Raw genomic sequence first — 144,179 nt, 5'->3', positions numbered from 1 at the left:
GCGTGCCTCCCCTACTTACTTTCTGAAGAAAAAAAAAAAAATCTCACCCATAATGATGTACTTATAACACATGGTGCTCCATTTTTACAGGCCACTTAACTGGACTAGCATCCTTTCATATCTTCATAGATCAGATCATCTAGAATTGTTCCTTGACTTCCCTTTTTCTTGCTGAACACACCTCACATCCGTCATGGTGAACTTTTGCATAAATATATTTAATACACCACAGTGTACTTAATGCAGTAGCTTTGACTAAGATGATGTCATGTTAAAAATTCCAAACCATTTTTAGCTGGCTGTCATCAATGGTAAAAAGATGGTAAAAAAAAAAGAAAAATGGAATTTCATACCTGACTGCATTGTGATTGTTTCTAACTATAATGGTCCTCTAGGCTCCATAGTCTCCTGTCGGCATTAGTTAAATGCAAGCAGTTCTGCATATTGAGAAATTATTTAAATTGATGAATCACTGGGATCTATCCATAACCTATTGAAAGGTAAAATAGCTGAATGAATCAGCTGTAATGGTGCTTAACTAACTGGGCTTTAAAATGTGATGGTAAATGTCATTTTATCAAAAAATACTCATTAATAATGTATTTGACATAAGCCAATCCCTCATCTTGACCAAATCATTATGTAGATATGAATGAACTACACTATTGATTACCTGCTAGCCTGGGGTGAATGGACAGTCTCTCTGATATTTTATGTATTGTGAAGGGTATTGGAACACAACACAAATACAAGTAATTCATTTGAGCTAAGAAATCCACTGTTGCTGAGTCTCGTGTGAATATATCGCTTGAATCTATTTGTTCCTGAGGCAATCACAAGTCATCTGTTGATCTTTGTCGATGGACCTGTGTCGTTGCCAATAATACATGCACTTTTCACCCAGTGAATCAATGCATTTAATGCCGTCCCACATTCTGTACCCAGAATTGTTTTGTCTGGACAGCTACAAAGACAAATCCAAAGAACATTTGATAAAAATGGGGAGCCGAAACAAATTTTGAGGTCAGACACACAGTGAATGTGAATACAAAGGTCCGACTTTACAAAACATTGGCCTTATTCCACTGTCATCACAATGGAATAGTAGTACTTACCTTGGTTTCCTAAATACTTTTGAAATTGGTTATCATTTACTAAAAGGTAAATTTCTTTGCCTGTGTTACTAGTATCCTGTTGTTACCCGTGAAATGTCTATTTAGCCATTTACTTCATTCAATAGCATGTCTTCATTCCCTGAACACTTTAATGCTGACCGATAAATTAGCATTCCTAGTCCCAAAGCTGAATTTTCAGCATGGTAAACAAAATGCCTCCAATCAATCCCTGGTACTGGGAGCTTACAAAGGAGTACCGTTGGTTAAAAGGAGACCTCAGAAGTCACCCAAGACAATCTGAGCAGGCTTTCCCTCCGGTAGGTCATCCGGTTCTCTGGTTTGGACATTTGCTACATGACCTCACTGCTGCTTGTTGCCTGGCTACCCTCACCAGCTTCCGCTTCATCATGCCCTGATAGGGCAGATGTTGCCCTCGCTTTGACATATTTATCCGACTCTATTTTTGTATCCGTGAATGCTACATTATTTAACGGTACCGTAAAATGGCTACCACGAAACTATCCCTGTGTTAGTGGAATTAGATTACTACACAGAAGAATTGGACTATTTCACAGAAGCATGGGGAATAATTTAACAGAATGGAGGGCATGCCGGCAGTAAACAGAAAATGAGATATGCTGGACTTGCATTGCTGACCAGTGTTCTGGAGTCTGCTAAGGCCAGCGGCTGGGCAGAGATATCAAGGTCCTTTGCCGCAGGAATCTTCCCGTGCTCGGGGGTAAAATTAATAAAAAAAAAAGATTTTGAGAATTAATCGCATGCTGATTATCTTGTTCACACATTGTTCTGCACTGGGCCTTAATTTCTGTCCTGACATATCAACCTTCTCACCGAAGTGTTAATGCATGCGTCAATCGTAATGGCCGCGGCATTACCCCTTTCGCCCATTAACAAAAGCGGATCTCCAAATAAAGCATCACTGCAGCGATTGGAATCTATTAGGTAAATGATGATGGGTCAGAACAGGTGGTCGTTGCTGTCAAATGGAGTCACTGAATCACTGTGATTTAGAAAAGCCGAAGTGACAAAATGCGTGTATTCTGTCACCATAGTGACAAAACACATACATGTGAAGCCCACTGTGTTTCATGTTGAAAGATACCGCTGTGCTGTGAAGCTTAAGTCATGATGGTTCCATCTCCATGGCTCACATGGCTTTGCATGCACTGTCACACTTGTTTTATTAGAATGACTTTAAGATAAAATGTGACCTTCCCATGTCAGAGTTTAACCAACAAACATCTCCTCAGTGATGCTAGATTCTAATGGTTTTGGGTTAATATCGGAAAAAATGCACACACACGCACTTAAACTATCAATTAGCTTTTAGAAAGTGTTTTTGAGTTTACATATGATATGAACAATTGTCATTCAGAGATGCTGAGGAAACTCAACTCAATCACTGAGATCTAGACACCAGGGACAATAGCTCCTTGTTAAGTAATGTCATCCTAGTGATCACAAAATAACACCAGCGTTAACGGTTTGAGGGACAACTGTCATCAAGTGAAATCCTCATTGGATTTCTCTGATGATTTAGAGAGCTGTAGAGGGCTGACTAACTGAATGTGCAAAGCTTCCCTTGGGGAATCAGGCATGAAATTAGCCTAAATTTTCATGCCTCTGAATACTCCAAAACACTACAGCCAACTCTCCCAGGGACAGAGATTTAATGAGGCTCAGCTCATTCGATTTCAAAATGACATACTTCTTCACAGTCTGTCACAACGGCATAACACGCACGCAGACAGCCTGGATGTAATCGAACACATGTCCTGCATGCAACATGAGAAATGATACTGCAATGTAACAGCGGTCAGGTGAGAGACACAGGCTGAGAGATGACCTTGGCGTTTTACCAGATTACACAGGTGAAGTGGAGTGAGCACAGTGCCTTTAGCCCCAGGTACTGATCAGCATATCAAAGGAGCATGCAGAGTGAGGTCTACACACAGCCGTATGGAATACTTTGGGGTTTTATTGCACGTGCAGGCATGTCTCCCTCTTCCAAATTGCTGTGATGATGAGATTGACACAGATGAACCGAAATGGCTTTTTTTAATGCTTCATCTGTATTTGAGGGGACATGGCTCTCCAATGGTAAAGGAGCATGACATCTCGGAGGATATCTGATGCCTACCAGTCCTAGAATCGATAGGAGGCTGATGCCTGAGCCGGGCAAACGACGCAGCATCCACAGGCTGTCACACCAAGAGAGGAGAGTTCACGGCAAGAACCACTGTGTCATCGATTCTCAGAGGAATTTAACGTAAATTCATGCATCAGTTCATTTGTGATTTAGATTGAGTTTCAATCAAGCCGCTAACCACTAATTCTAAAAGATTATAGTGTTTCGCATAAGGAGACTCCGGTCATTTTTTTTTCTCATCTACAGGGTCAAGAGTTATATTGATTCCGACCCTTAATTTCCAACTAAACTAAATGTCACCTACAAGTAAAAGAAACATCGACCCATTTGGTAAATAATGTTTCTGAATCAGGGAAAAAAAATGGAGGCCCAACTTAACACTTGAAGTGTTTGTATTTTTGATGGTATTTAATCGACTTTGCCCAGCCTTCTCCCTTTGTCATCAAAGGCCAAAGGTTGATATTTTCATTACTGATTACAACACAAAAGATAAGAATGGCCTTGAAAATTTAAGAATTTTGGCTCCAACCATACCCATGAGAACATTGGGTTTCTTTCCGTTCCTAGTTGTCAGTGTTATTATCGTCCACTGCTATGCTTCCATTTTCACTATTATGACCACCTAGCTCCACATCTCCACCAAAACCATCACTGCAGCCACTGACTCCACCCTCACCAGCTGCCTCAAACTGAAGCAACAAATCTGAAACCATCATCATTGGTCCCAAGTCCCTCACCTCCTCCACCTAGGATTTCTCTCTTAGTGGCGATAGCTCCACAGTCAGTACATCTTCCTAGGTCTGCAAGCCCTTTTCACCTCACTAACATTGCCAATCTCTGGCCCTTCCTTTCTTTTTCTGCTTCTGAAAAAATTGTCCATGCGTTACCACCAACAGACTGGACTATTGCAATGGCTTCCTCTATGGCACCCACCCCCAAAGTCAGCAGCAAACTACAGTACATCCAAAACTCAGCAGCTCCAACGCTCACATTTGCATGCTCCAGAGACCACATCACCCCTGTCCTCCAACAACCTCCTCTGGTTCAATACAGGATACAGTTCAAACTGCTGCTCATCACCAACAAAGCCCTCAACAGGCTGGCCTCCTCCTACTTCTCTGACATCCCGCATTGTTACACACCCAGCTGCAGCCTAAGGTCAGCAGATGCCAACCTTCTGACACCCATCACCAGGACCAGGCACCTCCCCTGGGGCGACAAGGCCTTCTCCAGTGGAGTCCCATTCCTCTGGACCACCCTCCCCAAGCGCATCTTGGACACCAACACACTCAACACAATCAAACAGCCCCTCAAAACTCACCTTTTGAAATTCACTTTCCATGTGTAACCCTTGTAAAGTGTATTTGGGTATCTTGAAAAGTGCTATACAAACAAAATGTATTACTGTTTTCATTGTTACTATCTCACCTGGTTCCATGTATTTTAAAAAAAGATGTGGATTATGTAATGAGTAACTAAATTAATTGCACAGCATTACATTGTACTCTGCTTTAGTCTGAAATAACTAATCATTATTATTCAGGCTGAATGAACAGCTCGTCCTTATGGCTATTGTCACCCACACAAGATCAAAATTTAAAACACACAATGCTTCCTACGGAAGCACATAGAAGTTGAACATCTTTGGTAAGAGTGAGTCAGCTAAAGCAGATTTTTCAGGGACAGAACTAGGTCATATTCTTACATTTTAAAGACAAATATTTTACTAGAAATATCTTCAACTGTGCCTCTGTTCACCTGAAGCAAGAGGCCATATGTGATTATTTTACAACAATTCCTTGTGGGATGCATACAATGCCAATGGTAAGCTTTTAAGGACATTTATACATATGAAACTGCCCTACTTTTATTCTGAACAAAATGATTCATGCTATTGCTGTTCTTTTAATGCTTAACTCAGAAACTGTGAAACAGCTTTAGTCCTGTGAAGGCACAGAAGTAAAGTTATAAACCAGATCTAAATCAAGTTCCCTGAAATTAAATATTTAACCAGGTATGGGTACCTCAGAAATGTTCCTTTCCATCAGCTAAATACATAAAAATGCTTGCTAAATAAATCTGAGAACCCACTGTTAGATTTGCAAGAGACAACGCAGCTTCACAAAGTGACTTCACAAAAAGGCAGGCTTTTTCAGACCATCACTTTACAACACCTCCTCGTTGGAACAGCCTGCATTATTCAAATGCCTTGTTTCTAAGCTGGCAACCCCATTAAAGTGTCGGCTGCATTCCCTACCCGGGTTCAGCCAGATAACGTTGACAGCCTTGCCTGAAGCTCAACACACCAGCTGATTTCCCAGGGACCGGGCACCTCGTAGTCACCCTTGCCACCGTTATTAATTGGAACCGTAGTCTGGTTTGAACCGTAGTCTGGTTTGCGTTGTTGTTGTTGTTCAACATCTGGACACTTGTTGTTGTTGTTCAACATCTGGACACTGATGACTGTCCAACCAAATCAGGCATATGAGAAAATTCAGGGATTCTGAGAAATAATTGTTCTCAGAAATACAGCCTTCTTGAAAATGTGTCTCATTTTTCACACAAAAGAACAGCAGTGAAGAGCTGTGATAACACAATAGGTTTGGATGCGTGAAAGTCATGGTTCTGTCTCTGCTGATTAGTATTCCTGTTTTGTATATTAAGGCTAAACCATTTCTGAGTACATGGATTGTTTCTCTCCTGAACCTGAATTATATTCATAAACACACTTTACAGATGTTTATACAAATGCATTCCCATAAATATACATGGCAGCTACAAAGAGTGTATTTTTCCCATAGATACAGTAAATAGGGGTGTAAAAAAGAATGTTTTGATTGGTGGTTTTATTCACACTAATTCCTAGGTGATCCACTGCTCCTGTACCCTGGGGCATAATTGTACCTGAACTGAACCTTAACATAAATTGCCTCAATGAATATCCAGCTTGATAAATGGATAATATGTAATTATGGTGAGCTGTGTACATCGCTCTGCATAACAGCATCTGTTAAAACAGTGTAATCTAATGTACTGAGTCTACTCATGTTTTACTAGAGGAGATGTGGAGGCAAGCGAGGATAACCCCTGGGAGACAGCCACCCACATATGCCCCAGACAGAGAACCCGTCATTTAAAGCATCCTGATGTGTCTAAGATCTGGGCAACAAGGACACAAACCAGTCATGAAACATTTTGTACAGCGCCTAAAATAGGAAACATTCTCAGATATAAAAATGTATGTCACATTCACACGGACTCAGAATGAAGCATTACATGGAGGGTTTATAATCTTGATTAGATTAGATGATATCATATCAGATATTATCGTCCTTGCATTGGGTATTCTTTCCACGGCTTGGTTTCCACAATCCTGACCCTGGAGTGATCAAGATTATTCTGTTCCATTGAATCTCTTAGTCACATAATTGGTGTGATTATTCCACTACATTAAAGCAGGTGACCATATGCTCAAAAATACTAAGCATTTCATCACTCAACCTGAATCACCCGCATTAATTGAACATAACTCAGAATCAGTAAGAGTGCACCAAACGTAAAAACAGCCTGTTGACAACATTACAACAGTTATATGATCAATTTTGCCAATCAGTCAATAAATAGATACATAATTTACATTTGCATTTATCCAAAATTGAGGCAGAGTGCAACACAAGCCAAAAATCATAAGGAATCAACAATATTAGAAGCGCTGCATGACCAGGGTTGGATACAGTACAATAATAAGACTTCATATCCCCTGCTGATGGAGAGAATGGTTGATATTTTTTGAGGAATTCCTTACAAGATGTATTTCAAGACCAATTAAAAATATCACTGTGTCTTGCATGAATACACTTTAGCCCACACCACTCTGCATATGTGATGATGTGTGGGGTAATAACAGGATCTGCACACATCAGTCACCAGGAAGTGGGATAAAGTAATCTACAGCCCCCTCTCACTGTGGAGACATCTTGCCAGGGCATATCTGGTGCCAGCCGCTAGCCAGAATCCGCTGTGGAAATACACTTATGTAACTAATCATGACGGTATTTGCCACCAGCTATGCTTTATGAATTTCACTTGTCCCAAGAATGTTCCTGGCATGCAATAATCCAGGAAATAAGTATGGTTTAAATTTGAAACTGCAACTTGTACAATAAACACCATATGGAGATTCAAAACTTTAAAAACATCTAGCAAAACTTGTGTAAAACTTTGGAAAATGTATTGATGTTGTCATTTCATCCACAGAAATCTTGCTTTATTCCTCAATAAATCAGAAAGTGCTGACTATGAGCGTGTTGTATTACATAAACACATTACTCAACACTGGGCTGTCAGTTTCATCATGCTGTGATCACGGTCTGCATATTTTGCCCCTCATCTGAAAATCCCGTGTCTGTAATCTGACTCCTGGGCTACTGTGGTGAGCAATAAATTGGAAATAATGCCTACTTTCTGTCATCAGAGACCCAGACTAATTACCCACAATTCCCTAGTTTATTACTGTAACCCCTTAACCACTCAACTTCAAATGGTAACAACTAACAATAAAAGGAGCAAAACAAAATTTCTAGCCATTCTTATCTGTTTGAAGAAACTATGCTATATATTTATTTATTTATTTTTTGAAAAATCAAACCCTTGCACTATTGTGAATATTAGAATTAGGACCTAAGATCTAGGAAAATGTTTCTTGTGTACACTGATATTTTGCATGCGTTTTGCCAAAGCGTGAATCACTTCATTTTACTCGAAGAGCATATTTGAATTATAATAGGTCATATGCTGGAGTTATTTGAGAGGACAAGGAACATTTCTGCTTGGTACCTCCTCTTATACTCTGAAACACTCAGAACCAAGTCAGTTTATTATAAATTGATATGATCCAGAGTAATGAATTGTCAATTTGTGTAAGTGCTTGGAACAAATAACGTAATTCAAGATTCACGATTTTCCTTCATCTAGTGTGCCTATTTTTGTTGGGGATTTTACAAATTTTCACTTGTGGATCAGACTGAATTCTTTAATGATCTGATTCTAATGGATTTTTTTCCCCCCAGGAATCTGGTTTGAATCAAAATGGGTAGAATTTAAGAAACGTCTAAAAACATTTTTGCAAGGACTTCAGCATCACGGATAAGTAAAGAAACAGGGTGATAAATCTCAAAGAGTAGGGGTTCTACATCCTTTTTATAAATTAAACTAATAGCTGAAGTTGTCTGTACATTGTCATATGACTCTAGGAATACATGGGATATTGCACTCCCAAATAATTGTTTTGACTGAGTCTCTCTATGACTTTACTTCATTGCGTGCTATTTGTCTTTTAAATGAACCCGTTTTTCTCCATCTGAGATAACTGCTTAAATAGTCTTCTAGTCTAGAACTCTTATCTGCATTTCAAACATTCTGGTTTTTTCAAAATGTTGTGCAGAGAGTTTGCATTTCAGCGACTGCGCTTTTTGTTTGTTTTTGTGTACTTTTTCATGGTGATTTGCTGCTTTAATGAGTTCTGCTCTTTGACTGCTTTTAAGCAATTCCCATACCGTGTTGACATTTGGAACAGAGCGGCTGTTTATTACCAGAGAGCTCTGTAAAAAAAGCATATAATTTCTGTTTAGATTTTCCCTACTTGAGGAGCATGTTTATTTTAGATTGTCTTGACTAGAATGTTGGAGAAGAAAGGTAAGCCGTTATAGGACAATCACACCGGAGTGAGCGTAATTGCATTTTCGCTCATTGTGTTTCCACGAAGAAATCAATCATTGAAAATGTCCTGTTCTGGAAACTATAGAAGATGATCAAAGCTTATAAGAGAGGCCTTTGTTCTCGGGTTTAAGGTTCTCCAATGCTCTGTATACTTTCGCGTAATATGAATGTCACATATGTGTTCTGCCAGGTTAGAGGATGACAGGACATTATCTATACCTACACTGGCAAGGTGGCAAGGGTGGCCATCATATACTGATCCATGACTGAACAAGAGATACCACGTATTTGGTCTGCAGCTGCTTATTTTCCCAACACTAGGCTAAAGGAAAAATGCTAAACAACTAAATAAACAAATTATGGAAATGGATTGATGAACGAAACTCTTATTGGGAAGGGCCAAGGAGCCCACTCAGTAGCCAAACAAAACAAAGTAACAGTTCAACTGAACGCAAGCTGCTCCCACTCCCGCAATCTCTCCTCCACAGGCACTGTTGGCTGTGTCTTTGTAACCAGGGCTAACGAAAACAACAAGCAACACCTGGACTGATTAGCAAGTGGCCTCAGCTGCACAGGGGCCTGTCTGTGAGGTCAGTCTCTCAGGTCCTAAAGCCTCCCAGGCTGCAGATAGCTGCAGAGTGGCCCTCTGTACTCCTGCATCACCTTTACGGTTATCATAAACACTGCTTGATCCTTTTGAAGGGTTCCTAAAAAGCCCCAAGGTCTCAGACTTTGTAAAAATGTATGTTTATACCATCTGATCCCCCTTTCACACACTGCACTTGTATGCAGCTTTATACGACCACACAATAAGCTGCCAAATCATTTTACACTTTTGCATTTCATGCAGTACCTTGCCACCCTCCCTTTGCAAAGGATACATCAACTGCATGGTAAACAACAACGTGATATGTGAATGTTGACCTAATGACCGTGCACTTCCAAATGTTTCAGCCCCACCAATGTTAACGGTAACCAGTTGCCACTGTATATATATGAAATAACGTGCCGTTTTTGTACCCAAGAAACCTTTTTTGTTGATGTCATAAAAAGGGAAGTAAGTAAATATAAATGCAACTTAAATAAAGTTGCTCTCTCATTCTGTCCATCTAGGAAGGTTAAAAAAACAAAAAAGCTACATGGAGCGAGTCACTGCATTCCATTCATGCAATAAAAATAAATGAAGGCAAGAAACAGTCATGACAACCTAATATGCCATGTAATTGCAAAAGTCAGATTATTTGTGCAGAACATTTCTCATAATACCTGATTATACTTGTCAAACAAATGGGTATAAATGTCTGTTTCCTCTTTTCTTGCTCTCCTCACAAAAGTCTTGTTTCTGGTGGGGTGGTTTGGGGGGGGGGGGGGGGGGGGGAGAGTGGTGGCAATGAGATGCTATTAAGGACAATTCCTGAACAACAGCAGTGCAAACTTTCTTTGGTTTTAACATTTTGATATCAAAATCTTAGCTTGGTACAGTTTAAAGCCTAACCCCCGATGAAAACAGCTGAATTGCAATGTTAGACGACTGTAAAGCAAATTGCCATTTTAAAAAAAGTCCTTGTGGCCTTCAAATAGTTTGCTTTATGCTGCAGTTTTCAGTGACAACCCCCACCACCCCCACCCCCAAACACACAGACACACACACAGTCTCAGATCATCATTTCATTTTTGTCCCCTGCTGTCAGGAGGCACTTTTCTGAAGCTGTAAATTGGAAAGGGGCAGAATAACGCTGTGGAGAAGACAAATGTGTAACATTCCCTCATTAAGACAACATTCAAAGGGGGATCTGCCAGAGAAATCTGAGAGGCTATCCACCATGAAGCAGCAACACACAGCACAAAGAATCTAAGTAAAACAAAGAATTCAGAGGAAAGTTTTGATGGAAGTTCTGTAGACACACCAGGTTTTCTATGTAGCTATGGATTAAGTCATGCAATTTCAGAATTTACATCCGATATAAATCAAACCAGGAAGCCTTCATTGAAAGGATTAACTTTAACTATCTAGAATTTTCAAGAAGAATGGCTCCTATTCAGGTCAGGGGTGGCCAGGCACTGCCAAGGGACATCTTATTGTTTAAAGCTACATCATACATTTTAATCATCCCCGAGTCCTTCAATTGTTTTTCATTCATTTACCAGGATAAATATGATAATAAATATGAAAATGAGTATTTATGTTTAAAATTCATACAGTCAACAGTTTGCCAATTAACAAGCAAGTTACTTGCATGCCTTGCAGCAATACTTCATGCTTCATGAATACTAACTACTGTAGTGTGTGTGTGTATGTGTGTGTGTGTATAAATACACATATTTCAAGTATCCAATCTGTGATCTCACACAATACAAAAAGGCTCAGAACATGTGAACCACTCTAATTCGCTTATACAAGAATTATTGGCATGAAGACAGACGGGCAAGAATGTCACAATCTCATCAAACAGAAACGTCCAGGCATCTCGAGCAGGTGCGACAACAAAGCGTCACTCTCGTTAGACGGCATCCCTAAATTCTCCTCAGTATTGACCGAATCTGTTTAGAAAGAAATTATTCTCACTTAGTCCTGTGTCAGAATCTATTTTCACCTCCATTAATCAGCGATGATAATCGCTTGATTAAGTAGGATCCGAAAAACTGCCTTTATGGTCTCGGAGGACCTCTCTGAAGACTGCTCTGAGTGGGAGGCGTCTCACAAGGGAGATACGGTTGTGGCTCGCCAGGAGAAAAAGCCGACGTGTTTGTTGCGTGTTCCAATACCTGGGGGTGTTCTTTGCTTAGACGCCTGTTCTTCAGCACACATGACTGAGGGAGATGCCTCCTATCCCCCCATGCATCACACCCACACGGCATGGTTACCATGGTGGCTGCCGCAGGCAAAATTCAGCCTGTCTCCAAGCTGGGGCTGATGACAATGTCGATATGAGTATGTGATCTGTTGACTGTTGACCGCCTGACTGTCACCAATTATGACTCATGACGAAAGCCACGTGTTAATTGGGCTCCCAGTGATGGTTCAGATGCACGCAGGGCGGTGATTGGAAAGGACGGGATGTTCCCCTCAAGGGGGTTGCTGGGTAAATAAACTTTTGAACTGAGATGGAAGCACTTCCACTTCAGCTGGTCTATATTTTTACAGCATGTTTTATGCATTGGAGATACAGCATAAGACAATTTAAAAGGCTCTTTCAACAGAAACATCATTCTATTTCATTCCTACGTGGGACAACTTGAACCTGAATCAGGAGCCATCTTAAGTTGACTTTAATGCTTTGACTATATTCATTGAGAAAAAAAAGATGAGGCTATTTTAGATACTCTATGACTAGTTTTGGCATTTTGAATGCTAGATTAAGTATTTTTGAGTGAGCTGAAGTAGATCACACAGATATTTCACATGAACCTGTGCTGCCTACACAAAACTAAAAACTGACTTCTAAAAACAGTACAGACCTCATCACAATGAATCAGGGCTGTAGTATTATATATTGAGAAAAGAAGGCATATGCTATTTCAAATTGCCAAGTTTTAGCACAAGTAAATAGTTTTGTAAATACATTAATGCACTGGTGGCCTTTTCTTAGTAGCACTCCTTTTAGTATGTCAAATAAAATGTCATATGGTGATAACTGGGGAGGGAACATTCTCGACTGAGTGATAACAGCTGTCAGGACTGTATATCACATTTATCAAAAATATATTTTACCTGGCTCAAACCACTTGACATCAAAGTGGAAGTCTGAAACCTGAAATCATGAATGCCAGAAATGCACAGAAATTGCTTTCCGTTAACATATCGGAGTTGTCTCTTAGCACCACAGGTCATTTTTAAGATGTAAGGCACAGGTACAAGGATGTTTGTGTCAATGTATCTGAACTGGATACAAAGTACACCGAGTGAAAATAGCCACCAGCATCTCAAGTTCCACAAAGCCACAAAGTTCCTACTTTTATAGAGAATTTTGATGTCTTTTTCTATCGTTGTACATGTCATTCGGTGTATTATTTGTGTGATGGATGCAGAAGTATTAAACTAGCATGTAGGAACCATGATCCAGTGTGAATCCATGGCATACAAAGGAGAAATCTGCACAGGCCTCAGTAAATCGCACTCCCTATGGGCTGGAATGGCTTGTTAGGCATCAATAGCACAGACCGCACCTGCAGGCGGAGGAAGCTGGAGACCCGATGAGTTAATTAATGAACTGGAATTGTACACCTGAAGCCTTCCGCTGTTGAGTGTGAAGTCAGAGGACGCACATCCTGGACTAGGATAAATTTTTCAGAAGGGGCTCATGAGCCGCCTCCCAGTCTGCCCGAGAACAGAGACGAAAACGGGTCGCCGGGCCCTAAGGTGCGTGCAATTAACCTGGCGTTTGACCCAGCTCACGGCCTCAAGTTTCCTCCTTAAATGCAAGCACTCTCTCACTCTCTCATCAGAGTTCCCCTGATTAGCGGGTCGCCTGTCCACCTGCGCTTTTTGACCTTCACCATGGGCCTGTCCCCGATGGAAGCTGCTACGGGGCTTAAATGATGTTCCTTTCTCATGCTCACCCTTATGCAGGGCCACTTTCAGGTTCCCCAGTTTATTAGCAAAATAAACACAACATTTAATTCAATCAAAAATGTTACACATGAAAGCAATTAAGAAGCGCCTTTTTAATCTGGTAGTCTAGCTTCATATCAGGCTATAAAATATAACTTTTTATAATTTATAAATATAATATTCATTAAATGATTATAATTATTAATGGGTGCATTTAAATAGGTACAATTTAACATTACCCTTACTAACCACTAGTAGACCATGAACCAGAAAATGACTTCATTACTATTCATAACTGTTTATGAATAATTAATAGTATATTTACACATACAGATAAGGCTGAGGAGCAGATTTCTGAACTAAACCATGAGAAAGACTGCTATGCAAATGTATAAATGCACAGTTTTGATGCAGTGTAAGTGCACTATATATAAAGGCATAAATGGTCAAAATCAGTAAATGGCTGAAAAATGCACAACAGTTTATCATATCTGGTACAGACTGAAAGAGCACAAGAAAATTTCAGTTTTGCAACGTCCTTGCTCAAAGGGGACAAATAAGCATGCAAAACTCTTGAGATGCACATAATGTGCTTGTTTTGATCCACTTGAAAGCTGTTAAAAAAAAAAGCACAACCCTGTTAATTTCCAGTCTAAAAGCCTCAGAGTGATCGCCACACTGGGATATCCAGTCAACACAGCGTATTTGAGTTTTGGGTAAACACCGCACTGCCTGGCACATTTCTGACGCAGACGCAAGCCATTAATACTCAAAAGACCAGGGATATTCAAGACCTGCAAAGTTTCCAAATTGTTAAATCTCTTAAGCTTCGTAGAATTAAAGGGTTTGGCATGTCCCGGAAGCGGTGCCTCGCTCATGTTATAATGTAATAGTTTTGCACTGCAAAAGGTTCAGTATTAAATTTCTCTCAGCAAATATGGGAGTAATACATCTCATGGCTGTTGTGCCAGCTTGGCTGACACTTATTTCTCTCATTTCAATTTTCCATTGTCTATCTGGTATGGTGTAAAACTGAGATATATGGAAGCTGGTATTAGTTACTCACCACGGCTAGACTAGAGACAAATCTGTGAGTGTCCTTTACTTCTGAGGGTCCAACGCTACAAATAAAATTGCATTGGGTAAGTGACACGCCTTATACATTCAAGGAAATAAACAGTTTCTTCCTTTGTTAAAAACTTCTAAGAGGATACAGAGCCAAGATGAAAAAATGATTGAGCACCATCAGGACAGAACTGAGAAGCTCATTTTATTGTTCAGAGTGTACAGCTGTCAGCAACTGTGTATCTGAGGCTTGGCAGAATAAAATTCTTGCCTATTCTTGCCTTGCATATTTCTTGCCTATGTCATTGGATACAACAGGCAATGATTTTTCAACATGTGTCTTACATGTATCAACATGTATTTTGCTATTTTTTTTAGGTCAGGTCCTGGTGTATAATGATTAAATGCAAATGGACAAAAACAAATGGGAAGTATACCATACCATTGTGTCAAATCAAACAATTCTAATGGAAATGCTGAGCGAACCACAGAGAAGCTACCGGGCCCTCGTCATGTGTGTTATATCACAGAAGCATACATTCATTTTAATCATGCAGGCATGGTCACACTGTTGTTAACATCCCCTGTAATAACAACCCCTTGTAAAGTACAGAATGTTGAGTTGTCCCAGCTGGTTACCGCTTTAATTACATGAGACATGTGTCCTGCTGTTTGTCTGAACAAACTGGATGACCTCGCCACAGTCTAACACAAGAGTACATGCAGCAACCCAACAGATATTATGCATGAAAAGCTTCAAACTGGTGGCCATATGCTGTTTTGGACTGATTTCTGGCAATTTACAGAAGTGACATATTAATGTAATGATTATTTGATGATTACTTCTTGGAGGCATTTTTTAAGTCACAAAATTGTGCAAAATTTGCAAGGATTCATACATTGTTAGTCTTCATTCACTTCATTAGGACATGTTGACAAATCAAACCTTCTAATTTGCATGGATTCTGTCATTTAAATGCTCATAAAACTATGCTGATTATCTTAATTGAGTTTTTTGATAGGCTTTAGTCAGCTTTGTGTTTCAGCCTTGCATACAATGCAGAACAATGAAGTAAAAACTATTGTCTTTGCAATGCTTAACTTGATTTTACTGCATTGGGCTGTCTTAATATTTACATTCTGTAATGCAGCAGGTCTCAGACTGGGATTGATTATGTAAGAGAAACATCATAACCTTGCCATCAGAATGCATGAACATTCCCAACTGTTGAAAGCTTTATTAAAATGAATAAAACTATGATGGTTAGACTAACATTTGATTAAAAAAACATCCATAAAGTTTCATGCACCTGCTAGATAAAACTTCATGAAAAATAATGGCATCGGAACGACTTGATCCCGGCATGACCCTTACCATTAACAACAATTTGGCCTACATTAAGCACACAATACAGAGTGAATGCACACTGAATCACACTGTTATTTCCTCACTTTCCTGTCCCCCGTGTGACATTTTCCTCCATTACAGGAACCAAAGGCCTGACATACATATGCATGAACCAGGAAGGTCATGTGATACAGTGATCTGGGGGTTGGGGAATCGTGGGAAAAAAATCTCCTGGTTTAGACATTTCTGCTACATGCTCAAACATGGCATTCCAGGTAATCTGCCTCAAGACAAAACCAGCTGCATAGATGGGCAGCAGAATTAGCAAACTGGAAACATTTTGAGCTCTACACGTCCCATCAGATGGGGAAAACTCCCTGGCAACTGTTACCGCTACTCTAAATGCCAGTGATTTTAATTATCTGTAAGTTCAACTGTTAATTATTAATTTCCGGATGAGCCAACGCAGTCTTCTCCTCCACATCACCCGCCTAACTTGCAGATGGGGTTTGTAGGCTCCAGGGACTGCAGGTGAAGCCCTTGGATGACGTTATCCCTCCTAATCCTCTTCGGGTCACCCAAATGACATCAGCGGGGCGCTCCAGATCCACCCTGGCACGCGGCCTGGGGTCTGCCGGACACCTGGCCGGGGTGCGGCACTCTGCAGACTCACAGCTGCTGCCAGCACAGACCGAAACTGCCCTCACGTCCGAGGGCCATACAGATCTCTGTCCCAAGTCACTGCGGGCCTCTCGATTCATTAGTGTCTTTTCAGTGAGCTTATGTTTAGTGGGGCATCATTTACAATCAGACAAGGCTTCAGAGTGAGCATATTTTCAGAAGGGAATTTAAGAAAAAAAAAACATGGAAAAATGAGAGATTTCCTGGTGCGTTCTTTATAGCAGCGTGTTGCAGTTAATCTATTTTGCCTTTATTAAGCTGCATGAACAGGCTCCCCTTCTGCACACCTTGACCTGATCACTCCCGCTACAACTATGGCGACATCACAGGCCCACAATCTTCACCATAAAACTCTTGCTGACATCTTAACTTCTTAAATACGTAAATATGAACCAGTCCGTTCTTGCCGAAATTAAAAGCAAACATGGCAAAGTCTGTGATTTATGGAAAGTTAGGGGTTTAAGTCCACATCCTGCTCCAGCACGTAAAACTAATACGATTTTTCATTAGCGGTTATTTTAAACCACTCATTTAACCATGATCTTTAGAGATGACATTTTCCTCTGCATGCTCAGATAAGAAACGAGCCTCAGTCACCCCATATTAGGGTTTCACAAAGTTTGGAATGATGTATTTTTTAATTTGAATCTGAACCTTGTGCCATGCAAATGGCAGGCTGCAGGAATAGCCAATGCTCAAACTCGACACGATCAGCATTTTGAGTTGTCCATATTACATGAGACAAGAGGAAAATGACTTGGGCACCGTGATTAATGGCTCATGAGACAAAGGAGTTTCTTGAAGAAATTAGCAAAATTTTGCACATTATTAGCAATTACTAGCACTTGGAAATATTTGGAACAGCAAGCAATCTGCTAAACCACAAGATATTACAACTGTCATCTGTAAACAAGTGTCTGGATACATTTAGAATACTCATGCCCTGTAATGTGCTGCCTGAGGTTTGGGCTTATGTTCAGCAAATGCTTTTAGTGAAAAAGGCCATCCTTTCACAAATCTCGCCTACTTTAACAGTTATGTGGATGAGCTGTCCTCTATGAGAAGCAATCTGAGTGACTTCAGATTTAATGAATTGCTCTGTGGCCAATAATATGATATAAAACTGCTGTAACCACCACTTACAGAATAACAGTTTTACCACAATCATGCAACATTCTGTCCCTCAGAGCTGCCTGAATTCAATCTTGAAGCAAGCGTTGGCAGATGCTGAGGAATTTGATCTGTCAAAATCTGATGGCAGCTTGAGCTGTGAGCCTTATTTCACCTTTGCATGCACAAAGCCCATTCAGGCGTGCTTGTTGGGATAACTGGATAGTGTGATGTAAATATTGCACATATACAGATAGTCCATTCTAACACATGGTATATGTTATGAATTGTGAACATTCAAGATATTATTAATATATATTTAGCAGGGTGACACAAGTATCCTCCTTATCTTCAAGGCATATTTTGGCCATAAACTCAAAAAAAATGTCAACCAGATGGAATGGTAATGCTACCACGTAAGCTTGATTCACTACAACACTATAAAGCATGGCTTATGCTATAAGTAAATCATGACCTTTCAGAATATTATCAATCTATATTTAGCAGTGTGACACAAGTATCCTCCTTTTCTTCAAGCCGTAATGTGGCGAAAAAAGGTCAACCGGATGGAATGGAACTCTACTGTGTGAAGATAGTAGGGGTTGAGGTTTGCCCCTGATTGCATGGCGGAGTCAGTGAGGGTGAGGTTACAGTTGAGTGAGTACTGCAGTGTATCAGATTGTCTCCCCTTCCATTATTAACGTATCATCAGCCTCACCATCTCAAAGCTGTGAGAACCACTGAGAGACCAGGGGACAATGTGATGTGTACCGCGCAACCGTATGTACCATATACATTAGCTTTAGCTGTTTTAAAATTTCCTCAGAACAACTGAAAGTTTTCAGTGTTACTAGTCAGTGTAATTTAGGAATCATGTGACAATGGGTATCAAATACCAGTGAGTCACTAATGCACAGCATCACATTTAGTTGTTTTCCCTCAATGTTTTGGAAAGAACAGTGATGTCAGTGAATAAAAAGCCGAGTCGTCAATTGTGGGGTTATTCACAAGACTGATAGAATTTCTGTGTAAGCAAAAGCCAACTACAGGAGAGTTAGACTGAACTGATAAGTTGCACCCCTATCTTTCCTAAAGAAGTAAACTGTGACAGTTTGCCTCAGCTCATAACAGGCAGCATTGGTGATGCAATGGTAGACATCAGGGTCTATGAAATCGAGCCATACTTTGCAGCCAGAGAAGAACCAAAACCGCTGATTGCGCTAGGAGCTGTGGGAACGCTGAATGCTCAAATTGCCTTGTGTCCCTATTATATGACACCCATAGAAAACCAAAATTGCTATGCATATGGCACTCAAAAGAACAGAAATAAATTAGGGGCACAATTGTAATGACAAATGCAGCAAGAGAAAAGGATTATCAAGGGAAATTTCAAGAAAATGAAAACCATGCTCCTTCAAACATTTTCATTATATTATTGTACCATAATAATAGGCCCATTTTGCAGATGGGTAAAGTGGACCATATCTGTCCTTTCGTGTACATCCTTGCATGCAGAAATGTATAAATCACAGCATTATCTGAAATCATTAAGATGTCTGAGAATCTAATGTGTTTTTCTGTTGACAGTCAGCAGCCATCTGAGGTGCGGACAGAGAACCCTTTGCATTTTAATTTGATTTTTACGTTTTCTGTCACAGATAATGGCTTGGGCAGCCATTTTTGCATTTGAGTTCATGTATTTGGCTTTTTGACAAATAAAACACCCTGCTTTAATGATATTCATATTTTCACTTTGTACTTTAGCTCATTGTGAAACCATATGGATGATACTGGTCCATTGCCTTTACTGTTGAAACTTTTCAATTTAAATTTACATTTGGGTTTGGGCTCTTTCTAAAGCATGACTTATAAGAAAGTTGGCCCTGAATTATAGAACTGAAGTGTGTTTTAGATCCTATGCATAAAGTCTATTGTTGGAAACGCAACTGAAATTTGAGATAATAATCCTTCACTTGTGTCTCATGAATTTAACTCATGAATTTAATTCAGTTTGTGAAAATATCCTATAGTGCATACCTAAAGAATTCTATTAACATAAAAGGATGTTCCCTTAGTATCTTACACAGTACATGTGTTTACCTGTTTTCAGACCATATAGTTAAGCATTGTTTTTTAAGATTAACTGGGATATAATGTGACCATCTAATCATTCCCCTATAGCTGGCTGTACAATGCCTTGCTATAAATCACAAATCTGTCCTTACTTGTCCTTCCTGGTTAAAGAAGGATTAAATAAAGTATAAAATAGGCTAAGTATGATGCTGCCATCTTTGTACTATATTAAGAGATTGATGTCCTTGCCACAGGTTTTCAGAGTAGAGACGTTGCCATTGATCACCTTCAAAATGGGTGTTATGTTAGGAAAAGGCTGTTGCCATTGTATTAACTACACTGAATTAATGCTTTTCCTCATTTTTGTGTTCACTATTACTACTTAGTAATATACTAGAGGTGTTGATGAACTGTCAGTCTGAAAAAAGGCAAAATTCCTCTTTGTGTCAAATTTCCTGAACTGGATTCACCAGGCAGGCAGACGATGAAGCAGAGAGACTATAGAGCAACCTTGGCCAGGCCCAGAGAGCATGGAGCTTTATTTCATGCATGAGAATGTCTGAACATGCTTTTCCACCCTCAGGGAAATTGTGGATTTTTAAGGTCATGATGCATTCTTCAACAGTAGTTAGTTTTCAGCTCCAAATGTTGCTTTGGACTGCCAGGAAGGGTAAACAAAGGTCAAAAGAAACCAAATCTTTTTTCTCCGCTTTGCCCCAGCAGCCCAGTCTCCAAAACTAAGTATGTTTTGCAGGTTCTGTAACTTCCTGAAACTTTGCTTTTTCAGCAAATTTGACCTTTGCCTATCAAGAGCCTGATGTTAAACTTTTGTTACAGTACAGAACTTGTGTGGCATGACATCTCATCCTATGTCTCTGGGCGTCTCTTCCTACCCGGTGGCCCCCTTGAACTCATTGTACATGAGATCACTTGGCGCCGTTATTTCCGTCCCTGGTTTCTCATATCACTATTATTCTGATGACACTCAGCTGTTTCTCTCATTTCCCCTTTCAGACACTTGTGTCTCTTCATGAATCTTGTTTTGGCCAGCTGATGTCTCATCATGGGTTTTTAATCATCAACCCTGGAAAAGACTGAGCTTCTCCACATCTCAGCTTGCCACTCTCTCTTCCAAGATCTCATCATCACCCCCGACAAAACAGTGTCAGCCTCCCAGACTCCCCAAAGCTTCTGGATGACACTCGACATTTGTGGGCCACGTGGCCTCTTGAGTTCTACCTTTACAACATCAGAGAAATCCATCCCTCTCTCACCACTTACTCAACCCAGCTGCTGGTCCAGAACCTGGGCCTCTCCCACATGGAACACTGCAACTCCCTCCTTGTTTACATCCCTACTGTGATTAGACCTCTGCAGCATATCCAGAAAGCTGCTCCTTGGTTTGTCCGTTCTCCCCAGGCTCTCCTACATCTCTCTTTCCCCGATCTCCTTCTACGGAAAACCAATAATGCCTTGCGTGCGTTTAAAAACATCACCTTACAGTACATTACATTCATTCAGCAGATACTCTTATCCAGAACGACTTCCAGTGCAGAAGAACAGAAGTGTATCCATACAAGTTGAATGAGCAACAGTGTCAGACCAGGCTAACTACACTCCCAGACCAGTGAGTGTGAGTCAGATGCACCCACAGTGTTAAATACTCTCTGTATGTGCACATTTTGATCTGAACCAGATCCCTTCCTTTATTCTGTTTAAATCTATACTTGAAATGTGGAAGCTGTAATGGTCACAACAGGAAATGGGCGATAAATCTCAGACTGCCTCAAAGGACTCTGAAGACTGTGACAAATGCGCAACTTTTGTGTGGGCAAAAGCACAACCTGCAAACCACCACCTTATTGTCCCTTTCAACAATTGCCAAGCTTGATTGTGTTAAAATGATGTCATTAAAAACAGAAGAAGAGCTTAAGCGTGGCTGCAACTGAATTCAAAGGCGGATTGCGCATCTGTGAAAAGATTAAAAGCGAGGTGGAGGGAAATCGGCGAAGAACAAGAGAATTGTGGGAGTGAAGTGCTGGAGCCAGCAGTTGTCTTCCATCTCCGGAGGGTTAAAGATTACAAAATCTGGCTGTCAGCTGCCTCATCCTTAGTTTTTGTTCTTCTTTCTTTTTCATGTGTGTTGTCAAAGTTATATCTTCTCAGTCTGAAAAATGTTTGAAAGAAGCATTGTTTCACAGCAATTATGTGATAAAAAAGATTTCTGTGGGAAGTAGCCTCAACTCTTGGATAATGTACAGGTATTACATGTTGCATACAGAGACAGATATATATTTGCTTCTATTCAATTATTTAAAGCTGCAATGACAGGTCACAGTCCATATTTTACGGTTTAAAGCGGAGGTGGAGACTCGAGCTGGTGACACACTTGAGTCACTCTTAAGTCACATATAACCTGGCAACAGACTCAGTTCAGGCTTGTCCTCAAGTTACTTTGACTTGGACTCTAGATTAGGGACTTGTCGGTCAGAGAATAACAGTTTACATAAAGGATGTACATTTACAAAGGATTTACATAAAGTTTCCTCAAGTAAAAGGAAAATCAAGGAAAAGTTGATCTGTTTTTGTTTTGTGGTCTGTCACATTCACCAGAATTGAATACCATTTATTTAAAGGTTGAATTCATCACACTATGTACATGCATCTACAGAAACTGTAGAGAAATTGGTTGTCACTGCACCAAAGACTCAAGACTTCACTTGGGCTTGACCCTTAAAGATATGAGACATGACTTGGACGTTAGCTCAAAGACTTGAGACTTGACTTGGACTTGCATAAAATTACTTGTGAACATCTCTGAAAGACAGACATCACATTTAAAAAGAAATGCTGTTCTTTTTTTTTGGGGGGGGGGGGGGGGGGGGGTGATCAAAACTAAGCATCTAGGAAACAGTGAAAATTAATTTAAAATACAAATAGCACACAAACATTTATGAAATAAGTCAAACAAGCACAGAATTAACCACAAAAGGAAAGCAGCCAGAAACAAATGATTAATGAGTGAAATAAATGTTTTTATGCATAAAACCAAAAACACTTTGATGTTTTCAAAATGTTTCTACTTATAAAATATTTTGAAGAATGTATTTGTAGTGACTTATTCAATTGAAATCAAAATACTTCAATCCTATCTCAATCTATGCATGTGTGCAGTTCAATTTCTTGTTTTTTATTTTATTATTATGTTATTATTATTTTTTTAATCTCATATAGTCCTCTAACAAAACAGTCTGTTGGAGTTAAATCAAATGGTGTAATACAACTGGCCCACTGAAGTCAGAAAGCTCTGACTATAAGTCCATTTTAATTATTTAAATGAGACAATGGTAACACTCTCACCATTGCCATTATCACATGCCATTGAGAGACATTTTTAGCTCTCCCAATATGTATTTTGCATAAAAACTGCATTACTTGTGCAAATTTCAGTACATTATTGTGTGCTTCATGTGACATTCACTAAAAGAGATCCAGGACTACACAGCACTAAATAACACATTGTACCCTGACCCAACACAACTGGACCTCTCTACTGGGAAAAAAAAGGTTCCTGAAAGAGGCTATTTCAAATCAATATTTTTATATTGGTGCAGAATCACTTCATGCAGTTTTGGTGCTATGAGGAATACTGTTCATGTCAACATGGGAAGTTGGACATGTGACTGATTTGAACAGTGATGTCCTACATTAGCAAGTAGATTGTTTGACTGAAAAACAGCTTTGTTGGTGTGCAGGGGGTTGCAGGCTGCACATGCAGGGAATTCTGTGGAGCTGGGAGTCTGTGTCATATGTTTACCATTCTTTTTCAAGGAATCTGTCCATTTATCAGAAGACCTTACGATTGTTTGCATGGAATTTCTGCACACTGTCATAGACAGTAAAAACAGGGGCATTGTGGAGCATGTCTCTGTTTAGACAGATGGTTTGAAAGCTGGTGTTTGTGGTTAGGCAAGGCAAACTAGAGAATAGAATCACACAAGGCTTCAGAAAACCTTGCAAATCAACTTACAGAATAATAGATGTTGTTAACATGATACTTAGCCAGCCAAATCATTAGCTAGCTAACCTAAGTGCACGTGTAAACACTCATCAAACAAAGAACAAAATTATTAACTGAAAAAGACAGGAGAGATATTTTCACCTCACTAGACTTCCAGGAAAAAACATAACAGTAGCTAGATATTCAGGGCTACTGAGGAACTGAACAAAGATAAAAATCTGTCTAGTTAACGAGTTAAATCAGTGCAGTAGAAAACTGTTCTTTAAACCTCTTAAATAGAGTTCTGTAATGCAAAATAGATGTCAAATACATATGTCAAATATCTGTTCGGGATTTTAACTTATTCTAATACAGGGGCCTTTTATTACCATGGCAACAAGAAACAGCCTCGCTCTTATTTTTAGCCCGAAAGACCACACCAGGTGTCAAAAGACCACAGTGTGTACTTAAATGCCACAGCGGGCGCTGAGTTTTATTACACAATTGAACATCTCTTGGAGTCACTGGGACTGTGGTAGCATCAGACCGAGAGCATTGTTGGACATCTCAAACACAGAGGCAATTGGACATTATGAAACAAGTTTTAGCGGCTGGAATTTTGAAGCTTAAACCAATGAATGGTAGACCAGTATTGGTATGGTTAGTGGCAACATTATGGGATTATACATATGAATTTAGCGGATAAAACAGCCATAGTTACCACAATGCTGCAATGCTTGTATTTTCAGTTTTTTCTCTTCTGAAAATGCTAAAAATGTCAGTTTGAAGCTACCTCAGGCCAATAACCTCAGAATTACTTTTGTTCTTACAAGAAAAGCCACATTTAAGAAGTGTGGGAACAAGAAGGAACAACTATGGAAAACCCAAGCATTTCTAACAAGTCTTACCTTCTCAAAATATCATTTGAAGAATGTTCCAAGCTACTAAAGTGGTACATTTCATTACTGGTAGCTCGACACAGTGGACAAGTGAAAGCTGGGCAGCATATTTTTAGTTCTTAACCTTCGTTACACGTGAAGAAAATGTAACAAAATCATTATAGAAGTGTATCGGTTGCAGCTTAGAGTGCATTTATTATCTTTGAAGACAATGGTCAGTCCTGAAGCCTGACCTTGTCACCCACGTCTCCCCCCCACCTCCCTCAGAGGTCTCTTTAATTTCCCCATCGAGGGCACGCACAAGTAACTCTAGCTATCTGATCAGTAAACGCTGCTCCACGGTGCAGCTTCCTGCCCTGAATTTTCACATCCCGGCAGAAAAGAGATGTAAGCCTGCACTTCTTTCTAGGAAACGGAAGAGGCCAGTTCATGAATAATTAGCTCTTTTTGAGAAGACGAGGCAAGGTGACATTTAGGTGCATCACTCAGCGCGCGCTGCCCCAGATCTCGGCTGCCATGGCACAGGGATTAGTTTTTCCTCCGCCCTGCCAAAATGAGAGCGGGCACCGCAAACCGCTCTAGCTATGAATGCAGTGGCAATCCCGCTGGAAAAGGATAAATTAACGAGAGAGAACCTTTAAACTTGGCACTGGCCTGGGATTGGAGCAAAGAAGCTTTGCGCCCTGTCTGCTGCGCTGTTAGTTTTGATCAAAAACACAGTTTGATTGTCAGTGTCTGTGCACCCACTCCTTCCCCCCTAAACACATTTGGATGACTGCAAGGCAGCTGTGTCTAGGCTGGCCCGCTGCTCCTAGGAGTCCGGGACATTCACTTTCTGACTTTGACACTCATTCGCTGCGACACCCTTCAGACGATCTCACTTCATTTCAGCTGCGTTACAGGACGAGAGGGGAAGCAGGAGGATTTCTGCCCTGGATCCAGCTTTCCTGTCTGGGGGTGCCGTGCTCCCCGCGCGTCTCCTCACCTCATCGCTGGAGGGGGGGGGGGGGGGGACTAGAGCCGGGGAACATTCCGCCCTCGCTGTAGGACGCCACCCGAGGGTCAGCCCCCGAACACGAGCGCCTGTGGAGGACTCCTGCCGTGCGTCTTCTCAACGGAGATCCGATTCCCGTCCTCCCCGCCCACCCCCACGCGGACAGATGAGGGAGCGGATAGTCAGTACCAGCACTACATTTGTCAAACAGCATTCGCCACTTTCAATAATTGCGCGGCCAGAGCCGGAGTTATTGGCAGTGTAATCAAACATATTGTACAACTGGCAGCACTGCTTAACTTAGCGTCTTACCCCGGCTGTGTAATGACAGCCGACTGCCGGATCTGACAGGCAGTTTCTACTCATGGTACAGGCAATGAACCACCTTTGTTTATGACAGTTGCAGTGCTGTGCTGAGGGGCTGAGTTAGGTTGTTGTTTTATTTTTTTACTAATCATGTAACTAACGAGGCTACAATTGGACTGGCGCATTCAGGGCATAGGCCTATGGGATTCCAGTGGAATGGCTATTGTAAGAGCTTTATTTTCCCTTACATAATCTATTGTCTGTTGTCTAATTGTATTTGAAGAACTCCCTTATTGTATTTCCATTTTTAACCAAGGGCTAGGAAAAGTGCTGTTTGCATTCCTTAAGTCTGCCATAGTGAGGAAAAAATCATGAATGCAGTCCTAACATATTGTATTGCACTCAGAACTGGTGTAAAGCTTGGTGGTGGCTTATGATTCATTCATGATAATGAAAGTGAAATATCAAACATGTATGTCAAATATCTTATAAGCGCATGAATAGTACATTTGCATTAAATATGAATGGGGCAGGAAAGAGTCGTCCAGGTTCCCTGAGGTTTCTTAATGCCGCAAAGGTGTGCACCATGTGAGGGGGCCTGGAAAACCTGGGACTGTGCAAATCAGAGAACTCTAATGGCCTGCTAAATATTCAGATTCTCTGATGTGTTAAAGTCTTTATGTAATGCCTTTCACCACGTTTACTGAGTACTTGCTGACATTTCAACCGATTGCATTAAAATGTTTAATTCTGAATTGGCTTCCGTTGTCTTCACCTCACCTCACTTTAGGGTGTAGCTAATAATAACATTTTAGAACCAGTTTTTCATAAGCAATTTAATTACATTATAAATATAGTCAGCCATCTGAATGTGTGGATGAAGTAAACAAACTGAAGGAAACAAGCTTTTTAGCTATGTTGATTCACATGTATCAAGCAGGCTAAAAGTAAGGAAACATTAGGAACATGTTCAACTCCAAAGATAAATGCCAATTTGCCTAGACTACTTTTGCCCAGACTACTTTTGCTCATGAGATAAAATACATTCATTTTGTAACTGTAAGATACTTAGCTGCTCTAACCAGTTAGGCTTGTCTGTGACAAATCTAGGCATAGGAACAATGCCTTCGTGTAGGTCCATTGGTGATGTAGTAGCTGCAGTTATAAACGACGTAGCTGCTACAGCGCCTGCAGTGAGCAGGGCCACCATGGTCTGAGGTCCTGCAGCACTCCTGTCCTGGCTCCCGTGGTGCTGAACTCACAGGGACCGCCATACGCTAGATACTACAGCAGTCCTCACCCCCCAATCCACCTTTCTTTAGCATCCACATGCTTTAGCTCCTTGAACCTGAATGAGGCCATTGGGCCTCATTTTGAGCCATTCAGCTTTTAGTGAGGTAAGCTTTGGGGGAAGCATTTTTTTTGGTGTGTGGGGGGGGTGATTTAAACACTTTACTCCCCCGACAACATATTTTCTACTCCTTTCACCACCTACACCACCTGTACTCTCTGCTAATTTTGTCTCATTTTGAAACCTACTATGAGCATCCATTTTTGGTGCAATGTACAAACATACAAGCTATGATGACTCGAGGCTGACATGATTTTATTACTCTCGCAATATAACAGGTGCAGCCTGCAAGATATCCCTGGTACCGTGATACAAGAAAACGAGCAGCACTTTTAAATTTGTCAGTTTATGTTGTTCTAATTTGATCGTTACAGAAGCTTAACGATCTTACCTTTTCAGATTTTCAGATTTTTTTTTGAATTGCCTCTCATCGATCACAAATGAGAGGGGTAAATAAGTGAATAATTAGATAGCTCGTATCAGATGTTCTCATATGTCACATATTTTCATATTGTCCCCAAGTTGCAGAGAAGGATGAGAAATGACTGTCCCATCCTCTCAGGGTACATCTATCAAGAAGTGTTCCTAGCTGAGTAACATGCCTGCTGGTTTATGATAGTGTTCCCTCAGAGCAGTTTTAGGATTCCCTGATTACTTTGCTTAGATCAGTGAAGTGGAAGTCATTACTTTTTTTATGTACCAAGCAAATTGGGAAAGGCAAAGGCTGGGAATAGTATGGACACGACTAAATGCAATATTTTAAAATAGCTTTAATAATAACCGCAGTGCATTTCTCAGTTGCCAATTACTTTTGCATGTGTGGGATTCGGTGATCCAGAGGTATGGAGACATATCCTTTTAGTTATTGTGCCTTCCAGACCTTCTTCCTACTGCTGGGTTTTCAGTTAGCAGAAACCGTTGATGTATACCGAAGAGAGACCGCAATTCTGAGACTTACTATTACCCCGTATACTAACAGCCTCTGCAATAACAAACATGTAAATCTGTTTTACCCCTCCTGCCACAAGGTGAATATAACGCATGGCAGGGCTAATCACCTCCCTGTCAGATTCTGCTTTGCCTGCTGCATATTTAAACCTCCAACAGGGATTTAATGTGACAAAAATGAAATCAGGCAGAATGATGCAAATTGTCAAAGTAAATTCTCAGTTTGCTCAAGAACTTTAAAAAAAAAGACAGCTGCTCAAAATAAATTCTGTGACTCTGGTTCTTCTAATCTAACCTACTCTAATAAATGAAATTACATAATACTTCACATCGATGAAATGTCTATTTGTGTGTATAAGTGTCAGACTGAAGGGTATAGCACAATGCAACTCTGCACTGTTCTTATGGGAATTTTGAAATATAGAAATAATATATAATTTTAGTCTTCAAAAATCACCCTTGCGTCAATGCAACAAAAACCTCTATATTTAACACAGAGCAAGCAATTTAAGCCCTCACTACAATAAATAACAAGAAATATTACTGTTGTGTGAAAATAATAATAAAAAAAAGATTAAATCTGAGACTCAAAATGTAGGATGTGCCAAATGCCAGGGCTGTTAAACTGAATGCTCTCTTTTCCTTCCTTTCAATTTTATAATTAATCCTACTTGTGTTGTGTCTCAGAAAGACATACATTTGCAGGTTCATACAATACATGTTAAAACGGAGCCATCACAATGGCTAAGCATTCCTGTTCTGCTACAAAGCATTTCAAGTCCTCATAACGTTCCCAAAACCAACAAAGTTTTATGGAGGTACTGATGTCAATGCTGTTCTTTGTCCTTGTGTAGCTGTGGGGTTCAGTATCTGCCAAAGCGTTCATATGTATCTGTTGCTTCAGGCTATTATTACATGCTGAGGCCAAGTGAATAACTATGGAATTAGCAGGCAATATGATCTTTGCATATGTGAGAACAGGCACCGCATTGTGGTTTTTGTGCAGTGTGTGAAGTGAGTCTGTCTTTGGCCAGTGTAAAAGAATACAGCAATTTTATGTGTAATGTTTGATGTAATATTTCTCTTCCCTCGTATGTCATTAATAAATGGGTGGATTTTTCTACTGCATTGTGTGGTTTGTCATCATGTATTCCCTCAGTAATCATGAGCCATTTTCTTATGTCAAAATAATGAATGTCTCATGATACATTATGGATATGTTATGAATACTTCAGCTAAGCTACGTAATGCTTTACATTCATACACTTACCTACACATGCATTCATACACAAGTGATCAGTAAATGCAGTTGTCTGTTATGATATGGTAATGTCAGTTGTGTATCATATAATAAATGACATGGACAAATAATTTAGTTATATATTTGATAGAACTGCATATACATAAATAAACAAACAATTTCACTACATACTTATGATGGCTATTGGCCACACGGCTAAAAATAGAGGTGATGTAACAGTCAGAGGTAATCACTGTCTTACATAAGCAACAGGGTCAAACAGAAGTTGAACCAGGACCATTTAATGCTGCCAGTTTCATTGGAAGGATTTGCTGGTTAGGCCAACTGAACCTGCATTTTGCATTGGGCTGTGTTCAATGCATTATATGAAGCATGAAAACACCGCCATAATACGGCAGTAAATCTACTGGGCAGAACTCTCACATGGCCGCCATCTGATGTGATTGCATCAGACAGGATTACATACATGTGGGATGTTTCTTCCACCTCAGCCAGCAGCGATTTCATGTCCCCTCTGAGCTCCGCTGGACTGAGGCACCGGGTTCAGGTCTCTTTGGGTCACCCCTCTCCCACAGCACGTGCTCAAGAAAAGAACACAGAGATCCACCGAAAGAGAGAGACCTGGCACCAGCTCCTGGGTTCAATCAGTGTTCATCCTTCCCTTTGACTTGCAAATAAGTGCAATTGTTTCTTCCTCTTGTTTTTTTTTTCTTGACAAACACGGTTCTCTGAGTGTGACCATCATCAGTTTTAATGGGAAAAAACTGTGTTTGTAGAAAAGCACCGCTTGCATTTATCTGTAAGTCAAAGTTAAGGACAAGTGTTGATTGAATCCAGTAAGTGCTATTCTTTATGACCATGGCAAGCCATCCCCTTGATTAAAGATGCCAAGGCGCAGCGGGCCTGGTTTGCCAGCTTAAGAGCTCAAAATGTCTCAAAAGGACATGACTTAAAAGTGTGATATTTAAAGCGAGGGGTAAATCACTCTTTGTCTCTATAGGAGACTTATGACAGAGAGAAATATCAGCAGGCATAATCAATTAAGACAAATTAGAAGTAGGAATCTTAAACACTTCAGCTCAATGCGAACAGTCGAGGGAATTAAGTCAGCACAGAAATGAATATATATGTAATAAAACATTTAGCTATGTTTTCATTGGAGGAAGAGATAGCTCTCAGGCCACCTTTCTAAAAGTCATGCTTGTCCATTGTCATATGAGTAAAATGTTACGCCAGGGGCTTGGTCATTAAACACAAGCTATCACGCTGCAAATACCACCAAAGAGGACCGAGGTGAGGGTTTTGAATGGGGCTTAAGGAGGCATTGTGATTGATGATGTCTAACATGACTAACACGCTGCTAGCAGTCAGTCTCTGTGGCTTTGTTCTGTGGGGCATGATCATTATGTGCAGAAGCACATGGGCCGAGCAAATCTGCTTGCCCGTAAAGATCTCTGCTAACTGCGTACTGCAACAAAAGCTTGCTTATCATTCGGCAGAAAAAGAGGAACAGACCAGCTATCATGTGGTTGTTCACATGAATTACGTGAAGGTAGTTATCCTGCCAAACAGAACAAAACAAGCCTTTTTCCTGTTGGATCGGTTTTATTATGTGAACGTTATTATGTGGCCTTTTTGGTGCTTGTTGTCCTAGAGGACGGAAGTTGAGCATCGTTCTGGGCATCCGAAATTATCACCAAACAACACACCCACTGTACGACAACAACACACCAGCTGTTTCATTAGGCTGTAAAAAACAATCAGCAATCATCTTGTATGTGAACTGATGCAAAACAGATATCTTTCTCACGGCTTGTTTGCCAATGTGTTACAAAAACATTGGGCTTGCTCATAAAAGTTGTACTCTTTACCCACAGTCATTGATGTGATTCAGAGTAAAATGAATCTAGAGAAACACAAGGTTGCATAGTACAATGTATTGGGAAAAAAAATTATTTTGTATGTGTTAACACTATTAATGTGTTAACACAAGTCCAGCAATGTAGATTTGTGATGTGAAAGAGTTTTAACAATTTCAAACATGGTCAGTTTTAACATAGACTGATGAATGCTGGTTCAAGTAGGTATCTGACTTCTGTGCCCCTTGTAAGCATACCACTCAAAACTGGGTTGCTCTGTCTACATTAAATAAACAGTGATGTTGCTGAGGCACAGTCTGTCTACTTTTGCCCTCGGGCCTCAGTTGCAGCATCTGATTGATATATGGTGCATGAAAATACTGTCTCTCTCGTCACAGTGAACTAATGAGTGCGCTCCCGGGTGTGCAAGCACACGGCCGGCAGCCTCGCAGGTGTTGGGTTTCAAGCGCGATTCTGTGTGCTCAGAATCCCCCCACAATAAAATCCTCTGTGTCCTGCCTGCTGGAGGTCCAAACCTACAGACATCTGCAAATTTGGCAGACATGGGTGCATAGCAGCTCTGCGGGGAAACCCAGTGGGGAGAGAGTGAATGGTGGTGACACCCTCTCCGGTGTCGGCGGGAGTCCGATCTTTGAGCGGGCACTGGCTGAGCAGAAGGGCACAGGTGATCAGCACAGCTGATCTCAGGACAGCTCCCTAAAGTGCAGTGTCCTGGGTCTCAGGTGTGCCGGAAACCTGTCCTAGTTTCCAACTATTGGGGGGTTCAGCCCGCAAGGATTTGGGCGGTTTTCATTACAGCCTCCTTAGGACTACAATTAAGCAAATGGCTGACTATTTTTTCTAATTGTACAAATCAGGATTTGTGTGATCACATTACTCAATATATGCACTCTTTGCTATATTTCTGATGTTTGGGACAGATAGACAAAAAATTTCTGACGTTTGGGACAGATAGACAAAAGCTAACAATGTATACAATGTTTGTATAAATAATTGGCTGACCCAAGCCAATCTGTGGCATAAATATTTGATTCGGATGAAGTCATTTGTAAGGTAAAGCATTGTTTTGGTCATGCTAGCATCCTTAATCAGTATGCTATTGGGTTATTCTGGTTAATTGGTAAATGAGATTTTTGAGTTCTTCTCAGCAAGAAGAGCAAGTCATTTGTGGTACAAACATCACTTTATTGGTGTTCCCTTGTAAATTACCACAGACAAAGACTTGTGGAGTTAAAAAATGTTTTGAAACTGGTAAAAAGGTTTATTTGCTGGTCTTCCTGCAGGGAGGTTGCCTAGAGACTACTGTATGTCTTCTCCACATCTTCCTTATCACTTCTTTTTGATTTTTGAATAATTATGCTGTGTATCTTGAAATGCAAGAGCAAGAAATATTACTCAGTTGTCATTTCACTTTAATATGATATAATACACTCAAGGACAATCCAGAGATCTAAGAAACATGCAGTGTATTAAAATAAGTAAATTTCCATTTATTGAAAATTATGCTGTGGGTAATTTCTAATTGGTTAATGCATGTTTGCAATCACTCATCATGGCAGTCTTCTATGACCACTGGTAGTGCTGGCAGGCCTGCTGTTGCTAAAATGGCCCCGGCAGCACCTTTCCCCCCCCCCAAAAGCATCAGGTAACAAATCTGACACTTTAAAAGATCCGTGTGGGAACTTTACAGTGAATGAATCAAAAGCGCGTGATGTTTTTTCCCCTCACACGGTATCTGTGCCGCTGTGGTGTGTGTTGCTTCCTGTGCAGAGATCTGCTCCCTTGTGGCCAGGCCCCACGCCCACTCCGACTACATTAGATCAAAGACTGACAGGTGCACAGATATGTGGGTGTATTCAATCTGTTTGGGTTGAGGCATGAACCTTAAACAGTTTGAAAATGTTATTTTCAATGGAAAGAAAATTTGTTTGCACATTGTTGGCAGCGCCATGTCGATAATGTCAAGTTAACTGTTTGTGACCTATGAATCTTGTAAATAATTGTAAGATCGCAACTGATTTACGCCGTCACATCAGAGGGTGAAATTTAAATGAAGCAACCCCTCTGAAGTCTGTGCACTCTAATTTCCAACATCCACACTCCACTTTCTCACTTTGTTCATGTAAGGCAGGGATGGATAAGTGGAGCACCAGGAATCATGATTATATTTTGGTATAAACATTTTGAACTTAAGCATCACAATATTGTTTGAAGATTGTCTCCTTTAGAAAGAATTGTAGCATTTGTTGCTGTGACAATTGGAGCCTAAGTTAAAGACTGATAGATTCATAATGATTGGCATTATTGTGCTGGTTTCAATTTTCATGTTTGTTGTATGTTAAATCTTGACTTTGATTAATCTGCACAAAAAAAGTAAAGCTTTAATTCTCAAATACAGAATGATGGTTTTTGCATGTATGACGAGTTTGTGTGTGGCCCTCCCTCCTCCTCTGATTTAAAGTGTCTATTACCCCTTAAAGCTAGTGAGTAGATGTTGGACCATCCTAAAGTAATCCTGAATCCAACTCAACAGCCCAGTCACATTTGGGGCACTGTGGAAACCTTTATGAGATGTGTGTGGTGAAACCCAGAGGTGATTTGCTTTCCTGCACCGTTTATGCTGTACCATGGAGAGCATGCATCGCTTCATGAACACGGTCATGTTGCGTAACCTTGTTAGCATGTCAAGCTGTGACTTTATAAGGAAAACACATCCTTCTACATGCTACGACATTGGCTCCCGCACAATGACTGAATAATAAGAGGCAGCACTGTAGCCTCCCCAGGCATCCGACATGCAGTGAGACACACAGTAATAGAATAAAACCGGAAGGACATTTTCACCATGAGCTCCTCTGCCCACTTCCTGCACAAACGTGAGGACCTTACAATGTCACCATGGATTGGGCAGTGAATGCTGAATGGCTAAAGAGCACGAAACAGAGGGGACTGTCACAGAGAGTCATCGTTATCATTAGATTCCATGTAGTGCTATATGCCATGTCAACATGTGCCTCCAGAAACAACGAGCAAGAACGCGGCCACTCTTAAGATATCCTACTGATTATATGAGGCCAAGTACCAAGGCTACATTTGGCTTCAGAGTAGCTCAGTGGTTAAGGTGCTCACCTTCAATGAAAGCTTAGCTCAATGGCCTGGGTTTGACCCCAACCAATTAATCAGCCAATGATGCCCATAGGGATGGAAAATATTGGCTTGTTCTGCTGGGGATAGGGGTGGGTATGTCAGCCCAGGTCCCCTTGTCTCACCTTTCTGTTTTCCCGGCTGAGGTCAGTGGAGTAGTGCTTATCGTCCAGTGAGCTCCCACTTCATTGCAGTGTACTATTTGACTTGTAGTGTGAAAAATATCTGTTGGCTGTGTGCAAATACATAGGAGAACTGCATTTGTCTCACCTCAGTGTATTTAATACAGAGGTCTACCCTGCCTCTTATCAGAAGCCAGAGGATCCGTGAAACTCTTGCACATTTTTGGGATGTTCACCTTTACTCTTCTAGATGATAAATAACAGCTTTTAACTGGTCCACTGGGCATTGCATCTACTGTACAACATCAGTCTTTCAGGGTTCTTGTTTGCCCTATGAAACTTTAGACAAGCGTTTTATTCCCAGGAATACATCATGGATGTGAAGTTTAACTGTAGGCTGAGTAATTGCAAAAACAAGCTAAAAGCAGCATATCCCTCCTGCTGTGCTAGTTTTGAGAATGTGGCATTACAAATACAGTACAGAACATAAAAACAGCATCAAAATAGATCACAAGCAATAGAGACCATCCCTTTCTTTTGAAAGACACCGACTTTGAGAAAATATGATGCCATTTCAGCATAGTGAAATATAGAGGACACTTCCGTTATTCTATTAGAAAATGATTACTTGGAAGAAACTCCAAAGAGACTGCAACCAGAATAGAATGAGAACTGAGCAAGAACATTAGATAATGAGAATGAAGACAGCACAATTAGGAAAGAAAAGAGATTTCCCATGCCTCACATACAGAGAGGACAAAAATAAACTTTAGGATGTACAGACAGAAAACAAGATAAATTATTAAAAGTATTTAAGTATTAAAACAAAATATTCCTCACATTTTATGAGGAGATGCCCACCTAATGTAAACTATAAAATTTATTACAATAAATTTTCCTACTCTTGACTCTGATGCAAAGAGAAAATGTCATTCGCAAGGTTTAGAACCACATACATGCATTGCCTGGTCCACATGTGTTTAAAAAAAAAAAAAAATCTGTTGGTACGATACAGAGATATACACTATGGCATGGCACAAAATGCATAAACACATGAAAGATGTATTTGCTTCCAAGGTAAAATAGGTAAAATATACACAATTCTGATCAAAACCTGGAACATAAAATGGCTTTATAATTGAGTGAATTAAAGCATTTTGCTCAGATTGTTGGCATTCAACTTGCACAGAAACAGTACGTACACTTTTTCAGTTTAATCACTATAATTCTGACTAAAGCATTTTTGATAAGAAACTGCATATGACAGATGATTCTCTGCCCAGAATTGAATTAGGAATTATGAGTGCAGCATTCTCCGTGTCTCAACAAAACAAGACCACGGCCATCTTTGTTAAGCACTTTTGACCTCACCAACTGTGAAACATGATGGATGCCATGCACACAGAATTCCCGCATATAAATGGGGCCCTATGAAATTGGACTTTGCATATTAAAAATTGAATGATTTTAATGGAATTCTCATTGTGTGTGTGTTTCTAACTTGTTGACTGTGTGTTTTTATATTTCAACTTTGGAACACACGTGTTCTACAGAAAAAAAGGTTGGAGTCCCACAGTTGACATATTACCTGTGTCTGGATTTCTGCACTTTTCACTTTACCATCAGATCCAGACCAATACAGACAGAGGCGTCTGAGCACTAGGTCCAGACATTGAGTCCTACAGCATGTTTTTCACATTAGTGAGTAATAGACGTTTATTGTGTGTTAGTTGAATGTCTCCGCCCACATGAATTCAGCTATTGTGTCACGTAGCACACAGCTCACTTGAATAAAAAGACCATTGTCATTCAAGAAACAAACAAACAAGTAAGATAAATCCAGTAATGACAGGAAAGGCCCATAAGCACTGTGTGCACGTTGACAAGGGCCCTCAATTAATCTTGCAAGCAAAAAAAAGTGTGGATCAAAGTTGGATTGATTGTCACATAGTATGATATAATTTATAATGACTTATATTTAGCGGCTTTGATCCAAGGGAGTCAAAGCATATTATAGTGTAAGTAATGATTTTACCACATCCACAGACTGATCTTCAGCAGCCACCTTGGTAATACATAGCAGTGATTGTTTAGGCAAGTTCGACAGGTTGCAGTGGAGGAACAAAGATTACTGAACTAATTTAGCTGACGATATAGCTAGACTGAAGAATATTACAAAGAATTTAGATGAAGACTGAGGTTCAAATGTCAGACCATTTAAAGGACTGCCATGGGATCTTTACTGATCATAAGCCTGAGTGAAGACCTCAGTTTCAACTCCTCTGAATGATGCTATCTCATACAGCACAGTGTCCCCATTATTACATCAAAACAAAGGTTTTCTTCTTTGGTCCAGCGCAGAGTGGCATCTCCAGACCTACCAACGTCACTTCAATAGCAACCTGGCTTTCTGACGTGGTTTTTGTTCATATTTATTCAAACAGGGAATCTGATTCATCTAAAAAAGGCTAATAATCCTTGTTCCTTACATGGAAAATAGTAAGGCCATTCACGATTACATAGGTAAGGTTGTTTACAGACAAAAAAATGTTTTTACACAAAAAAAGTTTTAAGATAAATGTTCTATATCAATAATATGCTGTTAAAAGTAGCTCTAGCTCTTGCTGTGAGACCCTGAAGGTACACAGTTTCCCTTGATTAATAGTATTCTAGACTTCAAGGACAACAGACCTCAATCATGGCTGTCTGTATGACTTGAAGAATCAAATAATCAGTCCCTCAGAGAGCCACTGCAATTTTACAAATAAGCCCCCTTCGCACTCTTCTGTAATTGGAAAGGGTCCATTTTTCTGATAAAAGTTGAAATATTTTTAGAGAATAGCAATACTCTTGCTGAACTTGAGTCAGCACTCAAACCATATGGTTTATACAAAGCCTGTTTTTGTTGTGAAGCAGATTGTGTTGCCAGATTCTGAACCCAACATTGTTGGCCATAACAAAGAGGTACATTGATATTCACTATGCATACAAGCTGTTATGCATTTGTGGTCCCCATTAACAAATGTGTCAGACAAGCGTACAGTAGGTACTATCCTTTAAACCATTAGCCATAGCACAGCAGCAGCAGCAGTGTATCCATGTTGAAGAGTAGCTCCACCCACTCACCTGTAAAGACATGCAATTTTATTTCATTCTCCTTGTCATACCAAGCATCGGTGCACATCTGTTCACTGGTGTCTGCGATTGCCACCAAACAGAGGAATTTCCCTTGATTTTAAACCAGATCTGACCTGATACGAATCTCATTACAAATGGCATTTGCTTTTATTCCCTCCTCCCTCTCCCACCTGGAAAGGTTTTTCAAAAAATGTCACCCGCATTCCCGCAGCAATACCTGTCCCTCCTGCCAAGCTAAATGTCAAAGTCTTGTTTGCCATTTGTATCCATAATAAATCCATATTGTGATACAGTGATGATATTTTGACATGTTAAAACAAAGAAACTAGAAGGAAGCAACTTGCTGACAGTTTACCACATTAGGCAAGGTAAGTTAAATGCATTGCCAATGTTTTCCGTTGCATCCGTTTTTAATGAATTAGCATACTCAAGATGAACATAGATTATCCTAAAAATTGACAAAAGTGAAAGAGAGAAGTGAAATTACCCTTGTTATTTTGCTGATGTTCCAATAATTATTTTAATTATGTGAACCATCTGTCCTGTGACAACTGTTAGCTTCTCTAACTGGCTGCTTTGAGTATATTTGTCCCATCACAGCAAATATTTGATTGGGGCACATGGGTCCCGGTGGGTATCTGTCCTGTTGCAAGGCTTAACAACGACAATTGACTTGTTTTTTGAGGTGGGATTTTGCATTGTGGAAGATGAGCGCGTACCGTTTCTCTCATAAAAGGGAGTCAACTACAAACCCACGTCTATTGGCAGATTTTCATTCCCTGACTGTTGTTCAGGGTCGTACTGAGAGCACAGGATTGATAAGGTTAACTTAAAACGGCCATTAGAAGATAATGAGTTTAGAGTGACCTTACAGTAAGCATGAATCAGCTGATTCTGGCTCTCAATATTGTCACCCCTAGTTGAGCTGTGTATTCGCCCGTGGGATTTGCAGTTCAGCAGCGGACACACTGATGACCAGACTAAATTGAACTTGCGTAGCTGGTTCACAGCACACTCCCTCGTTAATTGGTCAAGGCGGTGTGATGTGCTGTAATGTTAATGGCTGGAGGGATGCCTGCTGTTGAGTGAGCCAAATTCCAAATAAACACTCTGATCTCCTGTTGACCCTGACTTAGTGTGCTGTGCAGAGGACAGAGATCAATTTTCATTATATATTGCCTCTGTACACACCCTCACCCCAAAGGTTTACTAGGGTGAATTTGCCATTTCACTGTAAAGGGCATCCATTCAAAATAATAATAAATAATAATACAAACCACATTCAAAATAACTGACGCTATCTCTCTTACATGGTTATAATCCATTTGGATATAATGTGTTTCCCTCAGGTTGACACTGATTTTAAGCATTTGGAAACCATTTGATCACAAAATATTATCTGCTTTAGATCTTTCCACATTATGAGCAGTTCTAACAAGGAAAAACAAAAAGGGAAAAGCACTTGCTGAGACTGCACTGTTCAACAGACTTTCAGCCAGAACGAATTGGGGTTTACTGTGTGCTGATCGGATTCAAATCAGGTCAGCATTATCTTTATTTTAAAAGGAGTAAGAATCTAAGCAAATAACATTGTGTGTGTGTGTGTGTGTGTGTGTGTTTGAGTGTGTATATTCACATACTCTGTAAGCTTTTTGTCACACCTTACATTTGAATTATATACAACTAACAGGATTTAGAAGAACTACTTTACATTAGAAGTACATTACATTATTGTAATTTAACAGATGCTCCTTTACAGAGTGACTTACAACTTCCTAAAGTGTGATGTTGCACAATCAGGACACCACCAACCATATATGAACAAGAATAAGTGGTGCACCCACAGTTTTACTTTGTTTAATTAGCAGGTTTTTTATTTATCCCAGACTGCCAAAAAAGTCAAACCTGATGAGCCCACTGCATATGAATAGATGAAAATATGAAATAATGATATGAAATAAATATTCTACTGGGGTGTAATTACTAAAAAACATGCTGATTTTAGCTCATTAGTATCTGCTATTCATGAAAGACACTTTTAATGTATTTATTCTGATTTTAAAATATAAATATGTAGCAGGCAGAATAATAAAACCACACACAATTCTTTTTTTTCCCCACACGTTTTATGTGAAGCCAAACCATAATGAAAAAACTTACAAATGCTTCTTTACACTGCTTCTTTGCTTGGCACTCAGTAAGAAATGGCATGGTTCTGATGGCAATGCATAGACTGGTGTCCTGTCTGCAGGTGTATAATTGTACATCAGCTGCCTCAGCCACAGAAATCTGGATATGACCCTATAGCATATACATGTCTCACAGAGGTCACGCATGTGGCTCTGTCAAGGTTCATACACAGCCAAGACATGATTAGCCCATGGCTTATCCAAGACATGATGATAAGGGGAATAACCTGACAATTCATTTGCTAAATATTCAATTTATTGCCTATTACATTTTAGCACATAAACCAGACATGTAACATATTCTACTGTGCTGGAAGTCGCTCCAGATAAAATGTCTGCTGAATGACCGTAATGTAATGTAATGTAAAAAGGTGTGTGAAATCACTCCAGCTGTTCATTTCATGTCATTTAAGCAAGTCAATGATGCCTCATATCTGGTAAGATGTGTGACAAAGTCGCCCCAGGATGATCAACAATCAGACTGAGACCAACAAAGAGGATTGGTCTCAGACCATTTGGAATTTTGCTTGGTGCATTTGTGATGTTGGTCCACCAAAGATTTGTGCAGGCTGAGGGATGCAGACAGTCATTTTTGCTATTGATTCTGCTGCTTGCCTCCTGTGTCACTCATGGATCGTTTCCAAAACGACAGTGTCTTACACAGATAGACAACAATTTCTCACCCTGTTTCATTTCTACTGCAATGATTTGGTGAAAGCACCTAATATTCACAAGAAAAATGAGAAGCACAATGCTGCATGCTTCTGTCACGCCTGTATAGTCTCCAGGGAACTATAGTGTCATGTAGAGTCTATCGTCTCAGGTAAAGAGTAAGTTTCCATGTGAAACCAATACATTTTGAGTCTGTGTAGTAAGAAGCAATCCAAACAAACAAATTGAATTTGATTGGAAATTTTTCCAGTGCTTTTTCTCAGTGATCTAGTGTGTTTTCCAGTGCATTTTCTCGGTGTGAAATGAAGAAGAACTTTTTTTTCAATTTGGGTTATTTGATAGTGCACAATGAAAATGGAAAAACAGGAAAAGTGTACTGCTCAGCAAGATTGCATCTGCTAAGTTTCCCTGATGGGTCAGGGTCTGGGCGGCAGTGTAGCATAGTGGTTAAGGAGCAGGACTTGTAACCGAAAGGTTGCCAATTCAATCCCCGCTGGGACACTGCTGCTGTACCCTTGGGCAAGGTACGTAACCCACAGTTGCCTCAGTAAATATCCAGCTGTATAAATGGATAACATTGTAAAGAACTGTAACCTATGTAAGTCGCTTTGGATAAAAGCGTCTGCCAAATGAATAAATGTAAATGTAAATTCAACATTTAACTGATCAGCTGTGATTTAACATGGTATTGTTTTAAAATGCTGTTAGAAAGCAAGTGAACTGTATTGCCATTGCAAAAAGATAGTTGAGGATTCATAGACATTTCTGCTTCATAATCCTAAAATGGTATCTGTGTAGTTCAGTTTAACAAGGGACTCAAAGTGTCCTATCCTTATGGCAGAGCAGTAGATCTATAAATAGTTACACAGGTCACAATAATTCTTTGAAACACACATTCATAAGACCTGTGTTTCTGTAAGGGTTCCTTCATGTTTTCTAATTCAGTTACAAAGGTAACTCTCCAGGCCAATTGCATCAAATGTATTTAAACCATTAAATCTACTTAAAAGTGATTTATTAGAGCAGTTCCAATTTTGCTGTGAAACAATTTGACACATTGACAAAGACGGCTTGTTGCAAATGCACATAGCAATGCAGGCAATTTACTCCTTTATTGTTTTTGTGGAAGGTAATTGGTCGGTGGGTGAGGGCAATTCAATTTAAGAACCGTGGAGTGATAAAGGTCACTTTGCTTGATGCCTTTTGGAGAATAAAGTAGCTTTAATGATAACCCCACTCAGCAAGGAAAGACTCATGTGGATAGTTTCAGATGAAATCTTTCCACAATACCACAGCTGCTGCAGATGTACAGGGCACAGTGGCAGTGGGAACATGAGAGATATATAACCTTCAGCAAGGTACTTTAGCTCAATTTCTCCACTAAACAGTAGTCAGATGTGAAACCATGAGCACGCTAGGCTGCCCTGATTGTGGGCCTGCTAAGAAGTTAAATACAAAGATGCTGGTATAGATTTTAATAAAGAGGTGACAGTTGTCTTTTCCAGTGACTTGCTGTTATCATCCACTTACAGCTTGCTTGTTTATGACTGCATTGCTAAGACTATATTTATATTATAAGTACATTCAGATTCTTCCCATTTGCATTTTGATAGCTAGAATTGCTAACAAAACATTGTTAAAATATTTTAAAAAATTAATACAAATATTAATAATTTATAGCTTTGCTAGCTGTTGTCAGGATAGCTATATTATTCCAGGGACAACTTTGTCAAAAGACAGACATTATAATCATAATCTGCTGTAGTTCTGGGTTCATTCTACTTTGAAAATAGGTCTAAGACCATCTTGCCCACCCCCATCCTAACGCAATCATTTGTATGATTTTGATCTTGACACAGAATCAAATGTCTAAGATTTGACTCTGGCTAGTTTTGCCTTGTCTGCTTTAAAAGGATTAGGTCTCTCAATAGAGTAAGGCTCCACCTGTGCTCATAATAAACGCTTTAGCAGACTGAATATCTTGGGAGCCCACACTCCACTGTAATTTTGGGACATTTTCCTAGATTTATCATTGCTTGTTGAGATTTGTATTTTCTAATGACTAACTCTACACAGACCCACTCTTGCTACTTCTCACTCTTCACATTTTGAAATTTTTTATACGACACAAAAAGGACAGTTGGAAAAGGAAATCCATATCATTATTAAGATCTGATCATTGTTTATGAGGGTCTGCCTTTGTCATTTCCACCATGTTATCTCAGAGACATATTTCCTCATCCTGCAGAGATCAGAGTTGTGGCAACAAGGCAGACTGTGTGGTAGAGTATGAGGGTCTGTATTTGCGTGACCCGTGAGGCTTTTTGTGTTTACACAGTTCAATACACATTTTACCCTTTCTACCCTTTGGCAAGATACCTAACCCACAACTGCCTTAGCAAACATCCGGCTGTGTAAATGGAGAACATGTAAAGGTTGTTAGCTATGTAAGTTTCTCTGGATAAAAGTGTCTGCTAAGTGACACTAATGTCACAATAACGTAACATACGAGTGGCATTAACTTTATTCAGACACAATGAGATAAAAGAGTAAAAAGAAAGAGCGCTAGATCACCTGTCTGATACATCAGCTCCACACTAGAGGCCACTTGTAGTTTAACAGAGATTAATGGAGAGGATGTAAGAAAACACCTCTCCCGGTCGCTCATGACCAATTTATTGATGTGAAAAAACAGAACGGTAGGCTCTAACCAGCTTTGAAAAATCCACTTTAGCAGATTTGAGTTTAAAGGCACATTTCTGAGAGATTAGCAGGTGTTCCTTTGTGAATAATCCCTAGCGGGATTTTTGTCCAATTTAAATTCTCTGAGGGCTCTATCTGTCCGTGTATTGGCTGAATTTGGTGAAAGGTCTACTGGTTTCTTTGATAAAGTGCTGGATAACAGGTCACTGTACTACACACTGTTGTTTGTATTTCCTTTTTAGGTCTGTATGTCTTATTTTGTCTGCAAAGGCAGTTTTATTAATTGTCATTAACCCTTTCCACTAACTCTTTATACTTTAGCCACCTCCCAGATCAAGTTAGCCAGAGTTTATGAAATTACAGTATTTTTTATGTCTTCACTGGATTGTTGAATCCTAACACCCACATACAAGTGATTCCCGGAAGCATTCCAAGGATACAACTGTTGCCAGCAAGTCATTATAAGTAACAAGTCAAGCCATCAAAAGTCACAAATAAAGGAGATGCTAACTGCATTTCCAGTATTTGATGCCTTTATTTGTGCTGTTTCTACCCAGTGCTGGTATTTATGGATATTGGGCTCCAGAGACAGCCATAGGCGTCATTTACGCTGGAGACGCTAGGGACATGTCCCCACCACTTTTTTCGTGGCCATTTCGTCCCACTTTTGAAAGCCTTTTGAAAGCCTTTAGTTAGTTGAACCCGTCGTTGTCCCCAGCACTTTTCAAAACAAACTGACGCCCATGGAGACAGCCATAGCTGTAGAGTACATTTGCAAGGCTTGCAAAAGGTGGTTGTTGCCTACTGGTACAATAATAGTAATTCTTACTGGTATGCCATTTTAACAACTTGTCAATGCTGTTCTGTCACACAAAAATAATGACAAAAACAAAACATTTGTTGGACTGTTAGCTAAATAAGCACATTTGTAAGTTTGGTATTTGTCATACACTAATCATGCGCACTGCTGACTGACGAGTGGTTAGATGGGAGGCCAGAGGGGACAGTTATCATAACCTGTGGACCAGTGTTTATTTGGGGAATGAGCAAGATAAGTGCATTTTTTTGCAACAAATTAAAAAAAAAATCTTTGGCAGTTCCCCCAACAGGTTCTCTATGTAAACACAACCAAACCACTGAAATAATAAACAGAAATATTCAATCAAACCAAAAGTCCCATAGCGGTGAAAACAGTCAAACTTGTAGCCTAGCTCAAAAGTGTCTCAAGAAATGGAATGAACAAGTTAGAAAACTACATTTTTAAAATGTCAGATATGATCGACTTCAGAAGAGTCTGGTGTACCTGGAGATTTCAAAGCCCTCATCTATTGCTTGATTCATAACTGAAACTAGCATTACTCTCTCCTTCTGTGGCATACTTGATTGCAGAATATATCCTGATGTGTCACAGATGCATGGGAAGCTAAAAGAACGCTCTGGGATGGTCAAAATGTTGTCTGTTTGTTAGCCTGCCAAATAAATATTCACAAACATTTAGAAGCAATTTCAGTGTGCTGGTACTATTATTTTATTCATACTGCATAAATGAACCACTGCTAGTGAGATGCATTGATGGTCTATTGCCAAAAATGTTGCAGACTTCCTCAGCAGTTTTGACTATATGCTCTTGTCAGAAATTTGTTCTCCCTCACTGCCCGGGCAGAACTCACAGCTATGCCATCTTGCTGACATTATTTCAGCTGATGACTGTAGCTCTGAACTACAATTTCCCACGATTCTGCACAGACATCCTATCTTCAAAGCCAAAACTTTAAAGTGAGCCCTTGTTATCAGAAGTTAGAAACCTTTTGGAAAACAAGAGCATGTGTATAATTGAGATGACATACTATTTATTATTCAAGAATTGTAATACATTTGTTGACTCTGCAATGGAGCAACACCCACATAGAAACCTTGACTAAAAATATCAGGATTCAAAATATCCCATTGGTCTCTGCTTTGTACTCCAACTGAAGTCTCAGTGTGTCAAATCTGATAAGGGTGGTCCATCACACGGTGTTGTATTCTGCTACAAAGAAAGTTAAAAACTACTACTAGTCTACTGCCACTACCAGTACGGTGACTACTGTAATTACTGCAAACTTCCATCATTAAATTTCCTTTGATATTCCCTAACCCTTTATCTTAAATCAGTAAAAGTGAAATACATGAAACAATAATTCCAAATGTCTGGATGATGGAAGGAAACCTTGGAGTTATAGTAGCTGATATTATAAGTAATACTACACAGTGATAGCTACTTTTGGTAAAAGTTTTTCATGCATGGTTTTTTTCATGGTAGCCCATGTACAATGGGCTTACTTAATGTTTGTTAACTACCTAGTTATCTAGTTAATTCACTAGCTAGCTAGTTATGCAGCTATACATTTCAACAATTAAGTTAACTTGCTATGCTATACAAGTTATTCCAAAAAGTACTGTGTAATGTCTGAACAAATGAATATATTTAAGATAAAATTATCTACCAGCATTGCAGCAACATAGTTAACAGGAACATAATATTCATGTTTAGTAGTTTGAGTAGTTTATAAAAATATATAATTTAGTGACTGCTGTGTGTAAGGATTGTGAGGATGCTGTAACAATCTCTGTTTGTTCTTATTTCACTTGAAGAAAACAGCCCTCCCCCCTTCATAGTGCAACAGAAGAAAACTGGTGAGTCAAAATCTCACCAGTCTGAAAACCATCCTGCCTAACTGAAGTTTAATTCACATAAACTATTCTCATTTAATTACAAATGCAATGTCAGGACAAGTACTACACAAGATAAGTTGCACTGCATGAATGTATTGATGTAGTGCTTTTTTCTGTTGCCAAAGATCCTGCCAGTGTAGACAAAATACATTACATTAAATGAGAAATATTTAGCAACCAATAAATAGTGTTTGAAAAGGAGGAGAGCAAGAAGCCAAGGCATGATGTCTTCGTTTTTTATTTTAATGACTTGAAGACAAAGATAACTGCTTGTCCATGTTACCATAAACTGAAGTTTATTGACTGCAACCCAAAAGCTGTGTTGTTTTCCTCCCCAAAATAAAGGGGCTACTAACAAGCTTAGTCTTTATGGATACAGCAAAAGCCAATTGGATTTATTTACATTTATTTATCAGATAAATTCGTGTTTGAATGTTTCTTGAAATATGTCAGCAAATGATGAAAGAAAACTTGAGATTGTTTTGGTATTTATTTCAATTCAAGAGAAAGCACATTTTTTTTGGATATAAATGTTCCTCTGACCTCATGTTGGCTGATGTGAGATTTATTGAGCAAGGTCTGGCTTAAAAGTTGTGCTGGCCAAAGAGCAGCACATAGTGCACCGCCTCTTCCTTCAGCCTAATGCCTTCAGGACCCCAGGGCTCTCCTTGTGTCTGCCCGCAGATCACATTACAAGGGAGGCAAACCTCCCAAGTCCCGCAGGACCGGAGCACTGTATATCAAACTCAGCTGCCTAGCGCACAGCACCAGAAGACGGAGGGCACAGTGGAGTCATTCAAAGGGTTACTCCGAATAAAGAAGCAAAAAAGAAGAAGAAACCCACAAACTAACAGCACGCCAAAGTTGCCCTGGACTTTGGAACACAGCAGCAGCAGCAGCAACAGCAGCCAGAAGAGCTGATCAACAAACTTTTCTCTCTGTTCTGCTTTGCAAAGGACATGGGGTGCAAACTACATTAATTAGTGCTCAACACTTTGAGATCAGGCTTAGTGGCACTGAACCCACTTGCCTCTTCATCGTCAAAGGGTCTACGATGCATGCCTGCACGCCTGGGATAACAATAATGTTTTTATCTTGAGCATGCACTGATCTTTAGTCCATCTGGGACACACAAGGCTGCAAATGGTCAAGACACCAACACAACAAAAAAAGAGTAACTTTTCACAGTAAACTGAAGTTCACACCAAGGAAAAGTTAATTATGATATACATATTCTGTGGACATTTGGGTGATGTCCTCTCCAGGTCATTCAACAGAAAGAAATGAGCAGTCATCTTTAATCTGAACTGTTGTGTGTCACTTCAGACTTGAACTTTGAAGAGTACAAATCTGGTCAGGGTAAACTGAGGGTTGGATAAGAGAGAATGTTTTCATCTCCTCTACATCCATTGATGGTGCAAATGCTTGAAATGAATTGAATTATTTTAACTGAATCATGTGGATTATGGAGAAGTCAACTATGACAAGAGGAGTCTCATCGCCAATATGAATATCACAAAGACTTTGTTCTGTCTGCTGCTCTTGTATGTAAGTATACTTTTTGTTTTCTCCCTTTGCAGTGTGTTTATGTATAGAGACCCTTGCAGTCCTTGAACCATTATTAATCTTGTTAGCACAGGATATGATATTGAGACAGTTCGCCCACCTTCAAGATAAAACATAGATAAAACATAGAAACATTTTTCTTGCATCATCTCTGTACCATTCATATGCGTTGATGTCATTCAGTTGGAAAAATGAAAACTGATAGAAATCATTCAATATCATGTGATGGCAGTGCATGTATTCATCTGAGATTGGACTTTGAGCCAGTAGCTGTATGCAGTTAGTGGGAAAAATGTTCTCATCATATTGTTTAGTTTCCTCTTCAATGCAGTGCTTTGTAGATACCTTGCCACTCTCATGATACCAAGGCCACCTGGTGCCTGTATCTCCATCTCATCCAAAACAAAGTGTTCCAGCATTTGTTCTCAATATTAATGGTCCATCAAACCAGCCAACGCAGGTTTCATTTTAGCCAATGGCTATCTGACAGGTTGGAAAGCTTTTGGCAGGTTCATTTATTCCTAAATTTCATTATGACATTAAAAAAACAAATGCATTGCATATAAGTAAATAAAACTATGGACTGTGGAATGGTTATTCCTTTCTGTTCACACCTATGTTCGGTTGTCAAAAATCAACCGTCCTCATTAACCATAGAAGAAACATACAATGTCAATTGTGTTTAAATTTCCACAAAGACAGTAATACTGTAAAATACTATGTAATGGACAAGCAGGACTGAATTGTGGAAAAAGATCATTGTGACCTTTGTTCCCAATTATACTGCAGACTATCACCCTGGATACTCAGAGCATATTTAAATGCGTCAGCTGGAACTAGAACATCGCAAGTGTTGACAACCTCTTGATATCCTGAAGAAAAAACAAAAAAGAAAAACATCATGGAAAAGCAATTTAAAAACATCCCCAAGGACCAGAGTGTGGGAAAAATATAGAAAATTTGTCACAAGTTATGCACAAGAAACAATATCCTAGTATCCTCACATTTGTGATGTACGTTGTACACTCAGAAATATTGTCATTACATGTTATCCCCATATAAAAACACAAACAGTTAAACCCTAATTATTCATGCTGCTAAACCATAAAGATGTGAAAACCACTGCCTTAAATGACCATATATTCACCAAAGTTATCCATCTATGTCCAGGTGGACCTTGTGAAATTGGAAAGGTCTCTCTCACACCTTTCAGCAGCCACGCTACAACAAACTTGTCGCATGGCTATTTTCTCGGCACTTTGGTCAGGCACTAAAAAGGATTAAGAAAAAAAAGAACACTTTTTTTCATTGGCGCTTAGCTGAATTTTCCCTCTCACATGGTGGGGGGGGGGGGGGGGGGGATTAATTGAGTGACGTGACGCTGAAGTTGTGTTGTCAGGGTAACTGAGTTCACAGAGGTGCGCTAACTGGCTCTACCTTTTCTCTTCCAGCCCGGTACACAATGTGAGCTCTCCTTGCTCACACTGCTGCAAAAGTACTGCGAGGCTCTATCAGCCCTCTACAACGTCACAGGTAATGTCACATATCTTTGCCACTTTGCAATAACCTGAAATATAATACTGAAATAATAAAACGTGCTATGAGACAGTACAGAGTACTCAATCCCCTTCTAGTTATTGGAATTACGATGAGTGATTTTTTTTTTTTTGAAGAAAAAGAAGGGTTCAGTTATGCAGTGCAGCTTTCGGTTCACACAGCAGAGTTACTTTAATCCTGCCGATTTCCTACTGTGCTCTTTTGAAGCCGTTCCCGCCTAAAGTCAAGATTGACTTTAAGTGCCCGCTGCCTCTTAGGCAACCGGTATCAGTTTAGCTACATGCGCCATCAATATATTCAGGGCAGCCTATTCCGCTCCAGAGAACAATGGCTGTGGGTCAAACACAGAAGAGCGCAAGCAGCCTCTAATGTGTGCAAGCTGCAGCTGTGGCAGCGTGGCCTTCTTTCTGAGATTCTGAGCTTATCTGGGGTGTCCCAGAGCCTTTTCAGGCCAAGTGCTCTGAGAGGAAATCCAAACCGGACTGGAAATCTTATCCAGGACATATCAGAACCTACCCCTCTGACAGCGGCAGATCTGGGTGCATCGGTTTACGGGGTGACATCCGAACCGGGCGCTGAAGTGGCCGAGAGGTGTGTTCTTGGTAGGGGATCACTGAAATGTGCACTCTGTTCCCAAGCGGTGTTTGTAGTCACGTGACTCACTGCCGTCTTAGGCTGGCAGCAATGTGCACAAACTTTGATTTATGATCACTGATGTGGAAATAAGGATGTGTGGGCACCTCAGCTCCTCATAAGACTCTGGACAGCAATGAAGGAGCAGGCTCTAAATTGTCTGGATCCTGTCTCTTGCAACGTCATTCCAGCTACACACAATATTGGTTGGAGGAATCCTTAGATGTTTTAATGAGATTAAATGGGGGTTTGCAACTTTTAAGCAATTGCAAAATTAGTGTGCATACCAAAATGGCAATTTGGTGAAGGAGAACAGAGTCGCAGATCTGAAACAGCTGAACAGATATTTGTGAGATCACACAGCATAAATCCTTGGAAGTGTATTAGTTTATAAATAAAGGATAAAAGCTGTTGTTGTGACACTGCTTCAGTGACACAGATAAGCTGAGCTATATTTAGGTACAACAGCAATTTTAAAGGAATATTTTTCAGGAATTTCTGCCTATGAATTGAATGATATACAGTCAAATCAGAAACACAAAAACAACACATCTATCTCTATGGAGTATTCAGTAAATCTGCTCAGAGTGAAAAACTGTATATATTATGTTCTTGGTCAAACACCATGCAGTGGCTGATATGGGAGAGAATTAAGTACTTTCCTCAAGAAAGAACGGAAGTAGTGCTTTTAAGTCCATTGTGATCAGTGCACACCTGCATACCTCTTGACACGGTCATGAAAATAATGGTGCTGTTCATATTCAATCCACATCAGACAGATTACAATACATAACATTATTGTCATTCACATATTGTCATTTGACACGTTTCTCCACAGTGACTTACATAGGTTATAACTTTACATGTTATCCATTTATACAGCTGGATATTTACTGAGGCAATTCTGGGTTAAGTACCTTGCCCAAAGGTACAACAGCAGTGCCCCATCTGGGAATCAAACCAAAACACTTTCAGTTATGAGCCTTTCTCCTTACCATTACACTACACTGCTGCCCTCAAAAGACAGTTAATATTAGAAACAAAATTATGAAATACTTATAGATTTTTTCTTAATTAAAAGAAATAAAAGAAATACATCTATGACACTAAACTAACAGGATGTCCTGAACAGCAATGTTCTTCTCCATCAGAGCTCAGATCAGATTAAAGGCAGGGTCTGCTTTAGTTTGTTTGGTATGCTCAGCTAAGCCTGTAATCATTCATTGCGATATCACACTTCATCTTTTTATATGGCAATATTTGCTTTTATTGTTATTACTGGTTAGTCTCTCACGGGGTGTTTCAATGTCCTTGCAAGGAAAACACAAATCCATTCAGAAGTGCAATCCGAACTCTGCTCCAACAGGGTGAGAAATCTCCAAATGGAAACATTAACAGGCTTATTTATTCTCGCGAGCTAAAACAAAACGGCACACTCGCCAATTCAGAGCATAATCTTTTTCAAATTTTAAAATGAGATTTAGAGGATTCTCCTGACTGCAATTAGATCAAAGCGTGGCCATTACTTGAGCTGAGTGGATGACTATATTTCAACAGAAAGATTTAAGTCCTGGTAAAAAAGAGGGAAAGAACTCCATTGGCAGAGGAATGTAATGCTGATTCGGTAATAAAATACTGTATGATGAAAGCTTTTGGTCTAAGAGGAGAGATAAACATTCCTGTTACTGTTCTTGGTAAATCAAGACAACACGGGTGGTATTTGATACACATTCTGGAGATAAAATGTGTGCTATTGTGAGCCCTCAGGGCGCTAATATCTGGACTGCTCCTTGTGTCCGCTTGTTGTTTTAAGACACAGAGCCTCGCACCATATGTGTGAATTTCTCAACATCTGCGAGAAATTGCTGGGATTGGCTGGCACAAGCAGTAGGATAGGAAAAAGCATTCCATTACCACGATTCAAAGCAATGAAAGTGTGTGGGCATGTGATTCATATGACATAGCAGGAATAGATATCATATGGTCTATTTACTCCGATCCTTTATGCACCCCATTGATTTAAATGATTTGTTACGCAGCAGAATCACAAGGTCCTCTCCTGTTATTGAAAAGAATTTACCAGTTGGTTGTGGTGGGTTTTAACACGTCACAGCATATTTTCTGAACTAGTATTATCGTATTATCATAACAGAGTTCCTGACTGGTATATATTTCAATGCATTTCATTTTCAGCATAAAATATGTTGCCAGATGTTCTGATTTGGAGATGCATTTTCTCTCAGATTTCTGCATTTGGACTGGGTTTGCAGTAATGGGACACACTGAATTTACTCAACAAAATACATTGCTTTTCTCACAACAGCTGGTTAACAGTATCTGTATAATTTATGATAGTACAGATAACAGACAACAGACTACCCCATATCATCTTCTCTGTTGTCATGACTCATCTCATGACTTTGTTGACTATATTGCTAAACTATAGAGCATACAATGCCTTTTTTTGTGAAATAACTAGAACAAAGAACTTTACCCCCCCAAACTGGATTTTTTACATTCCTTGAAGGGTACTGTATGTAGGTCATTAGCATGCTCTGTTAACAGTAAGCTCTTTCCACGCATTAGTATATTATTACTGGCATAACTTTTTTATGCTAAATCCTTTTTTTGGCATATCATTGTTACACATGCAATGCTTTTGTACCGTAGTTGCACTGCTTGTGACATTGGGTGGCAACAGATGGAGATGGCTGCTGAACCAGGCCACAGTAAAAAGTTTTCTGTTGGCTGGTGTTTTACCCACCTTGTCAGTTTTTTTTTTAACTTTTACCTCTGTGAGAGTGAATTATTACCTGGTCCTTGGGCTCTGGTACAAACTATTAAAAGATGGGGAAACCCACAGGGGAGGAATTCATGCCACAACTGTTAAACTCTTAAAAGCAAGAGGGCAGTCACCTCTTAGCGGGCGGTTATAGAACTAACCTCTGGGTTTTATTTACAGGTGTGACTGACTACTTTTTAATGAGGTCTAAACCATCTTAGTGTCAGTTTCAGTGTGTATGACATGCACAGCATAGTTTGGATCGATTTCTATTCAGCTTTGAGCATGAGTAATGTGTCCCAAATTTGGAATACAGAAATATGGACACCCTTAACATCTGAATTCTTTGGAAAAGTCACTTTCATGAAGAAAAATTAAAAATAGGTTTATTCTGGTCCTCAGAGTGTTGAGGCTTGACTCTAAATTTAATGCAGCTGACATATTTTCTGTCAGATTAGACATGGATTCCTACACTCTCTGGCTTGGCTATGTTTTCATTTGAGCCAACTCATTACAACAGACTGCTGCATGCTTAGCACTGCCATAAATGGCAGATATTTTTAGAATACACAGACTGAAAATGCAAACTCATTTGTCCTCCCACTACCTCATGTGTTTCATGATCACCAGGTCGCTTGACAATACTGAAAACATTTAAAGCCTTTGATCCGTGTGTTCCTCCTCCTTTTTGATGGCAAAAAAAAACAGCAGACTAAAGACCACAAATACACTGGGGCATGAGACCAAACAATGTATGGACTTCCTTTCAAGAATAATATATACATAGCCAACAGCTATACAAATAGCAGCAGATCGGTTTCAGTTGTTGATGGTTATTACTGCAGTGTGGGGGAAGCAAGTGGTGTGTAGGATTGAGACATTACAGTAAGTAAAATTACACTCAGCATGGTGATCATGTTTCACAGTGCTTTGTGTTGCTATCTGCAGTTGCTTCCTCAACTGTCCCCAAAGTGACTGGTCCTTGATTGCCGTTTATTATTGTTTTTTTGCTGTTGTCCGAATCCAGATTTCCGTTTATTTGTGCGCGCGATGAAGATGTTTTCTGTGAAAACATCTGAAGGTTTGGGAGAAGACCTAATTAACAGAATAACTAAATGTATGCCTGAGGCAAAAGAAAGTTAATTTGCTTTTGTCAAGGGAAGGAACTGGATACAAATATGAAATATGGGGGCTAATTATTTGAAGTTAATTTTTCATCTTTGGGTTAAGAGATATGACCTTTGATGTTGAAAGTGCTCTGAAGCTTTGGATTTGGTGCTTTTTGAAACAATTTAACAGGGAATGAAAACCGAAATTCAATTGTGTGAGATTTTTCCAAACTAAAGAAAGCAAGGAAGCCTGTAATGGTCGATTTCAAATGAAAAACTATTGGAGGTGGAAATTCTAAACAGAATATGGATATTTGGATATTTTACGACATATACTTGGTCTGCACAATTCACATTGAACAGCAGAATGGGTGATTGATCAGGACTGGCTTGCGAGTCTGTAGGCATTTTTTCTAACTGGATTTCCACTTATTCTATATTGACTATATATTCTATATATTGACTGCCATATACTGAATCCTCACTATTAATTTCCCAGACACATTTATAACATTTTAAACATATTGTTTGGCACCTGACCCATTTAATTGAAAATGACAATATTTTCCATTTATGTATGTGTATATGTTAAATTGTTGGATAAACATTCCCTGTATCTCCTTTTGGCCAGAGGCCAGAATACCCCATGTGGAGTATTGGTCTACATAAGACTGTTTTGTCCCAGATGCTGTGAACTCTCTGAATAGAAAAATAGAGTGTATTTTGACAATGAATGAGAGTGTGGGAGGTTGACTTGCATTGCTATGTAATTACTAGTCTTATTTCTTGAGGAGCTGTGGAATCAATATGCTCATATGAGGACAGTGATCTGCTCTAATCTAATTAAATCTAAGCAAATCTAATCTATTAAGAAATATATCTGTGGTATGTAGCATGTGGCAGAGCTATTTTTGAAGATGTGTATGCATTGAGTTATGGACAGAATGTGACAGTATTGTACCTGGCTTGCATGAGCCTGGTGTGTTCTGGGAACAACTTTTTAAAGGCTGAAATTATTGTAGAAAACTATTACATACATTGGATCTAGAAAGTCTACACACCCTTTCAAAATTTCATGTTTTCATTGCCCTTAGGCTTCACATGAAAACTGAATGAATCAGATTTTTTTCCACTTTCACTTAGGCCTGTTGTCATGTGGAAAAGGTCTTGTGGTCTGACAAGACCTTTTTGGCTTTAATCACAAAGGATCTGTTTGGCACAAAGCTAACACAGCACATCAACCTAAGAACACAGCATCATGCTATGGAGGGGTTTCTCTTCAAGGACAGGAGCTTTGGTGAGGATAAAGCGGAAAACGCAAAATACCAGAATATTTTACATTATTGTCATTTAGCAGACATTCTTATCCAGAGCGACTTACAGTTGTTACATGTCATCCATTCATACAGCTGGATATTTACTGAAGCAATTTTGGGTTGAGTAGCTTGCCCAAGGGTATAATGGCAGTGCCAAGCAGGGAATTGAACCAGCAACCTTTCGGTTTCGAGCCCTACTCATCACCACTGCACCACACTGCCAAAAAGCTGCTCCCCGTCTGCCAAAAATCTGAAGATGGGGAAGAATTTAACCTTTCAGCACGACAATGATCCAAAGCACACAGCCAAATCCGCAGCGGAATGGCTGAAAAAAGGAAGATCAATGTCCTGGAACAGCCCAGTCAGAGCCCTGACCTCAACCCCATTGAAAACCTTTAACCTGCCTTGAAGAGAGCTGTTCATAAATGAACCCCTTGCAGTTTAAGGGATCTTGAACTGTACTGCAAAGAAGAATGGGAGAAAATAGCAAAATCTAGATGTGAGAAGTTGGCAGAGATGCTCAACTAGACTCACTGCAGATCAAAGCGGAAGGTGCTTCCACCAAGCATTAAATTGAGAGTGTGTAGAGTTACGGAAAACATTCAAAGTTTTTCAGTTTTAATACTTTTTGAAAAACTGAGGCATTTGATTTTCAATTCGATTGACAATGTGTAAATAAAGCTTAAAAAGTCTGACTTGGCTTGTCTTGAGTTCAGCCTATACAACAGCAAACACAAGAAATTTTGAAAGGGTGAAATGAATCTGTGAAAGAAACCCTGCAAATGCACACAGATGTGACACTTAAAATGAACAAGACAAGAGTGTCATTTGGGTAAGTTATTATAATATTTATTTAAGTTATTACATTATTCATGAAAAATTACTCACCTGATAATATAATAACATTCTTATTACATTATCCATTCAACAAGTTTATTACATTATCTGGAGCTATTACATTATGGGTTGTTACAGGGTCTAACTCAAGGAAGCTGTATAGTAAATGTCCAGGACCCCAACATTTATTGTAATGATTTACAAAAACATTAGGCCTACTCTGCCGTGCCAAGCCACTTTTTTCTTGCCATCTCTTTCGGTCACAACAGGAATTTGTTTTTTACTTAACTAGCAGGTTTTTTTTTTTAAAAAAGCTCTTTGCATCTACTTCATACATCATGGGAATCGTGGGGTCCTGATCATTTGTATCACTGATATGTTTCTGCCTGGAGATGTATGGTAGTTTGTGTGTAGGCCAACTTCACTTCCCTTAGTTTATAGGCTGTCTAGTCAGGTTGCACAAGTTACCTTGTGGTAGGGCTTGAACAGTATTATGCTCGCACTCAGTGGTCTGGGAGCGTTGTTAGCAAAATGAATATAATGTAATGACACCAGGCTATGTATAAATATGGGATATCCACTCACCAACCAGCAGCTTTGCTATGATCTCAGCGATTGCTAAAGTGATGGTAGTAAATTCCAGCCAAAGGCTAATTCAAAAGTAGGAGCCAGTTCCAAAATAGATGTTTTCCACAGTCAAGCTCACAGTAGTTTCATATTCAAGGACCACTAGAAAGTAACTGCAGTGAATTACAGTTATGGTGCAATGAATGAGACAGTCAATGTACAGATGTTCAATGACAGAACAGACAGACAATGCTGCAGATTGAGTATAATACTGGGACAATAATATTGTGTCACTAGTGCCTACAACCAGCATTGTTGGTATAACTATTTTATATGCACTAGACTGGATGCATTGAACGTTATATGGGGTTACCACTAAAACCTGTAACAGGCACATAGCAATGGCATGACCACCATTAAAATAACAATAAACACAAACGAAAAATCACCAGGAGCTGAGACAAACCTCATCTGGAGTAATATTTATTGGTTTTGATGATTTATTATATGAGCATTCTGAGGGCCTCTTTAAACTTTAAAAACCTCTTTAAACTCTTTGACCATTGTGCAGATTTCCTGTCACACCTGCACAACACATGCGTTAAATAAGATGCATTATAAAGTGGTTTTACCTTGCACTGTAGCTCTGCCAATATTCATGATATATCAGGGGTTTTCCTGACATTATGCTTTTTAGGGAATAATCAGATCCATCACTTAATGGACACTCTCACAGAATCCAACAAAGTCTCTCCATTTCATGAATCTGCTCTATATTACTTTTTTGCTGCTCTTCCATGAAGCCGGAGCAAGGGTATGTAGAATGCATTGACATTCAGCAAAGCTATTAATAATACTGGATGTGTAATTAAAATATTCTCCTTTGCTCAGTAATGTTAGCACCTGCGTGCATGGCTGGAGTAATTGCTTTCAAGGAGTTCAAGAGGAAACAGCAATTTCACAGGTAATGTACAGCCAGTGCAGCGTGTCATTGCAATAATATAGGATATGCAGCCCCTCTGGTGCATATAGCTGAGCCCAAATTAGTATATGTTCCTCAGGAACATACTGTAATTCTATTACAGTAGTCCGTCCTGTGTACATATTCATACATTCCACACTCAGCACAAAAATGAATATGAAAAAATATATGTAAACTGAATAAATTAGAGCTGAGCAAGGAACTATATTGGAGCAAATAACTGTAAACATATGCATCCATATTACAACAGGATCTTAGGCAAAGCTGTAATAGTTTGGATCTTTGTTATTAATAAGGGGTTTTGCAGTACATTTATGGAGTAATGCAGACTTCAGCAGAGATCACCCATAGTTGAATCACTGGCTTACTAGTCTTTTCATGGGACTATACAAAGGTTAGTGAAATATGGGGATAGGCTTTAATAACAAGATGATATGTAGCTGACATTTTAATGTAGGATCAAATACTGACAAGTTTTGTGTCCCTCACCGGATCAGAGAGGTTGCTGCATAGGAGCCCAACGGCTAAAAGCCACTGACATATCCTAAGACGTGAAATACATGAGAGGTTACTGTGTTGGGTGAGAGAAAACTAAAGCTGGCTGTATAACTGTTTAGCAAGGCTTGCCAGTCAGCTTGGTAGGTGGCTGACCAGCTTAGCCCTGTTATTAATAGGTAAAGTACTGTGTCCAGCTAGCTTGCTGGCTGGCCCACCAGCTGGGTAGCTGGCTAATAAGCAATATGAATTGCAGGAAATTGTAATTAATTCAATAAATGTAATACATTTTATAGAATTGTTGCTCTTTTGTTTAATTACAAACGACAGTCACATTCTCTGGCTGTTCTTGTTCATATACTATCATTTCTGCAATTTTATTAGGTTCACTTACTTATACCCTTTACACCTTTCCATTTGTTTTGGATAAGAGCATCCGCTGAATAAAAAGCGAAAATATAGTACAAGCTCTTACTGTACATCTCTGACTCACCAGAGAAAAATCTGGCTAAACCTGTGTGACAAAAAAAATCACTGCATACTCTTACTGTGGGTCCTAAAAAATGGAATTCAAATTAAGGTAATTAGGTTTGTGCTGACCTACCCTATTCAGCTGTTCATTACAATAAAGCTCAGTCTTCAGGTACTTTCCTCAGCACATTAATTCTTTTCTCAGCCAAGACTTCTCAAAACTGAGAATGTTAAAGAATGTAATGACGAAAAGATAATCCTCCACCTTGGAAAGTAAATTGCATCTAACCCCTGCTCTTTTTAACTGCAGCTGTTACTTGAGACAAAACAATAACAGTCCTCATGAAAAATATTTGACATTTAATAATAATACTAATAATAATAATAATAATAGCTAAATAAAATCACAGATTGAGTTGTTGTTGGAAATCCTAGAATGCTGAGTCCAGTTATCCTCTATGAAAACAGTGTGAAAGGGGTATGGTCACGATACATGGAGCTGTATCCACTCTTAAACATGTAAGTACTGACATTGTCACAGTGCAAGTTTCAAATCTACACCATTTAGCTGAAAGTTCTGAAGGCTGATTTAAGTTCTACCTCCATTGTTATCTTGTTACTCTTCACCAGAGGGAACTCAATGAAACACATGCAATTTGATTTGTGACGTAAACACCAAGGGGGGCAGAAGCCGTCGGGTCCTGCCATGCTTTTTGTTGCTGATAAACTGAAAAATTATGTCTGGTTCACTACATCTTCACCCAGGCAAATCAGCCAGCTCTTGGCAGCTGAACTGCATAATCGCTTTTAAACTGTATGTTTTAGCTTTGTCCCCAGAGATAGCAGAAGCATGTGGAACAGGCTCGAAGGAGCATGCAGCACCACATCAAGAGTCCTCTCTTCTTGCCTTCTACAGTTATAGTGTAAGGCCCAGCAGGGATGCTTGAAATGAGATTTGACATCCCAGCGTACACACGTTTTTCACCAGCAGTGCAATTTTGAGATTTGTGAAGTCGTCCGTGAAGTGAACAGGTTAAGTACATTTTGTCTTGTCGCAGCCTAAATGGTGGAGCAGGCACCTTCTGTGCACATTGACGTACATAGTTGCTTCAATGTTGACTGAAGTTGCTATGAGATAATCCTTTTGATACCATTGCTTTTTGGCTTAATGGATGGTTTAATTAACCAGCTTGTTTCTGTATGCTGATCTGTGGCACTGATTTTTATATACTTCTATGCACGGGAAGAACAGGGTTTGAAAGATCACTACTTAAATATGACTTAGCAATCTACAGAAATATTCTTCTTACATTTCACAGAGCATATTGTTAACGAAATAAGGAATTTTATTCCAGAAAACATGAGGCTATAATAAAGGCCTCCAAATGTTTCCTGTACCATGGAGTTTAAAACAAAAATCAGTTGCATGCATCATCATGCATCCTCAAAAGACAGCAAGCAAATGGTCATTGACCTTGACAAGTCTGAAGATGACTTCTCAAAATACTATATCTACAACTTTCATTTGTGATATCCATTATTAAGAGATTTAAGGCTACTGGTAGAATGGCCAACAGGAAAAGGACACAAGCGTATCTTACCACAATGTACTGTGACATGAATGGATTTGGAAACAACTGTAAATCCAATGGCAACAATTGGCGTTAATAAATAAATTGGCATCTACAGGATACAAAGTGTCAAAAGGTAGCATTCACCATTTTCTGCACTAATGTGGCATTTGAGTCCTCAGAAGGCAGCCCACAAAAAGAGGAAACATGATTATGCCAAATTTGAATGACAGCTGGAGGCATCTCTTATGGTCAGATGAAATGACATTCAAACTTAGTGTAAAAAGATGAAGTATGAAGAAAAAAAAAAGAACATTGTGAGATGTGGTGAAGGTTAATTACGTTTTGGGCTTGCTTTGCACTTATGGTTATGAAACCCCTGTTAAGACAGAGAGAGTTATGAACTTTGCCACATACTGGACATTTTAGCCAAAAAACTTTTTTTCCAACTGCAGAAAGTCTCAAACTTGGCTGAAAATGGACATTCCAAAATAGCAATGATCCAAAGTAGTCGACAAATCTAGACCAGTCCAAATGAACATTTCACAAGCAAAACACCAAAATTCTGAAGGACCTGAAGCAATTCTACCTGTAATCCATGCCAGAGAAGGATTTACAAATGACCACCTTCAAATAATAACTTCAGAAAAATGTGATCCTTAAGACTTCTGGGATAATATTATTTTTTTAACTGTATAGCCTTTCTCTGTGCAAATCAGTTGCAATTAAAATATAACATCTTTTTACTGTAAACTGATAAAAGGATCCAATACATCCTTTTTCTGTTCTGTCATTTTTAGTTCCTATTTAATTAGAGGTATGTAGAGCTTAACAGGGAGCTTACAGTACACACACACACACACACACACACACACCTAATATTGGATAAAACAATATTTGACTTCAGTTCATTTGAAGTCAAGGTAAGGACCTGATGACACTGGTGAATACCTTTGCTTTTTAAGTCAATGTTTTTCTACCCTTCATGTCACTGGTTTGTGCTTTTCTTTATTTCTTACAACTAGAATTTCCCACAACCTTTGACTGAACAGAAACACACTGACATTCTCAGTAACATAAAAGAGCTTTAGGCCATACTGTACTGAGCTCTGAACCCATTTCCAGTGCTTAGAGAGCAGGTATGAATCTAAGGAAATACTATGCTTGCAGGGTAATTTGTATGTGGCCCCTGATTTGTTCTTTGCATTAGATCCATTTACAATATCAGTGGAAATGAATTCCAAACTTTGATGTGCGGATCACAAATTACAACCCACTGGACATAAATTACAATGTTGGAACTAAGAGACGTCATTCTACAACAGGGTGGTCATGTTGGTGCAGCGCTGAACCAAACCCGTTATTAGCAATGGCTTTGTGTAAATTTACAATGATAACAATCCACCTAAATTGCATCAAAATCGAGCTGATGCTGTTACAGGGTGGAAACCTTTAAGTGGCAGAAGGAGTGCTGAATGCAATCAACGGATCATTGTTGGAAAGTGAACCATGTCTTCTTAGGAGGCTGAATTCAATATGTATTCTCATCCGCTAATGAGTTCTTGCGTCATTGATTTAGATATAAATTTCTCTATTGTACATAGAGGAATCAGGAAAACAGGGGAATGTACATTTGAAATCAAATCAAATTTTTTCTATGATGTGTTTTTTAATTATTGAATCATTTGTAATAACACAGTATTTGTTTGCCCATTTACAAATGGTGCAACTTTGCTTTTCTGGTGTGCTGCAGAATATACCCAAGAGAAATATGTACAGGTGCATCTTATGTACACAAGGTAGGTAGATGGCAACAGAAAATTCAGTGAGGTGAATACAGATGCTGCCACACCTCCTAATAAGCCAGCTCTGGCTGGAGGTGGTAGAGCCATCTCACAAGAATAAAGGATTTTGAGATTTGCTGCAGGTAGGGTGACCCTGTGATGTCATTGCTGACTGTTTCAGGCAACACAGACATATGAGGCAGCACAGGTTCAGATGCTTTCAAACACAACGTGTTGTCCTTTTAAGTATACAGGATTCAATTTAAGTATACAGTATATCTGGATTCAATCTGTCCATGTGTAACTACTTGCAGCTGCAATCTCAGAAGCAATAAAGAAATCCTGTAGACCACAGGCCAATTTGTGGACGCTCTGTAGTTATTCATGTAGGTGATCAATGTATATAGAATTATCGGGCAGGAAGCCTGCAGTAGGTCATATTGCATATTTCCTTATCTTCATCAATGCCAATAGTCGAGGTAAGGATTGTTCCAAGGCAAACTCAGCAGCCTTGAGTGAACACACCTGCACAATGTATTTTATTGCAATTTATTTTCCCTTTGCCATGCTTCGGTACGTTTTGCACACTTCAGATGTGACAAAAATAAGGCTCAAGCATCCAGGATATGCTATACTCTTACGAATGAATTTTGAGGCATTGTTGGCGGACCTGTGTGAATGAGGCCCACTGTCCACATAAGAGGCTGTAAAAGTAGAAACGCATGTTTCTCAGAAAGGATTGCCCTAGACTGAAATTAAAGCAGGACAATGTTCCCTCAGAGCAGGTGAGCGGTTACTTAACCTGACAGATGCCTCTGAAGTCACTGCTCGAACCTAAAGGTGGAACCTAACATTATACACTATTTTTCCCCATTCTATGGTGCATGCTCAGAGATACTCAGGCACGTACTACTGTAAAGTGAAACTGGAGAGAACAACATTTGCTACCAGTATACAAAACATGTAATCAAACTTGATGAACAAATAAGTAGTAAAAACACATTTAAGTTCAGAACTGGAAGCTCAGCAGGCAACTCAGAGGATCAAACATTAAATCAACCAACAGCCTATTGCTAACAGCCACTGCTATTATGATTTTTCACTTCTCAGGGTGGCAACTTTTTTATCTCAAGCCAATTATCCACTTTACCCTGCGTGAATCGATTCCTTGACCGGTTGGTGAAATTACGATTTAATTTGCTACTTTCAGAGGGAGATTTGCGGTCAGCTAGTAAAATGACACATGTGTCCTATGACACATTGCTCCCAACAGAACAAGTCCTGTCCATTCTCCATACAGTGACACTTGCTGCATGTCAATCAAATGTATCACTTGTGTCTTGATCCCCACAGGAGTAGGACATAAGTACGACTCACTTCGACACAAGTACTTACAGCTGGCGAGGACACCGTATTCGTAGATTGTGCTATCTCTTCTTAAATGTATGTAATAACCCGTAATTTTAAGCAAGTACGCAAATCGAAACATGATAAAATAAAAGGGCACTGCATGTAGGCTAATCTATCTTCATGATGATCAATGGCGATGATATTATAATAGAGGAGAACAGGTGTGGGCCGTCAAAGAGCACTTCGAAGTTCTCATAGGCTAAGACAGCTGGGTGCTGCGCGATTCTATTGGATGACGCCTTCGTAGTGGCTTGCAGCGCGATCACTTGCAGCTGCAGTCAGAGAGCGGCGGAGAGAGAGAGGATTTACACAGGTCACTCAAACTACGCGACAGTGGGATATTTGTGATTTCAACCCAAAAAAACTCACATCCCTTCCACTTTAACGTACCTAGTTTAATCATGGATGCTACAATTTTTCAAATCTTCATCGGCGAGTTCGGCGACCCCAACTGCAGTCTCGTGGATGCCTTTCAAGAGACTTTTTTTGAGAATACATCATTTTCTTTAATGGATTTTGATGGTACGGTTACAACGTTGTCTTTCCGCTCATGCTGATGTTGTTATTTGCAATATTCAGTTTTTGTACTGTAAATTGTAAAAAAATGGTATTAAACCTATATATTTTATCTGCTTTCTTTTAAGGTCTCTATTGCAATGCCACGACTGATGAGATTGGAACTTGCTGGCCGAGGACTAACACGGGTCGAATCGTGGAAAGACCGTGTCCAGAGTACATCAATGGGGTCAAATACAACACCACGAGTAAGTTCACTTCATACATCTTAGGTATGTTTTGTACAAAAAGCGAGACGTGATTTAGTCGTTCTATATCATCGACTACACAACGTCTTTCAAAGCGACTAGCATGACCGCGTGTTGCCGTTGGAGTTGATACTACGTAATATAGCGAAACGCGGTAATACCCTTTCAGAAGTTATAGGCGAACAGCTGTAAGAAAAGACCAGGAAACTAGAATGTAACGCAGCAGCCTGAAAACATAAGATAAAGGCACCTGCTAATTAGGTTCAGTGAAGCATTGGTTCAGGCTAAGTTATACAGATGTTACGAACAGCGTACGGGAGCTGTCCAATGTACCTCTGAAAACTACTACTTCATACAAGGGCCTGGCTGAGGACTCGTGTCGTCTCTCTGTCATAACAAGTAATGGATTAACCAGTGTATATTAAACGGTTTCACATTTTTAATAAAGAACGTCCTCAAAGTCTCTCAACAGTTTCAGCGCAAGTGTATTAACCACGACTTATTTATAAGAATTATGGTATCTCTGGTCACGACCGGCGCATGCACTTCTGCCGCTCCAGGCGAAAAACAATTATGCTGCCCCTCTATTTGCCATACAAGCAACAACACACAAAGGCCAATATGCCATACAAATACAGCAAAACCCAGCAACAACACACAGTGTCAACATTATTAAAGTATGCAAGACGCAATATGCGGGCATTTTGCAGATCCATATACAAATAACGCACCAAACAGGTCTGCACAATAACTCCAATAACCTGATTACAAATTCTTTACAGCAGAGTCATGACAGAACAGCTATTTTCCAAATAATCCACTCTCAGCACCTCAAACTAAATAATACCAGTGCAAATTTCACCTATACACCACTTTGTCATGTGCGTAAAACACACACACACACACACACACACACACACGATATCATCAGCAGATTCAGCTGTTTTTGGAGTGCTTGCTCCTTCAGTAGTCCCCTCTTTTTATATTATTATATTTATATAATTTCGGTCGTTTATGCTGCTTTCCTTATCCTCAGTCTTGGCTCGTGAGAGCTGGGGGTGGGAGGCGTGATTGACACATTCCTCAGCAATTCATATGTTTTTTTTAATAGTTGGCCCACATTTTGCCGCCCTTGCCAAAGTGTCGCCCTAGCCAATTGCCTAGTTCGCCTATATGGACGAGTCGGCATTGTCTGGTATGTTACAAGTATGAATTCGAAAGTAATCGACAAAACAGTCATGTCAGATGTCAGAACTTTATACAAACAATCGTATCAGAAAATGCGAATATATATCTGGTCAGACTTCGCTCGACAAACTGATGCTATTACATTAATTTTTGATAAATTAATATTCCTTGACTGGTCATAGCTGGTAAACCTAATTTCTCATTTACCATTCTCGGTATGCAGAATGTATGTCAGAATGACATGATTAGTTTAAAAAAAGATCACACGATTCCCTTCAGGCTGAAATCAGTGTCGTCGAGAACACTAAATACTCCGAAGTCGGAAATATCATTAAACTATATCGGGACAGCGCTACAATAAATGAGGCGCTAGCGGCGAGAGAGTAAAATGAATCCGGGCTTCGGGACGATGAGGCGAAATTAGACACTGCTTTGGCGGAGACGTCCTCTGAACAGTGAATGTTGAAATGCAGAGATGATACTTTTTTTAACCACAGTGCAATAAGAAATGTCTGAGGTCTGAACCTGAAACAAGTGCGATTGTAGGCAATTCCTGTCCTTTTGGACTGAAGTCATCTGTGAAGTGCGAAACTGGGATTGTTTCGGCGCAGCTTTTAGACGAGGAGATGCGATCTATCGGGAAGATCATTTGTACAAGACATTTGTACTTCTTGAAATATTTTGAAAACGTGTCATAGTAAATATGAAATAGCAATATTTCGTAGTGCTAAACCGTAGATTTGCAGCGGGAAAGTCATCTGTGAGCGCACACGATTATAGTCCTATTTAGAGGCATAGTGTGAGATACCATTCCCAAGTGGAATTAAGTATTAGCAGATTTTAATTAAAATCTCTCGTACAAAGCCTTGGGCGGCTTAAGGATTTTTTTTCGTTTGCTGTATTGAAATCGGGGTAAGCTGTGTCCAAGCAGACTCACACAAGTGCATTTTTGCCTCATGCCCTTTCTAATGTAGTGTAAAGCCTGTTGTTGGATGCTGAAGAGGGGCGGGTTGTCTTGACCATGCAGCGTTTTCAGCACAGCATTCTTTCCGGGGTTTGGGTTCCTTGGAGCTTTGCCCAGCAGTTTACATGATCTGTCTAAAGTGTCCATTTCCTTCCTGCGGTAGTGTACATGAAACAATCGAAACTTTCACTTAGACTATGACTGTATGACCCCATTGTAAGAAATGAAAGCATTAAAAGGGTTGAATCCAATTTCTATCAGTGTGTTGCATTATGGAAGACAGTCTAGTCAAAATGACTAATATTGACAATATTTGTTTATGATAATGCAGAAGGGCTGGTGCCATTATTGGGAGAGAGGCACAGATCCATGATCCTCATCAGCCTTGTTTACCCTTCACTGTCAAAGGTTCAGCATACCAAAACAGCAGCTTTTCATGAGAGCTCATACCCAGCACTGGCCACAAATCCATCTTTGGCCAATCCCAGCATTTCATTGTCCCTGTTAATAGAATGTGTACACGCTGTGGCAGTTATACAATAAACTCTGTATGACAGTATGCAAGTTTAAAAAAATGCTATTTGTATTTGTGCTACAGTTTCCAGGAGCATTTCTACATTATATTATTCAGTGCCAGAAAACAGTGTTCCTGATGTATGTCAGACTCTCCCTGGCAGCATAGAGATATTTTTTAATATAAATGACCACAGGGAGCATTTCAATTTCCATGTTGAACTGGATTCTTTTTTGAACAATAACTGCTAATATTGCTATTCTATACGTATATCTGTGATGATCTTTCAGGTCCTTTCATGTGTTTTCCCCTATCCTGTACATTACTTTGGAAATTCAGAGCTTTTCAAGGAATTTATCAGCAAATTATGATCTTCAGTGAAATTAATTTGCATTACATTAAAATCACACTGGATACTGTAGACTGTTTTCAGAGAGGTAAGAATAATATACAATTCTATAATAAGTCCTTGATGTATTTTCCATAGCACCCTCATACTGTGGTCTTGACCTCCACCATTGTGGAAATGGTGACAGGCGAATAAGCTCGTGACTCTGCTTTTCTTGAGAGTTGCAAGCTATATTCAGTTACAGACAGTTATAAACAGTAATCTTTATGCTACACAGCAGACCCTCTGTCATGCGTTGTCCTAATTACAGATTGTACTAGCATGGTTGTAAAGAGTGAAAGCTGTCATTTACATTGTTATGCTGAGCACTAAGTTAATTGTTCTGTGGGAGGAATGCCAAGTCCAAGAGACAGAGCTGATCAACTCTTGGTAAGAAACTACAAACCCGTTGCCTGAAGAAGCTTTGGTGTCAAGCTAATATTAGCAGTAACACAGCTAACAACCTTCTGTTTGATTTGTAAATGGCTCAGTTCTAGAATGAGCAGACGCTGTAATTAAACCTCACAGGATATGCTGGTGTTGGAAAAAATGGAAAAAAAATGCTGAATTTCACAGACCTCTCAAGGGGTACTTCAAGTAGATTGTTGAATTAATTCCTAATTTGAATTAGGAAGTATGAAGTAGCCAAAAAACATTCATCCAGATAAGAGAATACCAAAGATGTTGGGATAATAGCATGGATTACCTCCACTAAATAAAACATACTTAGCAAGGCAAATAAGATGTCATTTAAGTGCTATTTTCTTAATCAGTAGCTTAACAAGGGAAAGAATGGGATAACAGATATCCTTTACAGTGCGTGATCTGTATCTTCTCCCTGGGATCCAGTGATTATTGAAGGACTGGTAATTGAACTGAACGTTAGAACAGTAGTTCAAACCCAGGGCAGCAAGTTTTGAAAGGACGGTTTGTGATACACACCACTTCCTGCACGACTAATCAAAAGCATGGCTGTGTACAGGCTTCCTGTGTGTAGTAGCATACTTTTGTTGAAGCTGCCACTATAGTTTCTGGATAAAACGTCCAGTTCAGCAATCATATTAATAACAAATGCATTTAGTGGCAGTTGGGCCAGAACTGGTGGCTACGTTTAGCTTGGGAGTGTGCTAGTTAAGATATGGCAAAATTCTTTTCCCATTTCTCTTCTAATATATAAATATTAATGGCTACAGAAGGGTATTTTCTTAAGAGGCTTATCCATTTTTAAAGCTCCACTCTCTGCTCTTTTGTGAGGGTACATCCTTTAGCTTTAAGACTGTGCTTCATCTAATGCAGAGGAGCTCTTATCCTGGCCGTGGCTGAGGGTTCCGTATTGTCCAGCCCTATTACAAGTCACCAACAGAGCCGTGTCATTCGGCGGCAGCCCGGCCTCCAGGAACATGCAGATACTCCCGGCCGCCCAGAGTGCTGGGCATTAACACTTCCGCTGCCATGTCCCGCGAGCTTGCAGGAGCCGTCGTTTCAATGAGCCGCTCCATGTTTCTTTTACTGGGTCCCTGCACACTCTTTTAATTTGCCGATTTATTACTAGTCCTGGAGCGCAACATTCACCACACCTTCTGGTCCAGCTGGGAGGGGGTGTTACTTCCTGATAGGCACAGCTGGTGAAGGGATGTCAGCTTGGAGCTACTGCCAAAGAGGGAATGAGGAGATTTCCTCTAACTCCTTTCTGAAATGCCGCAGGGTTCATTCTTGAGCCTTAAGTCCATATGCACACCTAACCTAACTGCAAAATGATGCCTTTTGCACAGTGCTAACATTCAAGAGATAGAATCCATTGCAACACAGTAAAATCTCCTGACACTGAATCCATTGGACGTGCCATTAAATACTTGTTCATTAAACTGATTACAAATAGGTTGAAAAGTGTGTTAGTGTGCTTGTGTGTGTGTGTGTGTGCGTGTAATCGTGCTTGTATGCATGCATGCTTGAGGCGTTTCTTCATCCGTGTCTATGGAAGATGTATTCAAAAGCCTGTGGTATAGTAAACAGTGTTTTTCCTCATCATCATAATGGCCATTTCGTTTTGACTTGCAATTATTCACATATGTTTCAGAATATGGTTTATATGAAACTGGGAGAAATCCTGCTATGCATTAAGGAGTTTATATCAGTGCAGAATTGCTGTAAAACACAGCTTCCAATTATCATTTGGCCTACTTATGCACATGAGTGCTTATTGAGCTGCAACGCTATTCCAACTAATGCATTTCCACTTCTAGAAGTACATTTCTAGATCAACACAATATTTTTGCAAAATTGCGAAGGGTGATTTCATACCATTGGGTGAAGGTTTTCCATGTGTACCCAGGGGGTCAATTTATGGTTATGCATGAGCAATTAAATCATTTTTATCATCTGAGATGGAAGGCCAAGGTAGATAGCCCCATGATGATTTCAAAAGAATATTAATGTGTGCAATGAAGCATTCTCAAAGTGTGGCAGGAAGGATGAGTTTGTCAGTGGTTTAGCATAATGGGTCAAGATCATGCTGACATCATTTGCACTTGCAGGTTTTCATCTTGAAAAAAAAAAAACATCTGTCAAGAGAGATTAAAAGGTGTTTTTTTTCACCTCGTTATCAAGCAGAATAATTGGTATTACTTTGACGCATGACATTAAATTTAGGGCCATCATAAAGAGCTCTAAAATAATAGAAAATGGCCGTTCTTTTGTCATTTGTTTATTGTTGAAAATAAGAATTATGCAAAAATAAAAATAAATTTCTCTCTCACCAGAAGCAGTTATATTGAATGTCTTTTACATTCCATTACCTTCCACTAGTAACGGAATATAGTTCCAGTTTATTTACTGTAACAGGTCTAATATACAAATAATGTGTTTTTTGGACTCCCTGAACCTGCTGTGTGGCAATAATGAAGGTAAACCATCTCACCGTGGGTACTGTCCGAGTGATGGAAGAGAGGCTGGAGATTTAGTATGAGCAGCAGCTGAAAGCAATTAACCTGAATCCGATCGTCTTCAAGCAATATCATCATTTCCACTGTCAAATCTAGGTCTGCACCAGCGATTGCGCGCTCTTCTGTGACTGAAATATAAACTAGGTGGAGGAGGAGGTGCAGGCGGGCTCTACAAGTAATGCCAGGGATTAGGTTAAAGACAAAGTGTGCAGGCGGGGGCTCTAACATCCAGACAGAAAATCGATTGCTTTGCTGAAGCCCAGGTTATCATGTGTTCTCTGCTGTTTATAATGACTATCATTGGCCATGGTGCCAGCACTGAGTGCTGTTGACAGCTAACAAGGTACAAGACTGAACCTGTCCGGTTCCAGGTTTGGTGAAGAAAGCTGTGCTAACTTTGCTAGTCTGCATGCATACGTCCTGGTTACTGCACAGGTCACAAAGAGAGTTCTGGGCATTTTCATTTGTTTGGTTCAGATCAGTATGAAGGCCTGGTTCACTGACTGTCTGACTTGTTCTTTTTCTCCAGTTCAGTCCAGGTATTGGGAAGGACACACACTTGTTGAATGAACTGATTGGGATTCACATACCCAACTACCAAAATAACTGAACAAACTAGAGGAACTGAATGAATCAGTAGTGAGTCAGTGTGCTGGATCAGACCTATGTCATCAAGTACCATAAAAAGTATATGAACTGAACAACTGGAAGAAGCAGAAGAATCAGCGTATTATGCACTGAAGTGAAATGTAATTTGATTGTGATTTGATTGGTTACATGCTAGTGGAGTTCAGTCACTCTATAGTTCTGATATACAGTACTGCCTGGACGACAGCCTGTCCCTATGAAACATCTTCCTCCATTCACTTTTAACATTTGTTTTTGAATTTTCCTATAGGCTGATAGAGTGGTCCCTCAATGTATTTGGGGTGCCTGACTACATACTGAAATAAGCAAATCTTTTAAAATAGTGGACCAATATATACAAGGCTCTAAAAAGGTTAGTTCAAAAAAGATCTGCTTGTTTGCGAGCTGGGCCCGCTAATGCAAACTAATTTTGCATTGAGGGGATTCCGTCGATTCATACCGACTCCTTTAAAGTTGCCACTCTATAGCACTTCAACACATGGCACATAAGCAATCGCACAATGTGACATGTTCCCATTACTGCAACCACAGACTGTTGTACTGATGGTTATGGGAGACATTCGTCAACTTTCACACAAGGTGTGCATTTATTCAGGCAACGGGAGACAGAAAATGGCTGTCAAACAGGCTACATGACAGGGAAGCCAGGCAGCAGAGACTCTGAATTTTGCTCATGGCTATGCAACACAAATGACTGCATTCTGCATCCAAAAAGGTTCCGGAGCATTGGCTGTCATGGATAATTAAGCGTATGTTAAAAGGACGTGTTCGACAACATCCAGCTTGACTTGTGGCAGCTTAACTTGAACTGCAGTGCCTTAACTTTCGCAATACAGCAGTATAGTCACATAAAATATTACCACAGATTACTGCAATCATTACAGGCACTGTGTCTTTGGTGGAATGACCATGCTTCTGTGAACTGCAGCATGCGATGTGCCTTGACCCATGGCACATCAGGTTGCAATCCCCAGCTGGTCTTATGAAAAGGAGCCCTTGAAGTGCTTAATGAAAGGTTCAGTATATTCAATGGGTCTTTCAGTCTTTTTTGCTGCAGTTTTCTGATGCAAAGGTGAAGAGGTTCATTGACTGCTTAAATGTGTAGAGCTCTGTCACCTCTAGCATCAAATGTGTAGTCCTTGTAATTCATACGGCTTAACAAGAGGACATAGTTCTGTGATGTCAAGCTGTAGCCAGCGCTGGCATATCATTGCAGACATATGACATTTGTTTCTTCCTGGATTCTTACACATATTGCTTATTAACTACGCTATAAATGTATCAAAAGATAGCTTACATTATTTGTCTTGTGTGTTATATATTTCCACTAATTGTACAATTTTTCATTTTTACTTAATTACTAAATTTTAAGTACAAAGGCATGTAGAAACATTCTTGGTGGATGGCAACATGCACATACAACACAACATTAGTTTGAATTCCATAGCTTAACATCTTGTTTGAAGATTTAATGGAAACTCATCTGCATTTTGATCTATGTGAGAAGGTCAATACCATACAATAAGATGGTAGGTATTTCTGCAAGTGACTTGGGGCCAAGCAGGATCACTACAGCACAGAGCTTGCATACAAATTAACAATAAAACAATCTATAACTATAAAGTCAAATGAGGAACACGGCACAAACTGCCAGAATGTTTACATTGAAGAGCATTGAAATTCGCACTCTACTTGATGAAAATAGACTTTCCAACATACCCATATTTGAAATTTTATTGATCTGGCCCATTTTGTATTTTTACTGTGTCTATAAGAGGATTAAGAGGGATAATGGGGAAGTCAGTTCCATTTACTTACATGTTGATATACATCATGCCTTCAAAAGAGCTACATAAGACTAGATATTCATGATCCATGAGCCTTTCCGTAAGGCTCTGTAAAATCATCCAACACATCATTCATAAAAGTCTGCGAATGACAAATCATTGATCAAAAGAATCCAAACCTAAAATAAGCATTTATAAAGTGTGAATAATACTAATACATTGCACCTGGATTATATGTGATCCAGTTCACTTTAACACAAAGGCATGCTCCTCAGTGTGTTAAGATTTAAGCATTGGAGGTAAGATCTGATATGTGGGACTCTTGTACCTTCCTGGCTACTTTTGTGACTTCTCCCAGGATGTATTGCCATATCAGTAAAAGAGAAAGAATAAAAAAAGACAGAATAATGATGATGGTGGAGATGGAGAAACTACGTCCTTAGTTTGTTGGGTAGTTTGCTCTAATCAAGCCGCCTTTGTTGGGCTGTTGTTTTGAAACAGCCTTCAGCGCCACAGATGCCTATAATTCCAACGCAGTGAAGCCTTGAGTGGCACAACTGAAATATATGTGGTTGAACAAAAGAAAACCGGTCCTTTTTAATAGATCCATCGTGATGCGTGCGACAGTGCATCTGCATATCAAATGCGAGACTCAAAGGGCTGTACGGCGCGCATCACACGAGTGGTGCTTCTGAGAGCAGATGTCCCAGGCTGCATCAAGAGGAACAAACTTAGAAAAACACTATTTTGTTCAAAGCCAAAGCTGTCAGAACGCCCCCCCCCCCGGTATACGCTTTCATGCAGGCGCTACAAACGTGCCTGAGATTCTGCCTGGGTTCAGAATCAGAACACATTTCGATGTAGACCCCCCCCCCCAATATGGTGTTTTCGAAACCCTGCTTACTGATGTAAACTTTGGACATCAGTATTGTTGCATTAATGTAGTATTAAGCCATAATGTAAAACATGATTGTATGGTACCAGTACAAGTGAGTTGAGGCTGTAATGTAGTAATATACATGTATATGTATGCATGTACTACAACACTAATTGTATACTGCGATGCCTGAAAAAAGATTCTCCTCAGCATTATGGTATCTGTGATATTTACAGAGCGGTGATGGCAGAAAACCCTCTTATTTGTACATTCTACAAATGTTAGTTCAATGTTTTTATATACTCCCAGTTGTCTATGCTGTTTAATGTTCCAGGAGAAATAAGAGGCATTTCAATACTTCAGTACTTCATTACCCCATGGTCCTATAACAGTCTACGGTTTAAATTAAATTTGGAAACATTAATTCCGCTGGTTCCCTGATTCAATAAAGGTTGAATTAATAATAAAATCCACAAAGATAAACTACCATTTTGAGCATCTTGGTGTGATGGCTGTATTTGAGCATGTCAAAAACAAAGGTGCTATACTTTGTATTTTCTGTCACTACTTTGTGAGGATATATTCAGCTGGCTCACTAACAACGGGGTACTAGACTTTGAAAAGGAATGCTGTCTAAACTGATGGTGCATTTCCTTAATTAGGCAATTATGTGATGTTCACTTCAGCAAAAAATAACAGCCTTTTTTGTGTGTGAGCGTGTGTTTATGACGTGTGTTTTATAAGGGTATAATTAGAATAGTTGTAGACATGTCTGGCTAAATCCAAAATAATTCTGTGCACCTGTCCTCTGGCCCCCTGGCACGGGGTGTTGTGAGACTGGTGACAGCATATGTCTGTATCACTAGAATCTCTAGTACAGCCACTCACTGGTGGATACCTGCTCATGAGCAGACGACCACTACACTCAGAGGCCAGGTTATGCTGCTTGTGTATGTTGGTGAATGTGAAGGTTTAAAAGAGGTCATGCAATTTGCCCTCATTCAGCCCACTCTGGTCACCAGCTGATCCTTCTTGTAAACCTGCAAGTGACTGAGCTCACATTCCATGTTGCACATTTAGCCAGTGTATAGGTCAGGTTTTAGGCAATATTCCAAGTCATAACTTTTTATTGACGTTTTTCATGTTAATTCAATTTTGAATTTGTAAACTTTTTCGAATTTGCCCTAGAGAGCCGTCGTTTGATTGGAGTTGAAATGTCCTGACCCATCCAAATTTGACTTACTGGTTAGCAACGAATCAGGCTAGTGCTTATTTTTTTCTTTCTGTGGAAGACTTTCCCTGTAATGCTACCATGGTAAGAAGGTTTTGGCTCAGTTTGTAGCTGAGGTTACCTCCAGGCATTCTGTGTCTGATAATGAAATAACGATGAGGGTGGTTTTAGTATGAAAATAGTTGGCCCTTGACTACTGAGGTGACTAGCGGGGGTGAGGAGCCGCTTATGGATGCACTTTTTTGCTGCATACAAGACACTCCAAGCCAATCCAAGCCAAGCTGGGCCTAAGCCTTTGAGACATGGCTCCTGTGTGCCTGTAGAAGTTGAGGTTGAAGTTGGAATGAAAAGAGGCAGATAAAAAGGAGAAGAGAGAGGCGGGCTGGTGAATAAGAGGAGCAGCTGCAGGAGTTGTGGGGGCAATATGGGCGAAGCAGCGCTTCAGTGGCACGCTGGAACATTGGCTTTGACTCCAGTCGCAAAACAGCTCGGTAAAGTGTCCACAAAACCACAGAGGGTCACCAGCATCACATATTACTTCAGTTCCGGGTTTGAGCCATTGCTGCCGAGCCTCATGAACATCAGTGGAAAAACAGGAAGAAAAATAAAAGTCTCCTTCTTCTTCACTCGACTCCCACCTTTCAGGAAGAAAAGGGCGGAATCAAAGCCGCTTCTCTGTGCCAATAATGGCACCATTTTATTGATGCAGTTGACTGGAACAGTGGGGCCTCACCTATAAGTGTAATGAAATCTGCGCTCAAGGTTATCAGGCCTCCTCGGTAATGCACCTGGGAGCTTGTCATGGCATTCCTTAGCGGGAGAATGAAGTTTGACTGATGTTTGGCATACACTGTTGGATGTTCCTCCTATGGCCTGATCTGACCTTCTCCTCTGGAGAGGAGGATTTGATCGCATTATGCCTCAGCTCTGTAGTACAGACACTGTGAATTTTAATGGGATTTTCCAATGAATACAATTATTCATGAAATAAATAAATAATAATAAAAGAAGATTTGCAAGGGCAAAACCAATCAAATGTCCTTGATGTTAAATAAATGCTTGAAAATACAAGAATAAACGCGTATTGTTTCGTATGAATACTTGTTATGATCACAGCCAAAAAAGAGGAACAAAATCAACCAGTAGAAAATAAAACATGACAAAAAATTGACGTTTTAAATTTATATGTTTGTTGGCACTATATTATGATCTTAGAAATCATGACATGAGTTTCAAATATGATGAACAAAACCATTATCCATAATCTAATCTAAAACAGGCTACTGATTAGATTAATGATCACTAGATTATAGATTTATCTGTACTCTCATGTCTCCATGACTTTTGGGTTGCTAAGTTCCAAAATTATATAGCCTGTCATTATTAACATAATGTGTATACCTGTGACATAGTTGTATTTTCTTTAGATATTGCTTGAAACCAGTCATTCATATTTTTCCATCACCATGTAGACAGGTGGCAAAGTAACAAGGAAGCTATGAAGGTTCAAGGTTCTCTGGTTAAAAGGAGATGACACGTGTTAAACTTTTACTATGAATATTTCAGGACTTTGCTGATAGTTCACTAACTGCATTGGGCTACATTGATTGACTGATGGATTTACATTAAGCAAGGAGCATTTTCATAATAAATGCATGCTTATTTGCAGTGCTTTTTAGAGACCAACATGTTAGATCTTAATGAATTAAATCTGATGCCAAACAACTGTGATCCACCTCATGGAAATGCGGCTTGTGGTCGTTATACACAAACATGCCTGTGTCAGCTATAAAATGTTTCCACACTTTTTGGATAAATTTATTCATTTTGTTCACATTTACTTTGGTTATTACAGTAAATGGTTTTCTAGGACTTAATATGTTGATGTATTGAGTGGTGACAGAGGTGAAATGCCTAATATAGCCATAATATATATAAATGTTCCTCTGCCATTCCTGGCCACACCTGACCTTACTTTAGCTCCTAATTCCTGCCCCAAACAGCAAAATGGCAGAAAAAGGTTTGATGAGGTTTTGATACACAATTAGATTAAATCCTGAGTAAATCACATTTCGTAACCATGAAATTTGTATTACTGTGTTTATTGGCTAGATTAGTGACTCCTGGAGCCTTTTATAATGCAATTTGCACATATTTCATACAGCTTTATGGAATTTTAAGATGAAATTGACTTCCACTTGCAGGGATGGAGCAAGCGTTCTTCAAAGGGCATATACTGCTTATACCCAAAGTTGTATTCTCCTCCAGCGCCAAGAACCTTTTTTTGTCTGCTTGTTTATCTGACAATTGAAAAATAAGAGAGGAACTGACGTAACTGATCTCAGTGAATCCGTATCGAATTAAAAAGCACATGTTCCCCATTAATGAAGTCAGCCTGAGCATGCGACCAAATTTTATGCTCGCCTGCTTCTGATCTCCAAATGTTAATGGCCAATTCATATTTCCCATAACCGTTTCACTCTTCCTCCTTGTCATTAAAATGTCACCGTGAAAAGGATTCATAGCAATTTACTGCTACGGTGCCTTGAAAATGGACAAGGATAATGAACTGCATTAGTATCTGTTTTAAAAGACACATTATATTGTAATCAAACAACCAAAACATGTTCTCCTTCGCCCTGTAAATTATGGCCCTGCTGGCACCGTGCAGGCAGAGCCACTGATTGAAAAGAGAGACATAAAAAAATCACGCACAAATTACAAAGCACAAAAATGACAAGATTATTTCTTTTTTATTTTTTAAATTAAACTGAAAACCAACAAGGGACTGTCAAAGCAGGTTTTCAAAGCAATCTTGAGCTGTACTTCTATTTGCCCAAAAACTGTGAATCAAAAAGGAGCATGTTGATATCTCAAAATCAATCATCTTTTAAATGTCTTGTCTTACAAGCTCAGATGTTTTCATTCAATATTATGAGCATATATACTCAATTTATTTCCAAACAATTATGTAGACACCTTCTTAACACTCAACAGCAATGTTTAAACTATCATATTACAGCGTTTCGATATTAGCACATGGGCTCTAGACAAATTGTGCTCAGAATTGCTTGTCAGTAATATGAAATATGTTGTGACGTTCACTCTGCAAGCGTTTTATGCATGGTAAATCTTATCTTATCTTGAACTTTATTCTGTGCGTTTACTGCACTGTTTGTGTCACAGCTTACAAGTGTTGACAATATGCCACGTCTTCATAAGACATAATACAAAGCAACAACCACCACAAGTCATAATACAAGGCAAAATCTCAGTGATTGTATTGTTATCTGACAGTATGTGGATGACTGCTGTGGAAATCACATTCAAAAGCTCTCCGTTTTTTTCTATCGAGAATGCGCATACAGTATGATAGTGGGTTTGCTGAACAATTCCAGATACGCTCAATATTTGCACAAACCTTGTCAAGCAGATGAAAAGGAATTATCTCTCAGAACTGAATTTTTCAGCAATGTTTACATTTCTTGGGGTAAAGAACATGGTGGCAGGTTATGAAGAACTGCTCAGCTTTAAGCTTCATATTTATTGTGTGTAATCCAATTACTTAAATGCTAGCTGGAAGGTTATTAACATCGAGGGAGGGCAACTTGGCCCCTGGGAGGTGGCCTGTATTTGGAATGGACTTCTGGCATGATGGGGATGACATTTGTCTGGATTCTTGCTTGGTCTAAGAGTTTAAAATGTACAATAGTTTGAATATTTATTTGTGTGTGTGTGTGTGTGTGTGTGTGTGTGTGTGTGTTTGTGTGTGGTTATCCAAGATGACTTACAGTACACACAGCCTGCATTTTTGTTTAGAGTTACTAAGGTAAGTATTGGGGATTTGAACTTGCAACTTTCTAGTCACAAGTACAGTTCTCAAAGGACTATGGCGCATCGCCATATAAAGATGTAATGTATTATGTACAGTATTTACACTACTCATCACTGATTGCTCAGTCAGGTGAAGAAGCTAAATGAAACCGATCAGTCCACATGATCTTTGTTACCGATTTTGCTTAAAAGGAGGTTGAGTGTAATATTACATTATATTATTGGCATTTAGCAGACACTTTTATCCAGAGCGACTTACATCAGTTACAGTTCCTTACAATGTTGTCCATTTATACAGCTGGATATTTACTGAAGCAATTGTGGGTTAAGTACCTTACCCCAGGGTAGAGTAATAAGTCCTGCTCCTTAACCACTATGCTACACTGCCGCCCCAATATTTGAGGTTGCATCAGATAGCGTCATTTCATTCTGACTTGCAGATCACGTTGCTGCCAAACGTGAGACGCTTGGGGAAATGAAGTCCGCCTCCCAAATTCCCTGACATTCTCACAGCATTGTGGTTTATACTTCCTCTCCTCACCTCCGCTGAAAGGGACCTGGCCTCTTACTCTTACTTGCGATGGCTGATTCACAGCCAGCAAGCAGGGCCAGTGTGTGTGTACCATCCAATGCCAGCAGTTTGGGGGATTGTTTACTCACTGTAGGGACGTGGTATTTAGTCCCTCCAAAAATATATTAAGAAATGTCACAGACACGCTATTGCATACTGTTTTTCTTGTTTTAGTCTGCCTGAATGAGTTGTCTGTCCTTATGTCATAATTATCCTCACCTGAGGGAGCTGCATTTGACTTTTCATGTCTGGACATCTGTTTGTCTGTCCATCTGTCTGTTTTTCCAACACGTAAAATGGGCGTGGTAAAAGTGGTTGTACCACTCGAGGTTAAACCAGAGGAGTCAGGGTCTCTAGTTGTGCATGTTACTTTTTTTATTCATCAGGGAATAGCTTTCAGTATATAACTCACATTTAAAATATTACTTCATACATCTGTATATGTATCAAAGCCAATCAGGTTAAGCAACTTTGCTCAAGGGTACATGGTATTGTAAACCAGGAGTTGAACCAGCTACATGCAGTCTGTGTTAGTCACACAGTGGCTCCCCTGTGCTTGGCATTTCTTGGATTATGTAATGTCCTCTCTCTCTGTCAAGAAGTACCATGCTCAAAAGATAGGTGCTGGGAAATACTCAGGTGACCCAAAATGCTAAAACAAGCAAAAGACGTAAAAACAGTACTGGGTGCTGGGGCCTCAGATAAACAGGAGTATGACAAGAACAGACAAGCAGTCTAAAAAAATAGGTAAAAAAAGGGAAAACAAACAAACCTATTGTGTGTCAGGATAGGTTTCCTTCAACAGGGTGCCATGCACAGTTCATGAAGCACAATCAAATCCTACTACAACCCAACCCAAGTATCTGAGCTCAACTCTTGAACTGTTTCTAAGGGTAAAATGGTAAGTCCCATGAGAAAGTGTGCAACTACCCAAGCTTCTTCACTCCATGACACCCAATGACAGTTGTTAGGAATGTATTCCAAGTATGCTCACTTCCCATGCCTGCCTTCATCTTACATGACCACCAGGCGTCACTAAAGATAAATGACATCCACACCATTCATACTGTAGCGAACAATGGATCAACCCAACACTGCTGGATGGCAATGTATATGCTCACCTTACCAGGTATCAAAACAGGTCAGTAAGGTTCAATCACAGGTTGTATATTTTGCCAACTGACAAATATTTCAAAAGGATAACTTTTGACGTAAGCGATCATGATGAGGTCGGGCGTAGGCCACGTCATCCCTTTCCCCAGGGACAATGGAAGTCAATGGAAGCATGCTGCCTGACAGAGTGGACCCGAACTGGCCCCGTCTCCCCCCATGCCTGTACGCCTGATTGCTAAAGCATGCTGTTTGCAGCTCGCTGGTCATGCTCTCTGTGTATGGAGCTGTCCAGTCAGCACCACAGAAGCACGCGCCGTTCAGCACAACAAACCACCGGAATCAATCGACATTCGTCCTTTGTTTTCACCCGTGGTTAAACAGGAGGGCCACTCTCTTGTCTTCACAAGCGCAGTCCCACGAGTCCGGACGTCACCGAAGTGAAATGGGGGGGAACATTTTGTACTGAATCTTGAGTTAAACTTAAGGACAAATATTGATTAAATACAGGGGTTAGAGCCAGTTCACCCACATCCCCTCCTTTTGAGACAATAACTGTATGGTTTCCATCAGATGTTTTTTCCCCCTCTCTAGTGCCATCCCTGCACTTGAACAGATTTGGATTGAACAGATGCAGGCGTACTTCACTTGTTTTGGATTAATGACAGGAAATGAGTAACAGCAAGAAAGCAATCTGTCTTGATTGTTGCTCCTTTCTTACACGTGCAGCACAGCTATTTGTGTGCATGCGTTTGTGTGTGTGTGTGTGTGTACAGCATAGCTGTTGGTTGTTCTAAACTAACCAAGGATACTTTATATATAATTCAAAATACTAATATCTGCTTCAAGAAAACCAATATTTTTTTATTCGAGATTGTTATTGGCAGCGACGTTGCTTTCCAGAAATGATGATTGTGATGATTTGCAGTATCTCAAGGGATCTGGAACACTTATTAAGAGATTGAGAGCACATTGGGAAACGCTTTCCACTGTGCATCACAAAGTACAGCACAGAGGAGAGTGTAGTTTATTAACGCACACAGTACATTCATGGGAACCATCAGACAATAAGAATCCATACTGTTCATCAAGCAGAAGTCACCCCTATTTTCTTATTTTTTTCTTTATTCTTTATTCTTATGTACAGATATGACTTTGTATGACTTTGATATGACTATGTTAATATCTAGGAATTTCTTCCCATACGAAATCTTTATACGTGCAGGTGCTCTACAAGCTGTTCGGATTGATGGTTAAGGACAAGGTTCCAGTTTTGAAAAGTGCTGTTCTGGGCTGCATTTCCTGTTTTCAGGTTACTGAAGTGTTTATGTCTAGATGCTTCCTAGAAACAGTATGATATGATAGCTACTAATACATATAATTGAAAGACATGCACAGCCTGCACAGGGTGACTTCATTCTTGGAAACATCTACAGGCCTTCACAAGTGCAGGAGAGCAAAATGTAATGCTGATTGCTACATCTTGCTTTTCTCACTCTCATTCCTAGAACCCCTACTTTAATAAAGAACTGTTTTGTATTGAACAGAACATATTGAAAAGAATTGTTTCAAAATGAGAATACAATGAGAAAAATATACAGCAAGGACAGCAATGCTATGTGTTGATTATAAACATTCTGTTGTCCATCCATGGATAATGACAACAGGTTGCAATGATAATGTAATGAAGAATAGGCACACTGAAAGATCACTCTTCATCGCTACACAAGAAGGATTATTGAAATGGCAGTGGCAGTTTGGTGGGTGTGGAGTTTATCTAGTGACATATTGAGTTGACAGTTTTCTTTCTTTCTCTTGCTCTGTGGAAGTCTATTGTTACTTTGAGGTTACTTCGGTGTGTTAGAAAAAGTTTTCATTTGAAAAATAAACAAGCATTTCAAGTGTCTAGCGGCATAAATGTACCAAGCAAACTGCACCAACTCTACCATCAGCTAACCTCAGCACTTTGTATTAACCTGGAGAAAGTTAATGCATTTTGGACCCTACACTTGATTCAGCTACAAGTGAAATAGGTGTGGGAACGAAATTAACTGAACACTTTATGCACTCATGTTAATATGTATGTGTTCAGTCTCTCAGAGACCTCTGTCACAGTTTACGAACAGTGCTTTTCTGTGTATTACTGAAATGTTTAAAAGAGACTGGTTAATGGTGGTATCTGAAAGTTCTGAATCATATGTGCCAAACCATAGTAGACACCTAAGCATAAATGTGGACATGCAACTGATTTGGTAAACCTCACATTAGTACAGATGAAGTGGAAAAAAATCAAATCATGAGTTGGCTTTTTTGTAGGAGAATGCAAGGAATTCCGTATGCTTCCAGTTGTAAACCACATAGAGTTACCCTGATGGCTATATTATCATGTGAAAGTGAATACTGAGTGAATATCATTTTTCAAGTCTCTCATAAGATGGCTGCTTTTACTGCAAAGCCCCTCAAACATAGAATTATGTTAGCAGCAGAAAATGCTGCTTACACAAATGAATAAAAGCATTCTGCAGAATATCTTTGATTTGTACTGAACATGATAAACACATAATATTTTAAATGAACAGTTCTCTCCCTTCCCATCTGACACTTAATTTTCTCATACCTTTCTGCATTTAGCAAACTATTCATCGAACACAAAATAAACCTATTCTTCCACCCTCTTCTGTGAAATAATTTTGGATGGTTGTTTTTTCTTAAATCTTACCTAAAAAACATCAAAATCTTCGTAAAGAAATCATTGGCATTGTCACATCTGCGTTCACATGAAATAACACCTATCATGAAACAGCTGCTAAGAAAAAAAAAAAAAAAACGGAAATGTGTTGCCAGGGGCTGCAGAAAATTGCCTTTGTCTCGGGGCCTTGCAGACGATGTTGCACTGTGTCTGAAAGTGCATCATGCTGCTTTTAGTTTTCTTCTGGGCGCGCAGTCGGGGAATATTCTACACAAGAACGATTCATCTTAACTACTTAAGCTATTCACGAGTGTCAGTGAAGTCTGGTAGCATTCAATAGCAGGCAGTGTCGAAGTGCTCACAGTGAATTCAGTTTGGAATTTCAGTTTGGAAAAAAAGAAAGCACCTCCAAAGTGTTTTTAACATGCAAAACGGGGAGCACAAGAATGCTATTTCAACATAGATGGGAAAGTTCAGAATAGCTGGCCACTGTGGTGAACTCTACAGGCAAACTCAGCTGAACTTACTGCAGTAAGTGCAAACTGCTACAGCCAACCTAAGCCAAAGCGGTGAATTAAAAAGCATTTCTATCTCTTGTAATTCAGAGTGTGCTTTGTATTCAGCTTTGAATAATGACTCTAGGCAAGTGCTGCATTTCTTTTTCGGTGTTTCCATAAAATCAACTGTGTGTGTTAATATAATGCACAGAAATTTGTACATATTTAGAAAACACAAGGGCTGCTCATCTCCATTTCTCAGAAGGCACTAGTGTTGCTTTACATTGAATCTGGGCCAAGGACACTGACTAGCTCAGGGATACTTCAAGAGATCTGGTATATCAATTTCCCACAAGATGTGAAACAGTTAAGTAAATTGTCAGATATATGCGAGAGTGGAGTGTAATGAGCAACAGTCTGCAGTTACTGATTTCTTCTTTTGTAATTGTTCAAAAGGTGAGGTGAGTCTTCTGGCTGACATTGGAAAGTGGAAAGGGTCTTGAGGTGCACTGAGCTGTGAAGCAGCTAATTTCAGAGTTAAATAGCATAGTAACCTACAGTTATCCAGTCACACTTTGGAAAAATAAATATCCAAATGAAATATCCAGGTGCTTGAAAAAAGGTAGTTTAAATTATACAGATTTTAATGCAGTGTATTTTTCAGTCACTGAAGTACAGTGTGTGCTCCTATGTAAGTTTGCCCCATTTTTTTGTGTTTAAATGGTGGGGAACTTTTTATATTCAAAAAGACTTCAGTGCTGTTTGTCCCTCACTTTGAAATGTCTGCGGTGAACCAAAGGGTGTCTCCCTTTACATTTTTCATGACGAGTTCACAATGTTTTCGCAACCTTAGACACCGGTGCATAATGTACTCGTAGAATATGGAATTTATCATACCTGTTGAACCAGATATCACTATGTCGCTATGTGTTACAACAGTAAATGCCGGTGTGGGGAACTGCCAGCACTGATGCACCCCATTATGCAGCAAAACGCTACGCTAACTGCTCTGGAGTGTCTCTGATATTTTTAGTGAGGCAGAACCTTGCTTTCCTTTGTGTGACAGGAAGGACTGTCTTTTGTCAGCGTGGACTGCTGCCTTTTGACTGAAGGATGACTCACGGCGTAGGTTTTAGTCAGTGTCACGGAGGGGGGGCCTTCACTTTTGGAACATTCTTAAAGGCAATTTCATTTCTTTTTTCTTTTTTACTTTCACTTAATCTGTTGTGCTGTGCGTCACTAGGCAACCTTTGGTCTGCCTCTGTGTATGAATTCAGTTGGTTTGCGCAGTTGAAAGTTGGGAATTGTTTGGTAGTGGAGTCAACACTTTCAAAAATGATGAACTGGTGTCATAGCACCAGTAGAGCATTGCAAATGTGTTAAAAACTCATCTCAGTTAAGTGATATTTTCAGGAAATAAAATATGTGGAGTTTTAATATTAATTTTTGACAACATTATGTCAAACGTGAATGTGGTTGAGAATTACCATGTGCAGTTGGTGTAATTTCAATATTTATGGCTGTGTTCTGGGCTGTTTCATACCATCAAGGAAAACATGAAATAATTTCACTTACGCTGCATGTTGGTAGCAGTGGGCTTCCTTTCTACTGAGATATTACACCTTAATCCTCCGCTTCAGGTCACAGTTACACAATTTCAAACACCATATCTCAAAACAAAATGCTTATTGGCTCTACAGGACTACACTTGCAAGCTTTCCAGACTTGTGGTCACTATATATACTAGGCAAGCGTACAGACAGAATTTGCTGCTTAAATGTTTTGAAAAAAGTAACTTCACATTTCTACATAATGAGATAATCATATGTACTAGTAGCAAGATGTATAGACAGTGAAATCACTTTTCATGTACACAATGACACAATGACAGTACAGTGGAGTGCCTTTTCTTAGTATAGCACGATGATGTGGCACACCTAATGTGACAGCATCAAACCAAACATGCATATGACGCAATATGTAATTATTTTAACTAAATGTGGTCTGCAAATCAAAGATTTGAATAGTAATGTCAAAGCCACATTACAATAAACCTTGTCTCTTTTCACCATTAAAAGTGGAGCTGATTAGCAGCATAGTGTGCCTTTCGGCAGATGGATAATCTGCTGAGATCTGAAAAGCAAGGAATGACTGCAATCATGTTGAATTCTAGACTTGTGAATTATATTCAAATCATTTTTAAAGGGCTTCTCACACCCTTCAAAAAATGAAACCCTGCCTTAAATATGTGTTCTTTAAGATAAGTAAATTGGCCCTAAGTTGCAGTGGGCAAGGAAGTTGACAATGGTCCACAGTTGAAAGCCATTTTGCTAGCTATAAAGCCTCTTCCACTCTCTGATGCCTTTTTGTGTGAAAGTGTGCTTTTCTCATGGTGCTAAGAGCTCTTATGGGGATGCCTCAATGGAGCTGCATATTTTGAGCAGATGATTTATTTAGGTCAATAATGGCTCGTTCTCAATAAAAGATCCCTACCATTGATGTAAATCGGTCTCAGCAGACAAATGAAGGAATAGCAGCACACGCACGAATAACATTTGAATTATTGACAAAAGGAAAAGAGGAAGAAGACAAAAAAGCTAGAGATTTCTGAGGTGAATGTTTTGTGGTAAAAGACAGCATGAGGAAATGAAGCAGGAGAAAAACATTCAGAATTTGGATTGTTATTTTAGGTGGACTGTTTGGGGTTAGCAGTGGTTATTTTCAATGTACTGAGTCTCTTTGAGGTCACTAATCCAGCGAAATTGCTCATAGCTCTTAGATCAAGGTCTTTTGGTCAAAAGCAGGTAGACTGTAGCTACCTGACCCTGATCTTGGAGGGCTCCAGCAAGGATAGGAACCACCAGAGTCAACTGACTATTGCCTTGCCTGAACAAATTTAGCTCCCATCCCCAGTTAAGAGAGCATGAGTACTTTAAAGAGAGCTGGAAAACTTGCAAAACTGTAGTCCTCCATGACCAACATTAAAAAGCCCCCTGTGTAGACAAAGGGAGCCTTACTGGCTTCATTGAAAATGCATGGGATAGCTGAGCGTTTGAAATAATGCCACTGCCCAGGGCAGTGTCCTACTCCTATTTGTTGTCACACTGTCACTTAAGCTCAGCTGTGCCCGTCATGGGCCTCTGTCATTAAGAGAGGAGCCCGAGGTGCAGGGCTCGGGAGTCGCATAAGAGAAAGGACTAATCCACCCCACAGAAGACACCCATGCTAAATTTAGTCTGTTAACGCTTGCAGGGGAAGGGAAGCCGTCACAGCTGTGAACAGCCACGGCCTTCTGGAAGAAACAAGCAGAATGGCAGGCTCTGTGGCCTGTATGCTCCATTAGCTAACACTGAAGGCAGAGCCTCATGCATATTCTGGATAGCTTGAGCAGGCCTATACGCTGTGTATACACTGTCTATATGCTTATGACAAATGTGATTTTTGAATGGTAGACAATGCAGATGAAACAGGTAAGTCACGCTGTGTGCGATTCTTAGCTGGTGATTGTACTATAGATATCTGCTTCTTGTGCTTAACACTAAAAATGTCTCTGCCATGGTTGGAGATGAAGGTATTCTGATATGCTGGCTTGCTGTGAATATGCATGAAGAGGTATACATGAATATACTGTTGATGTGGTTGAATCCATAGCTAGCACAAGAATAGATCCTCTTCAAGGACCAGAACCTCCTGTTACCAGTCAGAGCCTTCGAGATTTACATTTATATTTGTTCATTTGGCAGACGCTTTTATCCAAAGCGACTTACAAGTGAGGTAGACATAGAAGGATCAAGGATGTAAGAACTTTGGAAGTTAAATATCTACCCTTCTGTGTAATAGTTGTGGCAGGATGCTTTATATTGTGTTGTTGTGCCAGCTGCAAAGGGGATAATCAGAAATACATTGTATGTGTATTGTACTCCGGCACACTAGAGTCAACAAATGATTGAATCCACTAAATCCATCCAGCAGTGGAATTATTTGTAGAAGTAAATAGACAGACAGTAAACACGGATATGAGTGCCTTCTGCCTTATTACATGAAGGTTTACTTTACAATAACTGGCCTCAGTACATGAATTGATTGGAAACTGTATGGGGCTAGGAATACCTTTCCAGGCTGCCCAGTTGATATGATCACCTGCGGGTTAACAATGTCTATGGATAGTCACTGAGTCTGGGCATAATGTCAGCTGTGTTTTTGTATTCCTTTGTACTACTTGGGAAGTAATAATTACCACTGAAAAATCAAAAAGAGGAAACACAGCCCTGGGTGTTTCATTACATTACATTTCATCACATTACAAATTTCATGGCGAGTATATACAGGTTAAGGTTATGTATTGATAATCTGTTGATACTCTATCAGTATTTTAAGTACAAAAACAATGTGCCCTTGCTGTGAGGTCATTAAAAACCTTTATGGCTGCTTTTACCTTGCAGTTGCTGAAGAACTGTTATAGCAGTGACCACATCAGCTCATGCCTTTTTGAAAATCCCAGAGTCAACACAGGCTCATTTGAACTCACAAGCTGTGACATGGACTGCTCTAAAAATCAACTCTGTACAGACATTGGGTAATGAGACCTGATGCTGGGATTTGGGTCATATTAAGCAAGGCTGCTGAATGAGACTCTGGAGGAAACAGCTTATTTCAGCTTTTGTTCTCTCGAGGTATCAGTTTCCACCTTATGGAACATGAAAGGAAAAATAGAAAACACTACATATTTTAAAATTGTTTCCCACTTGAAAACAAGAAGAAATTAGCTAAGACCAAAATAAAGAACTGAATTAGTTTTTTAGACGTATCTTGGCCATTGTTAGTGCTCTCAAAACATTCACTAGTAGTTGCATTTAAATAGGCAGCGAAACAAGCAATCCTTCCATTCATCAGTCAACCAGTAATTGTTACACGGTAATTGTGCCAGTGCCATTTGCTTAAACAAATAGAATTACACTTTGCTAAAACAAAGTTACAACTGAAAGAACTTGTACAGAGCTAACAAGTACCATTGGTGAATCCATTTGTTCAGGTAACTGTAATCATAATTACCATCTCAGGGATCTCCTTGAGGGTGGTGTCTGTTGTACCTAAACACAACTCAGCCTAAGACATGTTGGATGGCATGGAGGAACAGGCAAAACAGAAGAAAAGACAACAAAGCCGGAGACTCGATCATCCACCTTGCCTGCGCAAGAAGGTGCTGTGGGGGACAATGTTGCATGCAGTGGCCACAGTGTGCAGTCTTACATCTTAACATAATCTCAGTACAGCTTTACGCTCTGCAGCTCCATAAGAGGGTCCAAAGCCATAAATGCATCCAGGGGAATACAGTGTGGCATCCTTATATAAATAATGTAAAGGAAAGAACCTAGTTTCCTCCTTTAGAAATGGCAGTATCTGGTGATTATTTCAGTGCATTTTGCAGTGATGCGTAGTTCCTGTTCCCCCCTCCTGCAGGTAAGCTCAGTGGCTCAAATCCCGCAAATCTCAAGGTACAAGGTGGTGCTGCATTTGTTGTCAGCTGTGTTTTCCTTTGCACTCCAAAGAAGTCAAGCACATTTTTATTTGATGGTGCATTTCGATTAACAGTATTATTACCATTATTTATCACTTTGGATAAAAGTGTCTGCTAAATGAATAAATGTAAATGTAAATGTAAAATACCATTTCCGAATGTTGTTTTTTTTTTTTTTTAAATCAATCTACCACATGCAGTTGTAGTGAAAAAGCACTTTAGTTATAAAAGGATAAAAATCTAGACAATGCTCTCTCATTGCACAGCAACACATCCCTCTACAATGCAGAATGTCACGAACAAGGTAAGCCCCACGAGAATCCCAACAACAGCATCATAAACTGCCTAAGCTTCTTTAATTCTGCTAAAGATTATCTCTCTTGTGGTGTCGCGGTATATGCTGCAGCAGAAAAGAAAGTGGATTTTTGAACAGACACGGAGACACTTGATACCTAGAACAGACAGACATCATCCGGAGTAACAAACTGCTGTGAAAATTCAATAACCGGCAGCACCTCCAGAGACTTAAATCCCAGGTAGCCATCTGTAGGTTGTTGTGTTTGAGGCTTTTGTTGCTATAAATTCTTGTCATTTGGCCCTGGATCATCCTAGGGTTTATGAAGCCAACATTTAGGATTATTGGGCATGGATGATTGCCATGACAATGTCCAGTGTCTATGGCTCTTATATTGTTGGTAAAATTGAAATTCATCCATCCATGTGGATGCAGATTAGCAGCAATATTTAGGTTTTGGCATTTCTAAAAAGCCTCATTGTGTGATTATAATAGCATTTATTGTGTTTTATATATTTATTGATTTGAATATTTTCATTATTTGATTTGGTCATTCAACCTTCATTATTTGCAAATTGCACAATTAGATGTAGAGTTCTACAAGTTCTTATATAAAGAATTTACATGCATATATGAATGAAATATTAAAAAAGTTCAGGAGAAGCAATGGAGACATCTCTTGTAGCATCCCTGTATGAACATCAAGTGCCAGTAAGCACTCTGTGCAAATTGCAAGGAAAAATCAAAACATATGAAATGTACATTGTGGGCTACTGTTGATTTTTGCCCCTGAAGATAAGCAACGTTCTGAAGTCTCAGAACTGGAAACATGTGTAAACAATTACCTCTTTGCTTGTCTGTCCTTATATATATATATAAAACCTCTTATGAAATGAAATACCTTTAAATCATCACAGGCCTACTACAGGCAGACTAATAATGACAAAATGCATCTTAGGCAAAGTTTGACTGAGTGCTATATTGCAACATATCTGAGGTGACCAAATCTGGCTCTTATGTGCTATCATAATGCACATGACACAATATGTATTATTATTGTTGTTATATTGGAACAATATCTAGTTATACCTCATCATGCACACTATTTGTAATAATACAAGTATGTCCTCGAATCTCACTTTCTCACATTGATTTTTTTTTTCCCTAAAACGCATGGTTAATTCACGTTCCCTCAAAAACTGCAGTTACTTGCCATTAAGCATGTGTTGAATTAACACTCTTTTTCCCTCACTCTCACGCTGAAAACCCACAGACATAAAACTGTGTGCTGTATAATCATGCCAGTGGTGTAATGAGAGATTAAAAGAGAAGAAAATACAAATCTGGTAAAAATAGAGGCAGAAATTTAAATTACTTCATATCACGTAAGGTACTTTAAATTTTAGTCGCCATTTTGGTGAAATAACAAATCACAAAGCCTTTATTTCATCCTCAGAAGAGGCTGATGTGTTATACTGCCCTCCTTTCGCCACTGACTTCCTTTTGTAGCCTGACATTCACCCTCTCTGTCGTAACAACGTTACTCAACCACCGTTGTTGTACTCAAGTCACTGGGTTTCATCGGTACATATTAGTGGCTTCTCTGCTCACAGGAAAAGTAGGTCTCAGCAGGGTGCCTTTTCCTCGTAACAGTTACTGATTTACAACCTTTCTACTCCCTTAAATGGTATTGACGAGGAGGCAATTTTCCCCAAGGATTTTATGACAGACCGCTTCTGCCGGTCCTGCATGCTTTGCCTAAACCGTTGGGGATCAGGGCCATGTTCAACAAAAATGGCATCTACATTATTCCAGTCAGATTCATTTCTGATGGCATTGGGAATTAAAGTCATGCAGTCTTGCACAGTCAAATCATCCATTAGAGCATGCTTACGCCAGGAATTTTTCCCCTTCTTTATACAAATGTGAAGAATTCATTGAACCTAACCAATCTCTTTTGACACATCGACGCATTCCTCACAGTGTAATGTTAAATTGTACACTTGATATAGCGTACTTATGTTAACCCTCCCAAAATTGCGTAATAACCGTAGCTGATGTGTCAAGTGTCATAACACGATCAACAGTTCAAATGTGTTTTAAAATGGACTCAGTCATAGCAACAAAAGCAGAACCAAAATGGATAACAGATGTTTCCTCTCATGAATACTTGAATTCCCCACTGCTGCCAGGTGCCAAGGTGACAAGTGACCTAGTAGTAATACGCACTGGCGGCAGCACCAGACTTGCACAGAAGAAAGCCTCATTACCGCGACTTGTGGAGAACAGGAGGCCTGGCTCTCAGAATTTGACCCTTAGGGCAGCTCAACCAAAATGAATTTCAGCTGCAGATAAAACCTCTGTGTAAATCTTACAAAGTTACACTGCTCACCAGGCACAGGAAGTTTTCTTCAGTTCAGTACCATAGTGTCCTTCATAGCTATCCATGCTCTGGAAAACACTACAAAACATGATGGAAAACGACACAAAAACCCACAATGCAATAGTGCTGAAATTCAGAAGTCAAAAGTGTGTGTATTGGATATTCTTTTGCATATTTAGTTGAATTGGAATATCATATTGTTATACTGACAAATGCATGGTGTCTGTGTATGAATATCTTTCAAAAAATATTTTTGATACTTTGAAGATTCGAAAATACAAGATCTAAGAAATAAAATAAAAGTTTTGATTTGTTAGGCACTTTTTTGGTCATTGCATAATTCCATTTGTTATTTCATAGTTTTGATGTTGAGTTTTTCTTTGCTATTATTCTAAAATGTGGAAAATAGTAGAAATACAGAAAAAGTAGCTGCGTCCAAACCTTTGACTGGTGCTGTATATTGTTAGAATGTGAGTCAAATGGGTGAGTGAAGCTCACATTAACTTTAGATTTTGGGAACATCTTCAAGCAATCTCTCAAAGCAGTGGAGAGGAACGGCAGCGGAAAGCCATCTGCGTGCTCTGCAGTGGCATTGCTGCTGAACCCAGACCTACTGTCAAGTGTAAATTAAGTCATGGGGCTTAGTCAGATGGTAGCATTAATATCCCTAAACTCTGCGTCAAAACACAGGCTGCTGACAATATGGGGCCTCCCACCTCGAACCAATTTTGCGGTTACGCTCACTTCATGTTGTGCAACACTTGTAGGTGCTTCATGTGTGCCTCAGAGATGCACTTTTATGGTGATGAATCATTTGTATAAAGGTTTTTATAGATGTATGAAGCCCAGTGTACATTTTTAAAAGCCCAAACAAAGTATGTTCTCTCCCGCACATAGTACACACTGGCAGCCTTCGCAACTGAATGGCATATAACTCCACAAGGCATTTAGTTGGCAAGGCCCCAAGACCCAGGTCTGTGTCACAGGCGATTGAGCAGACTCCAGCTGATTTACTCTAGGGGTGTACCAGTGCGGGAGTCAGAGAATGTGAAAGCCGTGCCACCTCATTAGGCAATGCCAACTGTCTGCAAGCAAGCACAAAAGTTACGTTTGATCAAATTTAAGCAGGGTGGAGACCAGGCCTGGCGCTCTGGGGGTACTTAGGGGTGCACTGCACCCCCAGATGGACCTCAATGCACCCCCAGTTGTTTGTTTATATCCCGATGTCGACATAGTATTTATGACTTTTTGTGGATTAAAAAAATGCTTTGAAATGGTTCTGTGGATTGCAGTTGCACCCGTCTGTATTTTCTCCTGGCGCCAAGCCTGGTGGAGACGGGGTGCCTCTGTTCTGAGTGCATGCCAATTCAGGTGTCATTTGTGTGCACTGTGAAACCCCATATTTATTCTTTAAGTTTTTCTATTGCAGTAGTACACAAGTGATCAGTAACAGCATGAAAGGGAATATCCCACAATGTTAACTGCTACTGTGGGCGTATAGCCCTCTGTGCCAGACAGTCTTGTTTTTCATCTGTCAATTTCAAATATATTAAACTGGTGATGGCTGTTGTGTGGTAACAGTTATCGGGCAATGCTGAACTCAAGAGCGGCATAAGCTGCACAAACATCTTAAGGTATTTTAAATAGAATGCATACAGGCGTGTGTGTGTGTGTGTGTGTGTGTGTGTGTGTGTGCGTGTGTGCGTGAATGTATTTGTGTGTGCACATCCAGCTTAAATTCCAGGAACCTCACAATGCCATGTAATATAATAATTCAGGCGAGAAAAGGACAGATATTAAGCCAAATTATTCTGTATTTAGCTCTTCTTGGAATTGCAAAATGTTTTTGGATTGCTCATTGCTCATTTTAAAATAAATGTTGCTGCAAGGTTCACTGAATATTATTTCATGACAAATTAAACTGATAATCATGTACAACCAATAATGGCTGCATACTAACTGTGGGAAATTATGGAGCTGAGAGTATTTTGAAATGTGAAATTATGAATACAGAAATATTTTGGGATTGCTACCAAAGTTTTTTTGGGTTATAACAGTTTACACAAATCCATTATTTTTGATAAAGGCTTTTCCTCTTTATACAATCCCACCAACTGCACATTAGGCTCCTCTTACAGCAATAACCTGCAGTTGTGCTGGAGGACTGAAGAAAGACAAATGTAATCCCATAATACAGTTCCATGTTCGCCAGTGGCTATTTTAGCACTACAAGTCCCACCATGCACCGGCACCAATTGGAAGATAAAGGCTACTGCACTGACATCATCTTAGTGAATCACTGAAGAATCGCAGAGTGAGACGAGAAAAACTGTGACTGACCTATGCACCCCAACAAGTGGTGGAATGAAGCCAATCTGCTCTGCTCATCTGGGCTCTCATTCAGTGTTAGCAAATGGCAGACTATAGGGCTGGGCCTGCACTTGAAATGCCTTTCTAGCTGAGCCACTGGGGAGCCTTAAGGAATCAGTTTTAAATATCAGAAGGATATAAAAGGAACAATGTACAATGTAAAATATTATTGTAATTATAATATACGGGATGTACGGTAATGATGCACAATAAAATTACACAAAAGATCCAGGTACTATTAGTGCTTAGTGAAGAGGTAGATATACTGTAGCAATTGTGTCACTGTATTAACAGTGAAACCGTTGAAGATATAAATCTATCTTGCGCATGTTCTTTGGTCTTATGGAACTTTGGTCTTATAGTGTCTATGTGTGTCCAGGGTGAATTCAGCTGGAAATTCTCATGTGGTGCAAAGGTTTGCAGTTAGTCAACCTAAATATGTATTTCAGGCTTAACTTGTCCTACTACACAGACAGAATTAAACCTGGGATTTAAGTATTATACAGTGTAAGCCATTTAACTGCTACATGGTGGCAAACACATTTTATCTGGAACATACGTTATCATAAATTAATTTCCAGACCCCCCAGTCAGTCACTACGGTGACAGTTACCCTATTTCAACTTCCTTCTCCCTTGAGACACTGTAATTACTTGAGTCGTACTGTGCAGTCCAAGGTATTAAGAGACTAATTTGCTAATGTCCATGTTCACTAATAGGCTGCACACTATAATTCCATTTCCTGTTGTCAGATCTGGATGCTATCCACATGGCTGTCTAAAACAGGGAATTTATTGAGGCCAGTCATATAGCTGTCAGTAGAAATACATTTTAAAAATTCTGTTTGTTTTGTTTATGACTTGGGCAAGGGACCCCTGTGGTTAATATGTTAGATGGTTAAATGTCATATTTATGGTAGCACATTGAGATCTCATCCTACATTTCTGCTTTTGAGATTCGTTATCCAAGTGGCAAGATAATTCTCTTCAGATTTCAGTATTGGTGGACTATTGGTGGTGATTGTGCATGCTGCAAAGTGTTACACATTAACCTAGGGATATATAGAAATCCAGTGGTGGGGATGCTAATATATGAGTATCATTCTGGAGCAACAGTTGCTCCAGATGCTGCTGCCGGGATCAGACAGATGGCTACACAATGCCATTCATGTCATTACGCTACAACACATTCATTACGGAAGGGAAAAAAAAGGACAAAATGCTCCCCACTTTAGGCAGTTTTCCAAAATAGTGTATGTCCTCTCTGTTCAGTGATGTCACCCAAATAAGGCCCACAATCATTGTGAAGTTTATGCTCTGCCAGGGCTTAAGGACCTTCAAATTAATCCTCTGTCATTGGGGCTTGTTTCATAACAGTGCCACGGGGCATGATGTTGACACTGCATTTTGTAGGTCCACCAGGGCGTGACGATACATTGTCCACACAGGCCGTTGTTTAGAAAGCAACGTATTTTGCTTCATTTGTTGTCTCGTCAACATGATTTGGCAGAATACGGTCAATGATTCCATTTCCAAGTGAAAATGAGTAAGTTGTAGTATGCATGTGTTGAACTGCTAATCTGTCTACTGTTGCAACCATGAGCCATTGGATCCTGAAGTATCAAGGCAGACATACTGCGCACTTACTGTTACATTTTAGAATGGGCACAGTGCAATGGAAGCAAAGAATACAGACCTTTCTACTGCAAGCCCAACGGCATTGTTTTCTTTGTGGGAGTCAGATATAGTTTTAATCTTTGATAAACGGTCTTCCAGGGAAACATCCATGCATTATGTGATCACAAGTAGTGCTTTGCGGTTAAGGTCTAGGCATCAGCCATATCTTGCCTAATGGATGAGGAAAGCTATCGGCTTGTTGGCAGTTTGGTAATAAATTACATCATGCGTGAGTTTGGGATCAGGGTTTAGCTACGTTCACTGGACAGTTCGTTCTCTGCTTAAATTTCCATTACTCATGAAAGGCCTAGACACAATGATATATGTTGGCATTTCCTCCTAAATGTCTCTGGTAAAAATATTTAGCCACAATGTAGTATTTCAGTAGTGTTAAGCTGTGATGGAGTCACGCGGCACAGTAAATCATACTTGTGACCATTAAACATGTCTGGGTAACATTCAAACCAGGAAATAGCATTAGGGACCAACGATTTTGAATTCCGTGTCTCCTTCATACAGATCCAAAATCTGTTTCTCTCCTTTATTTGTCTCTTACGCTGGACGTTTTTTGAAGCCTAAGATGTGCATGTTTTTACAGCCTTTTGCTCTAATGAATCTCACTGTAATGAATTTCAGCTACAGAACTGAGAAGGATTATTCTGCAGACATAATCTATCCCATCTTGCTGCCAATTTGCCCTTATCATTATGAATATTTCAACTGACACTTTCAGATAAAGTAGCACCATTACACGACTGCAGTTAATTTAATTGGATATTTTCAGTGCTAATTGCCTTTGTCTAGAGGAAGCACTTTTTTTTTTTTTACTTTCCTGCTTTTTTTTTTGTTAAAGCACACTTAATTAAGGTTTTAAATCTACAGGCTACACCATTGTTCAGTGACATCACATGTTTAAACAAGCAAATTCTAAAATTTATCTTTGACACTAATGCTCATACCTACAGGATTGGTTAAAGCTGATCTGACTGTATGAGTGTTGACTGATCCTAGTGTTGCTAGTCTTTGTCCCTCTAATTGTAATCCCACAAAAAAAAAAAACATCATTCTGGCAACAATAATGATGCGTGACATCCACAACTAATGATTCCACATATTAAGGGTGCACTTTCCAGCGTGACACATCACATATTTCATGGTTAACGGAATCTTTTTTCCTGCAGTAAGTGCTATTCCTTTAAATTTTTCATCAGTGTAACCTTCCTTATTGGGGACTGCTTAAAACCAAAACTACCCCCCCCCCCAAGAAATACCCTCAGTCTATTACCTTTTTCTGTTATGCAAATGCCTGCTGCCAGCTTGTCGGCTTGTGTTTGGACACGGATGGAGAAGGAGTGCGAACATGTCAGGTAGCTGCTAATCTAAAATTTTGCATCTATTAACTACGCCTGGAAGAATGCCACTTAAAGTCCATTCCAGTTCCACCTCTGATCAAACCACGGCAGCAGCAGCAGAGTTGAGCTCAGCACACTGAAGGAGGGGAGGAGAAAATGAGACCATGGCCGAAAAAGACACAGGAAACATACTGAATCTTTCCCATTGTTCAGGACTAGCGAGTTACCATGAAAAGGTTAAAAAGCACCAAGGTTGTGAACCTGACCAAATGGCTTTTGAAATTCCTCCTGCATCCTGGTTGGTTGGGATCAGAAGCACTGGTGTTCTCAAACAAACTCTCCCATACTCTTTGTGTGCGCACATAGTCAATTTTCAAGAAAATTGCAAGAACAATCCTCACTGAGGATTTTCTGGTTCCCAAAGTACTGTAAATAATTATTTCCTACATAAGCACTCATCTTCGTGCTGTTTGCTTTGGTAGTTGAGGATGCATTAGTACTGAGCTTTTTCAGGAAAGACAGTCAATCAGCCCTGGAGAACCATTTCAAAGCATTTTCAAGATCTTTCTGAAGGCTTACAAAAGTTTATTTACTCTTCCCAGTTCAGGTTTTAACAGCATGGTAAACTCTTGGTAAAAAGAATCTTAATCTTAAAGAGAAGTGATATATCTTTGTTGGATAATGTAATGGCCTACTTACTGGCCCTGAAAATGGTGTCTCACTGTACAAGCACAAATTTGTTCACCTTCACAGAGTCTTTTAAAAACAGGTTAGTCAATGTCAGAGAGTCAACTTCAGGTATTCTTTAGAGCATTCCTGTGAGCAACAGCTTCAAATGGGATTTATGTAAAATTCTTCCATGTGGCCACTCATCATGCTATTTACAAACTGATAGGGTGTGTCTATGACAAAAGGACTCAGGGCAAGAATTTCATTGGATGCAATAAACATGTATAAGTAAGCTTTGTAAGGCCCATTTAAATAGTGTTTCCTCAGTGCGTCCTAATAAATATGTTGTCTGGGTTTCTTAGATTTAATCAACACTCATCCTGCACTTTTACCCACAACTGATACAAAAGTTTCCCTAGTTTTTAAATGTGTTTGCAAGTTAAAGCATTAATATTAATTGTCTTCAGGGGGCCTTATTTTTTTTCAGAGACCACAGTTGGATGTACAGTATATGTGAAATGATAATTGTGAAGTAAACCACTGACCTTTCCAGGGCACAGCACCAGGTTCCCTCTAAATGGTTACTTCCTATCCAGCCTACAATAAACCATCAGTTTAATGTAGTCATATTTATTTTGATGGACTACATAGAGTTACATTTATGGGCTTTAATGGGCTGTTCGTTTTATTATGAAACTGACAGAAGTTAAAGTGATCATAAATGCCCTTATCTTGCAGAATCTAGGCCAACCTGCTATTGGTGTTTTAATCATTCTGTTATGATTGACAGTTTAGTTAGTGCAAACTGGTTTCAACCAAAGCCCTCCTGAATTTGTTCCACACACTCATTGTAGGTGGTTGGAGGCCTTAGTATGCAAACTGTAACATATTTAAAAGAGATGTTTAGTTCAATATTTTAAAAATAATTTATTCACAAATGGATTTTTTTGTAGAATAAAACTAAAGCCAACACTTAAGAGCATCCTATTTTCTCACAAATAGTCCTTGGTAAATGCCAGAGAATACTAAAAATATTCATATGAAATGATTCAGACTGATGAGCTCCAATGCAATATAGCAAGTCACATATTAATGAAGCATGACTGAGGGCTTGTGTCTACGCGCAAGCTGACAACACAACTTTCATCACCTCGTAGAAGTATAAACTAATGTGAGCGTTACTTAACTGTTTTATTTTTTTGAAAAATTGGTTCAAAACAAAATATGATCAGAGGTGGCTTTAGTAAACAGCTCTCTTAAATTATGTTGAATGTGCTGAATGCCTACAAAACCAACATAAATTAGTGTCGGAAATGCTGCAAAGCATATGTAGCATTCATTTTCACTGGTGAATCTTTCAAGAACAAGTGTAAGGTCACATTATGGCCTGTAATTATTGAGATCCATCCACACTTTCTATAGAAGAATGGATTCATTTACATAGGAGCCCTTTACATCACCAAAGTGACAAACTGAAATTATATTTTGCGTAGATACCCTTCTTCATGTAACTTGAGTGCATGAAGTCTCTGAGTCTTGAGTTTTGAGTCTCTGATGTTTACATCAATCTAAAGAATTTAAATCAAAATCTTTCTGAGTTAGCAGATAACTATGTGAAGGAGTTGCATCCTTCCATTGTCAGTTCAACTATTACACACACACAGCCACACACACACAGACACATGTCAAACTTCAGCTCGGTAACTGGCAGGAGGCTTGGAACAGAAAGCTTTATACAACTGAGAAAGCTCCCATTATTTTTTTTTATTATTATGTATATTATTAGCAGGTGATTCAGAAGTGATTTTGATGTCATTCCTCCTGGAATTGGCAGGTGTTTTAATTACCAAGGTGAAGATGTCTCGCGTTAAGTACATCTGTTTGTTTACGGTCAATTAAGCATCAGTAAACTGTCATAAACAAAACTATTTCACAGCTTAAGTGACTGAATAAATAAAGATGAATTACAACATGGAAGTAGAATGGAAAATTAGCATTTATTTTGCTTATTTAACTACAAATGCTGTAAACATGGTGCTTTCATAGCTCCAAAAATATTGAATAAATCACCTAATTCACGTCAGTCAATTAAACTGCAATGTGGCACCATGTATCACAGCCTGTTACAGAGTAATATACATTACCGAGTACCTTACAGAAGTTTTGAAGTAAAAGAAAATACAATTTGCCGCCTTGATATAAAATGAAAAAGGGGTTGCTCAAAATGAATGTTGACTATTTATGCAGTACTGACAAAAGAAAAAGAAAAAAAAAATTCTATCACATGCAGAATTGTCCATGTAAATTAATCAACAGCAATCAATGACAGCATCTGTTTGATTATATGATTTTGCATCGTTTTAAATGCTGTCCAACTATTTTATTGTTTAGATAAGACATTTTACACAATCTTGTCATTCTTGAGTAATTTTTATGAAGATGGCACTTGGACAACACATGAAAGACAAGTAGTGGAGGGTGAAGAAAAACCAATAAATATGCAAAAGAGTAAAGGTTAAAATATCACTGTTTGCTAGTCCAGCTACATTGCTTATCTAAACTATGCTAGATGATAAAGGTTTACAAAATGTTTATTATCACTAGTTAATCAATTTGTAAAAATTTGCTCAATTTGTTTAGGGAATACATCCAATGAGTATTTGAGTGAAGCATAATGCTCGCTGGCCTGTGGGGTCAGGTTGCAACACTGAGTATTAAAGATATAGATCCCTATAATATAATTAAATGTAGTATGTAATGTTGCAGAATGGTAGCAGATAGAAATGGTCAAAATGTCAAATGAGGACATTTTTTTTTTAATTTCATACAGAGATGGTCACTACAAAGGCTTGCAAAATAACTTAGAAAATGGCGTGTCTTTTCTGTGTTTTGAGTTCTAGCAGTCTTCATCTCTGTGGGAACTTTCATCTTAGCATTTGAGTAATATCTCCGGATGCTTATGACTTTTGATGTCTCCTTCACATTGAACGTCATCACATTGAAAATGATGCTGTGATTTTTTAATAAAGAGATGCACTCGCTTACATTTATCTTGCTTAAAAAAACACATGCACAATTTTTTTCCTTGTACTGTCAAACATTTCCCAGTCTTCCTGATATATTCCAGGATTAAAATAAACATAAACAAATGAATAAACCAGAAAATAAGAGAGACATGCTTCTTACATGTGGATTGCTGTGCTTGCTTTGTTTGAACATCTTACAGTCACTAGTGGATGCTGGCTATAATAACAAAACAGAGACTGGATTCGAATCACATTATATAGCTGGACTCATCCAGCTGACAATTTTTAGGCTCCCAAGACATTGCAGACAAGTTCTTTTTAAACTCAAGGAATGTTCCCAGAACATAAAAGGTTCCCTAAAGGTTTGGGGAAAGTTCCCTAACCTTCTCGGAATATCAACCGTGGGTCGTGGTAAAGTTCATTGAGTACGCAGACAGCTGGGAGGTATGCCTACGCAGAGACATTATGTTAGATAAAAGTACTCTCAGGTTAGAAGCACACTCGTTCTTGAAGCTTTACCGTTCTGTGTGTTATAACTGATGCCTGAGCAATGACACGCAGAAAATGACATACAGGGAATTGGTGTATTGCTATGCTAAGCCAGATACAGTAAACAGGATTTGTTTGAGCAAACAATCTAACAAATGCTAACTCATTCTGGAAAGAATGCTTTGATGATTAACTTCTTATCTTTTGTGATGTGTGCAAATTTTGAAATTCACATGAGGATTTGTAATTGCCTTCAAAAACCATCACCAAATTTGTCTTCAGCTGAATTTTGTGGTTGGTTAGACTTGCTCATGTCCTGCCTCATTACATATATCTCTAGGCACTGGCTATGCTATATAACTTCCTTTATTGAGTTACAGTAAGGATATCAGTGTAATTAGCAGGATAATGATTCTGTTTTATTTATGTATATGCTTTAAAGAATATTTAGAGTACAAGCATCTGTATCACTCTGAGTCTTTTTGATATTCTTCTCTTCCAACTCATTACTTTTTAGAGTACAGTTACATGGCACATTAGTGGTAGTAGAAGATATTAGCTGCAAATTTATTTGAGAAATCATAGCTGTCCAAAGGTTACTCCGTATCTCTTTATACAAAGTGTTCTGCGAGGGAAGACTATGGTTGCATGTGAAATTATCCAGAAAATAATATTAACCTCTAATTATAATGGACATGAAAGTGAAAATCCACCAGCTTGTAACCTACAGTATTCTGGATAGTAAAATGTGCAAATGAGTTTTATGATGTTAATTCATAACTAATGAATAATACATGTAGCAGAACACCCTAAATTATTATATAAAAAAATAATTCCAGGGCCAAGTTTCAGAGAGGCTTGTTGAAAGTAAATTAAATTATGTGATAGCCTGCTGTGGCATTTTTAACTTTTAGATACATGTTAATTAGATGTGCAGATAACATCAAATGTGATTACTTTGCAAGAAGATTGTTACCAGGGTAAGGCTGGTCAAAAATACATCAAAGGACTAAGTTTGAAAAAGACTGCTGTAGAACCAATAGTTATGAATAAATATGTATAAATTAGCCAGAGTTAAAGGTCCACACAATTAGCAAAGATTTTTTTGACATGTAAAGATGTCTTATTTTTACTATTGGGTCTTCTCTCAATAAGCAACTTCATCTCCACTTACTGTATATCAATCAAGTGTTTGTACTTGAAATTCAATTAATTTACGCTGTTCATTCATAAGTAAATTCATAAAAGTAAAACTGAATGCCTGCTGTGATCCAAATGAGTTCAGCATATTTTCATGGCAAAGAATTGCTTGCTGAAGGCAAAGTTGGCAGCAGTGGTGGTCAGGGAGCGGGACTTGGAGGCAGGTTGTGTGAACCCCAGGTGGTGGTACTGATGTTATAGCCTTGAGCACAGTACTTAATCTGAACTTGTTCATTTACTATCAAGCTAACACAACCCAGGGTGGGGATGGGAGTGTTACATGGAGTAATGCTACCCAGCAGATGACCACACAGTTTTAAAGCACCCAAAAGATTAATTAAAGGGCCTCCAGAACAATGTTGCAAAAATAATTCAAAATCTACAACACAAAATGATGAAAAAATAAAACTCAGACTCATTAACAATCACATTTAAAGGTACAACCAAAGCTTAATTTCTTAGGAACCTAATATTTTACCCCAGATTTTTATCGATTTAACCTGGCTGGTTACTGGCCTAACATGTCCCACACAGCAAAACAAGGCTTAAGCCCCAAAGCACTCGTTCATCTCCCCCTGTCCCTTCTCAACTGCAGCCAGAAGGTGCCTTTTGTGCTCCGGCTGATTGGGTGATTGCCCACAGGTGATGGCCATTTCTTTCAGCTGGAGTGGGTTGAGGGTGCTTGTGGCCAGAAGATGGCAGCATTTCAGCCCCACCCCACTAACTCTGCCTGTCTGGCCATAACTTACATGGAGATATAACAGTACACCATGTAATTTACTCTCCATGTGGGTGGCTTTCCAGGAGATAACATATACAAGTCTCACTATGCAGCAGATGGGAGAATTGGTATGTCTAAACAAACTTATCCATTTCAGGTTTTGAATAGAACTGTCACAAGCAGCATCTACACTATGAGTTTCTGACAACCAGGAGCAGCATGATCCTACATTATATGATTGCATTGCCGTATGTGAGGATGGATTCTGTTTATACATTCCTGCTACCCACTACTTATAATATTACTACCACCTATATTTATAAAATAGCAATTGCATATCTACTTTAAGAAGAAAATGGAAAGTTAATAATAAACCTGCTGGAAAGGTAATAAATTATATATGTGCCACACTTTTTGTCTAATGTTTATTAATGCAGTTCCAATCCTATTTGAATTGAATCACAAAAACTCATAACAAAGTGCTAGAATTCTAGTTATTTCAAAATGCCATATTCTCTTAATGAAATTGACCTGATAACATTATGCAACAAAATTAAAAGAGGATTTTTCAAAATCCGAGGTTAAATTTTTATGTGCTCCCCCGAAAAGAAGATAAAGGCCAGCGTGAAATGGAGCAAATGAGAAAATTCCAAACGAAAAGTTCAGTTCAAAGTCTATTACCGAAAGAGGTTTTTGCAGAGATATGCAAATAATTCTGGGAGTAAGAGGCTTTGTAAATCCCTCTGTGAACGTACATTTTATTCCAAAAAGATCCCGGCGGCGAGGAGAAGCAGAGGTTTAAATGTCAAACTTTGAACTGAACGCTTCGGCAGAACTGTAAATAGGCGTTGGCCCAAAGCCGAGCTGGAAGTGAGTAAGTGTTCTTTGATGGGGGCTAGTTGACCGTTTTGTCCCGCACGCTGGTATGAGAGGGATGTGTGGAAATGGGAAGAGAGATTTTAGTGAGGCTTGACCCATGGTTGCCTCAGAGGGTTCAGCTTCCAACCTTCCCTAGACAAATCCTCAATGAGCTGTCCCCCAAATCCTTTGTAACACTAAAATACAATTAGAGAGCCAGTGGATCATACTCTACTACATCACAATGCCCACTCCACGTTTTTCTCCACATTGTTGTCCATGGAGGATCCTCATTTTAAGACAAAGAATGTTATTCTGTGACTCTTTTTAAGATGTATGTGGTGACCATGTGGTTTCTTAAGACTGTACAGCTGCTTTTAATACCTTTTTTCATCCAATTTGACACAAGTTAGATGTTCCTCCATGTTACCACAGCAGCATCTGCTAACTCCTAATAATACAGCTGCCGTTGCTGCAGGCGCAAAGGCCCAGCTGCGTCATAAGAGTCACATGACTAATGTAAGAGGAATGCCCGCTCAAGCTGTTTCTTACATTGTCACGCCATTGTGGTGCCGATAGTCAAGTACGCAATCAGATAACAATGATTTCAGATTCCATGCAGGCAATCTTCAAGATGCAGTACTTTGATTTGTGGACAGGCATGGAAACAAGTCAGTGATGACCTCTGTCTGGGGCGGCGGGGTGGACTATGAAGAATGCATTCTAAAGCAATGTTTGAAATGCCATTGTTCTCTACTTTTGGTTTGCAGGGAATGCATACAGAGAATGCATGGACAATGGAACGTGGGCCCTCAAGAGTAATTATTCCAATTGTGAACCCATCTTAGAGGAAAAGGTAGGCATATGTTTGTGGTCCACTTGATGGCACCTTATTTTATTGATATTCAAAAAAAAGTTGTGGGATAAAAAGCGGAAAACAGTGTGATGTCAGTTTCATGGAAAGCATGTAGGCATTGTTCACAATGGCTTCTTCAGAGCACCAATTTAAATGTATCGCTCTGTGCATACATTTATGTTTTTACAGAAATAAAGTACACAGATTAGGCATGCTCTAGGCATCAATTTGGCTTATTAAAATCCATTCAAATTGCATTATCAAATGATGACCAAATGAAAAGACCTGAATTAGAAACCACACTTATTATCTAATGGAAATGGAGACGTGCCTTTGAGGACAATCGCGAGCCCAAGGGGACAGCGTCACTATCCATTATAAAGGTTCCCATTCGAAGGCCATGTTTGTATCTGTCTGTAACTGTCATGGAGAGAGAGAGAGACACAGCGCATTCAGCACTGTCAGGACGATTTCTAAACTTCACACACATCAGTGTCAAAGTGCTGGGCCCTCTCCAGGCAATTAGATGAGCGGACACAAGGCTAAAAAGGTTGCTTATGAAATACCATCAGCTGCCCTCGCAAACGAAGGGGGCATTGGCTCTCGCAATACCGTAGTGGTAGCATCTGATCCCTCTTGAACCCTCAAGGAGGGAAACAACACATCGCACAGCACCAAATGTGCTCCAAGTCACAGAATGCTGACTGTGCAAACAGCAAAGCTTCTGCTTTATTCATGTATTTTTCTTGTCTGTGGACCAGACTGTGTGTCCGTCTTCTGGTCCTGGCAGAATTGTGTAGAGAAGGGGTCAAGGGCGTACAACCAGAGGGATGTGGGGTTGAAATCCTGGCTGGGGAATTTCCGTCATGGCCTTGAACTGTTGTCCTTCACACAACTTGCACCAGCAGCCATTCACCTTAGAGAGCGGGCAAAGGCAGCATGTTAGAGGTAAAACTGAAGGAGAAAATGCACTTTAAAAGGAAGTCATATTCTTCCACATGTTCTATTTTAATAACATCACACAGATTTGCATTCTGCTTTACAGATACATACGTTGGAGAAATGGTATGTTAATATGTGGTGTCAGCGTTAACGCTTACTTTGAGAAAAGCCAGAGGCTAATTTTGGCTGGAATTAGTGCTCATTGACTATCATTGGCCTAATTACTTCACACTGCAGCCTCTGGTTAAAGCATATTTATGGCACATTTTCTAATTATAGTTTATGTCTTATGAAACCAGCTTTAACTTGGAATCAAATTAATTGCAGGGGAAATGGCCTTTACATGATTTTTGAAGTAGTCAGGCTGGACATACAGCTGTTTCTTTAAAATAATACAAAGGATTTTAGGGACACCTGTGCAGTATTTTTAATTATTGACCGGAAATTTGCAGTGAGTGAAGGGAGAGGTTTGATCTACCCAAAAACAAGTTGAACAATTCAGTTGAGAATGAATTCACTGAACATGAGTATGTTTTTCATGATCCAGTCTCATCAATTCCGTTATGTTCTGAACATTGGGCTATGATTTTAACAAGGGAACTTTTAGTAAATGTTACAGGTACAGGCAAGCAGAAGTAAGTCATAGAAATCCAATGCCTACACTTACAACAGTAAGTCTCTTTTGACATTAGAACAGATGTTTTTAAAGTAAAACTTATAGATTATAAATTTGTACAACTCAGTATTGGTACAAACAGACTTAGCATGTACAGAATCACAACTTGAATTACATTTGCAGGCTGGATGCACAACTTTACTGACAGCAGTAGTGGTTTAGAGCCAATGCTTATATGCAGTTAGGTAATCAGTTGTAAAAGCAATTTTTTGTTCTTGTTAGAGCTCACTAACGATGATGATAATGAGCTCACTACCGATGATGATAATGACAGTGTAATAACTGCTGGTACAGCAAGGAATGGGAATTATAACCAATAAAATCAGTAACCGATTAAACAAGGAGCCAGTCAACTGCTTCTTTTATTTGTAAGAAAAAAAAACAGCTATTTAAAATTAAGTCATCATAACCATAGTTGGCTATAAATAAAGCAGTCACTGGATGCCAAACTGTAAATGTAACTATTGCATGAGAAAATAAAAGTGCTCTGTAGGCAATTAATAATAATCTGACATGAAGCAGTTGCATCAATGTTAAAATGAATTTGAGGTTCCAAGGATATCATTATATGTTTTCTTAGAAAAGGTAATACATACATGACAATGATATATATATTCCTCCCCTCAAGGCTGATATACATCAGTTATTTCAAGGATATACGTGCTTAGTGTGTTCAACCAAAAACTTCCCCTAGGTGTTCTCATCTCAAGGAGCCACCCTCTGTGCTTTTTCATATAAGAGCACCACATAATCTTCCTTGATTTCTTTCACACTTCAAAGCCACAGCAGCAGGACATGCACTTCAGAAGTTTGCCTTTTACTAGATTATTCCTGTGAAGCCTGTTTCCACTGACTCTGCTGTATGGCCATTATTAGTTTAAGGAGGAATGAATAACGTTAGGAAAACTGTTTATACGTGACCAAGCCTGCAGTCATCTCTGAACTACAGCAGGGCAGCAGTGTAGTATAATATTAAGGAGAACTTGTAACGGAAAGGTTGCCGGTTCGATTCCCTGCTGGGCGCACTGCTGTTGTACCCTTGGGTAAGGTGCTTGACCTAGAATCACCTTAGTAAATATCCAGCTGTATAAATGGGTAACATGTAAATAAATAAATAAATAAACAAAAAAATTGTAGCCCATATAAGTTGCTTTGGATAAGATGCTGCTAAATGCCAATAATGTAATGCAAGACATGTATCATTACTAATACTGTGTAATAGTATACCATCAGTACTACCGAAATGTTACATTATAAGCCTTGAAAAACATGGTCTTAGCTTGCATTTTGTATCCATTGTAAGACATCAATAATAATGTCTAAAAATATCAATAATAATATACATAAAGATATTTATAAGAAATGTATATTTCTGAGCAGCATTACATTATTCTGCTGATTATCTTGTATGTGAATGAAAAAGAAATTCTCAGGTGGCATTTCCAGTTAAATATAGGTTGGGTGAAATCTTATTAATATTTGTAGTGATGATTATTTGAATAGATGGTAGGGATTGTAGTGATTGTACTCTTTCTTTGAAAGTTGCTCCGGGTAAGCATCTGCTATATGACAAATTGATAATGCAAATGGACAGGTTTAAGGTTACAAAGTATACCATGCCATGTGTGTGACCTATAAGACTCATATTATCAACATTTTCATTGGTCCATAATTGAAGTGCTTGCTGTAAAATTTAGGAAATTTTGCAGGTGAGAAGAGACAGTAAATTGATACTAATAAACTAATGCTCATGTTGTCTGTTTTTATCCAGAGGAAATACCCGATGCATTACAAGATTGCCCTTATCATAAACTACTTAGGCCACTGTATATCTGTGGGAGCTCTAGTTGTGGCCTTCATACTGTTCCTATGCTTGAGGTGAGTACAATGTTTCACTTTGCTGTGACTTTGCAGTGGTATTATTTATCAATGCACTAAAATGCTTGGCTTTTGCTTCCATCGTCTCTTAATTCCAAGGCACCTGGGTTAAAAATGACAGATTATTTTATCTTTAACGTGACAACTGCTGACAAAGTCCGTCAGCTGAAATGTCCCAGCAAACGTTGCTCTGAGCATTTTGGTGACAACCGCATGAAAATAAAAGAGCAAAAGTTTCCTGTAGCATGCACATGTACTGGTTTGTGCTGTGTTAGTGTTAGGGTTAGACAGAAGGACAAAAATGCAAAAACACAATAAATGTGTTCGTTATGATTGACATTTTTTCTTGTGTTGACTGTTGGGTATGAAGTAAAGTACATTGAACATTGTTTTACATCCATATTGAGGTCTGCTTCGTCATCAGCCTCAACCCAGTCCCTATGGATTAGTAATTACAGTCCCTAAACTAGTAATAGGTAAAGGACCACCTGCCTTGGCTTTATACAAACAAGTGCTGCACACAGCATACACAAGTTCCAGCTGAGCTCTCCGTTAATTCGATTTGATTAAGCTGTTACTGATTGGGATCAGACGTCATTTAACAAGCATTTGCCATCGGTACTTTGTTACAGATATGGATTGTTGGAAGTGTGTTTTCACAGGAAAATACAAGGAAAGGTGCCTTTGTATGTCGTTTCCATTCATTTGAGCCAATTGATAATCCAGGCAAGTGTTCAGCTTTATTAAGACTAATTATTTGATCACTGTGGCCCAGGAAAATTAATTGAACCGATAAAGCTTAACTGAGACAGCTGTGTCAAATTTGTTTAAGGGATAACAATGAACAAAAAATATGTTGAATAAACAGCATTACTTTGCCTTTTTCCAGGATGCGCGCACACACACACACACACACACACACACACACACGCACAAACACACACACACACCTGCAGCAGCCCATTTCTTTTACAAGTATGTGTAGCATATTAAATGGAGAGATGGCAAATAGAGATCAGTGTTCAATTGACAGCTCAATTAAACCTAATTATGGTGAGATCAGCTGACGCAAACACCAGTTTACACTGGGAAACGCTGGGCTATAATACCAACAGATTATTTGAAATCATAATGTTCCATAATATTATGACTAATTGTTTTCGAAGTTGCAGCAATTTAATGTCTGTGTCCGTTGTGGCTTAATGAGGGCCTGTATCATCTACTTAGTGTGGGTGGACTGAATTATAGGTTTCGAAGTTTGGTCACAGGGCACTCTGCACCCTACTTGTAACATGTTCTAAACAATAATGAGACTGGGGGCTGAAGCTTGTTCTCAGGACAGAGGTAAACCATTAAGCTGTTATGTCCATTGCCTAATAGGATATATTACTGCCCTGCTGCTTACTACAGTAAGTAATAAACTCTCTAAAAGGGGTGGAATGCCGATCTTATATAAATGGCCTATAGGAGGAACTATTTAAGAATCCACAACTCAATATTTGCTATTGAATAATGCTTATTTCTCTAACTTGAAAGGAAAAAGAGGTCAATGTTTCTTTCCTTCTGTTTCTCTGTGTTGTTTTTATTAGCTAATGTCTGTGATAATTTTTGGTTAAATAGAAATGTGTCAAGATAAGCAACTAGTGGCACAACTTGCATGTGTGACTAAGATCTACCAAAGCAAAAGTCCCATCTGAATGCACAGAATTAGGCATCATTGCAATCACAATGTTTACAGACTAGCAACATGACACTGGTTCTCGTCAATGTTTATTGCTGTAACACTTAACATGCACTGACTGAAAGTTAATTTAAAAGTTGTATAGTGTATCAGTGCCATTTGCACATTGAATTGCTTTGTTTGCTTTCAAACAATCACTCTTACCACTTAGATTTAGTTTGGACGAACTTGATCAAGCCTTGGAGACAGCTACATTCCGATTATTAGTCATGCAGTTTGCTCATGCCCCGATAACGTTTTTGTTTTTAGGCCACATGTCCAGCATTCCCACCAGCTGGGATAATTTCATGCTTGTTACTAGTCACCCGTTTCAAGAATGTAGCAGAGGAAAGGGTGGGAAAGTGAGCTAGCCACCTAGGCCTTTTTCCGTCTGTTAGTTTGTTGACTCGGTACTATGGAGAATCAGACAGATGCCTCATAATTAGTCATAACTGAAGGCCCTGTGGGTTCTCAGATAGTTGTACTGTTTATACCAGATTCCCACATGAAAATGTGCAAGAAGGTATTCATTTGGTGCAAACTCTAGATCAATCAACAGGAGATTATAGTGCACATCTTTCTTCAAAAATTCAAATAAATGTATGTGGGAGTGAAGCCAAAATGAGATAATCCTTGACAAACACAATGATATATTATGTGATGTATAATATATAATACCTTTGCAGGAGCATTAGATGCCTTCGTAATATAATCCACTGGAACCTGATCACCACTTTCATTTTAAGGAACGTTATGTGGTTTCTGCTTCAGTTGATTGACCACAATATTCATGAGAGCAATGAGGTAAGACAGGAGGGATTTTCTGTCCTCCACCTTTTCATCTTTTTTTCTGTCTTCTGTTCGGTTTTCCTGCCATGAAACTGTCTCTTCTGTGGGGCCCTCCTCAGAACGTCTGTGATAAAGCTTACTGCAGCCTGTGTCCTTGGAGTACTGTACAACTGGCACAGTAGCACTTTCCCAGCCCAACCATCAATCTCGTATGTGTATTCAAGTCAAAGCCCACAATGCACTCGACCCCTAACATCTGACTGCAAAACTTTCTGCAAATAATGTATATTTTCTTTTCTAAAACCGTGTTAATTTCGGGTAATCACTGAACTCACGGTGTAGTGAAAGAAATAAGAAGGAGCTCTTACCAAAATTCAATTAAGTACTTGAGTGGTTGACAGGTAGACTCCAAGCGTAAAACAGTTCTTTATCTGGTGAAACTGATATTATTATGCAAAATGGGGTTTCAGATTGGTAAATGATGTAAGTTGTGGCCGTTTCATAATACTAGCACCAGAAAAAATGCTGGGTGTTTGCAAGTGGTAGGTGCCAGCTGCTGTGTATTGAAATATGCATACAGTTTTACCCAGCATGCACTGGAAATTTGTGTTTGTGATTATTTGATTAACATTTGCTAAAGCATTTACATCTTTCCCACACATAAACCCAATGTGTCTAATGTCACTATGCAGTTGTCAATAAGAAAACCTTGTATTTGCCTGTATTTTGGAAAGAACTGCATGCTTTGAAATGTGCTGTTTCTAAAGTGTGTTTGAATGAACGTTTACATTTATGAATACACAAACCAAGATGTGCATTCACTGCATATCTTACTGAATAACAGTGCGCTGGTCAGTCAACTCAGTGAGGTGTTTCGGTGCTCTGGGAAGGGGATTCCATAAATGACTGGTTTCCTTGATAACTGTTAATTGCTTTCACCTGAACTGCATTGTCCATCAAAAATTATGTGAAAATAACTCTAGGGAATTTTTTTTGAGAACTGCAATATTTTTTTGCAACATTAAATAGAAAAAGAACATTTACTCTGCCACTTTCAAACTTCACTGTCACAAAATACTTTTCACAGTCAGAAAATTACATTATGTACAGTAGTCTCCCATGTCGGGAATAAAGAAAGACCTTGAAATAAACATATTGAGTAAAAGTGAAAAATCCTTTTTTTATATTAGGCAATGTGTTCTTGGTTGGCAAGCAGGGAATCTGGTCATTTTTCATTGCCCAACATTTCATTGCAAGGAGAGAGAAGCTTAATTCAAAAAAGCACCCAGCTGCACTGAATCTGGCTTCATATTTGTTATGTGCAAGATAGAGATTAAATGTAGTTTATATCATTAATAAATAAAATCAACTCAGCTAAAGTTTGTTTGGGATTGGGATTGACATTCTTAGTCTGTGGGGTTTATGCTTGTGCCACAAAGAGAACTGGGTCAAACATAAGGATGTCTGAATAATGCTAATGATTTTATAATAACTATTGGGCAAAGCAGAAGTTATTACTACAACTGTTATAAATTATGAAGTTTACTACTTGTCAGGTTAGACTGCAGTGTAGTCATAAAATGCACAACACATTTTGAAAGACCTTTTGAAACAGCCTAACCTGCCCATTTTAATAGCCTTCCTCTGACCTGGAGGGTTCTTGAAGATTACTCTATATGCCCACCACACAAATAATGTTTTTGTGTTTCTGTTGTTATAATATAATGCTGTCTTATGTGGCCAATTCATAAATGTACTGTACTTGATTTGTTTACTCACATTTAAATAAAGTGCCATTTCAATTTTCATATTTACTTTAATCATAAAGCTGCATAAAAGATCATGTGAACTCCCATGTGATTTTGATGACTCATGACTGATGTAAGGTATTAAAAAGACTGATCTGAAATTCTCTGACTGTCTAAAACAGATGGATTAGTTCAAAACAGTCCCACAGGAGTAAAGATTTTCCTGCAGCAAACTTGGTATTAGTAGTTTACAATATTTAACTGGAATTTTTATAATAATAAAAAACAGGGCTTGTTGCAGCTGTTGAGGTATGTTGAGGTAAGTTGATGTTTGATTAGTAAGTAATACAACATTTCTCTTTTTCAGCCCTGGTGTCGCCTTATTACGACAATATACAATTACTTTGTGGTGACCAATTTCTTTTGGATGTTTGTGGAAGGATGCTACCTTCACACGGCTATTGTGATGACGTATTCCACAGACAAGCTTAGAAAATGGGTGTTCCTTTTCATCGGGTGGTGTAAGTACAGTCTCTCCAGTACAGATATCACAATATCAATACACTAAAAATCAAGTGTTAACTATTCAACACTAAGTGTGAATAGATAGACACTTTTCATAGTTGAATTAACACTTCTGCTACTAATTTACTGTATAGTTTGTAACTACATTATTTCCAATTTCATATATGTATATATTATAGAATATATACTACAGTATTGTATATGTAGTTTTGCCACATGGACACAGTTGCATTCTACTGCATAATAAAGCAGCAAAAATGATATATATGTATATATATATATATATATATATATATATATATATATATATATATATATTGCAAAGTTGAAATGTAATAAAATGTATTTAAGTACACCTTGATGTTTAAAGTGAATGACTGATTGAAAATTTTACCTTTTCATACAAGGGTTTAAGAATTAGTATGCATTTATGAAAATGTGTGTTATGTGGGCTTTGAGTTGTTTGAACTGAGCATTTTATTGCATATAGCCAAATATACCAGACTGCTTCACAGTATTCATTGCAATTATTACTGCTCTGAAAAGGGGCAACCTTTTCCAGTTTTTGTTTGTTTATTTGCATAAAACTCATTAGAGTGGTTTAACTCTGACTTACTATACACCTCTTGGTTTGATCATCAAGTAATTAATTTTGTATTTAAATTTCACTCTTCATGAATTTGTTACGAAACAATCCTCTATGCACTCCCACACACCAGCAAAAAGCAGGGCAAAAAAAGTACTTTTCTATATGCGGCAGTAGTTGAAAGTCTGAATAATGATAGAGGAGTAGAACTTACTACTTCCTGTGTTTGCTTAGCAGATGCCATTTTCAAGGGCGACATAAGTTACTAACATTTAAAATACTATCCATTCATACAGCTGGATATTCACTGAAGCACTGAACTAAAGTACCTTGCCTGAGGTCACAGATACAGTGTTCCACATGGGACTCAAACTTGCAGCCTGCTGAATATGTGCACTTCTCCCTAAGCACTGTTCCACACCTGCAACCCTCTGGACACTGGTCACTACTGACATAATTAAAATGATATCAAGATAAACAAATAAGCCAACATTGATATAAATATATATGGCCATGACTTGGAAACAGGTATTCTATAAATTAATTCAGGCATAAGTAATGACAAGTGCAGTAAGAAAATGACAAAAATAAATGTGTTTATTGCATGAAGCCATTGACTCTTGGTTGTTTACTTGTACAAGGTCTTATAATTACACCTTCCGAATGTACTGTGCACACACAAAACAGACATTGATTAGCCATACCGTAATCACATTATATGTTATCTCAAACAATACAAATATCTTTTGCTGCCAGTTACTGAGCAATCCATGCTATCTGTGCAGGATCACACAGAACACAAAATTGCTTATGGCTGGCATAAGAAAGAACATTACGTGCCCGGTTTAGCCTGCTCCTAAATTGGTTAAGTATGATTGAATTAAATGGGCTGAGCAGTTATTTTTTTCCAGTGCTGTTCAAGGAGTTCTTGGGATTCAGTGACAGTGACCGCATGTTAGCACTGGCAGGGTGTGGGAAAAGTGGGAGGGGACCGTCACACTTGGTTTCAGTTCCCTGGCTGAAGCAACGCTTGCCAAGCGGTGGATGCCCCTTGGCTGTCGTCACATAAATTATATACGCTCACCTTAAGCTGAAGTGTGCGCGGAGCCGCGGTACTGTCAAGAGACCGACAGTTATGTCAGGGTCTGACTCATGGCAGGAGCACACCGAAGTCACGCTGGAGCACAGCCGTTTATCTAGTAAAGGGCCGCTGTAAAAGGGAGCTGATCTCAACAATTTCCGCTGCGTTATGTAACTTATTTGCTTACGTGGGAGAAAATAGAAAAATACGTACAAGCTGTATTTGTGTAGAGGTTACTTCCTCAGTGAAAAAAGATTTCGATTCTACTTTCACTCAAAAAAAAAAAAACATTTCACTCAAGTCACACATGGAATTATGGCATTGTATTTGCCAAAAATGAATTGTAGTAGCATTGTGCATTCATTGCATAAAATATAGTTTTATCTCCACCTATTCAATAAAAACCCTTCTGTTAATGCAGCAGACACGTAGGGCAGGTGACTCTCGTGCTTTTCTGCACAATGCTCAAATTATTATCCATCTAGTTTTAGTGTTTTCTTACCTCTTTCATGCTGTACAAACTGTGGATTTTTCTATGTGCTGGTTAAGTGGAGAAAGGGCAGAATACAATAGAAAAGTGTTTCCTCAATTGTCAATGACTTTCTATCGAAACTGCTCTTTTTTGCTTTTGCAAGTAGTAGAATAACATGTTATCACAAACCTTTTACTTTGTCCTCTGGTTTACAACACCTGTCCTGTTACACAGCAGATGTGCATACCCTCATTGTATGTATATGCTGTTATACAAGTGAGTGGATCATCGATCTTGTCTTAAACATAATACTTTAAGATCCTTACTCTAATTTTCAGTTTTGAACATTTGGTTGTGGGAAATGCTTTAAGTGAAATAATCGGTTAAAATAGGACCTAAGCAATGGGACAGTATTAGAAAGGTTGTCTGAGGATTTTATAGAAGGCTAACTCTAAATCTAATTCCTTATCAAAAAATGAAGTTTACTAGTTCAGAATTAATGAATGGGTTTATTATTTCTTTTTGTGACATTATGTGAGGCAGATTAAGTAGGATATGAGAATAATCCTTAATCCCTCTTCATAAACTCTAATGGACAGTGTTAAGTATGGCCTACAGTGTCCCCCTGTTGACCCTTAAAGTCATTTACAGACATGCCAGTGGATTTTGTCCACTGTAATCATTGAGACCTCTCTTACCTCAAACCTACACTGGCATTTTTAATTTCTATCTTTTCCATAGATGCTGAAGGTCTTTAGACATTTTACTATTACTATTTTTTGGCATTCTTTAGTTTATCTTTTGTCTTATGGTGTATCTAATGGTGTAATTAACTAACACTGATCCTGGCTTGTTACCTCTTCTTGTAGAATAGCAACAGGAAAATATAAGCAGACAAAATTTGTCTGTTCATGTTTATTTGTTGTTGACTGAAGTGCACATACATTTGTTTTTTATGTCTTACAGGCATTCCTTGTCCAATTATCGTGGCCTGGGCTATAGGAAAGCTTTATAATGAAAATGAACAGTAAGTACATGCTACCATATTTATGTCAATTTAAAATCAAGATTTGTTAAGAGGCATTGTGCTGTAACTGGAGTGTGTTGCCATTACTGTGAACCCCTACGGAGGGACTCTGCCCCCTGTGGAAGAGGGTGTGGTTCCACACCTGACAAAAATTCAACAAATACCTGAAGTATGAACTTCTCATTGATTTCAGAGGGCTTTGTGATAAAATAAAATTTACTTTGGCAAACAGCTGGCCTCAGTCTCCATTTGGATCTAGCTGATCCAGTTGAGTAGGTGTGGATCAACTGGATCAAGTAGAATCAGATAGGACTTCTGTCTGACCCCCAGTACCACAGTACATTTTTATTCTTCTTTTGTTTAGAAAACAGCATTTAAAAGTATCTCCGAAACAATTATTAACTGATGAAGCAGATTTGGCCAGATTTGACCTTGCTGCACATGGCCTTATATTAAACATACAACAAAACTTTCATAATGACACTGTAATCTGTCCAGTTTGTGTTGTTCCAAAGTAACACTCTGAACATATTATTACGGTTTAAGTAACTGGACATCAGTACATTCTCTCCCTCATTCTCTCCCTCTTATCCAAAACACCAAACCAGATCCCTTTACTGTATACATACTTACATAAGAGTTATAAGTACACATAATAAGTACTTGCAGAAAAAGTTATGTGTGTCTGCAGTACATTCACTGCCAATTTAGTGTAATTTTAACAGCCCATCCTCCCCCAGCCCATTATATACCCCAAAATTAATGTGAACTGCGTTAATCTCTGCTGTACGGTTTGACATTTCGAGAGCAGGGACTGTAAACAAGCCTCTTCGCACACTGGCAATGCTCCTACTTAAACACAAAACAAAAATGTCTGCCATGATCACTGCCAGTGCCAAGGTCTGGCGGGGCCATAGAGATTTACATTAAAGTCATCTCGGATTTCTGGAATGTTCCGGTTTCGATACCTTTTCACTAAAGGGTGTAAATCTGCTTTGATGTTCTGCATCATTAGCCAGGAGATTTGCATGGTACTGCACATACCACTTTTCTGTCAGAATAGTCTCTCAAACAACTTGAACAATGTGCTTTTTCAACGCAAAGTTGATCACTCGGAAGAGATGTATGACATTTGTACTGTACCTGTTAGTTCACAGATTATGTTAACAATATACTCCAAGTACCTGCTTGATGATGAGGTTAACAGAGATGGGTATGTACTCTGTACTTCAAAAGCACTTAGCATTCTCTTGAATTTGTGGTATTGCATCACCTGAGTGGCACTATGGATTTCAGCAGGTCTGCTGGATGCTTCTCAAATTTCCTTCCTTGTTATGCTTTTTATGAGCTCTTTAGCATTGCAATATTGTTCTTTAGCAGACATTAATTATAGTTTTGTGTTCCCAAGAGTAGACTTTACTTAATTGACTATTGCAATTCTGATAACATGCACGATAGATTTATGTATCAAGACATATTAGCCATACTGTAAATCAATGTATGTTTCAATATCTTTGCTTAGCTAGTACATTGAAAACATATTCAGTGTTGTTTATAACAGCTGTGCAATGTGTAGTTAATGTAGAACACCAGGTGCAGTAATTTAATGTGGCTGCTTCACTGAAGTCCTCACCAATTATGAAATTATGAGTATTATGAAATGAGAATTCATCTGTGGCTAACTGCTAGTATGGGAATGAATATCAATAATACAGTACATAAATCTAACTGAGCCCATGCACACAATTTACGCCTTGGCCAAGTTGTTGGATGAAGTGGAAACAGAAGGGGGAGATTTGGAAAGGGGTAAACTCCAAATAAACCAAAATAAACATCTTTGAGATGATAGTCCTTTGCGTTAATATATGCTTATATTTAGATTTTACTGACAAAGAGGTTGAAACGTAGGTGGAGGTAGCTTTTGCAAGTTAATGTCACTTGATGACATGCAGTTAATGATGCAGACACTGCTAGCTCAAGTTACAGTGGCTCTTTCCCACTGTCCATTTGCACTGGTGCTTCTCCACCCCCAAATAATGCAGTTTTGTCAAATTTTGGGCAGTTATTGCTTAGTTTCTGTGTTCAGACAATATCCATAACTAGCCTGTACCTGCTTGATCTCAATACCCTTGCAGCTTCTCCCTACTATGGCATTACTGTATAACAACAGAGTTGACCTCTAAAACCTTCAAGTGCTAAAGTTTGATGAAATGTACTTTTTATGCATTTATATTGTTTGATGTTGAATATTAGAGGTGACTGTTGGTAGCAAAGTAATGGCCTTCATTGACTAAAATATTTTGCCATGTCTGAGGCTGCTTGCTACACAGCAACATCACACAGAAAAAGAAACCTTTGTGTGTAGCAGTTTGTGGACAATTGCCTATTTATCGCCACATTCTCTTAGTTTAAAGAATACAATAGAGCTGCTGTACAGCATATAATTCATTCATAGGTCTGATGGTAATGTGTTGGGTTCACCAATAATTATGGTGCAAACTGTGATGGAATGGGTAAGTGACAAAAACAGTTCGAATGCAAACAGGTATTACAGTCATCTCAACAGTCAAGTTCAAACTCAGGGTTCAGAAATATTCTCAGAAAAACTATTGCACATGGCCTAATATTAAGACTTTAGTATTCACTGTGGTATTGGAAAAAAAATAATTTGTGAGTGTGATGAATGGAAGAAGCTCACTTGCCAGGCAGCAGCAACACTCTCATCTCCAACAAGGCTGGAAGTAACTAGATTAAATAGTAAATCCTCTCCCCTCCTGCGGCTGCACTCTTTTGGTTCACAGGAGCTGGAAGGGGCAGTCTGTGGGTGAGATCACAAAATTGCGCTGAGGAAACTTGAAGGGAAGCTTGAGTTTGGGCAGTAATTGCAGCCCATTGAGGGCAGAGGGTCCGTTACCAACATAACACAAAGCCTGAAGGGTTTGGAGAACGTGGCACATGGTGAGCTGGGTTGATTAGTCCTGAACTCCTTGTGCATTGTGTCAGGCTAACATGGCGGGAACAAGGCTGAGATTTTGCGGCACGCTGTGAGTTCTTGATTTGATTCTGTTTGGAGAGGCAGAGAAGGCTGTGGATGCAGAGATATTTTGAACCCAAGTAAACGAGTCATGAAAGCTGCCACATACACCAATCCCAATGAATAGAGGAATGTACCTGATATGGACTGCCAGAATGCTATGCGTACGTTGTACATATATGTCGAGCTTGTTTTAATTTAGTGCCACTTAGAACTGATCTTAAGATTTACATGTCTGATTTCAGAAAGATATTAATCCTATTCTGCCACAATTGGATGGATTTGATTTTTTTATAATTTGCAGTCATAATGATTATTTTGTGGCTATGACTCTTCAATCAGTTATTAAGCTTAAAAGCCTATAAATTCCCATAAAGATACCCATTAGAATCTCTCTAGAAGAAATGTTTCAAGCAGATATTCGTTTTTGAAGGGAGACGTAGTAATTTGCCATTAATTTCATGTTTTCATTTCTCTTTGGTTCATCCAACTGAAGATTGAAACATTAACGTGAGTAGAAGTGACTGGGTGTCGGTGTCTGTGCTTGCACATGCTAATAATTTCACATTTGCAGAGAATTTATGGAGAGTGATTATGTAAACCCCACCAGACCTAAAAATTCCCCTCACCACACTAAAGGGAGTTGTGATCTGTGCTTTTGAATTTGCAACAAATATAGTAAGTGAACAAGCAAACACAAAAAAAAAATGCAACCAACAGACATAGAAATATTAATAGGGAAAGCAAGGTATCCAAGACAGTCAGCAAGTGGCCAGTGAATGTACGTGTAACTGCGAACGGACAAAGAGAGGAGTCATAGAGAAGAAGAAACCTGTCATCTCTGAGCCAATGACATTAGGTGACAAATTGCTGTTAATATCACAGAGCTTGCTCTCCTGGCATGAATGTTTTGGGTATTCTGACAGCATCGATCAAAGAATGTGGTTGCGCTTCTGTTTGTGAATGCAAGCAAAAAACAACAGCTGAACAGTTAGCTTATTCCCTGAAGTGTTTTTCATCTAGGCATAGAGCTCTCACTCGTAGCCAACATGTTTTGAAAAGCCCAAGAGAAAGACTCCCATGTAGAAATTACCCTCTGTGATAAATACTATTACATTTTGCAATACATTGCTTTGGGTCTTCATTGAAATGCAGTGATTTTTCTGATAACATGCATATGTATGAAGTCTCAGATTCAGCCCATAACCAAGGATAGGAGGGTATTCTCTCCTCATCTGACCTGTTTAATGCATGGTTAATAGACACCTTCAAACAGAAAGTGTACCTCTGTCATTATTGTCATTTGAAAAAAGGGGATGAAGAAAATACTTTTTGACATGTAGACAATAATTATATTTATTATATATTATATAATGCAACAAACAGACATACTAGGGATTCATTGCAAAAGTGCATGTAAAATGGCCCATTTAGAGCTGGTGTAAGTAAACATTTTCTACAAAGACATGCTGTAGTGTATGTACACACATGAATGTATTTGTCTTAATGACTTCTTGTTTGAAAAATACAAAGATGTATCCATGAGCGACCTTGAGCGACACATTCAGCTGTGAAGCTGAATGTCAAAAAGAGGTGTGATGGAAAAGGAGAGAGGGAACTGTAGTAGGTATGATCAGTATTGGATTCTTTGTATGAGACATTTGACCTGTACACTTTGTTCATCTGGACCTGTCAGAAGCTAAAAGGGTATTTACTTCTTCCTTTACATCTTCCATTTACTTCTTCCTGCTCATATGACTGCAGCCAGACACAGCACGCTCTTCTCATGCAGGTTGTATGCAAGACCTGATAGAAAGAATCCTGTACTGTTTCATATTGTCCTTATCCGGTTTGGTCACTTGGTTACTTGTTTGATCATGGCAGCAATGTTAATACATGCATGTTGGCACTTCTAATGTGTTTACAGATGCTGGTTTGGAAAAGAACCTGGAAAGTATATAGACTACATTTATCAAGGACCAGTAATTCTTGTGCTTTTGGTAAGTAGATATATGACCAAACAGTGGTAGCAAATATGCACACAGAAGTAAATGCAGATACTGAGAGGCATTTAAACACAACAGGTTATTTTGGCTCCAATTTATACTAACCACGAAGACTGATTTGATACAGATTGATACAGATTGACTTATTCCTCTGGCCAAAAAAGATGCATTGCGCATGATGCCAGGGCACTTATTGCACATTAATGTTCACAACCCATTATTGAATCAAATGAATGAGTTCAATGCATCATGCACCCTCCATTTGCTGCAAGCAGCGCTTGCACCCATCAGCACATCAACATTACAAGAGTTTATTTCTCTCTGAGAAATCATCTTCCAGTCAGCGAGATATACTCCACACATCATAGCCGGCATGCATGCTGTGGACCCTAACATAGCAAATGCCAATCCAGAGTTACTCTATTGGGCTTCTGTTGGGTGACTATCAGTGTCTTTTCCTGCAAAGGCCTTCATGCGCCCATTAGAAAGCCTTTACTAAAAACCTGTGTAAAGGGGCTGCCGAGTGGCTCAGACGGTAAAAGCACTCATTCCGAGTGTAGACTGAATGCTATGGCCCGGGTTCGATTCCGACCATCTCATTAGCCGACAGTGACCGGGAGCTCACAGGCGGAACACATTGGCTTCGTTCTGCTGGGGATTGGGATGGGTACATCGGCAGGGGCTTCAGTCCCATTAGTAACAGCGAGCCCTGCTGTTCGATCAGGCGCCTGTGGTCCACGTGCCAAAGCTGTATATGAAATGTCTTCCTCTGACTGATCTCTGCGCTAGCTTAGCTTTGCGAAAAGAAGCAGCGGCTGACATCACATGTCTCAGAGGAGGGCACGTGTTTCTTCACGCTCTCCCAGATTGACAGTGGGGGTTGTGCAATGGGACCGAACATCGATGACAAATTGGGCATTCCAAAAATTCGGGGAATTGGCCATTCCAAATGGGGGAGAAAATTTAAAAAAAAAACAAACCTGTGAACATATTGGTTTGCAGTGTTGCTCTTTCCCGCCACTGACTTCTTATTGTTTCCCACCTGCTGGTGACGTTGCTGACCAGTGTGAACCAAAGTGTTTTGCAACCCTGCCATGCTTGCTCACAGCAGTCCAATGGCCTTTGCCCTATACCAGTGGTGGCTGGTGAGCTGGAAACAGGGGAGGCTGAAACATTACCTTTAAATCTATCATTACTTTCAATCTGTTCCCCTTTATCCTCCCTGATTAACAATAAAACAAATAATTCACAGAATAATTGACACCAATCGCGTAAATAGAGTAAATGATTACGCTCGCAAAACAGCGCAGATTGTCTGTAGTTTGTGTGCTTGCGAAAGCTACAACGTGAGCTTGTTTAATTAACAAGGATGGCATTTATTGATTTAAATTACATTAAATGCTCATGACACATCACAGCTTTTGTGAGGTCTGTGTTCTAAACGTTACTGTTCATTGCACTCAACCTAACCTAAAAGTTTATTCTCAGTAATTTAAATCGATATAACTAAATTTAGCTCTATTTTGTAATTTGAATTTTGTAACACAAGAAAGCTATAATGTGAAATATTTAATAGAAAGCTTTAGGATTACTTGCCACTTAATTGTTGAAATTGCCATCCTTGTTAATTAAACAACCTCATGCTGTAGCTTTCGCAATAGCGCACAAACTACAGACAATCTGCGCTGTTTCGCAAGCATAAGCATTTACTCTGTTTACGCATTGGTGTCAATTATTCTGTGAATTATTTGTTTTATTGTTAATCAAGGAGGATAAAGGGGAACAGGTTGAAAGTAATGATAGATTTAAAGGTAATGTTTCAGCCTCGCCTGTTTCCAGCTCACCAGCCGCCACTGCCCTACATGTTACCTTGAGTCACAAACTGCAGTCGTTCACTGCAACAACTAATACAAGTTTCCACAGCTTTTTGCACCTATGGTCAAGCGTGAAAACACATAAAAACCCTGGTGATCCAACCAAACTTCGCATGTGCATGTCCGCAAACTATCTTACCATACAGTATGATTCTAAATAAGCAATATGATATGGAGAATTAGTTTTGATTGTTAGGATTTTTTAGTGTCAGACTCGTTTGTAGCGCTTGGAATGCCTCTCAGTATGTGTTCATTTTGCATATTGTATTTTACTTTAGTAAAAAGAGTACAAAGAGTCCTTCCCTGCAGGTGTGTGTGATTGTTTCTATTTTTAATAAAACATCAAGATGCTTTGACTTTCCATCACTTTGAAAGAGTTAGGTGTCATAATGTGGTTATAAAAAGGCTGTTATTTTGATTAAAAAATGAAATTTGAATGGCATTTTAAAAGATTAAAGGATTTTTCAATCTTCTGAGTCAAAACTCAAGCCTTTATAATTCTGCAATAACTGCTTCTCAGATTGTGTAGTGAGATAATAATGAGATAATGAATGATATTCCATTATCAGCTGGGGCATATAAAGCTAGGATGCCAAGCTCCTCATGAAAGCATGCATTTGATTATATGTCAGAAATCAATATGGGAAAAAAGCAGAAAAACAAAATGAGCACTCATTGTCACCCAGTCATCCTCAGCAAAGACTCCAGGAGGCATAAGCAACCTGCTACATCAAATGCGCTGACACATTTTGTGGGCGTAGATGATTGGCTTAGTTCCACCGGCAGATCCTAAAATCAGCTCATTCTCGTGCGTTTACCATGAAATAGAATGTCTGTCAGCTACATTGTTGGGGTTCTTTTCATGCTGTTTCATAGCACTGAAGGCAAATACATTTGCCTGCATTATGCCCTGAAGACTTTGGAACTAAAAGTTGCAAAGAGATCATAAAAGCATCTCAGGGAATCATGGGAGAATGTGGCCTGGATTTCTGGCACATTGCATCTCAGTATGGGTTACAGTGCGAGGAAGAAGGGGTAAACTGTATTCATGCCCTTCATCCTTCATGCATTGTTTCACCATGATCTGACATCTGCATATTCAATAAGTCTGATCAATACCTCTTAGCTTATTTAGAGAATTATTAATGAATTCAATGGATTGTCTCTGAAATGATAAATGCCTGACATTGTTACTATTAACTACATAACAGATATGTTTTGATTGGAGTTCAACATTATTTTTCATCTCTCTGGAAAAAGGCAGCAATAATTTGAAAATGAAACCAGTGGAATCTGTCTGGTTTGCCTGGTATGTTGAACCAAATGCTTCCTCAGGGGTTATATTTTTTAGTGGAACAGCCAAGGTGCTCCTACCGCTTGAGTATAATATTGAGTTATCTAATGTAACATTTTTGAAAATAACATATGTTTTGAATTTGTGGGAGATATTAACATCTTACAAGTAATCTAATATGAATTACTGTGTATTTTCCCTTCCTGACATATAACGTATGTACACATTTTCTTTATGTGTTGTTTTTCACAACAGTAAATTTATGATAGATACTTAATGTTATTTACATCCCAATGGACGTTCCATTTTATTTAATATTAAAACAATATGATTATATAATTTTGAAACAGAATACAAACAACCAAAATTCAAATAACCATGGCATATTTTGCTTTGTTTTTAAAACTTTAAGTGCTTAAGTTCTCTGGCTTCAGCTATTAACATAAACATAATTTTACAAGAAAGACTAAGATATACAAAAAAGTTCCAACTTCATAAATAATCGAGCAATGCTTATTTCACTCAAATGTTGCTGGGCAAATGAATGTGGCCTGTTTGGTCAAAGAGTATTAACAGAACAGAGGAAATGTATTTATGCTCTGGAAAATTATTGTGAACTTTTTCTTCTTTTCAAATTTCAAACTTTTGGCTTTGAGGTTAATATTTTTGGAACTCATCAAAAGGCACAGTTTCAAACAGATTCTTACTTCAAAGCACAGATGGTACAAGAAACACAAGCATACCTTTCAAGTCATAGATAGTTTAGCCTCTTCATAATCACAGGCTTTCTTTCTTCCTTTCATTTTTTGTAATACAGCATGTGTCATTTGAATAAAAGGCTGGTAATTCACCTTCAACCACAACATATATAACTACATAAACAATTCCAAATGTGTTGAAATAAAAACATTGACTAGATGGAAGTAGAATTATCTTTGCACTTGGCTCAGAGCTACGCCTCCAACATTTCTTGCAGATTCTTCTCTTGTCACACGACTCAATGTAATGAGATCATTTCCAGGCTAGTTATTGGATTTTTTTTTTGTAAAGCAAAGTCAGTCTATAGTACGCCACCGTATTTGCTTCCTGTTCCAGAGAAAATCTAAGCCATAGTAACCAGCAATGAATTTCATTCCGGTTCCTTTGCTGTCTTCACTCCTACGCCATCAGCTTTGAGGTGTCCTGCAGCATATGGGGGCTGCTACGAGCACGGAAACTAAAATTAGCTTTCTAGGCAGACCATCGCGGTATAAAAGAACAACCAAAAAAAAAAAATTCCCAGCTGTTGTGTGTGATTAGCAGCGAGCTACAAAGGAACAAATTAAGCAACATGACTGTGCCCACCAAGACCTTGATCCTTTCCTTAAACACTTGATGAAGGTGAACACAGTCTTTCCTCTGAGGTTTCAGAGACTTAGGCATACGCTCTTCTTGAATAAGAAATGACTCATTTGCAAGCCCTTTTGTAGCTGTGCAGAAACAATTTACCGGTCTTCTGAACGGCACAGCTATACCCACGTCAGTCGTGCATGGCATTGTTTTCAAAAGGTTGCCCTTTCTCTTCTTTTTTTGTGCCAGATAAATTTTGTTTTCCTGTTCAACATTGTGAGGATTCTTATGACCAAGCTGAGAGCCTCTACGACCTCTGAAACAATACAGTACAGGTAAGCACGTCACACACATAAACACATACAGAGATTAAGCTACTGGTGTATGGATTTTTAACAAGACCCTGTATTTATATGCCATGTTTTTTCGATCAATATCTGTATATGCTGTTTGCGTTACACTCAAGTTCAAAAAAGAAAGATCCCATCTGATCCTATGCATTTTTCCATTTTAATACGGCTACTGTTTAAACAGAAAATACCTAAGGGCAATGTGGGAGATGGAGAACTAAATTGATGTAAAATGCTCTGAAGCATTACAACGGTGATTAAGCTCCTATTGAGTCTTATTGGAGCTGGTCTCAGAGCATCGGCATGGGCGGGGCGATGATATTCAACCCGGGAGGGACAATGAGAAGAAATACTGGACTCAGGCAAAGGAGATTCTTGGATGAGACACTCAAAGGCATCAGTGACAGAAGGGTTGGTTTCGCAGAAACCAAGCCCAAAAGGGTTGGACTCCAATGTTGCTGTCATCTCTTCAGCTGCAGCTAGAGTCAGAGCAATTGAGCCTAAAGTACAGTCTCTATCTCATGCTCATGACGCTGATATGCCACGCTGGATTCTGCTTCATTGTGGTTCGTCGTCAGGCACAAAGTCTCTGTGGCAGCGGTTGTCAAAACAGCACAATGATTTATTGACCTGTGTGGTTCGTTCTTACCTCATGAGGTCATTTTAGTCTGCATCCCATTGATTTCCCCCCCTCTTTTCCTGGATACTCCAGGCCTTTCTCAATGGTACTGGGTTTGTGCAAACACAGCCAGACACACAGGATTAAGGCACTGTTGAGATACTTCAGAAATATATTAGACATTGTGTTACAGTAGATATCCACATCATCTGAAACCTCTTCAGCCCTGATGTAGGCCCCGTTTTCACTTGGTTTTAAAATGTGTCTTGGGCAATCGGATCACAAGTGGACAGTGCTAAATACAAGTGTAAACAACCACCAAGACGCATTGTGATCCGATCACTCAAACCACTGGCTGAGGTGGTCTGGGACACATTTGACCACATATCTTTTGTAGTGTAAACGCTAATCCGTCCTGATGCGTCCCCGACAAGGACGTAACAGGAAAATACGTCATCAATGCAGGGCGTGGTGGTTGTTTTGGTGACAACGAGCCAACGCTCGAAAAAATGCTTTTCTAACATTCTTCCTTTTTCGTCTTGTCCTGGGCTCTTTTGCAAGTTGCAAATGACTTTGTCCTGCCGATCTCAACAGCTGGAATAGTAATACATGTATATTCGTTCTTGAAACATTTTTGTTTTCTTAGCTAGCCTGTGATAAACAAATCTGGCACTTACCTGGCAACAGAGACTGATGTGGGCGGGGGGACGTAGGCAGCAACAAAATCTGAACACAAGTGGTCAGCTGGACCCCTTGGAGACGCATGTTAGACACAGGTATAAACGGCGATGTGTCTCGGATGTCCACTTATGATCCGATCGCCCAAGACGCTTTTTAAAACCAAGTGTAAACAGGGCCTTAGTATAACCACAATGTGTTTTGCCATCAGCCTTGTGTAACATTGAAGATAGCGTGTTTGTTTTTTTGTGTCTGTTTCAGTCAGACCCTTACATCTGTTTTCAGTCAGACCCTCAGTATTAAGGTGCTGTTCAAATGTCACAGAAATAGTGGACATTATGTTACAGTACATGTCCATATATTGTGTTCTTTTTACTCTGTCATTTGAAGCGCAGACTCAGGATAACCACAATGCACTGTCATGCCGATGGAAGCAAGTGTACCTCTTGCTCATGTCTTACACAACATTTTTTGTTTAATGCCAAAAAGCTATTGTATTGTTTGGCCATCGTCCGCCTGAATACAATCTTATTCAAATCCACACAAAATCTTAGCCCACACCACTTAGCCATAAAGAAAGACAGCTAACATATTTATAGGGTCCGATATTCAGTTTTTCCCTTTGTGGCAAATGACAGTCATCAGCAACATAAAGGAATAATATGGGGTTGTATTAGACTGCAGAATTAATGTACAGCCCTGTCACTATAACACTTATCAGGATCCAAAATTAGGAGCTGTTATGGATGTTCTGTGTAATAGAGTACAACTGAAAATGCATTTGCATTGAAAAATGGGCCCTCCAGTCTAAAATAATGTTTTACTGATGAATGTTTTTCAGTCAGGGAGCATATAAAACAGTATTAAATTTGAAATGGATTTCAAAGGTGTGATGTTTTGTGATGGCTAAAGGCACACATTGTGTGTCTTGAAAAATAATTACTTAGAGAAAGTTTTTCATTCTTGATCAGTGTGCTTTTATTGGTACAGTGCTGATTCCTGCCACATCAAAACAATTAATAATTAAATTATGTTCAGAAATAGAATGTTTTGTTTTAGACGTTATTGCTCAGAGTCAATATAACTGATATACTGCTGTTATATGTTGCTGTTTCACAGCTGTTATATATATATATATATATATATATATATATATATATATATATTGTTGAAATATATATTTTTTAATATTTTCAGCAATTTCTTAATACTTTGTAAGAAATTAAAATATTGTGGAAACTGTTTACTAAAAGTTAAAGGCATAGTGCATTACAGTTGTGTTGAGCTTTAATGGTTGATAGATGGTTCTTTTTACATAGTTTTTATGTAAGGGAAAATATGCTATGGGAGAGTCCACACAGGTAGAGTTTATTTCATGTTTTAATCAAGTCTAAAAATATGGGGAGCATTTAAAGAGGCTCTGTAACATTAGACTATACAATTACAGGTTCAATCGGATAGTAGCATGAATTTTTCAGTATATAGGATATTACAGTATATTGCTATGAAATAGGGGCTTTGTGGACACCTCCATACTGACTGCAGGGTGATTACCTTCAAAGGAAGACAGCAAGGATAAAAAATAATAATCTGACTCATTTATTCATGACACACTTCCTTCCCATTTTGACTCCAGCAGTTGTAATTGTTGCATATTGTTCTCACTGATCTGTTCTTTGAACTGAAACACCCCGGCACTTTGAATAATTAATAACAGTGCTGTTTCTGTATCCGCCTGACAGAGCTGGCTGTGAGGCTTTTGATAATTCCTTATCTAAGATGAACATGACTGAGGCCGTGGATCTCTTGCAAGACTTGAGAGCCAAAAAAAGTTTTTTTTTTTTTTTAATGTTAAGAATGAGATCTGTGTCAGGAGATTGCCATCTGTAATTGAGCTACAGTTTGTGCTCAGAAATATTTTATGAGAATTGCGTCCAATTGTATTTGTTCTTGCCTTCACAGAAAAGCAGTTAAAGCCACCTTAGTTTTGCTGCCCCTGTTGGGCATCACCTACATGCTGTTCTTTGTGAATCCAGGAGAAGATGACATCTCCCAAATAGTATTTATTTACTTCAATTCTTTTCTCCAGTCTTTTCAGGTAAGAGAGAGCAGCATGTTTTGTGCATACATGCATGCATGTAAAGGTTCAACATGGCAATGGGCTGATTTTTCTGAGGAGCTCATTTACAAATCCCACAAGCAATTCTTCTGCTAATTCATCTTTGTCAACAATCCAGATTTAAATTAGTTTCAAATACGGGAATGTGGCTCTTGCCAGGACTTCTTAGACAGGCTTAGTGTATTTTTCCTCATTACTCTTTAGCACTCCACCAATCCAGTGTTCACTTCCCAAGTAGAAGCATAGGGCACAAACTGAGGGATTTAAATGGCTTTGTAGTTATCATTCAACAGCCAATTACAAAAAAGTGTTTAACATCTATGCTGGAGCAAACATGCCATTATGATGTGTTATATCACAATTTTTACAGTGGGTCTGTTGCTTTCCCTGCCAGTATTCAGCTAGAACAAATTCACAAAACACCCTGGACAGTTTTTTTTGGATGGAATGTTGCCATTTCATTAAGCAGGGAATGCAACAATCTTTAGCGCGATACAAAGGACAGGTGTTCTCATTTTGTGTAAAATAAGAACACCTGTTCTTAGGGTGCTCTAAGTTTACATAGCTGGTTTAGTTTTATGAGTAAAGCTCACAGAGGAAGTAAATATAGGCTGTCTGGGTGAAAGTGCTCTGTGTGGGGGTTGGCCCCAGGAGGAAATGTACATGTTCATATGTACATTGTTGTTATGTCCTTCCTCACTCATGGCTGTGCTGTAAATAGAGCACCATATGGACTCATTTTGTGCTTTCACATATATCCAGCATGTGAAAGAATGGGCCATGTATTTATTCAAACTGGTGGGTATACATGCAGCTAATGGGGTGAATTCTTTCATGGGGGTGATGTCATGAATTAGTAATGCCGGTCACAAAGGGTACCATCCACTTCTATTATTTATAATGAATGTTGTTTAAAGGAATACACATTTTATTGTATTGCAAAAGACGCCCCTCAAACCAAACATGTAAGCTGTCTAAACTGGAAAAAACCTGGCATGTCTGCTCATTAACCATATCAATCTGTGTTCCAATTAGCAAATGTTATACAATTATAACTAAAATTTCACAGCGGAATGACGGTACATGAACAGCCATATTAGTGTTACACTTAAGAGTTTCAACAAGCTAAATGACAAACTGGACCCATTGCAAAAGTGCCTTACCCCACACAAACTGATGTGTTTTTCACATTACAATTTACTTAGCCGACAAGCATATCCACAGCAATTTACAAAGCCTACAGTTTTTTTTCATTTTATCCATTTACACAGCTAGACATTTATTGAGGCAATTAGTGTTAAGTACCTTGCCCAAGGCTACAACAGCAGTGGTAACACCTGGGAATAGAAACAGTAATATTTGGCTTACAAACCCTGCTTCTTACCACTAAGCCACCTCGTCTGCCCCCAGACTTTGTTTTGATTCAGTCTGGTCTAATCTAAGAATAGCGGCAGCTGAACTGGTTTTCAGCCTTTCATGTAGTTTATTCTGCCATTCATGCATAACATATGGTCATGTCCAAAATAGTTCATATAAAATATGTTCTTAGTTAATGGAGGGCAACAAGTTATTTGTTTTGCTTTTTTAAATTAATTTCATTTGATGTTTAACAAATTGAATAATAGGGAATACCTGCTTATGATCTAAGTCTTTGTACAGCAGAAAGTAATTTGGTGACAGCAATTGAGGTGATCTGTATGTTGGATTCAAATTCTTTTCAATGTGAAAATCGGCATTAATGCCCTACCTGTGCTTTGGCTCTGATTTTTTTTTGTATGTTACAATAACAAACAACATACTTGCTTTGTGCCACTAGGCTGGCTAAACCTTAACCCCCAGAACGCACATTACAGCCATATGAGCTCATTTCCGATTAATAACATGCAAAGCAAGGTCCACCTCACAGGGTCTTAATATGTTTAAAACATACAGACATTATTTCTGTATGGCCTTTGCACATCCTGCATAATCTACAAACTGAGAGGGGTCCAAACGTCATGAAAACATCAAAAGAGGCACGGTTCGTAGGGTTAAGCCTCGTTATCAACGAGATTAAGAAATGAAAGCAAATGCAAACAAATTGACCCTCGGTGTGGTCTTCGTTTGAAAAACGGACTGGCTGTCGTAGTGTTATCAAACTGAAGATAAGACAAATTGATCTCCTGTTGCTTTTGTAATGTCCTAACTGTCCTTTCTGGTGCTTTTTCAGGGCTTCTTTGTGTCAGTATTTTACTGCTTCCTTAATGGGGAGGTGAGTCAACAATGAGCATCATTTCATGCACGGGCACCCTGTGCGGTGAATAAGCACACGAGGGCCGAGCCAAGCTCTCCGAAGATGCAGCCATTAGAAGTTCATGTGACCTTGCTAACCATTACGGCTGAGGTGCAAGGGAAATATCAAACAGTGGCATACTGTCTGTAGCCACATCCAGTAAACACATAAACTATAACACAGGGGTTTTTTTTTTTTTTGGACTGATCGGTGGTATTTATTTATTTATTTAGTCATTTATTTGGCAATCTGTTCTACTGCAAATCAGCCATCTCTGTGGGATTCCACATTTTAAGCAAAACTCTGCAATTGTAGTGAAAGGGTGTTTTAGTAGAGGAGGTTAGAAAGGAGAGAACATGACAAGTCAAAGCTTGATGTAATTGCAGTAGTTATCTGCAATCTCCAATGTGTTCAATGACTGAAGAAAATTAATTCACTTGCAACTGAGACCTATCATTGCAAATTATACCAAAGGCCTCAAGAGCCCTATCGCTTTTCTTCCAGAAACTCTGAGCAGTACAATTAAATATATTTAAACTACTAATAGTGTCATAGAATACATCTAATGTTTTTGGGGAGGCTTACACTTTCCCTCATAGGGACATCTGTGTCAAAATGCAAAGCCTCCAGACTGTGTATTGCAATAACAAAAAGAGCTGTTCTACATCATTCATTCTATGTTACAGAACTAGACAAACTGCAGTCAACATCATTGCTTTCATAATGCATGCCACACATCTGGCCAAATTAGATAAACTCAGTATAAAATAGATACCTCTGTAATAGGATTATCTCTTAATCTTTAACTTCATTAAAATAAATAACTCTATTCAAGTAAGTTGTTTTTATACACTGAGCATACTTTAAGATAATGAAGATAAGACACCCACACTTGCATGTGAGGCTTCAGTATCATATTTGAATTCTTGTAAATTCTTTTTTAAATCTGTGAATCTTAATTGCATTTGTTTCTAAACGAATACTGAAATAAACCCCCTCCTCAAATTTAGCTGTGGAATTTAATGTGGAATGTGTAGACTCCTGTAATGATTTTAATCAAATCTTATAAATGGATTGAAAACAATTTTACATTTAACAAATTTAAGTCAGATTGCTAACCCTTCAGCCATTCTGAAGGGATGGTTTTAACAAAGGAATGTGGAAGAGAACACTGCATCCTTTGAATTCTAGTATTATTTTTCATCTCTATATCTCTACACATACAAATCTCTATGAGATTTGTATGTGTGTGTAGCATAATTTGCTTTGCACTCTCCTGTAATGGCTTGAACACCAGCTTTTTGCTAGGGGGTAATTAATCAAATTTGAGTCATATGCCACACAAATGAATGGCGTTCCAACTATGTTGATACAACATTTATGGTAGGGTCAACTCCATCCATCACTGGAGGGACCATTAGCAGTGTTCTTACTGAGACCTGGAGGTCTCATTATGACAGAACAATTTTCATTCTTTATGTGTATCATAATGGCAGAAGGTTGTGTAATAAATGATTATGGGGTCTACCCTGCACTGATGAAAAATTAAACTACCTTTCTATACAGCAGATGGACAAAGTGGTCTTGTTGTAAAAATACAATATTTGACATTTGGTAGCACATTGTAGTTCAGGATAAAGGGGGAATAATGTGGCTAAGGTGGGGTAACACTGCAATTATCTGAGTATATTGCTGCTTACACAGGAACAAAGAACAAAGAGCAAATTACATAGTTAAAGTAAGTTGTATCAAAGCTCTAAACTGTGAGTTGATATTTTGAACCTGTAATGATTCCTGTCTTTATAAAGGTCAATATGTTAGATGGTGAGAATTTTCAAATTCAGCATAATTACCAACTTTTTAACTACCAGAGTTGTCTATCAAGATGAAAGCCTTGGGGTATAAAACTAACATGATGCTACATGGAAACACTAATGCGATTGTTCAGCCATGCATAAGGGTGTTAAACAGGAGGTTTTTTTCTGGATGCAGGCAATAACTCCCTTCCTACTTTCACATTCCTGAGTCACGTGCAATTAAAATGGTGTAAAAAGAACACTGCCACAATATTACTGTTAAAATTACACCTAATGCGCAAATTGCGGGTAATGCCATTTAATGCTGACAGTGTCATTTACATACTCAGTATGATTGAAGGAAATATTTTTCCAGTCTGTGGTAGACAGGAGACTTATTCTTAGGCAGTGCTGGTTTTTAAAGCGATGAAAAAAGGACTGAATAATGCAGGAGATTATGCATATGCCCCATCACATCTTGCCCGTGATAGAGGACCCACGCCAAATAGAATAGAAGACTGACTCTGACACCACAGAACACGTTTGCTTTGCTGTTGTGCTGCAGGTCCGCTCAGCGGCCAGGAAGAGGTGGCATCGCTGGCAGGACAACCACGCGCTGCGGGTTCGAGTGGCCCGGGCTATGTCCATCCCCACCTCCCCCACGCGGATCAGCTTCCACAGCATAAAGCAGACCACGGCGGTGTGACCTGCAGAGCGCTCCCGCGGAGCGCTGCGTGAGACGGCGCCGTCACCCCATCCCCATTTTACGATGACACGGCGTGGGATGGCCGGCTATTCGCTTCGAACACATAACAATTTTGTGCAGATGAGCCAGGCAAACTTTTTCGCACAAACGGACTAAGCTAAACTGAGGTGAGAGGCAGCAGTTCAGATGGAAACAACAGCAGTTCTGCCACACTCTGCCCGACCCATTCCATGTCAGAATCCTTTCAGCGGTGGGCGTTTCAATGTCGCAAAAGCAGGATTCCAGCACAGATATTCAATTCACAGACCAGACATTCTGTTCCTTTGGGTCTCAATGCTTCCATGTCAAGAGGGTTCTCGCTGGTATTAGCTGGTTCTGTCCTAGTTTTGGAGGTTGCGTTCATTATTGTGCCTCTTCATGGATATGCATAATGAACCGGCCAATCAGAAAACATTTAGGCTCAACAAGTGCAGACAGAAGTAAGGTGCATGGAGCTGTATATCTGGTCAGTAAATAGAACATCTGTTGGTCCAGACCTTCTCTATGAAAGGTTCAGAAGTCTAAATACATCTCTGTGCATAGCACAGAACTGGAGATTGATGACTGATGTCCTTTTAACAGACTACATGGAGTGTAAACTGCCAAAGGAGTGTACATTTTGGAAAGATTGAGATTAATGACGAGTGGAAGCTCACAAGAGTCAAATTGAATAACTTTCCCATGTTTTGGAGCAAGACCTGTCACTCCATTTCCAAAATAACATGCTTGTTGGAAAAGTACATGGAAATCAAATTATGCAAATTTTGCACTCAAAGCATAAAACATAAATCTGTATTTAACTGGAAGATCATAGATCAATCAGTTTTTAATCACTCTGCTAAATTAGAATGGTTCCCTTTTTGCAGTAGGGAACGGATAAAACCTGAAAACTAGATAATACAATTTAAAAGAATTTTAGCTGTTTAAAAAGGTGTCTAGGAAAGTCCGTGGGCATGTATAATTCTCTCTACTCATTTGACATTTTATGAAAACAAAACAAAAAAAAAAACATCCCCACATACAAAATTGTATATATTGGATTTTATAGTCCAGAATTTTACTCTAGTCTTACCACCTTTTGACATTCCCATTCTCCTTTCCCGGCCCCATCCCCAGTCTGTTTCCCGATTGCTATTGGATTAGACAGGGAACAAGACGAGCGAATTAAAGCCTGACCTGTCAGGCACGGCCCCATCAGGTAGCTCCAGGGACACAGCTCAGATTTACTTTTACAGGGGATGCATTATAATGTGATCAATATTAGATGCAACTGGTAGCCATGTACGGCAAAACATTTAATCGATTGTCTAAGGGTAAGTAATTTATGAAGGCCAGCCTATATTGTCTGCATCCTTTGGTTTCATTTTGTCCAAGTATTTATGAGGGAAGATGAAAAAAAATACCCCTATGAATCAATATTGTATTGTTTGTTTTGGTCTTAGTGTTTTGATAGGTACCCTGTGCTGATTTTGTACCGCCAAGAAAAATAGCAGTTTCGAGATAAATTAAAGTGAGGGGTGGCCTGATGTTACCATTAGATCACAGCACCAAGTCAGATGAGTGGATTTGGTCAAGCATTTGAAGGCAAAGTAGATTAATGCCCTGTATTAGTGCTCCGCAAATCTTTTCTTTCTTTCTTTTTTTTCTTGGTCCAGTTTAATCGATGCTAGTTGTAAGCTGTGGATCCTGGACAGCTAAGCTTTCCTCGAGTGAACTCGAGGAAAAGAGTTTGGCATCACTGAGTTCTTGTTCAGTTCATGTCACTCAACAAACCATAGCATAGCAAATGACCCCCCCCACACCCTAAAGCCCCCTGGAAACTGATGGACTTTGTTAATCATTTCCCTTCAGGCTTTGTTGCAGCGCTTTGTCGCATTCGTCCACCGTCATTACGCGCTGTGTTAATTACTGATAAGACAGGAGGCCAAAAGAGGTATTTTAATGGAAGTGAAGGGAAACTTCTTTTTAACTAAGTAAGGTGTTTAATATTCATTACTTGCCCAACATTTCTCAGTCCTTTTTTCTTGGAATAGAGGAGAAATGTTTTATTGTTAAAGAAGGAAATCATACTTTAATTTGCAATTCAGATTTGGAGCCAAACCTGCTTAAGCAAAGTTGTAGGGACAAGTTCCATCCTTAGCTCTTAATTGCCACTACCATTTACTTCATCATAGGCTTTAGATTCTAGAGCTGTTTGTAACATTGGGACAGTATTTACCACTGCAAGGATGTGTGACTGCCCAGACTGTCTATTCAGAGTGCAGGTCACTGTATATATTTTTAAGACGAATATATAATATCCAAGAACAGATTTTGATGAGGCTTGAAGATGCCTCATTTGTAGATTCCTTAACACTAGAAGTATAAAAACATATGAATCTAATTGCCCTTTAAAAATATTTTAAATAGGGCTCTGTTTGGAATGTATTGTACAATGAGTTGCTAAATAGGTAGTTCTTGCTTAAAATTGTAGTTGCAATGTACAATGTTAGGCTGAACACATTAATTTAGGTAACAATAATATTCTAAATGTCTGAAATATTTTAAACTATCTGAAGTGAATATCTCAACTCTTGTGTTTAAGAGTGTGGAACTGTACTAAATCCTAATGGCAGTGCATTATGGCCTGGATCTGGAAACCTGCTTTTTATATATCAGAGGAAAATGCATAATCTCATGGGTTCTGGGTTGGAATGATGCGGTAACCACATTGGAAGTAGTGTTAAGGCAGTTTCCTTGGTCTACCCAAACTGTACTTTTCATTGCCTGTTTAAACTTTGTACAGAAAATTAAAGAAATACATTAACTTCAGTGAAATGTAAATTTTGCAATGCCTTTTCACTTACCATTAAGAAGTCAGAATGTTTATATACAGAGCAATCTGTCAAACATAATGAATTTCAAGGTACTTCTAAAAGATACACTTTTGATTAATGTCTATATTTCAGAAACTGCATCCACCTCTCCAGAATTTTTTCACTATCACAGTTTGCTACCAAAACAAAGATGGCATCCAGATGTTGTTCTTTCATAGCAAATATAGCTTTTTTGAAATTATTTCACAATGAAGTAAATAAAAAATGTTGCATACTGACCAAAAAAAAAACAAAAAACAAATTTAAAAAACCTTTGTGAAAGGGTTTGTAAAATAGCTGTAACAACTGTTGTTTTTATTTAAAATCTCTTTGTGTTTTCCTTTATACTATATCTTTCCTATTCAAGATCAACTGTGATAAAAGTATTCTTTAATACATATGTATTGTGCATCTAAGAGGTGCGACCTCAGTGACTTTCAGCAGTTCAGTGCAACTAGTTTCAAAGTAACATTCCAGAGGCGGCATTATTGTGAAATTGAAATGGAACAAATCATAACAGTTTCTTCACATTATGATCCATTTACATTTACTATATTCTGGTCAGTTCCCATCTCCACAACTAAGCACACCTGAAGATGTAGCTACCACAATCATTTGGATTCATCCTACATTACTTATATCCATTTATCTTCACAAATTAAAATAGGTCCATTTCTTTTAACAGGAAAATGCGGTGTTCGGAAATATTGAAATATTTATGAAAAGGAATGCTTATTTATTTATTTATTTCAAAATTAGAATCATCGAAAAATCAGTGGGCTGATTCCTCTCATCGTTTTTGTTTGATTTTTTTTTGTGCATATTTAGCAGTGTCCTGGGTTGTTGTTAATCACATCTTTTTGCACAGTTGCTCTCAACTACAAAAGCTGAAAATTCTGTAGTAAAGTCTTGCCGTGCTTAACTTGATAATGTGGTGATGTAAATATATATTTCAGTGTTTCTGTACTTTCTGATAAAATAGGCTTTCTGCCAGAAACACCAGTGATGCCTTATAGAAAACTGAATAATTATGAAATGAAACCTTTATAAATACTGTATGATCATGTGAGAAATGATGAATTTATACAATTGTAAATAATGACTCTGTTCTTTGATGTCAGATTTGAACTTATTTTAATAAACTGAAATGTAATGCTCTTGGCTTTTGATTTTGTTCTAAACATAAAATGTACTGTGGACAACAGTAATTAAATTTTATTAAGGTCTAAATTTCATTTCTAAATTCATTTAGACATGTACCAGACCTTTAAACTATAAATTTGCTAGTATTCTGTTTACTATCAATTAGTTCATAATGATTACCTCTTTTGTGGTTCATTACCACATACGTTAAATTATGTGGATGATGTGGTCCAACTACAAAATCTATCCACAGTATAGGAAAAGAAGACATTTTGTTGTCTGTTGAAGGTCATGGTTATTGACAAGACCTCCTGCCTTCCCAGACTTCATAATCTCCAGCCCCTGTCACTCAGATGATTGAAGTGCTCTGTTTTGAACGGTGAGGGGAGCAATGATCCTAAAGTGCTTTGTTCCACACTCAGTGTGGAAGGATAACAGTCCTTTTCAGATGCAGAAATCATAAATGTCCCTGGAGATGGCTTTTGGAAAATCATGGAGGAATAGCCAGAGCAGGTTATGTAATATGCATGTAGATTCATTTCATACAATTCCTGCTGAGTCGGGAGGAAGTGGAGCAGAAAATTCCATCAGCATAAAGACCCCCACAGCATTTTCTGTTTGTTACAGTTCTCGGGCAGTTGGTGACCCCTGAAGTGAGCCAATGAAGGATAGTGACAATTAAAGAAGGTGTCAACTGATTGAAGTACAGAAGACGGTTTGTATTTTTCTCTCTTGCTCCCCTTTGGCTGTAGCAGGAGCTTTGCCAATTAAAATCATGGTTTTTTTAAAATTATTTTCCCTATGAGCTTGTAGCAATGCTATGTGATTTTTTTCTCAATAGCCTCCTCTTTATTTTCAACAGATGTGCAGTTTGTATTCATTAATAGCTACTCTGGCTTATACACAACATTGACCTTGAACAGAGCTGCAACTGTAAACTTTTAAGAGGAAAACCAAGCCTTATTCAAAATTGTTGACCATCTAACCAGTCCCCTCAAACTCTGATTGGTCCAATGAGAATGTAATGAATGTAATACAACAAATAAATGAAATGATGAATCCTGTCAGACCATCATCCCAACAATTAGCAATCTCCCTTGAATTCCTTTTACATTTTTCATTAACTTTGACCTACAGCGAAATTCAAGTTTTCTTCTCAATAAAAGTGCAGTCAGTTTCGTAAATTTTTGTGCATGCAGAATTTTTGTGTGTGCAAAAACTCAGCAGACTCACACTCACACTTACGGTAGTTTTGAGACTACGTGAATGTTGACTGCGTGCATGGCAAGGCTGATCAATCAGAAGAACTCTCCATCTTCTTAATCAGGACATGCCCTTCTCTCAGTCTTCCACAACAGCTCACTGACATGACATTGGTTTGACAGATGTAAACATGAACTCAGATTAAATAAGCTATTATTGCATTACATCATCTTATTATTCTGTATGTCATCCTAACATACTCTGTCACAGAGGTAGATCAATCAGAGTATTTTCAGTCAAACATACATAATTAGCCATCATTGTATTTTCAATAATGTTCAGCGCTGGGGGGAAAAATAACCCTTGTCAAAATAATTATAACATTAAGCAACAGTTTCTTCAGGCAGAAACTTGGTCTTTATCAAACAGCGCTAGTATAAATATAGCATTTCCACAATAAATTTGACCTACAATAAATGCTGATCCCACTTTTAATGATATATTCAATCATGTACTTCACTTGATATGGTAAGCTTTAGAGTTGGATTTCTATGAGTACTGCAATATATGTGTAAATCATATTCATTCTCTCATATCTCTTGTGTGTGTGCATGTGTGTGTGCGTGTTTTTTTATTGGGTTGAAATGACTGATCATCTTCCAAGTAAATATTACATTCAACATACCACTTCCTCCAGAACAGAGGACATGCAAACTGTGAAATTCATATCTGAAGGTAGATAATCAAGATATGAAAGTGTCATAATCCTTTCATTTTGTATAAAACACATTAGCACATAGGTGTAAATAACCAGTTAATGGTGTGAATGAAATATTTCCTGTGTTATTGTCTCTTTCTAGGATAAACCCTTCCGGATTATTCCTTAACTGTGACTAAAAGCTTATTTTATAGTCGATGGGTAAAAAATGTTAAAACTCCCTTCAGAACCAGAACAAGTACAAGTAGCAGGCTGAACAGCAGAGCTAAAAAAATGGAAAAGCCTGAAGTCAACTAGACTCCAGCAAGTGAAAAGGACTGTAAGTACACCGATATGTATTTTCATTCCTACTGTAAGTGGGCTGTTGTGTTTAATTGGGTCTCTGATCATGCTGGAGCTGGCAAAACAAACTTACTGAATGTACAGTAGAATGCTAAAGTTATTAAAATTTGGTAAAATTATCAAGGATACATTCCTGAGCCTACAGCTACAGTACATAACACAAAACCACACTACCATGGTTAGTTAGGTGTAATGCTATCCAAAGTGGAACTGAAACAAATCATTGGTCTCAGAACATTTGCAACTGTGGTTTAGGAGGCACTATATGTCTGAGGAAATATTAGTGTCAGATGACATGCTGGATCTACCCACAATGCGTATTGTGGTCCGCTATATTTTTCAAGGACTCCCTGCATAGTGCGTGGTTTGCTAAGATGCCTGCTGTAATGGTTTTCCACCCGCATCACATTCCTTCGCCATCTCTCTCAAAGCCTCAGGTGCCGACGCTTCAAAAGCGCTCCCTTTACCCCTGCTTTCTGTGTGGTCTTAGGCCTCTCTGTGTGGCCTTTCTGTTCTCACTGGAATCATGAGCTGAATGACAATTTGTCCTTAAGCTGAACTCGGCGGACTGTTGTATTTATATTATCGGTCAGCGGTGCTGCCTGTTGGTAAAGAAAAGGGATTATAACCTAAATGTTGCTGGGTTGATTCCTTGAAGGGGCACCACTGTTGTAATTATTCAGAATTACAACACCCTATCAATATAATTACAATTATATTGATAGGGTGGACAACATAATAATTATAAGATATGTATGCCATTTTGGACAAGACTGTCTGTTAAGCAGTTGTATTTTGATGTAAGTCCTTGGGCTTTGTGTTTTATACTTAACCCAGCAACTTTGCACTTTGGGTTAATTCCCTGAAGGGGCATGACTGTTGTACCCTTGGTAAAGTACTTAATCAGAATTGCCTCAGTGAATATTGATAGGATGGATAACGTAATAATTATAAGATATGTATGCCATTTTGGACAAGACTGTCTGCTAAGCAAATGTATTGTGATGCAATTATGTGGGCTTTGTATTTTACACTTAACCCAAAGTGTCATCCATGCTGAGGTCAGTCTATGGAATTAACCTTTACTGAAGTGCCCTCAGACTGGTGTCACACAGTACTGTGCTCAGCACTGTCCGGTGCTATTTACAGATCACTAGATTATGCTGCCCATCTGCTGTGTGACCTCATAATACCTGTCCTGGTCTCACTGTAATACCAGCACTGCCAGCTGATGCAACTTCTCCCTGACCGAATTGATCAACGTGACCAGTGTAGCCAAGCAGTTGTGGTTACTGCTGGCCATTGTGTATGTAAATGTCAGTGTTTGCTGTGATGGTGGTTCACTGCTCCCTGGCCTCCCCAGGCTGGCGGCTCCTCCTCTGCACTATGTGAAATCTTCACCACCGATGCGGTTCTTTGCCTCTGAGTCGTGACACGTCCTCAAAAATCCGCTCTGGCCATGCCACCGTCACACACAGGATCAGCAAGTAGGTGCTCTGACTCATGCCACGTCGTGCCCTTCATCCACCGGCTTACCTGGCCTGTCGCCGGGCATCATACTTGCCGCCCACATACCTGGTCGCCATAGTAACTCTCCTGACTCCCTCTCAGGTTGCCAAGTCCAGAAATGTCAGTGTCCACAGTATAGTATATGCAAATGGTGTCCAGTTCTTCAACAAACTCATTCCTTTATTAGAATTCCCAGTCGTACCCAATCGACTAATTCACCTCTGTCTCAGTAGTGTCCTTTGAAATGCATTATAATAGACTATTATAATGTTCCTTTCCAATATTAATTTAATGGTGGCTGGTGTGTTTGTGTCTCATCCCAGTTCAAAGATGTCATCATGTTTTCATCAGAATTTCAGCCATAACTCTACATTGTAAGGAGGCCTCAAGCTTATAAAACAAGAGCCATGGTTTCTGCTTTCAGCTATTCAAGGTACAGGCGCTGCTTCAAGATAGCTGGCAAATTGCTTCAAAATGTCAAACTAACCTTGGCAGTAAGTAGATAAATATTGATTGTGATGAGATAAAGACGTGAATCACTCACGCAAATATGTCATGCTTACAGCTGTTGACATTTAGTATTACGTTGTGCCTAAGAACCATTTGAAACAGTCCATTTAGTGCATCTTTCTTTGCCATAGTAGGAGGAATGTCAGGTGCTGGGGGCATTTCAGAATAAATTATGCTTGAATTAAGCCCAAGATCAAAATGAGTTTGTTTGAAAAGTAGCTTATTTGGTAAATAAAACATCTGTAACATGTAATGTGGTTTGCATACATATTTACCCTTTACCAGTCATGAGTGCGTGCGCGCACACACACACACACACACACACACACACACACACACGCACACACGCACACACACACACACTCGCTGTTTCTCTCACTCTACATTGATCTGTGTTTTTTTACACGATTTTTGCGCAGGAATCTCTCAGCTGGATCGGCGTTTCAGCACCATTAAGTTTCAGACAGCTCACTGAAAGAGACCACTTTGTGGTTTACTGCCTCATTTCCATTATAAACAGCTGTCAGGTGTGTTTCAAAGGAAGGAAACGTTTCACAGCACTTTCACAGCTGGACAACACATCATGCAGTGGACCCTTTGTATTTTCTGTACATGGTTTCAAGTGTCTCCTATTCTTCAAATCACTGGCCCTCTCAATGTTAGAAGACTACGTTAATCATGACAGTAAATGGTAAATTTAAAATATCCAAGCCAGGGAGCCCTTCTGGTCAAGTGACTTGAACATAATAATAATATTATTATTATTATTATTATTATTATGACAGATATATAAATGCCAGAGATTGTAGAAAGGTATTTGAGTTGTTTTATACTTTAGAAAAAAAACTGGTTTTAACTTTATTTTTTACATGTATTTGATAGAGAATGGTTTCCATTACACGACAATGTAGATATAACATGTCTGTTCTGTTGTATTTTAACTGCTAAAAGCGAGATAACCTGCCTTTAAATATCTAAGTAAGACAGTTTACTTTGGCAATTGCTGTTAAGAAACTGAGACTAGAGCTCTGATATGTCAGTAAGTCTCCCCTCTTACAACGGCTAGTTTGGTAAGATGTTACAGTAACTCACTGACTTGAACCAATTACTGTGTTTTGCTGTGGAGAGCAAGTCAGCAATTTACAGCACACAACTGCCTCACCTGTTTTGGAGTTTATGAGGCATCACTCTTCAGGAACCGTCTGCGCACATTGATGATGGTCTTATGATTTAAAATAATTTTCATTTCCTTTATTGCACGTCATCTTTCTCTCAAATGTTATGATGATCCTGGCATATTAGTCACACCATCATGCCTTGTCAGTCCTGCGTTGGCGCTTTAGTCATATTTTTGAAAAGGTATTATGGCTTTTTTTAGGAATTCATTTCTTCCCATGCAAATTCCTCTCTTTGTTTTTGAATTCCTATAGACGCCTACAAAGCCGCTAATAGGCCTAATAACACCATTAGTGTGAAAGTGCTAATTGGAGTTTTATGAAAATTGGCACTGGTGGAACACAAGAACATCTGTTCTCCAGAATAAACTTGAAAGATAAGGTGCAATGTCACAATGCTCTCTATTTCCAGCTAGAACAGTCTCAGGAGATGACAGGATTAAAATAAAAAAGGAAGAACGGATTTGGAATGTAATCTTCCATCTGTTAGTGGTTTATCTGCTTCTCTCAGTC

The 144,179-nt window shown here is 39.0% G+C and overlaps 1 protein-coding gene across 1 annotated transcript; it reads left to right on the top strand.

Annotated features, from left to right (window-relative positions):
* The first annotated feature begins 63,525 nt into the window (after positions 1-63,525).
* LOC118770991 (corticotropin-releasing factor receptor 2) lies at positions 63,526-134,895 on the top strand. The gene is made up of 12 exons (XM_036518814.1): positions 63,526-63,756; positions 63,879-63,998; positions 104,566-104,651; positions 108,041-108,147; positions 110,554-110,671; positions 112,772-112,925; positions 116,035-116,095; positions 121,057-121,129; positions 125,882-125,967; positions 129,242-129,377; positions 131,608-131,649; positions 134,032-134,895. Exons 1-12 carry the CDS (start codon positions 63,636-63,638, stop codon positions 134,170-134,172), a joined length of 1,245 nt encoding a protein of 414 aa, XP_036374707.1. The 5' UTR covers positions 63,526-63,635; the 3' UTR covers positions 134,173-134,895.
* The last annotated feature ends 9,284 nt before the right edge of the window (positions 134,896-144,179 follow it).

This window comes from Megalops cyprinoides, chromosome 24 (assembly GCF_013368585.1).
Source record: "Megalops cyprinoides isolate fMegCyp1 chromosome 24, fMegCyp1.pri, whole genome shotgun sequence".
NCBI lineage: Eukaryota > Metazoa > Chordata > Actinopteri > Elopiformes > Megalopidae > Megalops > Megalops cyprinoides.
Note: the sequence above shows the minus strand (reverse complement) of the source record. Positions and strands in the feature narration are given on the sequence as shown.

Excerpts from the sequence above, each read along its gene's own strand:
- LOC118770991 (XM_036518814.1), top strand. The coding sequence starts at position 63,636 with ATGGATGCTACAATTTTTCAAATCTTCATCGGCGAGTTCGGCGACCCC. Across the intron at positions 104,652-108,040 it reads AACCCATCTTAGAGGAAAAG|AGGAAATACCCGATGCATTA; the intron begins GTAGGCATATGT and ends GTTTTTATCCAG. Across the intron at positions 129,378-131,607 it reads CTTTTCTCCAGTCTTTTCAG|GGCTTCTTTGTGTCAGTATT; the intron begins GTAAGAGAGAGC and ends GTGCTTTTTCAG.